This window comes from Hordeum vulgare, chromosome 5H (assembly GCF_904849725.1).
Source record: "Hordeum vulgare subsp. vulgare chromosome 5H, MorexV3_pseudomolecules_assembly, whole genome shotgun sequence".
Taxonomy (NCBI): domain Eukaryota; kingdom Viridiplantae; phylum Streptophyta; class Magnoliopsida; order Poales; family Poaceae; genus Hordeum; species Hordeum vulgare.
In genome coordinates, this window is record NC_058522.1 from 306,725,567 (window position 1) to 306,869,745 (window position 144,179).

The 144,179-nt window shown below is 46.0% G+C and overlaps 2 protein-coding genes across 2 annotated transcripts; both read left to right on the forward strand.

The window, feature by feature from the left end:
- The first annotated feature begins 9,161 nt into the window (after positions 1–9,161).
- LOC123395255 lies at positions 9,162–74,014 on the forward strand. Its single transcript, XM_045090217.1, has 2 exons — positions 9,162–9,202; positions 72,867–74,014. The coding sequence occupies exon 2, from the start codon at positions 72,881–72,883 to the stop codon at positions 73,949–73,951; it is 1,071 nt and encodes a 356-aa protein (XP_044946152.1). The 5' UTR covers positions 9,162–9,202; positions 72,867–72,880; the 3' UTR covers positions 73,952–74,014.
- A 2,319-nt stretch (positions 74,015–76,333) lies between these two features.
- Positions 76,334–77,416, forward strand: LOC123396638 (the record flags this gene model as incomplete). Its single annotated transcript, XM_045091519.1, has 1 exon — positions 76,334–77,416. A coding segment is annotated over one exon (744 nt), but the record flags the coding sequence as incomplete, so codon positions are not given.
- Between the last annotated feature and the right edge of the window lie 66,763 nt (positions 77,417–144,179).

Here is a 144,179-nt window from a genome sequence, read left to right on the forward strand (position 1 = left end):
CCGGCAAGTCTCTTTACTCGTTCCGTAATACAAGATCCCGCAACTTACATTAAGTTACATTGCTTGCAAGGCTTGTGTGTGATGTTGTATTACCGAGTGGGCCCCGAGATACCTCTCCGTCACACGGAGTGACAAATCCCAGTCTCGATCCATACTAACTCAACGAACACCTTCGGAGATACCTGTAGAGCATCTTTATAGTCACCCAGTTATGTTGCGACGTTTGATACACACAAAGCATTCCTCCGGTGTCCGTGAGTTATATGATCTCATGGTCATAGGAACAAATACTTGACACGCAGAAAACAGTAGCAACAAAATGACACGATCAACATGCTACGTCTATTAGTTTGGGTCTAGTCCATCACATGATTCTCCTAATGATGTGATCCCGTTATCAAGTGACAACACTTGCCTATGGCCAGGAAACCTTGACCATCTTTGATCAACGAGCTAGTCAACTAGAGGCTTACTAGGGACAGAGTTTTGTCTATGTATCCACACAAGTATTGTGTTTCCAATCAATACAATTATAGCATGGATAATAAACGATTATCATGAACTAAGAAATATAATAATAACTAATTTATTATTGCCTCTAGGGCATATTTCCAACAGTCTCCCACTTGCACTAGAGTCAATAATCTAGTTCACATCACCATGTGATTCCAACGAATCCAACACCCATATAGTTATGGGGTCTGATCACGTCTTGCTCGTCAGAGAGGTTTTAGTCAACGGTTCTGAAACTTTCAGATTCGTGCGTTCTTTACAAATCTTTATGTCATCTTATAGATGCTGCTACTACGTGCTATTCGGAAATGCTCCAAATATCTACTCTACTATACGAATCCGTTTCACTACTCATAGTTATCCGGATTAGTGTCAAAGCTTGCATTGACGTAACCCTTTACGACAAACTCTTTAACCACCTCCATAATCGAGAAAAATTCCTTAGTCCATTAGTTACTAAGGATAAATTTCGAACGCTGCTAGTGATTCAATCATGGATCACTCTCTGTACCTCTCAACATACTTTGAGTCAAGGCACACTTCAGGTGCGGTACACAGCATGGCATACTTTAGTTTCTACGGCTAAGGCATAGAAGACGACCTTCGTCTATTCTCTTTATTCTGTCGTGGTCGGGTTTTGAGTCTTACTCAAATTCACACCTCACAACGCAACCAAGAACTCCTTCTTTGCTGGTCTATTTTGAACTCTTTCAAAAACTTGTCAAGGCATGCATCTTGTTGAAACTTCTATTAAGCGCTTTCGATCTATCTCCATAGATCTTTGATGCTCAACGTTCAAGTAGCGTAATCCAGGTACTCCTTTGAAAACTTCTTTCAAACAACCTTGTATGCTTTACAGAAATTCTACATTACTTCTGATCCACAATATGTCAACCACATATACTTATCAGAAATTCTATAGTGCTCCCACTCACTTCTTTGGAAATACAAGTTTCTCATAAACCTTGTACAAACCCAAAATCTTTGATCATCTCATCAAAGTGTATATTCCAACTCCGAGATGCTTGCACTAGTCCATTGAAGGATCACTGGAGCTTGCATACTTGCTAGTATCTTTAGGATCGACAAAACCTTCTGGTTGTATCACATACAATGTTTGCTCAAGGAAACCGTCGAGAAAACAATGTTTTGACATCCTACGTGCAATATTTCATAAATAATGCAGCAACTACTAACATAATTCTAACAGACTTTCAGCATCGCTACGAGTGAGAAAGTCTCATCATAGTCAACTGTTTGATCTTGTCGGAAACATCTTTGCGACAAGTCGAGCTTTTCTTAATAGTGACTTATCACTATCATCGTCTGTCTTCCTTTAAAAATCCATCTTTACTCAATAGTCCTATGACCATCAAGTAATTCTTCCAAAGTCTACACTTTGTTTTCATCCATGGATCCTCTCTCGGATTTCATGGCTTCCAGCCATTTGTCGGAATCTGGGCCCACCATCGCTTTCTCCATAACTCGTAGGTTCACTGTTGCTCAACAACATGACCTCCAAGACAGGGTTACCGTACTACTCTGCAGCAGTACGCGACCTTGTCGACCTACGAGGTTTGTAGTAACTTTATTCGAAGCTCAATGATCACCATCATCAGCTTCCACTTCAATTGGTGTAGGCGCCACAGGAACAACTTCCTGCGCCCTGCTACACACTGGTTGAAGTGATGGTTCAATAACCTCATCAAGTTCTACTACCCTCCCACTCAATTCTTTCGAGAGAAACCTTTCCTCGAGAAAGGATCCGTTTCTAGAAACAAACACTTTGCTTTCGGATCTGAGATAGGAGATGTACCCAACTGTTTTGGATACCCTATGAAGAAGCATTTATCCGCTTTGGGTTCGAGCTTATCAGACTGAAACTTTTTCACACAAGTGTCGAAACCCCAAACTTTCAAGAAACGACAGTTTAGATTTCTCTAAACCTCAGTCTATACTGTGTCATCTCAACGGAAATATGCGGTGCCCTATTTAAAGTGAGTGCGGTTGTCTCTAATGCATAACCCATAAACGATAGTGGTAATTCGATAAGAGACATCATAGTATGCACCATACCAAATAGTGCGTGGCTATGACGTTCAGACACATCATCACACTATGATGTTCGAGGTGGCATGAACTGCGAAACAATTTCCACATTGTCTTAACTGCGTACCAAAACTCGTAACTCAGATATTCATTTCTATGATCATATCGTAGACAGTTTATCCTCTTGTTACGACGAACTTCACTCTGAAACGGATTTGAACTTTTCAACATTTCAGACTTGTGATTCATTAAGTAAATACTCCCGTATCTACTCAAATCATCAGTGAAGTAAGAACATAAATGATATCCACTGCGTGCCTCAGTACCCATTGGACTGCATACATCAAAATGTATCACTTCCAACAAGTTACTATCTTAATTTCATCTCAATGAAAACAAGGCCTTGCTCACGTGGTATGGTTTGCATGTCACTAGTGATTCGAAATCAGGTGAGTACAAAGATCCATCAGCATGGAGCCTCTTCATGCAATTTATACTAACATGACTCAAGCGGCAGTGCCACATGTAAGTGGTACTATCATCATTTAACTCGTATCTTTTTGGCACCAATATTATGAACATGTGTAACACTAAGATCGAGATTCAATAAACCATTGAAGGTGATTATTCAAGAAAATAGAGTAACCATTATTCTCCTTAAATTAATAATCGTATTGCAATAAACACGATCCAATCATGTTCATGCTTAACGCAAGCACCAAATAACAATTATTTAGGTTTAACACCAATCCCGATGGTAGAGGGAGCGTGCGACGTTTGATCATATCAACCTTGGAAACACTTCCAACACGTATCGTCACCTCGCCTTTAGCTAGTCTCCGTTTATGCCGTAGCTTTCATTTCGTGTTACTAATCACTTAGCAACCGAACCGGTATCCAATACCCTCATGCTGCTAGGAGTACTAGTAAAGTACACATCAACATCATGTATATCAAATACACTTCTTTCGACTTTTGCCAGCCTTCTTATCTACCAAGTATCTTGAGTTGCTCCGCCTCAGTGATTGTTCCCCTCATTACAGAAGCACTTAGTCTCGGGTTTGGGTTTAATCTTGGGTCTCTTCATTAGTGCAGCAACTGTTTTGCCGTTTCACGAAGTATCCCTTCTAGCCCTTGCCTTTCTTGAAACTTAGTGGTTTTACAAACCATCAACTATTGATGCTCCTTCTTGATTTCTACTTTCGCAGTTTCAAACATCGCGAATCGCTCAAGGATCATTGTATGTATCCTTGATATGTTATAGTTCATCACGAAGCTCTCACAGCTTGGTGGCAGTGACTTTGGAGAACTATCACTATCTCATCTGGAAGATTAACTCCCACTTGATTCAAGCGATTGTCGTACTCAGACAATCTGAGCACACGCTCAACGATTGAGCCTTTCTCCTTTACTTTGTGGACAAAGAATCTTGTCGGAGGTCTCGTACCTCTTAACAAGGGCACAAGCATGAAATCACAATTTCATCTCTTTAGAACATCACTTATGTTCCGTGACGTTTTACAACGTTTTCGGCGCCTTGCTTCTAAGCCATTAAGTATTTTGCACTGAACTATCGTGTAGTCATCAGAAACGTGTATGTCGGATGTTCATAGCATCCACAGACGACGCTCGAGGTGCAGCACACCGAGTGGTGCATTAAGGACATAATCCTTCTGCGCAGCAACGAGGACAATCCTCGGTTTTACAGACCCAGTCTGCAAAGTTTTGCTACTATCAATTTTCAACTAAATTTTCTCTAGGAACATGTAAAAACAGTAGAGCTATAGTGCAAGCTACATCGTAATTCGCAAAGACCATTAGACTATGTTCATGACAATTAGTTCAATTAATCATATTACTTAAGAACTCCCACTCAAAAAGTACATCTCTCTAGTCATTTGAGTGGTACATGATCCAAATCCACTATCTCAAGTCCGATCATCACGTGAGTCGAGAATAGTTTCAGTGGTAAGCATCTCTATGCTAATCATATCAACTATACGATTCATGCTCGACCTTTCGGTCTCATGTGTTCCGAGGCCATGTCTGCACATGCTAGGCTCGTCAAGCTTAACCCGAGTGTTCCGCGTGCGCAACTGTTTTGCACCCGTTGTATGTGAACGTTGAGTCTATCACACCCGATCATCACGTGGTGTCTCGAAACGACGAACTGTAGCAACGGTGCACAGTCGGGGAGAACACAATTTCGTCTTGAAATTTCAGTGAGAGATCACCTCATAATGCTACCGTTGTTCTAAGCAAAATAAGGTGCATAAAAGGATTAACATCACATGCAATTCATAAGTGACATGATATGGCCATCATCACGTGCTTCTTGATCTCCATCACCAAAGCACCGGCACGATCTTCTTGTCACCGGCGCCACACCATGATCATCCATCAACGTGTTGCCATCGGGGTTGTCGTGCTACTTATGCTATTACTACTAAAGCTACATCCTAGCAAAATAGTAAACGCATCTGCAAGCACATATGTTAGTATAAAGACAACCCTATGGCTCCTGCCGGTTGCCGTACCATCGACGTAAAAGTCGATATTTCTATTACAACATGATCATCTCATACATCCAATATATCACATCACATCATTGGCCATATCACATCACAATCATACCCTGCAAAAACAAGTTAGACGTCCTCTAATTTTGTTGTTGCATGTTTTACGTGGTGACCAAGGGTATCTAGTAGGATCGCATCTTACTTACGCAAACACCACAACGGAGATATATGAGTTGCTATTTAACCTCATCCAAGGACCTCCTCGGTCAAATCCGATTCAACTAAAGTACTAATCTCTTTTACCTTGTCTTCTTTCCCTTTGCGACATGTCAACTTCTCAGAATGAAATTTATGCATATCTTTGTTTCGAGTCCTTTCCAAAGCAGTTCATTGACGAGTATGTCTCAAACCACCTGTATGTCCAAGAGACGAGGAAGGTATTCATACAACACCCATGGTATAATCTTGAAGTCTTCCTCAAGAGGATGAAGGATGTGCGGGCAACCATCCACACGCACTGTCCTAAAGTTGCAAGGACCTTCTGTTGGGGAACGTCGCATGGGAAACAAAAATTTTCCTACGCGCACGAAGACCTATCATGGTGATGTCCATCTACGAGAGGGGATGAGTGATCTACGTACCCTTGTAGATCGTACAGCAGAAGCGATTAGAGATCGCGGTTGATGTAGTGGAACGTCCTCACGTCCCTCGATCCGCCCCGCGAACAATCCCGCGATCAGTCCCACGATCTAGTACCGAACGGACGGCACCTCCGCGTTCAGCACATGTACAGCTCGACGATGATCTCGACCTTCTTGATCCAGCAAGAGAGACGGAGAGGTAGAAGAGTTCTCCGGCAGCGTGACGGCGCTCCGGAGGTTGGTGATGATCTCGTCTCAGCAGGGCTCCGCCCGAGCTCCGCAGAAACGCGATCTAGAGGAAAAACTATGGAGGTATGTGGTCGGGCAGCCGTGAGAAAGTCGTCTCAAATCAGCCCTAAAACCTCCGTATATATAGGTGGGAGGGAGGGGAGGAGGCAGCCTCAAAACCTAAAGGTTTGGCCGAAATTGGAGGTGGAGGAGTCCTACTCCAATCCTACTTGGAGTAGGATTCCACCTTCCCACTTGGAAACTCTTTCCACCTTGTGTTTTTTCCTTCTCAAACCTTATGGGCCTTAGTGGGAACTTATTCCAGCCCACCAGCGGCTGGTTTATCTCTTCCCATAGCCCATGAGACCCCTTGGGGCGTGACACCCCTCCCGATGGTCCCCGGCACCCCTCCCGGCACTCCCGGTACACTACCGATGAGCCCGAAACTTTTCCGGTAATGCACGAAAACCTTCCGGTAACCAAATGAGGTCATCCTATATATCAATCTTCGTTTCCGGACCATTCCGGAAACCCTCGTGACGTCCGTGATCTCATCCGGGACTCCGAACAACATTCGGTAACCAACCATATAACTCAAATACGCATAAAACAACGTCGAACCTTAAGTGTGCAGACCCTGCGGGTTCGAGAACTATGTAGACATGACCCGAGAGACTCCTCGGTCAATATCCAATAGCGGGACCTGGATGCCCATATTGGATCCTACATATTCTACGAAGATCTTATCGTTTGAACCTCAGTGCCAAGGATTCATATAATCCCGTATGTCATTCCCTTTGTCCTTCGGTATGTTACTTGCCCGAGATTCGATCGTGAGTATCCGCATACCTATTTCAATCTCGTTTACCGGCAAGTCTCTTTACTCGTTCCGTAATACAAGATCCCGCAACTTACATTAAGTTACATTTCTTGCAAGGCTTGTGTGTGATGTTGTATTACCGAGTGGGCCCCGAGATACCTCTCCGTCACACGGAGTGACAAATCCCAGTCTTGATCCATACTAACTCAACGAACACCTTCGGAGATACCTGTAGAGCATCTTTATAGTCACCCAGTTACGTTGCGACGTTTGATACACACAAAGCATTCCTCCGGTGTCCGTGAGTTATATGATCTCATGGTCATAGGAACAAATACTTGACACGCAGAAAACAGTAGCAACAAAATGACACGATCAACATGCTACGTCTATTAGTTTGGGTCTAGTCCATCACATGATTCTCCTAATGATGTGATCCCGTTATCAAGTGACAACACTTGCCTATGGCCAGGAAACCTTGACCATCTTTGATCAACGAGCTAGTCAACTAGAGGCTTACTAGGGACAGTGTTTTGTCTATGTATCCACACAAGTATTGTGTTTCCAATCAATACAATTATAGCATGGATAATAAACGATTATCATGAACTAAGAAATATAATAATAACTAATTTATTATTGCCTCTAGGGCATATTTCCAACACCTTCGACATCAGTGAAGGCTCAATATTTACCTTCCATTTCAACATTTTTCTAGACGAGATTCACCTGTCTATTTACCGTATATGATGCTACTAAGAAATTTTAGTTGTTGCACGTGAAACTTGGCACTGTCGTGTAATTGGGTACATAGCTAGGTAATATATGTCTATATGATGTTGTATCATGGTTGCGTAATACGAAATGAAATATATTGTGTGCTTGATATGAAGTGTCAATTTGATTACTAAATGGATTATAAATAATAGAACAATTAGGTTGATTATTGGGCTTTCTTATTGCAAACAGTTTGTCATACAACACCGTGAGCGATGACCTCAACACACCCACACAATTTTTGGAAAGTTAGCGTGTTGGCTCAGTGGACAATCACACATGACTTTCGGCCGACAACTGCGTGTTAGGCCACCCTTTCGCAAATGTTTTCACATAAAAAATGTGTGTGATGTACAATCCTATGCCAAACAGTTTCTTCTAGCCACCGTGCGTGATGGCCACCCCTAACATAGACGAAGGTATGCAGAAAATCGTGTGTGATGTGCAATACGAATGGAGACGTATCTTTAAGATTCCCTGCGTGGAATGTTAAGCACATCTCACACGACTCCCCCAATATGTTTGTTTGTGATGGCCCTTCCAATCGCATAAGCTATATTTTTCCCCATCGTGTGTGACTGGGCGCATTCATCGCCGATGATTTATGTGTGTTGTGTGGTATAGGTTCCCCTACCGTCCACACACGCAAGGTGTCGGTTTAAAACTGCGTCACGGAAAGGGGTAAAACCATTTGTATAGCAGCCGTCTGCACTAGTGCCTCATCTCCTGGCGCCTCCCTCGCATCGTCGAGACTACCAACATCGCCATCTTGCTCTTCTGTGTGCTCCGTGCCCTACAGATGTCGTGTGAGAGTGAGGAGTTGCATGGGGGAGAGAGAGGTGTCAATTTGTAGGCCTTTTTTGCCATGTCAGCATGAGGCATTCAAAACCAGGGCGATTCAACACCAATTGGTCAAAACCGAAAGGAGGGATGGAACTTGTCCAATTTGTATAGTTGGGGTTGCAAGTTGTCTGATGTAGTGGTTGAGGGACAAAAACATACTTTACCTTTAAATAACTTTCACGTGTTTCAAAGAAATACACATGACATTTTTAAACATTTATATAATGTAACATATAATTAAAAAATATTAGTACATTACAAGTTTACGCTACACAAAACATCAAGTTTCAAAAAAAATGTTCATGATATGTTTAAAACTTTTATACGATGTAAAAATATATTCGTGTAGTTTTGAAACGTTTTATACCATTCAATTTTTAATGTGTATTTGATTTTTAACACTTTTTCAAAACACACATTTGAAAAAGAATATGAATAATGTGTTTTGCAAACGTTCAATGTAGATAAAAAATGTTTCAGATGTACATGGAAGATGCACAAGGGTCTGTTAAAAAAAGAAGACATGTATTAACCGTTCAAAAAAAAACATGTATTAAGAAAAAAAATGGAAGACATTACAGATTTAGCCCACTTAGCCCTATCTGGCCCAGCAACCCACGGGGGAAGGCGTTAGGGTAGGAATCGCACCGGATCTCCCTCTAAGGTTTTCCTTGCGCCGCCAACAACGCCTCCTCCCCAAATACCCCCAATTTGTTGCCAAACAACATATCGATCTTGCTGCGTGGTTGAGTGCCGATACTCTCCTTTCCAGAAATTTCCAGGTTCAGTTGATTCCCATCCCCCCTCCTCAGGTACTCCGTGAATCTCTGATGATATTTCTCTGTGTTTGTACATGGTTCTTTGATATTACGAGAGAAGAAACTACAATCATTACCAACATTCAACAAGTCCCTTGTTCTTTCTTTTGATTATCAGGAAGCCCGCCCACCATGGGTAGCCGGTTTGTGAATCTGTTGGCTAGAAGCTACGGCGGCCCCAGATACTTCAGCCTTCACTGTATGAATCCGGAAAACTTATTTCGCCCAACCCGGTCAGCGGTTCGAGCAGTTCAACCGTTAGCGGACGCTCCGCTGCCTCCCCCATCTCTGTCATTCGGCTGGTCATCCAACAATGGGGAACTGGCGTGGATGAATTTCATGGCTTTCGGCCTCAACCGGGGCAATCTTCTCGCCGTGGACCAAATCGGTAGGACCTTCTTGTAGATCAAAGACCAGTGGCTCGCCTGTATATTGTCCTGCTTTCTATCTGTCAGTTGTTGTTTCCGTACCCTACCGTTGTTGGTGCTTGTGCTTTTGTTATGCAGTTTGTCGACTTGTTTTTACTGGCTCCAACTACGCTTGTGCCCTTATCCTTCGCCTCCAGCCGGTGAATTATTCTTGTGGGACAAATATAAAATGTTTTCTTTAGATTGATTGTTTTGTGTTTTTTTAGATTTCTTTTGAGTGTCTAATTTTTTTAACCATATGCATTGTGCTCAATAAGCCATTGTTGGACAGACCTGGATAACCGTGAATGTAGTTTTCTTAGAAGCAGCACCATTGAAGCCGATCAATAGAAGGATGGAATATCGCATATCGGTGATTCAGTTTTGCATGGCTCTGCCCGAGGAAGTTGTACTTTCTTAGCATTGAAGTTGATCAATAGAAGTATGTAATATAAATGGTTCTGTTTTGCATGACTTCCCCGGGAAATTGTAGTTTCTTACCATTGATGTTGATCAATAGAAGTATGGAATATAATAGCCTGTTCTGATCCTCTCCAAGCTTCCAAAACTTCTCAAAATCAGCTTCACAAGCCAGCTTCTCACTTCATGCAGTGACGGGGGATAACCCCGGGTAGGTTCATTGAGCGTACTCCTTTGCCTTCTACCTTGAAGGAAAAGCACAACTCATTCTATACGGATCAATCCCCTGGCCGGCTAGGGGCGATACGGCCGACGGGTCCCATAGCCAGATGGGACCTCGCAGCCGGCGGGCCCTTCCAGCGACAAGACAAGACCACCATGGACCCCCTGGCCAACCGGCGAGGCTGCCAGCCGGGTCCCACTTATGTACTTTTATCCTTATTTTAGGTCGGTGGGTTCGTCTATAAAAACCCCCGACGCCCCTTCATGCAGAGGGTCGGTCAATCCTTCACACACACACACTCATACAGGAGAGGTAGACGCGAGCCGGCTGCTCCTTCCTCCTTCGTCGAACAGCTCTAGGAGCACATTGTAGCCTCATTGGTGCATTATACGGGTCTGTTTGGTTCATGACTAACTTTGCCACAACTAACCTTAGGCAAAGTGTGGCTGTCACAAAAAGTGTGGCTAACAAAATGGACACCACAAGTGTGGTAAGATTCGAAAAAAAATTGAGTATATGACATGTGGACCATATAACTAGAAAAATGTGGCAAGCCACAAATGTGACAATGAACCAAACACATGCCTAAGGTATTGTGGCATGACTAAGGTTAGCGTGGCAACTTTAGGCTGAGAACAAAACAGCCCCTACATTCCGGCAGGATTAGGGGTGTTATCTCTACGGAGAGCCCCGAACCTAGGTACATCGTGCATTCCATGCTTGTATCAACCTCGTCTCCAGCGCTCGCCGGTGTCCCTTCGCTTCCCACCATCTTTAGCCTACCCATGGCGTATGTTATGAGTAAACACCGACATTTTGCGCCCATCGTGGGGTCGTCCGCGGCATCGGCCGGATTTACGTGTTGGACGGGGCCCTTCGCCAACATCGCTTGATGCTTCGCATCCGGACCGATCAGCATGCCCGTGGAGCCTGCCCTTGAGGAGGTTTCTGCGATGTTGATCGACGTCCCAGTCCGTCTCATGGACTCTGATGGGGAGTCTGACGACGAGTCACTCCCCAGCATCGTCATCGCCGCTGTTGCAAACCTCGGCGTTCTCTTCAGCGACCTGTGCCTTGATGATGGGCCTCGCTACCTCGGCGAGGACATCGACATCGACGCGTTATGCACCAGTTTCAGTAGGCTCTCCCTCGAGGAGACGCCTGCGCTTGATGAGTACCCTAACGAGGTGCTCGTCTTCGACGGTCCGCCATCATCTACGGGGTGTCTTGCCCCGCATCACGTCGTCGTCGCCTCCAACCTCATGGAGGTGATGGTCAGTGGCGCCGGCACCAGCAAGACTCACGGCAAGGAGTCAGCAGATGCAGCTGATCCCGCTGCGGGATCAGCCGACACGCTTCATGCTGCCCTTGCCGGCTTGAAGACGCCTATCGCCACCTTTGCAAACCCAACAGATGCGTGGGCCTCGCTCGAGGAGGCTCGCATGCAGATCTTGGAGGAGGGTAATGTCATCGCCGCCGCCAAGCATCGGATGAAGGCCGTGCAACGCGAGTATAATTCCGCTTACGGCTTCACTCCGGTTGCTGAAGGACCTAGCCGGCTCGGCTTGGTCCGTGGCCGTGGCCGGGTCATTGCCAATATCCTAGGCGGCAAGCAGCCCATCTATGATACTCCCGTGACCAACTTATGAGCTGCTCAGGCGGCCATGGCAGAAATGCCAAGTTTGGAGGGCGAGGAGCTCGTTCTTCAGGAGAAGCGGGTCAAGGATCTCCTTGACGCCGCCAACGAGCAGTAGTCTCTTCTTGACCCTGGTCATGCACAGTCAGAGTCTCCGGGAGCCAACCCCGGAGCACATCACAACACTAGCGGCCGTCATCATGCTGAAGGTTCCTCCTCGCATCGCACTTCTGGCCGGAAGGGTGAGGATAGCCAGGACAGGCGCTCTCAGCGCCCGGGCGATCCATCTTCAGGCCGGCATCACAGGGATGCCGGCGACGAGAGGGATTCGGTGTATGAGGTTCCTCCCTCGAAGCATCGGGAGGGGGCCAACGCCACAAGCTCCCAGGACACCCTTCCGATCTCGGCCCGGATCGGCCCTCGCGTCCCCACATCGACAACGATGCTCACAGATGCCTCAACCTTCTGGCGCAGTCGGCCCTCCTTGAGGAGGATGGTCCCATTGGTCCGGCATGCTTCGCCCCCTCGATCTGAGGGGAGCTGTTTCCCAGAGGCTTTACTCTTCCTTGCGACACCCCAAGTACAACGGCACGACCAAGCCAGAAGATTGGCTGATCGACTACACCACCGCAGTCGGCGTCGCTCGGGACAACAAGCACGTAGCCGTCTGCTACGTGCCTCTCATGCTGGCCGGCTCAACCAGGACATGGCTTAACAGTCTTCCAGCCGGCAGCGTCAACTCGTGGGTTGACTTCGATGAGGCGTTCGTCCGCAACTTCACTGACACTTACAAGCGCCCTGGCTGGCCTCGCGATATGGCCATGTGCGTCCAGAGGCCTGACGAACCCCTTCGCGACTACGTCACGCGTTGGACGGAACTGCGCAACTCCTGCGATGGAGTGCATGAGGTACAAGCCATTCAATACTTCATTGACGGCTGCCAAGACGACACTCTACTCAAGCACAAGCTCATGTGCTCTGATTCCACCTCCCTGGCGGTGCTCATGGCCAAGGCGGACAAGTACGCCACGGTCGACTCCGCGATGCGGGTCAAGGTCACCGCCTCGGACAAAATTGTCCCCATGCCGACTACTCCCAAGCCGGCTGGCGATAATCGAGGCGGCCAGAACAACAAGCGCAAGGCGGACCAACTTGATTCGCGCTTCACAAGCAAGCATGTGGCTAACGTGGAGGAAGATGCGCTGGCTACTCACGCCGGCTCTCAACGACAACGGACCGACAAGAACACCTGGCAGCCCAAGCTCACATTTGAGCAAATGCTCGATGCGCCCTGCAAGATACATACTGGGGCAAATCCGGCGACCCATATCCTCCGACAGTGTAGCTTTGCACAACGACTGTTGCGAGGAGAAGGTCTGCCAGCTTCCCCGGCGGCAGCTGCTGTGTCTCGTGCTCTGGCTCCACCACCGTCGCCTCACAACGCTGGCCGTCTCCACGACGATTACCCCCATCAAGACGGAGCTTACGCCGTCTTCACCAGCGAAGGTGACAACAAGCACAGCCAGCGACAACGCCGGCATGAGGTGAATGCCACGGTCCCCCCGGTTCCCCAATTCATTCATTGGTCTGAAAAGCCAATTACGTGGAGCTGGGCTGACCATCCTGCGGTGATGCCAAACGCTGGCTCATACGAGCTCGTCCTCGACCCCACTTTCGCCTCCAAGAGGCTCACCTGCCGGTTCTCCCGGGTGTTGGTTGACGGCGGCAGCAGCATAAACATCCTCTACCGCGACACCTTGCTCAAGCTTGGGCTAAAGGATAAGGACCTCCAGCCGACCAACACTGCCTTCCACGACATCGTACCGGGACAGTCCTGCTCGCCTATCGGCAAAATCCAGATGGATGTCCTTTTCGGTGACAAGGCGCACTTCCGCTGAGAGCAAATATGGTTCAAGGTGGTGGATCTCAACAGCGCATACCACACGCTGTTGGGCAGGCCTACTCTGGCCAAATTCATGGCCATCCCCCACTATGCCTACCTCAAGATGAAGATGTCGGGTCCAAAGGGCATCGTTATCATCGCTGGCGACTACAAGAAGTCACTCGAGTGCGCCCACGACAGCAGCCGTCTGGCCGTCGCATTGGTGATTGCTTAGGAGAAAAGGCAGATTGACCGGCTCGTGGCTCAGGCTATCGAGCAGGCGGCAATCCCTACTCCACCATCCCAGTCGACCGGCGAGGGCTCATTCGAGCCGGCCAAGGAAACCAAGCAGGTGCCACTCGACCCGACGAACCCCAAGTAGTGCGACACCATAGGTGCTAATCTCAGCACCAAATAGGAAGGCGAGCTCATCGACTTCCTCCGTGAGAATCGGGACATCTTTGCATGGTCTCCAAAAGACATGCCAGGAGTTCCGAGGAAGTACGCCGAGGACAAGCTTCATGTGCGGCCAGTTGCCAAGCCGGTGAAACAAACATTGCGCCGCTTCGCCGAGGGGAAGCGGGACATAATTGGAGAAGAAATCGCCTGGCTTCTCGCAACCGGCTTCATCATGGAGGTTTTCCACCCGGACTGGTTGGCCAACCCTGTCCTGGTGCTGAAAGAACAACACATGGCGAATGTGTATCGACTACACAAGCCTGAATAAGGCGTGCCCGAAAGACCCTTTCGCCTTTCCCAGGATAGATCAAGTGATCGACTCCACAACCGGTTGCGAACTGTTGTCCTTTTTGGATGCTTATTCAGGCTACCATCAAATCAAGCTGGATCGAGCTGATCGCCTAAAGACCTCCTTCATCACACCCTTCGGGGCCTACTGCTACACCATCATGATGTTCGGTCTAAAGAACGCTGGTGCCACGTTTCGGCGCTGCATGCAGCAATGCCTCGTGTCACAGATCGGCAGAAACATCCACGTCTATGTGGATGACATCGTCGTTAAGACCAAGCAACACTTCAGTCTCCTTGAAGACTTTCGAGAGACATTCGCCAACCTGCGTGAGTACAAGATCCGGCTTAATCCAGAAAAGTGCGTCTTTGGAGTTCCAGGCAGCAAACTCTTGGGTTTCTTCGTGTCCGCTTGAGGCATTGAAGCAAACCCTGAGAAGATCGGAGCCATCGAGCGGATGGTGAGGCCGGCTCGAATCCTTGATGTCCAGAAGTTCGCCGGCTGCCTGGCTGTGGCGCTCTGCCTGATTACCACTTTAGCCAGACGGTCGTCATACACACCAGCCCAGGACATCACTCTGTCATGCACGTTTACAACAAGTATCATGAACACGAGCATTTCTATTAATGAATATAAGAGTTTTACATGATGAACTACAAGGGTGATGGCAGCGGGAGAAGGTCTATCTAAGGTAGCATGGTCCTGGTGCGGCTCTAATCCACAGGGATCTGACTCGGTTACGCTCCTAGCCCGCAAACGCTCTGGCTCTTCGCTGACGGACGACGGATCCTTATGTGAACCTGGCCATGTTAAAAGCCACTGAGTACTTTTGAATGTACTCGCAAGCAAACCAAAACTAACATATACACTAAGCAAAGCAATCTATGGCATTCAAGCATGCATTTGTTATTAGAGCAATATTAATCATTATAACATACCTATCTAGCAATATTAGTTATCATGGTATAACAGGATTATCTAGCAAGATAACTACTAAAGTGAATACGATAAGGTAAAGCATATTAGATAAATGATTTATACTTCGACTATTCTCATGATCCAGTCTGAATCTGATCCAAATCCAATCCAACTCATGTGGTCATCCGACCACTCATCTCATAGCCATCTCATGGCTAACATGTCATATACCGGACATCTTACGATGTATGCACCAGAGGAGTTCTTCCATCATTATTATCATTGATACGGCTGACCACTTACTGAGGTCTGGTCGGGCTGTCTAATACCGTGGACTCGGCTATTCGAATAAGTTTGACACTCTGCAGAGGTTGCACACTTTATCCACACCATGGAGCGCTGACCTCGTGATCCTATTCGGGTGGACCAGCATTGCTCCAACGAAACTTGTCTGACCCGTGACTCTTTCATCATACCACCGACATTCATCCTCCCCCGGAGGCCTGCCCTCGGTGTCCATATGTTCTCATGACACCTGCCACTGTCGTGTTCAAACTAAACTGTCCCAAACGGGGATGTGCGCACAAAACAACTCAATTGGCTCACAGGGTTATCACCGCCTACCGGGCCAAGGTAGCATGCGTGCATAACCCTCCCTCTTTGGAGGTACCGGTGAAAGAGCACACAATCAGACGAAATCAAGGCTGTCCCACAACGGCAAATGTGGTTGCACGGATAAGCCCGGACATGTGACTCAAGATCAACCCACTTAAGTTTGGCTTTGTCAACATATCTATTAAGCATGGTTGTTCATCAATAATAACTTAACATGATGATAACTATGCATGACACATCGATGGTAAAAACACTACAACCTATCTCCATATCACCATGAGTTATTAATAATACGAGATGTAAATGTCAAGTTATACTTTACAAGCACTAACTGTAAATTAGACCCTCGGAACCCTTGCATAAAACCGGCAATTAAATCGGTAGCCACCAGAACGGTCTTTACAACACACATCTGGGACGTTACCGGAATAACTCAACCCCGGCTCAAGACAGCTGGAAAGCAGCTCAGAGCATGAGGACGTGTTGATAAGAAGAATGTAGCAGTTCCCTAAGACGACCGAAGAACACTCAGAGCATAGGGTCACTGTCACGGAAAGAAATTTAACAACTGCCCGCGACGGTCGAAAAGCAGCTCAGAACACGGGCCAGCTGCTGACAAGAGAAATATAAAGTCGGCATCCACCCCGGACGGCCAGAAGCAGCTCAGACTCAGGCGTGGTGTCGTCATTGAAGAAAATGCGAGCAAGGGTTCGTCCGAGTCACATATAACACATTACTATACACACAGTCACAATCATATTAATTTAAACATGTAGGAACAACAAAGAGCAATGCTTTAGGGCATATATCAGATGGTTGGCTTGCCTAGGGTCGAAGAATACTCCCGGAAGAGGTGCGGAGAGTCCGCGGAAAGGATCGTCGGATACCGCTCTCTCTCGAAGGGGGCTGATTGGAGACAAGGGCAAAAGGGTCATTTTCACAGTGTAACCACCTTGTGAAAATGATACCAACATGACGGGCTCGATGAGACGAAGATGAGGGCTTTGGAATCACCTCAATCGGAGTCCCGAGCAAAAAGATACAAGCATTTGAAGATGAAGGACCAATCTGCAATTAAAATAATTGCCATCGGGTCCCTGAGAGAATAACCGCTGGCGTCTTCTCCAGAAATATGCTTTCTTCTAAGGGAAAGCTTATTTTTGGAAATACGCCTTCACTTAAAACTGCGCGGGCCCGGGGTTTGGACTCCTTCTCTCTCTGATGGGCGGGCCCCTGCCCCATCTCTCTCTCTCCCCTCCCATCTTCTTCTTCCTCCAGCTCGCCCGCGGGACAAAGAGGAGGCGCCGGCGCGGGGGTCTGCCAGGGCGGCTCTGTCCACCCTGGGCTGAGGGAGTGGCACCGGAGGTATCGAGGTAGAACGCCGCCTCCATCCCTGCACGACCCGGACGCCGAGGGGAACTAGAGACGCGGCGCCACGACGAGACAGAGCGCTCCGGTAGAGCGCGACGCCAGCGACGTCCACGACGACTCCGACCCAAAAATGAAGAGGGCGGCGGTGCACAGACACCTAGGGGGGGTAGGGGTGAGGATGGAGAGGAGGGAAAGTGCCAGGACGCCGGAATCGTCCGAGGAGAACGGCGGCGGATGCTTCGGCCATAGGAGAGGAGCAGAGAGCTCCGGCTTGAGAAGAGGGACTGGGGGCGAGGAGGTTGCTCGAGAGGGAGAGGGACTCAGGAGGTGCCTTAAATAGCCGATGGGGGAAGCTGCTCGACGCTGGCCGAAGCTCCGAGAGCTCACCGTCGCCGTGGAGGGATCTCGACGGTGAATCCATGGCGGTAGAGGAGGCTGAGAGCAAGGGGACAAGGGGGAGAGAGCTCCAGAGGGTTCTCGCACGCGGAGGGAAGCTCTCTGACGCTCATGGCGTGCCAGGGAGGGCTCTGGAGGCCTCTGGCGCACAGAGCACGCATTTGGCGCGTTCTCCACGTGGCCACCACGGACAAATAATGCTCTAGCCCGCATCTGAATGTCACACCTTGTCCAACAGGTTCTTCACTGCTCCATGAGATAAGAACGGTGACTGAACCGGACAGGTGACTCTAGGGAAGAAGAAAACTACCAAAACAGTTTATGGCAACAAACTATTTGTAGTGGTTTTTGGAGAAATGAATGGATAAATGGAGTTGAATCTTTGTCATAACAGAATTGGGTAGCAAGGAGTATATGGCTAAGAAATTTGAAGTCATTTAGTCCCTGTTTGCATACTCTTCCTTCACAAACCAAAAATTGGTCCAAAAACTAGAATTTGAAGCTGGGCTCAAATGGTTGGATGGATTTGGCTTAAATTTGGCGGAGGATGATGATTTGAGCATAGGAAGCTACTGCCAAAATTTTAGATGATTTGAGAATGCCTACATGGTACTTCCTTCACAACACTTCCAAAGGGGCAGAATCTTAGGAAATTTGCTGGGAAAAGATTGATAGAGGGATTGAGCTAGTTTTTGGTATTCATTAGTGATTTAGGAATGTAAACCACCATGAAAAGTTTCAGCTCAAGGAGATCAAGGAATAGAGCACTTCCTTTGTAAATTTCCCTTCTGGACAGAATTTCCAAATTGATGTTGTGCTCAAAATTTGAACTATGGAACTTGGGATCTTGATGGAAATGGGGAAGATATGGATAGGAGAAGCTCCACAAATTATTTGGGATTTTTCCTGGCTACCAAAATGGTAGTTCCGTTAGAAAGTGCCTAAAATGCAATATTGGCATTAAATAGGAAAAGGCAATTTTCCCTTAACTAATAATGACCAATATTTTATGGGAGCTCAATATGATCACAAATAATGTCTCCACAAGTTTTCATAAGCTTTGGAGATGGATAGCTATTTTCGTGGATTTAATTCCTTCATTTGACAGAAAAATGAATTAATTATAAATGATAAGTATTGCAAATGACTTAGCAATATTTTTGCATATCCAGGGTTTAAAGATAAGGGGTGATCATTGGGAAAAGGTTTGGGAGGCAAAAGGCCAAAGGAAGTTGGGCTCCTTTGAAACAGGAGAGATCAGGGTTTCCCTTCCGACAATTTGGAAGGTAGGGTTTTGACGGCAAAACCCTGAGAAAAGATCTAGGGTGGAAATGTTGGACTGAGGGAAATCTCTGGCTGGATAGGGAAGGCAAGCCTAAATGTCCATCTTCACATACCCAGGAGTGAAAGAAATCCGATAACACCGAGAAAAAGACGGCGGTCAAATCTCGCAAATGAAAAAAACAGGGAGCGAAAACCAGGGTGTTACAAACCTACCCCCTTAAGAAAATCTCGTCCTCGAGATTTCCAGGCTTACCTCCCCTGGAAGGGGGACTTACCTGTGTGCGACTTGGATCCATCAATTGTCATTCCTTCATTGGTTCTCTGACTTTTTAACCTCCTCTTCGGAGGGACCAAGTGTCGTATCTGCACATAGCTTTCTTGAATCTTTCTCTTTCCTGTCAGGTGTACTCTTTATGCTGATAGTAGTGTTGCGGGGTGGGGTAGCGGGTACTGCCGACAAACATCTTAGTTCCAAGTCCTGGAAGTACCTGCTTCGGGTTTTATTGTAATGCTTCGTACCCTAACTGTCATGGGTAATACACCCTTTCCTGGTGCCGGGCTCACGTGCTCGTATGGGAGTGGCTTTCTTTTTGCCGTGTTAAAATGCTTGGTCTGGTTGCGTGTTCCGTTCTGATGTTTGCTTATGCATCCTGAATTTGCCCTTAGGTGATCCATGACTCAAGGGATCAATTTGCCCTTAGTGTGGTTCTGGTAGTAGAGCGGAAGGAGGAGGGCAAGGTATTGTTAGTGCAACGCCCTATCTACTACCTCAGTGAGGTCTTATTCGCCTCCAAGCAAAACTACTCCCACTATCAAAAGATGTGTTATAGTGTTTACCTTGCCGCGAAGAAGTTCAAGCAATACTTCCAGGAGCATGTCATCACTATGGTGAGCATTGCTCCACTTTTAGAAATCATGGGCAACCGTGATGCCACGGGCCGGATTGCCAAGGTGTCCATTTTCATGGCCGACCGCGACATCCACTACGAGCCGTGCACCACCATCAAATCTCAGGTGGTGGCCGACTTCCTCGTCGATCGGGCTGAAACCCAATTCGTGCCGCCGCCTCCAGACTCCACTCATTGACGGATGCACTTCGACGGCTCCAAGATGCGAACTGGTCTGGGAGCAGGCATCGTCTTGACGTCTCCGAAAGGAGACCAACTCAAGTATGTGTTGGAAATATGCCCTAGAGGCAATGATAAATAATTATTATTATATTTCCTGTTACAAGATAATCGTTTATTATCCGTGCTATAAATGTATTGAATGAAAACATAGATGCATGTGTGGATACATAGACAAAACATTGTCCCTAGCAAGCCTCTAGTTGGCTAGCCAGTTGATCAATGATAGTCAAGGTTTTCTGGCTATGTGCAAGTGTTGTCACTTGATAACTGGATCACATCATTAGGAGAATCATGTGATGGACTAGACCCAAATTATGAACGTAGCATATTGCTCGTGTCATTTTATTGCTATTGTTTTCTGCGTGTCAAGTATTTATTCCTATGACCATGGGATCATATAACTCACTAGCACCGGAGGAATACCTTGTGTGCATCAAGCGTCACAACGTAACTCGGTGACTATAAAGGTGTTCTACAGGTATCTCTGAAGGTGTCAGTTGAGTAAGTATGGATCATGACTGGGATTTGTCACTCGGTGTGACGGAGAGGTATCTCGGGGCCCACTCGGTAATACAACATCACACACAAGCCTTGCAAGCAAAGTGACTAAGTGTAAGTCACGGGATCTTGTATTACGGAACGAGTAAAGAGACTTGCCGGTAACGAGATTGAAATAGGTATGCAGATACCGACGATCGAATCTCGGGCAAGTAACATAGCGAAGGACAAAGGGAATGACATACGGGATTATATGAATCCTTGACACTGAGGTTCAACCGATAAGATCTTGAGAGAATATGTAGGATCCAATATGGCCATCCAGGTCCCGCTATTGGATATTGACCGAGGAATGCCTCATGTCATGTCAACATAGTTCTCGAACCCGCAGGGTCTGCACACTTAAGGTTCGATGATGTTTTAGTATAGTTGAGTTATATGTGTGGTTATTGAATGTTGTTCGGAGTCCCGGATGAGATCACATACGTCACGAGGGTTCCCGGAATTGTACGGAAACAAAGATTGATATATAGGATGGTTTCATTTGGTCACCGGAAAGTTTTGGGCAATTCCGGCAGTGTACCGAGAGTGACGAATGGGTTCCGGGAGTTCACCGGGATGGGCCCACCCACCCGCGAGTGAGCCCAAGGCCCTAGTGTGGCGCCACAAGTCCTTAGTGGGCTGGTGAATTCAGCCCAAGGAGCCCATGGCGCCACATAAAGTAAATACCAAAAGAAAAGAAAAGGAAAAGGAAAGAGGGAGGTGGGAAGGAAGAGGAGGACTCCTCCTTCCCAAACCGAATTGGAGGAGGAGTCCTACTCCTCCCTGGCGGCCGGCGCACCTTGAGGGACTTGTCCCTCAAGATTAGCCCCTCCCCTCCCTCCTATATATAGTGGTGGTTTAGGGCTTTTTGAGACACAACTTTGCCACGTGCAACTCTAGCCTATACCACACAGTTTCACCTCTAGATCGTATTTCTGCGAAGCTCGGGCGGAGCCCTGCACGAGTAGATCATCACCACCACCGGAGCACCGTCACGCTGCCGGAGAACTCATCTACTTCTCCGTCTTGCTTGCTGGATCAAGAAGGCTGAGATCATCTTCGAGTTGTACGTGTGCGGAACGCGGAGGTGCCGTCCGTTCGGCGCTAGATCAGAACGGATCGTGGGACGGATCGCGGGACGGTTCGAGGGACGTGAAGACGTTCCATTACATCAACCGCGTTTCTTAACGCTTCCTGCTGTGCGATCTACAAGGGTACGTAGATCCAAATCTCCACTCATAGATGGGCATCACCATGATAGGTCTTCGTGTGCGTAGGAATTTTTTTGTTTCCCATGCAACATTCCCCAACAGTATGCTCTCCAGATACACTTCGCTGCCTCCAACAATGTCACCGAGTATGAGGCACTTGCTCACGACCTCCGACTTGCGAGAGAGATTAGCATCCAGCGGATCCTTTGCTTCGGCGACTCGAATCTTGTGGTATAGCAAGTCTCTGGCGAATGGGACACCAGGGACGTCAACATGGCGAGCTATCGCTTCCTCATCCAGCACCTCAGCGGTCCTTTCGAGGGTTGTGAGTTCCATCATGTCCCAAGAGCGGACAATGAGGCGGCCGATACGTTAGCCAAAGTCGGTAAACAAGACACGCAATCCCAGCCGGCGTCTCCCTCGAGCAATTACGCAAACCATCCATCAAGCCGTCTTCGGAGTCGGCATCGATTTTTGTGCCAGCAGATCATTCAGTACCAACGACGTCGGCTACGCCAGCTCTACCGGCTACAACTACTGTGCCGACTACACTTGCTACGCTGACTCCAACTGCTGCGCCGGCTACAATTGCTTTGCGGGCTCCAACTACTACGCTGGTTACAACTGCTTCGCCGGCTCAAACTGTTGTGCCGGCTACAACAAAAATTCCGGTTAAGCCAAGCTTCGAATCCTGTCGGCTCGACACCCAGTGGGTGGCCGTCTTGGAGGTAGACGACATGCCAGATGCCACAGCGGCATCGGAGACAGAAAGTCTCGAGCCTACGACTACATCAACAAGCGCGGGGGCTGCAGAAGCTCCTGATGCTCAAGACGAGACAGAGCCAGCTCTTGTGTCGGCTCCGTCATGGGCTCAACCCATCTTGGCCTTCCTTCTTCGCGGTGAGCTTCCCCAAGATGAGGCGGAGGCAAGGCAGATCCAGTCTCGATCAGCTGCATACGCCATCATCAATCGCGAGCTGGTTCGGCGCAGCGTGACTAGAGTGTTCCAGCGTTGTGTCGAGTCAGAAAAGGGGCAAGAGATCCCGAGAGAGATACATCAGGGTGAGTGTGGGCATCATGCCGCCTCTAGAACCCTCGTAGCCAAGGCGTTTCGCCATGGATTCTACTGGCCCACGGCCCTCGAAGAGGCCGTGGACATGGTCAACAAGTGTGAAGGCTGCCAACGCTTCAGCACACAGAGCCACATGCCGACTTCTGCCCTCAAAACCATCCCTATGTCGAGGCGGCATGACACATCTCTTGGCGGCTATTGACAAACTTACCAAATGGATCGAGGCCAGGCCTATCAAGAAACTTGACGGCCCTACGACTTTCAGGTTCATCAAGGACATCGATGTCCGCTACGGCGTCCCCCAAAGCATCATCACCCACAACGACACCAATTTCGCCAAGGGTGCTTTGGCACTCTACTGCTCCAATGAAGGCATCTGGCTCGACTTGGCATCGGTGGAGCACCCACAATCCAACGGCCAGGTGGAAAGGGCCAATGGCCTGATCCTAGCCGACATCAAGCCAAGATTGGTGGTGCCACTTGTCAGGTCAGCCGACTGCTGGATTCAAGAGCTGTCGGCTGTGTTGTGGAGTCTTCACACGACGTCGAACCGGTCAACCGGCTTCACACCTTTCTTTCTGGTATATGGGTCCGAGGCAATCATCCCCACGGATGTTGAGTTTGACTCACCTCGGGTCACCTTGTACACGGAGACAGAGGCGAAGGAGGCAACAAAAGACGACATCGATCTGATCGCTAGCCGGCCCTAATGATTTCCTTAGTTGTAGAGGAGTGTATAATGTACGATGGGTTAGATTCGGCCCGGCTAACTCTTTGCCGGCCCGATTCTCGGGGGCTACACCTAGTGGGTGCGCTAGCGCGCCCCCACTAAAAAAGCAAATACGAGCATAGCATAATGAGATTTGGCCCGACCAATGCTTGGCCAGCCCGATTCTCGGGGGTTACACATAGTGGGTGCGCTGGCGCGCCCCCACTGATTCAAGAGCAAGAAAGAAAAGGCCAAACCAAAGCAAAGAAAACGCAAAAGATGGAGGACTCACCCTGGTTCGATCTTCAAGGCGTTCCAGGTCGCACTTGGCCACCAGGGATGCTTCAATTCACCTTGCCACGACTGCTGGAGAACAACGCCACCAGCTCCAGGATGCTGCTGAGCTTAGCACCTGGGGGCAGTGCTGCACGCTCAGCATTGGCCACGCGATAGGTCCTCATGGGCCGGCTCCCGGTGATGGAGCCGGCTCCTGGGGCGGCCGGGCCATGGTTGACCACGACGATGGTGCCGTCTCCAGGTGGTGGGTTGGTGGCCGACTTCCTTGACGTTTCGGACGGCGCTGTCTGTGCAGCCGGGGGTGGATTGGCCGTCCAAATGTCTGCTAACATAATCATTGAAACTCTGTTGTTTGGCAACAAAGTTGTCAAATTCACCAAAGCATAGGCTAGCAGGTTTATCAAAAGGAATATCACTCTCATCAAACCTACGCAGAGAATTTACTTCTACTACGTGTATCGGGTTATCAAGACCATGGATCTCTTCAATAGGTGGTAGATTTTTGACATCTTCAGATTTAATGCCTTTCTCTTTCATAGATTTCTTAGCTTCTTGCATATCTTCGGGACTGAGGAATAGAATACCTCTTTTCTTCGGAGTTGGATTCGGAGGTGGTTCGGGAATAGTCCAAGCATTCTCATTGCACAAGATGTTATTCAGAAGGATCTCAGCTTGTTCGATAGTTCGTTCCCTAAAAACACAACCGGCACAACTATCTAGGTGGTCTCTAGAAGCATCGGTAAGTCCGTTATAGAAGATATCAAGTATCTCGTTCTTCTTAAGAGGGTGATCAGGCAAAGCATTCTGTAACTGGATGAGCCTCCCCCAAGCTTGTGGGAGACTCTCTTCTTGGAGTTGAGCAAAGTTGTATATTTCCTACAAGACAGCTTGCTTCTTATGGGCAGGGAAATATTTCTCACAGAAGTAATAGACCATATCCTGGGGACTACTCACACATCCAGGAGCAAGAGAAGTGAACCAGGCTTTAGCATCATCCTTTAGAGAGAAAGGAAACAGCTTAAGGATATAGTAGTGGCGGATCTTCTACTCACTCGTGAAAAGGGTGGCTATATCGTGTAGTTTGGTAAGATGGGCTACGACCGTCTCAAACTCATAACCGTGAAAAGCATCAGATTCGACTAGAGAGATTATCTCAGGGTTGACAGAGAATTCATAATCCTTATTGGTGACAAAGAAAGGTGAAGTGGCAAACTTCGGGTCGTATTTCATCCTAGCTTTCAGAGATTTTTCCTTCCATTTGAGAAGTAATTTCTCAACATCATAGGCATCCTTACACGAAAGAAAATACTCAGCTATCTCTCCCTCCATAACATAACCCTCAGGTATATCAGGTAATTCATATCTAGGAGACCTAGATCTAGCAGGAGCAAAAGAAGGTTCTATCTCAATAGTATCGGCAGTTTCAGAAGCATCACGAGCATTGGCAGTAACTCTAGCAATATGAGCATCAAGGAACACCCCTAGTGGCACATCAGGCAAAGTAGTATCTCTAGCAGTATCAAGCATAGCATCATCAGGCAAAATAGCATCTCTAGCAGTATCAGGTAAAGCAGTATCAGGCATGGCATCTCTAGCATCATCACGCATAGCATCTCTAGTAGTATCAGGCATAGCATCTCTAGAAGTATCATAAGCATCATCAAGCACAGGCGACATATCAAGATTTCTAGCAGGAGGTGATGTCGCAAACTTACTCATAACTGAAGGTGAATCAAGTGCAGAGTTAGATGGCAATTTCGTACCTCCCCTCGTAGTTGAGGGCAAAACTCTGGTTTTTGGATCCTTCAGATTCTTCATAGTGATCAGCAGATATAAATCCCAAGTGACTCAGAGAATATAGCAATCGCTTCCCCGGCAACGGCGCCAGAAAAATGTTGTTTAGCAGATCTCTGGCAATGGCTAGACAAATGCTATTCTCAATTTCTCACCAATTAGAAATTGTCTTGCAATGACCCACCAGCGCATGGGATCGAGGCAGTTTTCGAGGATAGAGTATTCAATCCAAATTTGTTGATTCGCCAGTACGAAGTGAGAGGATATTCTCAAGTATTAGCAGCTGAATGTGCCAGATTCAACCACACCTGAAAGATTAGTATCTGCAAACAAAGTATCAACAGCAAAGTAGTAGCAGAGCAAGTAACATCAGCAGCAATAGTAGTAACAGCAGCAGGGCAAAACAAGTAACATCAGCAGCAATAGTAGTAACAACAGCAGAGCAAGACAAGTAACAGCAGCAGTGGGACAAACTCGTAGGCAATGGGTCAGTGATTTGTTTGGATGATATTCATCATGCAACAATTATAACACGGAGAGATATGTGGCTAGCTCCCGTTCGTCAATGTGATGTAGGCATGCATTCCGTGTGTCGTCATACGTGCTTAGGGAAAAGAACTTGCATGACATCTATTGTCCATCCATTCCGTGGCAGCGGGGTCCAAAAGGAAACTACGGGATATTAAGGTTCTCCTTTTAATAAAGAACCGGACCAACGCATTAGCACTTGGTGAACACATGAACTCCTCAAACTATGGTCATCACCGGGAGTGGTTCCGGTTATTGTCACTCCGGGGTTGCCGGGTCATAACACATAGTAGGTAACTACAACTTGCAAGATCGGATCTAAAACACACATATATTGGTGACAACATAATAATTTCAGATCTGAAATCATGGCACTTGGGCCCTAGTGACAAGCATTAAGCATGACAAAGTAGTAGCAACATCAATCTCAGAACATAGTGGATACAAGGGATCAATCCCCGTCAAAACTAACTCGATTACATGATAGATCTCATCCTACTCATCACCGCCCAGCGAGCCTACGAATAGATTACTCACGAACGATGAAGAGCTTCATGGAATTGGAGAGGGAAGAAGGTTGATGGTGACGATGGCGACGATTTCCCCTCTCCGGAGCCCAAAACGGACTCCAGATCTGCCCTCCAGATGAAGAACTGGATGTGGCGGCGCCTCCGTATCGCAAACGCGACGAAATCTTCTCTCTTGATTTTTTCTAGGATGAAAGTGAATAAATAGAGCTGAGTTTGGGGGCGGCAGAGCCACGTGGCCCCACAAGCTTGCTAGCCGCCACCAGGGGGTGGCGGCTACAGGTCTTGTGCCCCACTGGCCCATCCCCCCGGTGGATCTTTGCGCAGGTATTTTTCATATTTTCCAGAAATATTCTCCGTAAATTTTCAGGGCGTTCCGAGAACTTTCATTTCTGCACAGAAACAACACCAAGGCAATTCTGCTGAAAACAACATAAGTCCAGGTTAGTTTCATTAAAATCATGCAAATTAGAGTCCAAAACAAGGGCAAAAGAGTTTGGAAAAGTAGATATGATGGAGACGTATCAGTTCCCACTCATCATGAAGTTTTCTAGGAATAGATATCTCCAACTCAAGTTTCTCATCAAGAGATTTCATCATAGCATCGACGATATGATCGATAAAAGCCTTGTTTTGGCTATAAGTATGTGGAGTTTAGCATGTATTGCATCAAGGAAATACATTCAATCAAAGAGCAACTATCATAATTGAATTCCTTGAAATCCAAAGTAGTAATTTCATTACTACTCAAAGTTTTGATATCCTCTACTCCACTTTCAATGCTTTTAGCATCAAGATAAATAGACTCCGAATCATTGGGGCGTTTCTCAACCAAAGTGGATTCATATCCAGCCCCATCATCATTAGGTTTGACATTAGAAAACAAGGATTCAATAGGAGTCACACCAAGCACTTTAAGATCTTCGCGATTCTCATCACGAGAACACGCCTTTTTAAGCCATTCATGTCTAGCACGAATTTGGGCGGTTATTTCTTTACTCTCATTCATGGAAACACGCATAGATTTCAAAGTTTCATCCATATTAATCTTGGGAGGAGCACATCTCAATTTCAAAGCATCAATATCAAGAGACATTCTATCAACGGTCCCAGCCAAGTCATCAATTTTGAGCAGTGTTTCTTCTATGGATGCATTGAAAATCTTTTTGCGAATTGATAAACTCTTTAATATTACTCTCTGGATCAGAGGGTAATTTATTGTAATTTCCATGAGCATTGTTGTAGGAATTGCCAAAGTTATTAGAGGGATTACTAGGAAAAGGCCTAGGAATAAAGTTTCCTCTATAAGCATTGTTGTTGCCAAAATTATTCCTACCAACAAAATTAACATCCAAGCTCTCAATGCTATTCTCAATCAAGGAAGACAAAGGCATATCATTAGGATCTAGAGGAACACCTTTACTAGCAAACAATTTCATTAACTCATCCATCTTAGCACTCAAAGAGTTAATTTCTTCTATAGCATGCACTTTTTTACTAGTAGGTGACCTTTCAGTGTGCCATTGAGAATAGTTTGTCATGATATTTTCTAGGAGTTTTGTGGCTTCTCCTAATGTGGTTTCCATGAAAGTTCCACCAGAGGCGGAATCCAAGATATTTCTAGACGCAAAATTCAAACCAGCATAGAAGATTTGTATAATCATCCAAAGACTCAATCCATGAGCGGGACAATTTCTAATCATCAGTTTCATTCTCTCCCAAGATTGTGCAACATGTTCATGACCTGGTTGCTTAAAATTCATGATATCATTACGAAGAGAGATAATCTTAACTGGTGGAAAATATTTGGATATATAAGCATCTTTACACTTGTTCCAAGAATCAATGCTATTTTTGGGTAAAGATGAAAACCAAGTTTTTGCTCGATCTCGTAATGAGAACGGAAACAACTTCAATTTAATCACATCATTATCCACATCTTTCTTCTTTTGCATATCACATAACTCAATGAAGGTATTAAGATGGGATGCGACATCTTCACTAGGAAGGCCGGAAAATTGCTCTTTCATAACAAGATTCAGCAAAGCAGCATTGATTTCATATGATTCCGCACTAGTGGCGGGAGCAATCGAGTACTAATAAAATCATTATTATTAGTATCGGAGAAGTCACATAGTTTGGTGTTTTTAGTCATGGTGACTTCAGCAAGCAGACAAGCACACAAGGAACAGAAAGCAAACGAAAGAAAAGGGCGAACGAAAAAGGCAAATATTTTTGTAAATTTTTGTTTTTCAGAAGTGGAGGAGAGGAAAACGAGAGGCAAAAGGCAAAAAAAGTAAATGCAAGAGATGAGTTTGCGATAGTTACTTCGATAAGCTTCACTTAGAATAGTCCCAGGTGCCAGAAATTGACACGTTGAAGGGAGACTATTCTTGACTTGATACTCCCCGGCAACGGCGCCAAAAATTCTTCTTGCTACCTCTTGAGCTTGCGTTGGTTTTTCCCTTGAAGAGGAAAGGGTGATGCAGCACAGTGGCAATAAGTATTTCCCTCAGTTTGAGAACCAAGGTATCAATCCAGTAGGAGTATCAAGACAAGTCTCCAAAGTACCTGCGCAAAAACAAACAAACTTGCACCCAACGCAATAAAGGGGTTGTCAATCCCTTCAGGATTAATTGCAAGGTGAGATCTGAAGGTGGAAAGTGCAACAAAGTAAAAGTGTAGAGCTGAAAATATGATGTGAAATAGACCGGGGGGCCATAGTGTTCACTAGAGGCTTCTCTCATGATAACAAGTATTACGGTGGGTGAATGAATTACTATCGAGCAATTGATAGAATCGCACAAAGTCATGATGATATATAAGGCAATGATCATACATATAGGCATCACGTCCGAGACAAGTAGACCGATACTGTTTGCATCTACTACTATTACTCCACACATCGACCGCTATCCAGCATGCATCTAGTGTATTGAGTTCATAACAAACAGAGTAACGCCTTAAGCAAGATGACATGATGTAGAGGGATAAATTCATGCAATAGATATAAACCCCATCTTTTTACCCTTGATGGCAACAACGCGATGCGTCATTGCACATCCCGGTACACCGCCGGAGGCATTCATATAGAGTCATAACTTTGTTCTAAGTATCGAGTTGTAAGTAAATAAAAGTGTGATGATCATCATTATTAGAGCATTGTCCCATGTGAGGAAAGGAAGGAAGATATGATTCCCTCACAAGTTGGGATGACACTCTGGACTATAAAAAGAAAATAAAAGAGGCCAAAGAGCCCACCAAAAAGAAAATGAATGAAGAAAATGAAAAAAAGAGGCCAAAGAGCCCAAACAAAAAAAGAGAAAAAGAGAGAAGGGACAATGCTACTATCCTTTACCTCACTTGTGCTTCAAAGTAGCACCATGATCTTCATGATAGAGAGTCGCATATGTTGTCACTTTCATATACTAGTGGTAATTTTCGTTATAGAACTTGGCTTGTATATTCCAATGATGGGCATCCTCAATTGCCCTAGGTCTTCGCGAGCAAGCTAGTTGGATGCACACCCACTTAGTCTATCCCTACTCACTCACATTGATATCTATTGATGGGCATCTCCATAGCCCGTTGATACGCCAGTCGATGTGACCATCTCCTCCTTTTTGCCTCACAACCACCACCATATTCTATTCCACCTATAGTGCTATGTCCATGGCTCGCGCTCATGTATTGTGTGAGAGTTGAAAAGGTTTGAGAAAGTAAAAGTGTGAAAACAATTGCATGACTAATACCGGGGTTGTGCTTGATTTAAATACGTTGTGTGGGGAAGATGGAGCATAGCCAGACTATATGATATTGTCGGGATAACTTTCTTTGGCCATGTTAGTTTGAAAAGACATGATTGCTTTGTTAGTATGCTTGAAGTATTACTGTTCTTTTGTCATTATCAAACTTTTTGTCTTGAATCATATGGATCTGAATATTCATGCCACAGTATATGTTAGGTAGCATTCCACATCAAAAATTCTGTTCTTATCATTTACCTACTCGAGGACGAGCAAAAATTAAGCTTGGGGATGCTTGATACGTCTCCAACGTATCTATAATTTTTTATCGTTCCATGCAATTATATTATCAACTTTGGATGTTTTATATGCATGAATATGCTATTTTATATTATTTTTGGGACTAACCTATTGACCTAGAGCCCAGTGCTAGTTCCTGTTTTTTCCTTGTTTTTGAGCTTTTTCAGATAGGAATATCAAACGGAGTCCAAATGGAATAAAACTTTCGCGATGATTTTCTTTTGGACCAAAAGAGACCCCCGAAGCTTTGAAATAAGGCCAGAAGAGCCACAAGGGAGTCACGAGCCCGGTAGGCGCGCCCTACCCCGCGGGAGGGCCTAGCTGGCTCGTGACCTCCTCGTGGGCCCAATTGATGTAATTCCACCACCACAAATTCCTATAAATACAGAAACCCCCAAAAAGAAACCTAGATCGGGAGTTCCGCCGCCGCAAGCATCTGTAGCCACCAAAAACTAATCGGGAGCCCGTTCCGGCACCCTGTCGGAGGGGGAATCCATCTCCGATGGCCATCTTCATCATCTCGGCAATCTCCATGACGAGGATGGAGTAGTTCTTCCTCGGGGCTGAGGGTATGTACTAATACTATGTGTTTGATCTCTCTCTCTCTCTCTCGTGTTCTTGAGATGTCATGATCTCGATGTACCGCAGGCTTTGCTACTATAGTTGGATCCTATGATGTTCTTCCCCCTCTCCCTTCTTGTAATGAATTGAGTTTCCCCTTTGAAGTTATCTTATCGGATTGAGTCTTTAAGAACACTTGATGTATGTCTTGCACGTGTCTATCTGTGGTGACAATGGGATATTCATGTGAGTACTTTATGTATGTTTTGGTGATCAACTTGCGGGTTTCGTGACATCGGGAACCTATGCATATGTGTAACGACCAAGATGCGGTCCTTTCCGATCTGGGGGTCGAGGCCCCCGAATAGGAAAGAAGCGCATCTAAACGTTTTGCAAGCAAGTAAACATAGCACATAATAACAAATACAGTAGACAATCTGGGATTCAACTGTCTTCTTATATTAAAACAGAGTACAACGCAGATTCAAACAAAGTAGTTCCGGTACGGACTACAAAACAGGAAAAATGCTATGCTACCCGCTGCAGGCCCACGATCACGACCACGGCTCAGTCCTCTGGATAGTTCACGTAAAGGCGATCTGTCTCCTCGTTGTACTGCCACGCCAGCTGGGTGCCATCGGGATCATCCGTCTCTGGGGTACCTGTACCTGCTGAGAGTTTCGGAGGAATCCTGAGCCACGGGGACTCAGCAATCTAAGACCTTGGTGCCAAAACTAGTCACGTTATTGGGTAAGGAAGGGGGTGAAGTGTTTCAGGCTGCTGCAACCTATGATTGAATAAGTGGCTAGCTTACGCGAGAAGGAAGTGAAAATGGTCTACGCTAACGATCGGGAAAACTTGATCAGAAAGTGATCCTGAGCACCTACCTACGGCAATCATAACCCCACCATGTTCCCGATCGAAGAGAGGTCTTCGAAGGGACAGTCACGGTTACGCACACAGTTGGCATATTTTATTAGTTTATGTTTAAGTTCTCTAATACCGGATGTTAACAAAATATTCCAAGTTGCCACATAACCGTGGGCATGGCTTTCCGAAAGATTAAACCCTGCAGGGGTGCTCCAACTAGTCCATCACAAATGAACACAGGCCGCAAAGGCATCCTCTATCACGAATCTCGTGATCTCGTCGGATTCCTTAGAGGAAAACCTCAACTCTGGGGAAAACCAAAGCTTCACTGGGATTCCTATACGCAAGATATACCGCTAAGGCAAGACAAGACTAGCAGGACCTCTCGACGTGTCGACGACCCTGATAAGAGCCGCGTATCTCAGTCTCAGGACACGCCGGATGAGTCACACTACAGGTATACCAAACCTCAGGTTGCCCTGTGGTGGCCCCATAGTCTGCCCAGTTTGGACCAACACTCATGAGAAGCATTGGCCCGGGTTGTTGATTAAGAAACCTCGGGATAGCTACTCCCTATGCAGATTATTATTAAGTTGTTAGCAAATTAACACCAATGTTGGGTCCTGCCGGACAAGCCTTAACACTACGCGATTTATCAAGGGGGTCCCCATAACAACCCCGAACGTGTTAGGAGCGATCATTATGGAATCAAACACCGGTAACCGGTAGCTAAGGCGGCAATAACGGAACAAGACACCCGGCAAAAGGCTAGGCCTCCCGTCATTTACCAAGTATATAGATACATTAATTAAATAACAGAAATTAATATAATGATATCAAGCTCATGTCATCACATGAGTTTAAAACACCTGCAACTAACAATGCTAACATTAGTAGCTGAGCAAGCCTACCTAGCCATACAAGTTTGCTAGGAAAGAGTAAGGTGTTTAGGCTCATGGCATATGAAGAGGCAACATATTTTCAGTGGTAGGCAGCGAGCAATTTGACATGGAATCGAAACTAACATAACAAGTCTAGAGATGGGATCAAGCTCATATCATCTTGCCTATGATATCCTCAGCTTGGAATGGTTCTGGATCGTCCTGCACGTACTCTCCTGACTCCACGTATTCGTTCTCCGCTCCCGGTGCTACCCAACATAAGAATAACAGCCAATGAACAGCAGCACCACAAAATGCAACAAACACATGATGCATGAGATGAAAGTTGAGCATGCACCACTATTTCTAACACTAGCACAAGCAAAAATAAACTACAACAAGTTTCTGGACAGAACTTTGCACTAAACTATTTGGACATGCATGGGAATGATATGAGCAGATGCATCTCGTAAAAACGGTGCAAAACCATATAAAGAACTTTGCAGACGGAGCTACGGATCAACGGGAATCAACGAAACAAGATATGAAGCTCTACGTGAAACATTCAACACCACACACACAATGGGCACAAATCTGGTCTTTCCAGGTTGCCAAGACATATATTAACCCAACATGAATGAAATGGAGCAAGGTAGAACACCCCAACAACAATTAAACACAAACTTTGAACAAAATGGCAAAACTACATAATCTGCCAGTTTCAGCATCTTAGCTGTTTGGGAGCAACATGCAACATAGCTACAGGTATTCAAATATGACAAATAATATATGTGTCTGTTGCCAACCAAGAAAAGTACAAGACCCATCAAGAATCACAGCAAAAGGAATTAAACTCTAGAAGATACAAGGCCACAAACTTTCCCAAAACCATCAGTTCTCAGGGACTTAGTGAAAATTCCTGCACCTGAGTTTATGTTTCTGTTTTGAAGCTTTTTGACAGCAATCCAAACACAATCTACTGGACTCCAAATGACTTGAAAATTGACAGGAAGCTTCATAAACATATCAGGTTCAAAATACTAGCACTGAACTAAGTCCAGTTCTCAACAGTATGACCAGCACATCCTCATCTACAGGGGAAGAAAATGTTTCCAGCATTCCAGACTTAGTGAAATTTTCAGAGTTCAAAAATCTGGAATTTTCCAGCCACATGCCCACTTTGTCTAGGCATAGATTGCACACACATGTCACCACGAGGTGATTGACACCACAATGGTGTAGAGTACAAACCCCTACTACTAACACACAAGGATCCATGCCCTTGGGCTCCATCTATAACATGGAAACAAAGCCCAAACTTTCAACAAAATGAAAATGCAACTCCATAAGGTATGCTTATAAGATGACAATTACATAGGTGAATCTTATGTGCACAATGACAAAGTGACATGGGGGTTTGAACCCCATGTTTGTGTCATGCACATCAACAACACCCACACCCACATCACAATATTACTAGTATCAAGCACATCACAATGGGACTCTAAGCTAACAAGAGAGTATGCACACCCCCACATATGGGCATGTGATGGTGCACACTCTCACATATATTCCACTTCATTCACAACAACATCATGCTCTTAAACCTAAGAACAACAAGAGGGGGAAAAAACTAAGCAAGTAACATGGTAGCATCACCTCTCAAACACTTTTAGTAGGTACCACAAGTGGGGTGCACTCACAACAACATCATCTCCATACCTACCCCATCAACTCCACTTACAACCTCTATGCACAAATTCCTATTTGCAAACACACCAACAACATGATCTACAAGACCACATACACATTTATGCCCTACATACATGCTCTCTCTCACCCTCCATCAAACAACAGGGAAGAAAAGATATATAAGAACATCTGCAACCCATTGATCTAGGCTTAGAGTAGAAACAAAGGAAGGGAGGAACAAAACAAAAAAAAATCAGCAAGAAATAAAAGGAAAAAATATATGGGGTTTCTCTGGGATTTGAACCCCAGATCCCCTGATACAACACCCCACAACACATCCACTGCGCTGCTGCTACTGTTGTTAACAAGAGAAGAGAAAGTTGCAAGGTAAGTTGTCTGCAGTCCACTGATACGAATAAATCGAAACAAAAACAACAAAAGGTGCCGAGGGGGGGACTCGAACCCACGCCCTCCTACAAGCGCACCACGCTAGTTACCACTCGGCTATGACACGGCTACTGACAGAGAGGAGAGTCTGAAACTAGGTGTGCCATCGCTCTCGCTGTTCCTACAACTCCTGTGAGCGCCGGCGACAGAGAAAACGACGGAGCGAACAGCTGCTACCGCCGCGCCACCCGAGGGCGACCCACCGAACTGGGTTGGCGCTACGAGGGGGAGGGAGCCCCTGCTACCTTAGCTCTCATGCAAACTCGCCTACAGGGAACCCTCATGCCACAAGCATCAACACCATTGCCACCTACGCCCGAGGAACACAGCGACAGGGAGACCGCCGGCTGCCTCGTCGTGCTAAAGCTGCTGCTGCGCCACCGAAGGCCGGAGCAAAACGACGAGGAGGAGGACCCCTACTACCACTATGCACAAAGCTACGGGGCCATCTCGGCAAGGCCGCGACTGCTTGGCCACGAACGCGGACGGCTACTCTGCCTGCACCCACTAGCAGAAAAACATCTACACAGCTTGCCGGTGCAACTCCGGCAAGCCTCGAGGAGGAGGCTCGGCGCCACTACCGAAGAGGAAACGAGGAGGGGGAGAGGCAGGGTCTCGCTCACCTTGCGTCGAGAGGTGAGGCGCCCGACGTGGAAGAAGAAGAAGTGCGCCTACTGCTGCAGGTAAAAGCCACTGGCCGGGGACGACGAGGAAGAAGCCCGGCTCCGGCTCCGCGTGAAAATGGGACCCCTCCTGGGTCCTCTTGCCTGCCCAGCGGCGGGGAGGCGATGGGGTGGCCGCTACGCCGGCGACGAGCTCGACCCGGAGCTGGCCATGGCTTGGGGACGACCTCGATGTCTCTGGTGGCGCAGGAAGAAGAAGAGGAGGGAGAGGAGGAACCCTACCTCCTGGGGGAGGGAGAGGAGCGCTTTTATGAGCCTCGGGGGACGAGCTCAAACCGCGGGATCAAGGAGAAAGCGATCGAGAGGTGGAGTTTTGGTCGTACTGCATGACGTCGCCAGGAGGAAGAAGGACTTGTCGAGCGGGATGCTGGAGCGAATGCACTTGGGCCAGGGAAGAGGGTTATGGCCCAAGCTGGCTCTAGGTAGAGAGAAAGAATTCCTGGGATTGATTTCTAATAAAAGTAGGGCCTGAAAGAAAAGAAATATACACATCCACCTAGTAGGGAAAAAAATAAAAGAAAAATCCCCCTGGTCTTGGAAAAAATATGACCTAATAAAATAAAATAGGAACACAATATTTGGAGCCTTTTGAAATAAATGCAAAACAGTAATTAATCTACTGTTTTGGGTTTATTTGCACCTTTAAAATTCAAAGATCAAATCAGCAAAATTGCACCTCCTCATAATCACAATTAACTCTAATCACAAGACATTTTAGAATAGCTTTTGGGAAGACAGAATTTTGACATGAGATAATAGGAGGGAAAAGAATTTAAATTAGCTAAGAGCTTAGCAATGGCTAGCACTCACTCCTACCCACACCACCAACACACATGCATCACTAGATAGTGCAATACCACAACATACCCCTAGCAAGATCACATGCACTCACAACACCACAACACTACTCCTAGCAAGCACATATGCCCACATGATCATGACAAGCAAACATAACATGACATAGAATCAAAGGTAAGCCAAGGAATGAGATGGCATGGATGCATGCATGCTAATGCAAAATAGAAGGTGACACATGAAATCAATACGTGCATAGAAACTCTCATGACAAAGTCAAGGTGGTCCCACATGGAAGGTTACAAAAAGGGAAAGTCCTACACTTGGGGCATTACAATATGGGTTGGCACATGTTTTGACTCTCCGGTAGAAACTTTGGGCACTCTTTGAAATTCTATGTGATGGTTGAATAGATGATTCTGAGATTGTGTGATGCATATCGTATAATCATGCCCACGGATACTTGAGGTGACAATGGAGTATCTAGGTGACAATAGGGTCTTAGCTGATGTGTGTCTTTAGGTGTTATTCTAGTACGAACTCTAGGATAGATTGAATGGAAAGAATAACTTCGTGTTATTTTACTACGGACTCTTGAATAGATCGATTAGAAAGAATAACTTTGTGGTGGTTTCGTACCCGACAATAATCTCATTGTTTGTTCTCTGCTATTAGTGACTTTGGAGTGACTCTTTGTTGCATGTTGAGGGCTAGTTATATGATCCAATTATGTTATCATTATTGAGAGAACTTCACTAGTGAAAGTATGAACCCTAGGCCTTGTTTCCATGCATTGCAATACCGTTCGTGCTCACTTTTACTATTAGTTACCTTGCTGTTTTTATAATTTCAGATTACAAAAACCTATATCTACTATCCATTTTGCACTTGTATCACCATCTCTTCGCCGAACAAGTGCACCTATACAACTTACCATTGTATTGGGTGTGTTGGGGACACAAGAAACTCTTTGTTATTTGCTTGCAGGGTTGCTTGAGAGAGACCATCTTCATCATACGCCTCCCGTGGATTGATAAACCTTAGGTCACCCACTTGAGGGAAAATTGCTACTGTCCTACAAACCTTTGCACTTGGAGGACCAACAACGTCTACAATAAGAAGGTTGCGTAGTAGACATCAAGCTCTTTTCTGACGCCGTTGCCGGGTAGGTTAGCGCTTGAAGGTATATCTTTAGACCTTGCAATTGAATCTTTTAGTTTCTTGTTTTATCACTAGTTTAGTATATAAAAGAAAACTACAAAAAAGGGAATTAAGGTTGCCTCATATGCTTCATCTTTTTAATGTCTTTCGTGAAAATGATGGGAAGGAAAATTGTGCTCAAGTGCTAGAAGAAGAATTACATAGAATGCTTGGCATAAAATATGTGAATGATGAGCATGATTGCAATGTTGTTAGTATGAATTCTTTGAATACCCATGATGCTAATGATATGCAAAGCCACAAGCTTGGGGATGCTATGTTCGATGACGATGATATTTTTAGTTCCCCCACTTTGAATGATCAAAATTATTATGATGAAAGTATGCCCCCTATTTATGATGATTATTGTGGATACTTATGATATAAATAAGAAAGATGATAAAACTTGTCACAATTATGAGCACCCTTTTACTTACCATTACTCTTTTAATGTGGAAATAATTCGTAGTGTTCAAGTCTTTTACGATACTCCCACTACTATTGATGAGAATAAATTTCCTTATGTGGAGAGTAGTAAAATTTCTATGCTTGTAGATCATGAAAAGAATGCTTTAGGTGTTGGTTATACTGTTGAATTCATTCATGATGCTACTGAAAATTATTATGAGAGAGGATCATATGCTTCTACGTATTGCAATAATATCAAGTTTCCCCTCTATGTGTTTAAATTTTTGAAGCTATGCTTGTTTTTCCTTCCTATGCTAGATGATTATTTATCCAATAAGTTGTTTGTTCACAAAATCCCTATGCATAGGAAGTGGGTTAGACTTCAATGTGTTAGTCATATGCTTCATGATGCTCCCGTTATGCTTCAATTCTTATCTTCTATGTGAGCATCATTGAAATCATCATGCCTAGCTTGAAAGGCATTAAAGAAAAGTGCTTGTTGGGAGACAACCCAATATGTATCCTTACTGTTTTTTTGTGTTCACATGATTAAGCTACTGTATTAATCATGTTTTATTGCCTTAGTTTCAATAAAGTGCCAAGTAAAGCCTTTATGATTAGTTTGGGTGATAGTTGTTTGATCAAGCTGAAAAAGACAGAAACTTTGCACTAACGAAATTATTTTCGTTCCTATCCAGAGAGAGATATTGAGCTGATTCTTTTTTCTGCTGATTGATATACAAATTTCCTTAATTTTAATAATTGTTTCCGAATTTTTTTGAGGTACATAAGTATGATTATCATTCAGATCATTACAGACTTTTCTACTCCTGATAGATTCTGTTTTCAATGCATAGTTTGCTTGTTTTAGTGTTCCCACAGATTATGTTAAGTGATATAAATTGTGGAAATGATAAGATACAGTATGTATTGTGTGGGAACATTTATGAATCTTGTCTTGACAGTACCAAAATGAATGATTTGTCTTCATTATACTAACCCATCTCACGAAGTTCCGTTAAGTTTTGTGTTGTGAAGTTTTCAAGTTTTGGGTAAAGTTCGGATGGACAAAGAAACAAGGAGTGGAAAGAGCCTAAGTTTGGGGATTCCAAAGGCATCCCAAGCCATATTCAAGGATACCAAAAATCCTAAGCTTGGGGATACCCCGGGAAGGCATCCCCTCTTTCGTCTTCAATCCATCGGTAACTTTACTTGGGGCTATACTTTTATTCACCACATGATATGTGTTTTGCTTGGAGCGTCATTTTCTTTTATTAGTACTTTCTTGCTGTTATTTATATTAATGTTTTGCATCATTTAGTTCAATAAAAATATCAAGGATAGCCTTTACCATACTTAATTTGCAAGTTTAGGAGTTGCTGTTCCAAAACAGAAAGTCTGCTTGTAGTGCAAAAAAATTTGTAGAATTTTCTGTATGTCAGAATAGCTTGAAATTTAGACACAGTATGCTCTTATAAATCCTCTACGGCGTGGAATTGTTTCAGATTTTTTGGAGTTAATTAAATATGGATCTTTCTGCATTCTTTACAGACTGTTCTGTTTAGGAAGATTGATGTTATGTTTGAATTGCTTGCATATGTTTGCTTGTTTAATGATCCTATTTGAGGATAGGAGTTTTAAATATGCAGAGGCATTTAGTATGCAATGTAAAATAATTATTTTAGTGATTTGCTACAGTAGAGGATGATAAAGTTTTGCATTGATTTATACTAACCTATCTCACGAGTTCTTGATTGAGTTTTGTGTGGATGAAGTTTTTATGATTTCGGAAACCGTCATCTAAGGAGACACAAAAAGCTCAAGCTTGGGGATGCCCATGTAATCCCCAATACATATTTCAAGAAGTCTCAAGCACCTAAGCTCGGGGATGCCCGAGTTGGCATCCCACCTTTCTTCTTCAACAATTATCGGTTAGTATCGGTTGAACCTAAGTTTTTGCTTCTTCACTTGGTTCGTGCTATCTTTGGAGTGTCATTTTATTTTGTTTGAATAAGGTACTTAGGATCTGAAATTCTTAGATGGGAGAGTCTTCACATAGCCAAATAATTATTCAACTACTCATTGATTTTCACTTATATCTTTTGGAGTAGTTTTTCTTTTACTCTCATGCTTCACTTATATCATTTTGAGAGTCTTAAAGAACATGGTAATTTGCTTAGGTTATGAATCTAGTCCTAATATGATGGGCATCCAAGAGGGATATAATAAAAACTTTCATATAGAGTGCACCGAGTACTATGAGAAGTTTGATTCTTTGCATTTAGTTTTGAGACATAAGGATGGTGATATTAGAGTCATGCTAGTTAGTAATTATGGATTGGAGGGAATACTTGTGTTAGAGTTTGTGATTCCCGTAGCATGCACGTATGGTGAACCGCTATGTTAGGAAGTCGGAGCATGATGTTTTTATTGAGTGTCATCCTTTGTGTGGAGGTCGGGATCACGCGATGGTTAACTCCTACCAACCCTTCCCCTAGGAGCATGCGTCTAATACTTTGCTTCGATAGCTAATAAACTTTTGCAATAAGTATGTGAGTTCTTTATGACTAATGTTGAGTCCATGGATTATACGCACTCTCACCCTTCCACCATTGCTAGCCTCTCTAGTACCGTGCAACTTTTGCCGGTGCATTACACCCACCATATATCCTTCCTCAAAATAGCCACCATACCTACCCATCATGGCATTTTTATAGCCATTCTGATATATATTGCCATGCAAATTCCACCGTACCGTTTATTATGATGCGCACCATCATTGTCATATTGCTTTGCATGATCATGTAGTTAACATCGTATTTGTGGCAAAACCACGTTCATATCTTTCATACATGTCACACATGAGTCATTGCACATCCCGGTACACCACCGTAGGCATTCATATAGAGTCATATCTTTGTTCTAAGTATCGAGCTGTAAGTAAATAAAAGTGTGATGATCATCATTATTAGAGCATTGTCCCATGTGAGGAAAGGAAGGAAGCTATGATTCCCTCACAAGTTGAGATGAGACTCCGGACTATAAAAAGAAAATAAAAGAGGGCAAAGAGCCCACCAAAAAGAAAATGAATGAAAAAAATTGAAAAAAAGAGGCCAAAGAGCCCAAACAAAAAAAAGAGAGAAAAAGAGAGAAGGGACAATGCTACTATCCTTTACCACACTTGTGCTTCAAAGTAGCACCATGATCTTCATGATAGAGAGTCTCATATATTGTCACTTTCATATACGAGTGGGACTTTTTGTTATAGAACTTGGCTTGTATATTCCAGTGCTGGGCATCCTCAATTGCCCTAGGTCTTCGTGAGCAAGCGAGTTGGATGCACACCCACTTAGTTTCTTTTTGAGCTTTCAGAAACTTATAGCTCGTGTGCATCTCTTGCATGGCAATAGCTACTCACTCACATTGATATCTATTGATGGGCATCTCCGTAGCCCGTTGATACGCCTAGTTGATGTGACCATCTCCTTGATACGTCTCCAACGTATCTATAATTTTTGATGGTTTCATGCTATTATCTTGTCAAACTTTGGATGTTTTGTATGCCTTTTATATCTTTTTTTGGACTAACTTATTAACTCAGTGCCAAGCGCCAGTTCATGTTTTTCCGTTTTTTTGACCCTTTTCATAGGAGGATTTTGAATGGAGTCCAAACGGAATAAAACTTCCGAAAAGATTTTTTCCGAAACAAAAGACGATTGGGAGACTTGAGAACCAAGGCAGGGGGCCACCAGGGACCCCACAAAGCCCCCTAGCCGCGGCCAGGGGGGGCCGTGCCTCCCAGGCTTGTGGGCTCCCTGGACCTCCTCTGCCCTAGGTATTTTGTCTATATATTCCCTAAAATCCCAGAAAAAATCAGGAGATCATCGAAAGTACTTTTCCGCCGCCGCAAGCTTCTGTCTCCGCAAGATCCCATGTGGGGCACGTACTGGTGCCCTGCCGGAGGGGGGATTCAGATAAGGAGAGCTTCTTCATCAACACCATGACCTCTCCGATGATGCGTGAGTAGTTCACCATAGACCTACGGGTCCATAGCTAGTAGCTAGATGGCTTCTTCTCTCTCTTGGATCTTCAATACAAAGTTCTCGATGATCTTCATGGAGATCTATCCGATGTAATCTTCTTTTGCGGTGTGTTTGTCGAGATCCGATGAATTGTGTATTTATGATCAGATTATCTATGAATCTTATTTGAGTTTCTTCTGATCTCTTATATGCATGATTTCATATCCTTGTAATTCTCTTCGAGTTGTGGGTTTTGTTTGCCAAGCTTGATCTATGATTCTTGCAATGGGAGAAGTGCTCGGTTTTGGGTTCATACCGTGCAGTGACCTCACCCAGTGACAAAAGGGGTAGCGAGGCACGCATCGTGTTGTTGCCATCAAGGGTAAAAAAGAAGGGGTTTTCATCATTGGTTTGAGTTTATCCCTCTACATCATGTCATCTTGCTTAAGGCGTTACTCTGTTCGTCATGAACTCAATACACTAGATGCATGCTGGATAGCGGTCGATGTGTGGAGTAATAGTAGTAGATGCAGAAAGTATCGGACTACTTGTCTCGGACGTGATGTCTATATGTATGATCATTGCCTTAGATATTGTCATGACTTTGTGCGGTTCTATCAATTGCTCGACAGTAATTTGTTCACCCACCGTAATATTTGCTATTTTGAGAGAATCCTCTAGTGAACATTATGGCCCCCGGGTCTACTTCACATCATATTTTCAGCCTTACACTTTTACTTCGTTGCACTTTCCGCCTTCGGATCTCACTTTGCAATCAATCTTGAAGGGATTGACAACCCCTTTATAGCGTTGGGTGCAAGCTCTTTTGTGTTTGCGCACGTACTCTGGACTTGACGAGATTCTCCTACTGGATTGATACCTTGGTTCTCAAAACTGAGGGAAATACTTACTGCTCCTGTGCTGCATCACCCTTTCTTCTTCAAGGGAAAAACCAACGCAAGCAAGTCTCTGTCAACGTGTCAATTTCTGGCATTGTTGTTTGAGAAGTAGCAGAAGGATTTCTGGCGCCGTTGCTGGGGAGGATCAAGTCAAGAACTCATCCAAGTAAGTGCCCCAAACTCATCTCTTGCATTTACTTTTTTGTCTCTCGTTTTCCTCTCCCCCACTTCTGAAAAAACAAAAAATTACAAAAACATATTTGCCTTTTTCGTGTACCTTTTTCGTTCGCCCTTTTCCCTCGCTTGCTTTCTGTTCGTTTGTGTGGGATAGTCTATCTATCCTCATGGCTAGATCCACCACTTTGAACGATACTCCCGAGAACGAAGTTCTCAATTTCAAACAAATTGAGGAAGAAAACTTAAAGGACGCTTGGTATAGGATTTGCAATGCTTAGAGTAGATCTACTCATAAGCAATCCACTACCGTCCTGCTTCGTTATTTTTATGTGGGTATTTCTCCTTGGAATAGGTATATTCTTGACACCATCGTAGGCGGAAATTTCTTGGGTAGCCATACCGTTGATTCTTATGGAGCTGTAATAAATTTGGTAGGCTCACCCCCACTCATGGTTAATGGGACTACCTTAACTCTGGAACATGTGATGCGTTGGCTGGACGTCATTGAAAATAAAGTTGCTAAGATCGAACTTATTGAGAATTTGGATAAAAAGATCCACAACCAAATCACTCAGTACGGATCCAAGGTGGGAATGGTTTTGAAAAATCTAAAGAAGAAGGAACCCATAGTTAACGAAAAACTAGGTCATGATTCCGCTAGGATTGGCAAACTAAAGGATCTTATAACCAACTTGGGTTCCGCTTTTGCTGTTGTACAGAATACTCCAAATTTTTCCCACAATAAGGTCACCAAGTGTGTTTTTGTTCCTAAAAATAGTGGTGAATCATCTAGTAAGAAAGATGAAGACCTTAAGATGATGAGTGATCACGCTACTTATGGTTTGAGCACCAAAGACGACGAACGTGATTCTATCGCTTTATGCCTAGCTAAGGGTGTTAAACAATAGCGCTAGTTGCGAGGCAATCCAATGAATTTACTTTTTTTCTTTCTGTTTTGTTGCATCCACACCATTATAATTCTGTTATGATAGTGTCTTTTGTGTTTATTTTTGTGTTTGAGCCAAGCAAAACCTTTATGACTAGTCTTGGTGATGGTTGTTTGATCCTGCTGGAAAAAGACAGAAACTTTTCGCTCACGAGATTATTTTTTATTTTTATTCAGAAAGAGGTTTTAAGTTGATTCTTTTTTTTGTTGGTTTATATGACTTTTTCCCAGGCAGTCGTAATTTTTCAAAAAATTTGAGATACCAGAAGTATACGAAGTATACATATTGCTACAGACTGGTCTGTTTTTTGATAGATTCTGTTTTTGTTGAGTTGGTTGCTTGTTTTGATGAAACTATGGATAGTATCGGGGGGTACTAGCCATGGAAAAGTGAGAATACAGTAATCTAACACCAATATAAATAGAAATCAAGATTGCTACAGTAACTAAAAGGGTGGAAGTTTGTTTTCTTGTGCTAATGATATCACGAGTTTCTATTTAAGTTTTGTGTTGTGAAGTTTTCAAGTTTTTGGGTCATGTTGGACAAAGGGATAAAGAGTGTAAAGAGCTCAAGCTTGGGGATTCCCAAGGCATCCCAATCCAAATTCAAGGACACCAAAAAGCCTAAGCTTGGGGATGCCCCGGGAAGGCATCCCCCTCTTTCGTCTTCAATCCATCGGTAACATTATTTGGAGCTATATTTTTATTCACCACATGATATGTGTTTTGCTTGGAGCGTCTTGTATCGTAGGAGTCTTTTCTTTTTGTTGTGTCACAATCATCCTTGCTGCACACCTTTTGAGAGAGACATGCACTCATCGTGATTTTGCTAGAATGCTCATCGTGCTTCACTTATATCTTTTGATCTAGATAATTTTGCTTTATGTGTTTCACTTAGATCTTTTAGAACACGGCGGTGCGTGACTTGGTAGTTGGTTTGTGCCATGAAAATAGTCCCAAAGGTGATAGGTACCTAAAGAGGATACAAAAACTTCCATCTTCATGTACATTGAGTAGAAAGAGAAGTTTGATTCCTCTCAATTAGTTTTGAGACGTGGATTTCGTAATCTTAAGAGTTATGTTAGTAGGGTGTTGTGAATCTAGAAATACTTGTGTTGAAGTTAGTGATTCCCGTAACATGCATGTATGGTGAACTGCTATGTTAGGAAGTCGGAGCATAATTTATCTATTGATTGTCATCCTTTGTGTTGAGGTTGGGATCGCACGATGGTTTACACCTACCAACCCTTCCCCTAGGAGTATGCGTTTAGCACTTTATTTCGATTACTAATAAAAACTTTCGCAACAAGTATGTGAGTTCTTCATGACTAATGTGAGTCCATGGTATAGATGCACTTTCACCTTCCACCATTGCTAGCCTCTCTAGTACCGCGCAATTTTCGTTGGTGCACAAACCCACCATATGCCTACCTCAAAACAGCCACCATACTGTTGGAAATATGCCCTGAAGGCAATAATAAATTAGTTATTATTATATTTCTTTGTTCATGATAATCGTTTATTATCCATGCTATAATTGTATTGATTGGAAACACAATACTTGTGTGGATACATAGACAAAACACTGTCCCTAGTAAGCCTCTAGTTGACTAGCTCGTTGATCAAAGATGGTCAAGGTTTCCTAACCATAGGCAAGTGTTGGCACTTGATAACGGGATCACATCATTAGGAGAATCATGTGATGGACTAGACCCATACTAATAAATGTAGCATGTTGATCGTGTCATTTTGTTTCTACTGTTTTTCTGCGTGTCAAGTATTTATTCCTATGACCATGAGATCATATAACTCACTGGCACCGGAGGAATACCTTGTGTGTATAAAACGTCGCAACGTAACTGGGTGACTATAAAGATGCTCTACAAGTATCTCCGAAGTTATCAATTGAGTTAGTATGGATCAAGACTGGGATTTGTCACTCCGTGTGACGGAGAGGTATCTCGGGGCCCACTCGATAATACAACATCACACACAAGCCTTGCAAGCAATGTGACTTAGTGTATGTCACGGGATCTTGTATTACGGAACGAGTAAAGAGACCTGCCGATAAACGAGATTGAAATAGGTATGGGGAAACTGACGATCGAATCTCAGGCAAGTAACATACCGAAGGACAAAGGGAATGACAAACGGGATTATATGAATCCTTGGCACTGAGGTTCAAACGATAAGATCTTCGTAGAATATGTAGGATCCAATATGGGCATCCAGGTCCCGCTATTGTATATTGACCGAGGAGTCCCTCGGGTCATGTCTACATAGTTCTCGAACCCGCAGGGTCTGCACACTTAAGGTTCGACGTTGTTTTATGCGTATTTGAGTTATATGGTTGGTTACCGAATGTTGTTTGGAGTCCGGATGCGATCACGGATGTCACGAGGGTTTACGGAATGATCCGGAGACGAAGATTGATATATAGGATGACCTCATTGGATTACCGGAAGGTTTTCAGAATTACCGGGAATGTACCGGGAATGACGAATGGGTTCCAGATGTTCACCGGGGGGGGCAGCCCACCCCGGGGAAGCCCATAGGCCTTAGGGGTGCCGCACCAGCCCTTAGTGGGCTGGTGGGAAAGCCCAAGGAGGCCCCTGCGTAGGAATAAAAGAAATCAAAGAGAAAAAAGGGGAAGTGGGAAGGAAGGGAAGGACTCCACCTTCCAATCCTAGTTGGACTAGGATTGGAGGAGGAATCTTCCTCCCCCCCTTCGACCGAACCCCTTGGGGCTCCTTGAGCCCAAAGGCAAGGCCCCTTCCCTCCCACCTATATATACAGAGGTTTTAGGGCTGATTTGAGATAACTTTGCCACGGCAGCCCGACCACATACCTCCACGGTTTTTCCTCTAGATCGCGTTTCTACAGAGCTCGGATGGAGCCCAGCTGGAATAAGATCACCACCAACCTCCGGAGTGCCGTCACGCTGTCGAAGAACTCATCTACCTCTCCGTGTCGCTCGTTGGATCAAGAAGGCCGAGATCATCGTCGAGTTGTATGTGTGCTGAACGCGGAGGTGTCGTCAGTTCGGCACTAGATCGGAGCGGATCGTGGGACGAATCGCGGGACGGTTCGTGGGATGGTTCGCGGGGCGGATCGAGAGACGTGAGGACGTTCCACTACATCAACCGTGTTTATTAACGTTCCTGCTGTGCGATCTACAAGGGTACGTAGATCAGAAATCCCCTCTCGTAGATGGACATCACCATGATAGGTCTTCGTGCGCGTAGGAATTTTTTTGTTTCCCATGCGACGTTCCCCAACACATACCTACCTACTATGGCATTTTCATAGCCATTCCGAGATATATTGCCATGCAACTCCCACCGTTCCGTCTCATGACTTGAGCCGTCACTCTCATATTTCCATTGCATGATCATAAGATAGCTAGCGAGTTTCAACGTCATACGCCAAGCTAGATCGTTGCACATCCCGATACACTACCGGAGGCATTTCCTATAGAGTCATCATCGTTCTAAGCTTTGAGATGTGAGTAAATAGAAGTGTGATGATCATCATTATTAGAGTATTGTCCCATGTGAGGAAATAAAAAAAAGAGGCCAAAGTTGCCCACACAAAAAAAGAGCGAAAAAAGAGGCCAAAGAGCCCAAATAAAAAAGAGAGAAAAAGAGAGAAGGGACAATGCTACTACCTTTTTCCACACTTGTGCTTCATAATAGCAGCATGTTCTTCATGATTGAGAGCCTCTTGTTTCGTCACCACCATATTCTAGTGGGAATCTTTATTTTATAACTTGGCTTGTATATTCCAATGATGGGCTTCCTCAAAATTGCCCTAGGTCTTCGTGAGCAAGCAAGTTGGATGCACACCCACTAGTTCTCCTTTTGAGCTTTCACATACTAATAGCTCTAGTGCTTCCTTTGTATGGCAATCCCTACTCATTCACATTGATATCTATTAATGGGCATCTCCGTAGCCCTTTGATACGCCGAGTCAATGTGACCATCTCCTCCTTTTTTGTCTCACAACCACCACCACACTCTATTCCACCTATAGTGCTATATCCATAGCTCACGCTCATGTATTGTGTGATAGTTATAAAAGGTTTGAGAAAGTAAGAGTGCGAAAACAATTACTTGGCCAATACCGGGGTTGTGCATGATTTAAATTAGTCGTGTGAGGAAGGTGGAGCATAGCCAGACTATATGATTTTGTAGGGATAACTTTCTTTGGCCTTGTTATTTCGAAAGTTCATGATTACCTTGCTAGTTTGCTTGAAATATTATTGTTTTCATGTCAATAGAAAACTATTGTTTTGAATCTTACGGATCTGAACATTCATGTCACATGAAAGAAGTTACAAAGGACAAATATGCTAGGTAGCATTCCACATCAAAAACTCAGTCTTTATCACTTCCCTACTCGAGGACGAGCAGGAGTTAAGCTTGGGGATGCTTGATACGTCTCCAACGTATCTATAATTTTTGATGGTTTCATGCTATTATCTTGTCAAACTTTGGATGTTTTGTATGCCTTTTATATCTTTTTTGGGACTAACTTATTAACTCAGTGCCAAGCGCCAGTTCCTGTTTTTTCCGTGTTTTTTACCCTTTTCAGAGGAGGATTTTGAACGGAGTCCAAACGGAATAAAACTTCTGAAAAGATTTTTTCCGAAACAGAAGACGATCGGGAGACTTGAGAACCAAGGCAGGGGGCCACCAGGGACCCCACAAGCCCCCTAGACGCGGCCAGGAGGGCCCGCACCTCCCAGGCTTGTGGGCTCCCTGGACCTCCTCTGCCCTAGGTCTTTCACCTAAATATTCCCTAAAATCCCAGAAAAAATCAGGAGATCATCGAAAGTACTTTTCCGCCGCCGCAAGCTTCTGTCTCCGCAAGATCCCATCTGGGGCATGTTCTGGTGCCCTGTCGGAGGGGGGATTCGGATACGGAGGGCTTCTTCATCAACACCATGACCTCTCCGATGATGCGTGAGTACTTCACCATAGACCTACGGGTCCATAGCTAGTAGCTAGATGGCTTCTTCTCTCTCTTGGTTCTTCAATACAAAGTTCTCCATGATCTTCATGGAGATCTATCCGATGTAATCTTCTTTTGCGGTGTGTTTGTCGAGATCCGATGAATTGTGGATTTATGATCAGATTATCTATGAATCTTATTTGAGTTTCTTCTGATCTCTTATATGCATGATTTCATATCCTTGTAATTCTCTTCGAGTTGTGGGTTTTGTTTGGCCAGCTTGATCTATGATTCTTGCAATGGGAGAAGTGCTTGGTTTTGGGTTCATACCGTGCGATGACCTCACCTAGTGACAGAAGGGGTAGCGAGGCACGCATCCTGTTGTTGCCATCAAGGGTAAAAAGATGGGGTTTTCATCATTAGTTTGAGTTTATCCCTCTACACCATGTCATCTTGCTTAAGGCGTTACTCTGTTCGTCATGAACTCAATACACTAGATGCATGCTGGATAGCGGTCGATGTGTGGAGTAATAGTAGTAGATGCAGAAAGTATCGGTCTACTTGTCTCGGACGTGATGCCTATATGTATGATAATTGCCTTAGATATCGTCATGACTTTGCGCGGTTCTATCAATTGCTCGACAGTAATTTGTTCACCCACCGTAATATTTGCTATTTTGAGAGAAGCCTCTAGTGAACACTATGGCCCCCGAGTCTACTTCACATCATATATTCAGCCTTACACTTTTACTTCATTGCACTTTCCGCCTTTGGATCTCACTTTGCAATCAATCTTGAAGGGATTGACAACCCCTTTATAGCGTTGGGTGCAAGATCTTTTGTGTTTGCGCAGGTACTCTGGACTGGACGAGATTCTCCTACTGGATTGATACCTTGGTTCTCAAAACTAAGGGAAATACTTACTGCTCCTGTGCTGCATCACCCTTTCCTCTTCAAGGGGAAAACCAACACAAGCAAGTCTCCGTCAACGTGTCAATTTCTGGCGTTGTTGTTTGAGAAGTGGCACTCCTCCTTTTTGCCTCACAACCACCACCATATTCTATTCCACCTATAGTGCTATGTCCATGGCTCACACTCATGTATTGCGTGAGAGTTGAAAAGGTTTGAGAAAGTAAAAGTGTGAAAACAATTGCTTGACTAATACAGGGGTTGTGCTTGATTTAAATATGTTGTGTGGGGAAGATGGAGCATAGCCAGACTATATGATATTGTAGGGATAACTTTCTTTGGCCATGTTATTTTGAAAAGACATGATTGCTTTGTTAGTATGCTGGAAGTATTATTGTTCTTTTTTCAATATTAAACTTTTTGTCTTGAATCATATGGATCTGAATATTCATGCCACAATATATGTTAGGTAGCATTCCACATCAAAAATTATGTTTTTATCATTTACCTACTCGAGGACGAGCATGAATTAAGCTTGGGGATGCTTGATACGTCTCCAACGTATCTATAATTTTTCATCGTTCCATGCTATTATATTATCAACTTTGGATGTTTTATATGCATGAATATGTTATTTTATATTATTTTTGGGACTAACCAATTGACCTAGAGCCAGTGCGAGTTCCTGTTTTTTCCTTGTTTTTGACCTTTTTCAGATAGGAATATCAAACGCAGTCCAAATGGAATAAAACTTTTGCGGAGATTTTTTTGGACCAAAAGAGACCCCCGAAGCTTTGGAAGAAGTCCAGAAGAGCCACGAGGGAGTCACGAGCCCGGTAGGCGCGCCCTACCCCCCCCCCCCCCCCCCCCCCGGAGGGCCTAGCAGGCTCGTGACCTCCTCGTGGGCCCAACTGACGTAATTCCACCGCCATAAATTCCTATAATTACAAAAAACCCCAAAAAGAAACCTAGAACGGGAGTTCCGTCGCCGCAAGCCTCTGTAGAGTCCTAAAACCAATCGGGGGCCTATTCTGGCACCCTACCGGAGGGGAATTCCATCTCCGGTGGCCATCTTCATTATCCCGGCGATCTCCATGACAAGGAAGGAGTAGTTCTCCCTCGGGGCTGAGGGTATGTACCAGTAGCTATATGTTTGATCTCTCTCTCTCTCGTGTTCTTGAGATGTCATGATCTCAATGTACCGCGGGCTTTGCTACTATAGTTCGATCCTATGATGTTCTTCCCCCTCTCCCTTCTTGTAATGAATTGAGTTTCCCCTTTGAAGTTATCTTATCGGATTGAGTCTTTAAGAACACTTGATGTATGTCTTGCACGTGTCTATCTGTGGTGACAATGGGATATTCATGTGAGTACTTGATGTATGTTTTGGTGATCAACTTGCGGGTTTCCTGACATCGGGAGCCTATGCATATGGGTTGGCACACGTTTTGACTCTCTCGTAGAAACTTTGGGCACTCTTTGAAGTTCTATGTGTTGGTTGAATAGATGATTCTGAGATTGTGTGATGCATATCGTATAATCATGCCCACGGATACTTGAGGTGACAATGGAGTATCTAGGTGACATTGAGGTGACAATCGATTAGAAAGAATAACTTTGTGGTGGTTTCGTACCCGACAATAATCTCTTCGTTTGTTCTCCGCTATTAGTGACTTTGGAGTGACTCTTTGTTGCATGTTGAGGGCTAGTTATATGATCCAATTATGTTATCTTTGTTGAGAGAACTTCACTAGTGAAAGTATGAACCCTAGGCCTTGTTTCCACGCATTGCAATACCGTTCGTGCTCACTGATACGTCTCCAACGTATCTATAATTTTTGATGGTTCCATGTTATTATCTTGTCAACTTAGGAAGTTTTATATGCATGAATATTCTATTTTATATCTTTTTTGAGACTAACCTATTAACTCAGTGCCAAGTGTAGTTTTTGTGTTTTCCGTGTTTTTGACCCTTTTTCACACGGAGTCCAAATGGAATACAACTTTACGATGATTTTTTTTGGACCAAAAGAGACCCCCGAAGGTTTGGAAGAAGGCCACAAGAGCCAAGAGGGAGTCACAAGCCCGGTAGGCACGACCTCCCCCCCTAGGCCGCACCTACCAGGCTTGTGACCTCCTCGTGGGCCCAACCGACGTAATTCCACCGCCATAAATTTCTATAAATTCAGAAACCCCCCAAAGGAAACCTAGATCGGGAGTTTCGATGCCGCAAGCCTCTGTAGCCACCAAAAGCCAATCTGGAGCCCGTTCCGGCACCCTGCCGGAGGGGGAATCCATCTCCGGTAGCCATCTTCATCATCCCGGGGATCTCCATGACAAGGAGGGAGTAGTTCTCCCTCGAGGCTGAGGGTATGTACTAGTAGCTATGTGTTTGATCTCTCTCTCTCTCGTGTTCTTGAGGTGTCTTGATCTCGATGTACCGTGGGCTTTGCTATTATAGTTGGATCTTATGATGTTCTTCCCCCTCTCCCTTCTTGTAGTGAATTGAGTTTCCCCTATGAAGTTATCTTATCGGATTGAGTCTTTGAGAACACTTGATGTATGTCTTGCACGTGTCTATCTATGGTGATCAACTTGCGGGTTTATGACATTGGGAACTTATGCATATGGGTTGGCACACGTTTGGATATTCATGTGAGTACTCTATGTATGTTTTGGTGATCAACTTGCGGGTTTCGTGACATTGGGAACCTATGCATATGGGTTGGCACACGTTTTGACTCTTCGGTAGAAACTTCGGGGCACTCTTTGAAGTTCTATGTGTTGGTTGAATAGATGATTTTGAGATTGTGTGATGCATATCGTATAATCATGCCCACAGATACTTGAGGTGACAATGGAGTATCTAGGTGACATTAGGGTCTTGGTTGATATGTATATTAAGGTGTTATTCTAGTACGAACTCTATGATGGATCGAACGGAAAGAATAGCTTCGTGTTATTTTACTACGAACTCTTGGATAGATCGATCAGAAAGAATAACTTTGTGGTGGTTTCGTACCCGACAATAATCTCTTCGTTTGTTCTCCGCTATTAGTGACTTTGGAGTAACTCTTTGTTGCATGTTGAGGGCTAGTTATATGATCCAATTATGTTATCATTGTTGAGAGAACTTCACTAGTGAAAGTATGAACCCTAGGCCTTGTTTCCACGCATTGCAATACCGTTCATGCTCACTTTTTTTACTAGTTACCTTGCTGTTTTTGTAATTTCAGATTGCAAAGACCTATATCTACCATCCATATTGCACTTGTATCACCATTTCTTCGCCGAACTAGTGCACCTATACAACTTACCATTGTATTGGGTGTGTTGGGGACACAAGAGACTCTTTGTTATTTGGTTGAAGGGTTGCTTGAGAGAGACCATCTTCATCCTACACCTCCTGCGGATTGATAAACCTTAGGTCACCCACTTGAGGGAAAATTACTATTGTCCTACAAACCTCTTCACTAGGAGGCCCAACAACATCTACAAGAAGAAGGTTGCGTAGTAGACATCAAGCTCTTTTCTGACGTTGTTGTCGGGGAGGTTAGCGCTTGAAGGTATATCCTTAGATCTTGCAATCGAATCTTTTTGTTTCTTGTTCTTTCTCTAGAAAACTACAAAAAATGGAATTGAGGATGGCTCATATGCTCCATCTTTTCAATGTCTTTCGTGAGCATGATGGGAAGGAAAATTGTGCTCGAGTGCTGAAAGAAGAATTACATAGAATGCTTGGCATAGAATATGTGAATCATGTGCATGATTGCAATGTTGTTAGCATGAATTCTTTGAATACCCATGATGCTAATGATATGTAAAGCCACAAGCTTGGGGATGCTATATTTGATGAAGATGATCTTTTTAGTTCTTCCACTTTGAATGATCAAAATCATTTTGATGAAAGCATGCCCCCTATCTATGATGATTATTGTGAGGATACTTATGCTATAAAAAAGAGGGATGATGAAACTTTTCATACTCTTGAGAACCGCTTTGCTAAACCTTACTTTTTCATTGTGGACACAATTTGTAGTGCTCAAGTCTTTTACGATACTCCCACTACTATTCTTGAGAATAGATTTCCTTATGTGGAGAGTAGTAAAATTCCTACGCTTGTAGATCATGAAAAGAAAGCTATTGTTGAATTCATTCATGATTCTACTTAAAATTACTATGAGAGAGGATCATATGCTTCTACTTATTGCAATAGTATCAAGCTTCCTCTCCATGTGTTGAAATTTTTGAAGCTATGCTTGTTTTGCCTTCCTATGATAGTTGATTCTTGCTCCAACAAGTTGTTTGTTCACAAACTCCCTATGCATAGGAAGTGGGTTAGACTTAAATGTGCTAGCCGTATGCTCCATGATGCTCTCGTTGTGCTCCAATCCTTATCTTTTATGTGAGCATCATTGAAATCATCATGCCTAGCTAAGGGCGTTAATCAATAACGCTTGTTGGAAGGCAAGCCAATGAATTTATTTTTGCTTTTTGCTTTCTGTTTTGTTTTTTCCACACCATCATAATTATGTTATGATTGTGTTTTTTGTGTTTAATTAGTGTTTGTGCCAAGTAAAGCCTTTATGATTAGTTTGGGTGATAGCTCTTTAATCATGCTGAAAAAGACATAAACTTTCTGCTCACGAAATTATTTTTAATTTCTATCCAGAGAGATATTTTGAGTTAATTCTTTTTCCTGCTGATTGATACAAAAATTTCCCTAATTGTCGTGATTTTTCAGAATTTTTGGAGGTGCAGAAATATGGTTATCATTCAGATCATTAGAGACTGTTTTGTTTTTGACAGATTCTGTTTCCAATACATAGTTTGCTTGTTTTGGTGTTTCCATAGATTATTTTGAGTAATATAAATTGTGGAAATAGTAAGATACAGTAGGCATTGTGTGAAAATAATTATGAGTCTTGTTTTGACAGTACCCAAGTGATTGATTTGCTCGTTATCATACTAACCCATCTCACGAAGTTCTGTTAAGTTTTGTGTTGTGAAGTTTTCAAGTTTTGGGTAGAGTTTCGATGGACTATGGAACAAGGAGTGACAAGAGCCTAAGATTGGGGATTCCCAAGGCATACCAAGCCATATTCAAGGATACCAAAAAGCCTAAGCTTGGGGATGCCCCGGGAAGGCATCCCCTCTTTCGTCTTCAATCCATCGATAACTTTACTTGGGGCTATATTTTTATTCACCACATGATATGTGTTTTGCTTGGAGCGTCATTTTATTTTGTTTGAATAAGGTACTTAGATCTGAAATTCTTAGTTGGGAGAGTCTCCACATAGCCAAATAGTTGTTCAACTACTCATTGAGCTTCACTTATATCTTTTGGAGTAGTTTGTCTTTTGCTCTAGTGCTTCACTTATATCTTTGAAGAGCATTGCAATGGTTCTATTTTATAGAACTAGTTGAACTCTCGTGCTTCACTTAGATCATTTTTAGAGTCTTAAACAGCATGGTACCTTGCTTAGGTTATGAATCTAGTCCTAATATGACAGGCATCCAAAGAGGATAAAAACCTTCATATTCATGTGCATTGATTAGTAAGAGAAGTTTGATTCCTCTCAATTGGTTTTGAGATATGGATATGGTAATATTAGAGTTATAGTATTAGGGTGTTGTGAATCTAGAAATACTTGTGTTGAACTTAGTGATTCCCGTAGCATGCACGTATGGTGAACCGCTATGTTAGGAAGTCGGAGCATAATTGATTTATTCACTGTCATCCTTTGTGTGGCGGTCGGGATCGCGCGATGGTTAACACCTACCAACCCTTCCCCTAGGAGTATGCGTTTAGCACTTTGTTTCGGTTACTAATAAAAACTTTCGCAATAAGTGTATGAGTTCTTCATGACTAATGTGAGTCCATGGTATAGATGCACTTTCACCTTCCACCATTGCTAGTCTCTCTAGTACCGCACAACTTTCGCCGGTGCACAAACCCACCATATACCTTCCTCAAAACGGCCACCATACCTACCTATTATGGCATTTTCATAGCCATTCCAAGATATATTGCCATGCAACTCCCACCGTTTCGTCTCATGATATGTGCCATCACTTTCATATTGCCATTGCATGATCTTAAGATAGCTAGCGAGATGTTTCAACGTCATACGCTAAGCTAGATCATTGCACATCCCGATACACTGTCGGAGGCATTTCATATAGAATCATCATTGCTCTAAGCATTGAGCTGTGAGTAAATAAAAGTGTGATGATCACCATTACTAGAGAATTTTCCCATGTGAGGAAATAAAAAAAAGGCCAAAGATGCCCACCAAAAAAAAGAAAAAAAGAGGCCAAAGAGCCCAAACAAAAAAAAGAGAAAAGGGGAGAAGGGACAATGCTACTATCCTTTTCCACACTTGTGCTTCAAAATAGCACCATGTTCTTCATGATAGAGAGTCTCTTGTTTTGACACTTCATTATACTAGTGGGAATTATCATTTTATAACTTGGCTTGTATATTCCAATGATGGGCTTCCTCAAAATTGCCCTAGATCTTCGTGAGCAAGCAAGTTGGGTCCACACCCACTAGTTTTCCTCTTGAGCTTTCACACACTTATAGCTCTAGTGCATCTGTTGCATGGCAATCCCTACTCATTCACATTGATATATATTGATGGGCATCTCCATAGCCCATTGATACGCCAAGTCAATGTGACCATCTCCTCCTTTTTGCCTCACAACCTACACCACACTCTATTCCACCTATAGTGCTATATCCATGGCTCACGCTCATGTATTGCGTGAGAGTTGAAAAAGTTTGAGAAAGTAAGAGTGCTAAAACAATTACTTGGCCAATACCGGGGTTGTGCATGATTTAAATTCGTTGTGTGGGGATGATGGAGCATAGCCAGACTATATGATTTTGTAGGGATAACTTTCTTTGGCCTTGTTATTTCAAAAGTTCATGATTACTTTGCTAGTATGCTTGAAGTATTATTGTTTTCATGTCAATAGTAAACTATTGTTTTGAATCTTACGGATCTAAACATTCATGTTACATGAAAGAAGTTACAAAGGACAAATATGCTAGGCAGCATTCCACATCAAAAACTTAGTCTTTATCACTTCCCTACTCGAGGACGAGCAGGAGTTAAGCTTGGGGATGCTTGATACGTCTACAACGTATCTATAATTTTTGATGGTTCCATGCTATTATCTTGTCAACTTTGGATGTTTTATATGCATGAATATGCTATTTTATATCTTTTTTGGGACTAACCTATTAACTCAGTGTCAAGTGCCAGTTTCTATTTTTTCCGTGTTTTTGACCCTTTTACAAATGGAGTCCAAATGGAATAAAAGTTTATGATGATTTTTTTGGACCAAAAGATACCCCCGAAGGTTTGGAAGAAGGCCACAAGAGCCACGAGGGAGTCACAAGCCCAGGAGGCGCGACCCCCTAGGCCGCACCTACCAGGCTTGTGTCCTCCTCGTGGGCCCAACCGACGTAATTCCACCGCCATAAATTCCTATAAATTCAGAAACCCCCAAAAAGAAACCTAGATCGGGAGTTCTGCCGCCGCAAGCCTCTATAGCCACAAAAAACCAGTCTAGAGCCCGTTCCGGCACCCTGCTAGAGGGGGAATCCATCTCCAGTGGCCATCTTCATCATCCCGGCGATCTCCATGACAAGGAGGGAGTAGTTCTCCCTCGGGGCTGAGGGTATGTACCAGTAGCTATGTGTTTGATCTCTCTCTCTCGTGTTCTTGAGATGTCTTGATCTCAATGTACCGCGGGCTTTGCTACTATAGTTGGATCTTATGATGTTCTTCCCCATCTCCCTTCTTGTAATGAATTGAGTTTCCCCTTTGAAGTTATCTTATCGGATTGAGTCTTTGAGAACACTTGATGTATGTCTTGCACGTGTCTATCTGTGGTGATCAACTTGCGGGTTTGTGACATTGGGAACCTATGCATATGTGTTGGCACACATTTGGATATTCATGTGAGTACTCGATGTATGTTTTGGTGATCAACTTGTGGGTTTCGTGACATTGGGAACCTATGCATATGGGTTGGCACACGTTTTGACTCTCCGGTAGAAACTTCGGGGCACTCTTTGAAGTTCTATGTGTTGGTTGAATAGATGATTTTGAGATTGTGTGATGCATATCGTATAATCATGCCCACGGATACTTGAGGTGACAATGGAGTATCTAGGTGAAATTAGGGTCTTGGTTGATATGTATCTTAAGGTGTTATTCTAGTACGAACTCTATGATCGTGCTCACTTTTGTTACTAGTTACCTTGTTGTTTTTGTAATTTCAGATTACAAAGACCTATATCTACCATCCATATTGCACTTGTATCACCATCTCTTCGCCGAACTAGTGCACCTATACAACTTACCATTGTATTAGGTGTGTTGGGGACACAAGAGACTCTTTGTTATTTGGTTGCAGGGTTGCTTGAGAGAGACCATCTTCATCCTACGCCTCCTGCGGATTGATAAACCTTAGGTCACCCACTTAAGGGAAAATTGCTACTGTCCTACAAACCTCTGCACTTGGAGGCCCAACAACGTCTACAAGAAGAAGGTTGCATAGTAGACATCACTCACTTTTACTATTAGTGACCTTTCTGTTTTTATAATTACAGAGTACAAAAAACCTATATCTACTATCCATTTTGCACTTGTATCACCATCTCTTCGCCGAACTAGTGCACCTATACAACTTACCATTGTATTTGGTGTGTTGGGGACACAAGAGACTCTTTTTCATTTGGTTGCAGGGTTGCTTGAGAGAGACCATCTTCATCCTATGCCTCCCGCAGATTCATAAACCTTAGGTCACCCACTTGAGGGAAATTTGCTACTGTCCAACAAACCTCTGCACTTGGAGGCCCAACAACGTCTACAAGAAGAAAGTTGCGTAGTAGACATCAGACGACTCCTCCAACTGTTGTGTCTCTTCAGGACATATAAAAGGGCTTCTGTAATCATCAACAGATCAACGAGATTACTTTTGTTTACAACAATAATTACGGTTTAGGCTTGAACAAATGCGGAATAAAACTAATGTTTAATTTGTTAAGCAAAAAACCTAAAACAACTAGGCTCACCCATGTGCACCAACAACTTATGCTAAGCAAGATAAACAACTAACTGATAGCAAGATATATAACAAGAAACAATATGGCTATCACAAAGTAATGTGCATAAGTAAAGGGTTCGGGTAAGAGATAACCGAGGCTCGCGGAGACGATGATGTATCCCGAAGTTCGCACCATTGCGGATGCTGATCTCCGTTTGGAGCAATGTGGAGGCACAATGCTCCCCAAGATGCCACTAAGTCCATCGTAATCTCCTCACACCCTCGCACAATGCAAGATGTCGTGATTACACTAGGGGGGCCTTGAGGGCGGTCACCGAACCCATACAAAAAAGGTTGGGGCAATCTCCACAACTTAATTGGAGGCTCCCAACGACACCACGAAGCTTCACCACAATGGCATATGGCTTCGAGGTGACCTCAAATGCCCGGGGCAATCTCCACAACTTAATTAGAGACCCCGACGCTTGCCCGGAGCTTTACACCACAATCATTGAGATCTGAGGCACCACTAAGCTTCTAGGACGCCAAAGCATCCACGAAGAACAATTTCTAGGGGTACCAAGTACCCAAGGGTAACAAGCTTTACTTCCACGTATCACCATGGATAACTCAAACCGATGCAACTAATGCAATGGAAAGAACACACAAAGTGGTCAAGTCCCTCAAACTCAAATCCCTCCACAACAACAAAAGCTATGGAGGAATATGAGAGGAAGTACAAGGAGCTCACAAAGAACTCTAAGATCAAGATCCAAGGGGTTCCCCTCACATAGAGGAGAATGTGATTGGTGGAAATGTGGATATAGATATCCTCTCTCTTTTCCCTCAAGAACTAGCAAGAATCATTGCAGGGATTGAGAGTTAGCAAGCTTGAAGAAGGTCAACAATGGGGGAAGAACACGAGCGCAACAGATAGGGACCATTGGGGAAGAAGACCCCCTTAAATGGGTCCCTCGAAATCCAACCGTTATGCACTTAGCTTGTGCACAAGCGGTAGTACTGCTCAGGCAAGCGGTACTTCCACTGGAATGGAAGTTTCAAGGAAAATTGTGCAAACGACAAAGATCTCAGGGCGGTAGTGACGCCGGAGCGGTACTACCGCTCCCACTAGGCGGTACTACCGCTCAAAATGTAAAAAGACCCTGAAGAACCCAGAGAAAATATTTAAGTGGAAGTAGGAGCGGTAGTACACAGTGGAAGTACCGCCCAAGCAGTACTACCACCTGATTAGAGAAAAACAGCTCCGGTAGTCAAACTGCCATAACTTTCGCATATGAGCTCCGAATTGAGCAAACTCAACCTTGTTGGATTCAGGATGACAAGAGCTATCCAAACAGGGCGGTGGCGGAGTGTCTCGTGCCACAAGGCATACGGATGAAGGAGATGCCGGCGAAGAAGGCGAAGAAGAGACCGACAGTTGTCGTCGCTTCCAATGAGAGCAACGAGGCGGTGATGGCTCGGTTTGCGCGAGAGTATGACGTTGAGGCAAAAAAGAAGGGGGTGAAGAAGGAGGATGAGGCCAGCCCCTCGATTGTGAACCCTATCGAGTCGTTAGATGAGGACTCGGGTGACTCCGACAAGGAGGACGAGGAGTGCGATGACCCGGACAAGGACAAGTTATGGGAGCAGTTCCGCAGCTCCAACGACGAGGAGTAGGTTCATCTAGTAGTTGATTTTATGTCTGAAACTATGTTGAATTTGATGTTGAACTATGTTGAGATGTTGGCCGTTTTACATCTTCGTTTTCGACCATCTGTTGGAGTTGCTATTTTTTTTTACATCTCCATTTTGGACCATCTGTTGGAGTTGAGAATTTTCTGGAGATGTAGAAAGCACTTTTTGGTGCTCCAAATTTGGACCAACTATTGGAAATATGCCCTAGAGGCAATAATAAATTAGTTATTATTATATTTCTTAGTTCATGATAATCGTTTATTATCCATGCTATAATTGTATTGATTGGAAACACAATACTTGTGTGGATACATAGACAAAACACTGTCCCTAGTAAGCCTCTAGTTGACTAGCTCGTTGATCAAAGATGGTCAAGGTTTCCTGGCCATAGGCAAGTGTTGTCACTTGATAACGGGATCACATCATTAGGAGAATCATGTGATGGACTAGACCCAAACTAATAGACGTAGCATGTTGATCGTGTCATTTTGTTGCTACTGTTTTCTGCGTGTCAAGTATTTGTTCCTATGACCATGAGATCATATAACTCACGGACACCGGAGGAATGCTTTGTGTGTATCAAACGTCGCAACGTAACTGGGTGACTATAAAGATGCTCTACAGGTATCTCCGAAGGTGTTCGTTGAGTTAGTATGGATCAAGACTGGGATTTGTCACTCCGTATAACGGAGAGGTATCTCGGGGCCCACTCGGTAATACAACATCACACACAAGCCTTGCAAGAAATGTGATTTAGTGTAAGTTACGGGATCTTGTATTACGGAACGAGTAAGGAGACTTGCCGGTAAACGAGATTGAAATAGGTATGCGGATACTGACGATCGAATCTCGGGCAAGTAACATACCGAAGGACAAAGGGAATGACATACGGGATTATATGAATCCTTGGCACTGAGGTTCAAACGATAAGATCTTCGTAGAATATGTAGGATCCAATATGGGCATCCAGGTCCCGCTATTGGATATTGACCGAGGAGTCTCTCGGGTCATGTCTACATAGTTCTCGAACCCGCAGGGTCTGCACACTTAAGGTTCGACGTTGTTTTATGCGTATTTGAGTTATATGGTTGGTTACCGAATGTTGTTCGGAGTCCCGGATGAGATCACGGACGTCACGAGGGTTTCCGGAATGGTCCGGAAACGAAGATTGATATATAGGATGACCTCATTTGATTACCGGAAGGTTTTTGGAGTTACCGGGAATGTACCGGGAATGACGAATGGGTTCCGGGAGTTCACCGGGGGGGACAACCCACCCCGGGGAAGCCCATAGGCATTGAGGGTGGCGCACCAGCCCTTAGTGGGCTGGTGGGACAGCCCAAAAGAGCCCCGTGCGCATTGGAAGAAAAATCAAAGAGAAAAAAAGGAGGAGGTGGGAAAGGGAAGAAGGACTCCACCTTCCAAACCAAGTAGGACTCGGTTTGGGGGGGAGACCTTCCCCCTTAGGTTCGGCCGACCCCCTTGGGAGTCCTTGGACCCCAAGGCAAGGCTCCCCCCTCCTCCCCCTATATATACGGAGGTTTTAGGGCTGATTTGAGAAAACTTTGCCACGGCAGCCCGATCACATATCTCCACGGCTTTACCTCTAGATCGCGTTTCTGCGGAGCTCGGGCGGAGCGCTGCTGAGATGAGATCATCACCAACCTCCGGAGCGCCGTCACGCTGCCGGAGAACTCATCTACCTCTCCGTCTCTCTTGCTGGATCAAGAAGGCCGAGATCATCGTCGAGCTGTACGTGTGCTGAACGCGGAGGTGCCGTCCGTTCGGCACTAGATCGTGGGACTGATCGCGGGACGGTTCGCGGGGCGGATCGAGGGACGTGAGGACGTTCCACTGCATCAACCGCGTTAACTAACGCTTCTGTTGTACGGTCTACAAGGGTACGTATATCACACATCCCCTCTCGTGGATGGACATCACCATGATAGGTCTTCGTGCGCGTAGGAAATTTTTTGTTTCCCATGCGACGTTCCCCAACAGTGGCATCATGAGCTAGGTTCATGCATAGATGTCTTCTCGAGTAGAACACAAAAGTTTTTGTGGGCGGTGATGTGCGTTTTGCTTCCCTCCTTAGTCTTTTCTTGATTCCGCGGTATTGTTGGATCGAAGCAGCTCGGACCGACATTACTCGTACGCTTACGAGAGACTGGTTTCATCGCTACGAGTAACTCCGTTGCTCAAAGATGACTGGCGGGTGTCAGTTTCTCCAACTTTAGTTGAATCGGAATTGACCGAGGAGGTCCTTGGATGAGGTTAAATAGCAACTCATATATCTTCGTTGTGGTGTTTGCGTAAGTAAGATGCGATCCTACTAGATACCCATGGTCACCACGTAAAACATGCAACAACAAAATTAGAGGACGTCTAACTTGTTTTTGCAGGGTATGCTTGTGATGTGATATGGCCAATGATGTGATGTGATATATTGGATGTATGAGATGATCATGTTGTAATAGTTAATATCGACTTGCACGTCGATGGTACGGCAACCGGCAGGAGCCATAGGGTTGTCTTCAAACTAACATTTGTGCTTGCAGATGCGTTTACTATTTTGCTAGGATGTAGCTTTAGTAGTAATAGCATGAGTAGCACGACAACCCCGATGGCGACACATTGATGGAGATCATGGTGTGACGCCGGTGACAAGAAGATCGTGTCGGTGCTTTGGTGATGGAGATCAAGAAGCGCATGATGATGGACATATCATGTCACTTATGAATTGCATGTGATGTTAATCCTTTATGCACCTTATCTTGCTTAGAACGACGGTAGCATTATGAGGTGATCTCTCACTAAAATTTCAAGACGAAATTGTGTTCTCCCCGACTATGCACCGTTGCGACAGTTCTTCGTTTCGAGACACCACGTGATGATCGGGTGTGATAGACTCAACGTTCACATACAACGGGTGCAAAACAGTTGCACACGCGGAACACTCGGGTTAAGCTTGACGAGCCTAGCATGTGCACACATGGCCTCGGAACACATGAGACCGAAAGGTCGAGCATGAATCATATAGTTGATATGATTAGCATAGAGATGCTTACCACTGAAACTATTCTCGACTCACGTGATGATCGGACTTGAGATAGTGGATTTGGATCATGTACCACTCAGATGACTAGAGAGATGTACTTTTTGAGTGGGAGTTCTTAAGTAATATGATTAATTGAACTAATTGTCATGAACATAGTCTAATGGTCTTTGCGAATTACGTTGTAGCTTGCGCTATAGCTCTACTGTTTTTATATGTTCCTAGAGAAAATTTAGTTGAAAGTTGTGAGTAGGAAACTTTGCAGACTAAGTCTGTAAAACCGAGGATTGTCCTCGTTGCTGCACAGAAGGCCTATGTCCTTAATGCACCACTCGGTGTGCTGCACCTCGAGCGTCGTCTGTGGATGCTGTGAACATCCGACATACATGTTCCTGATGACTACACGATAGTTCAGTGCAAAATACTTTGTGACTTAGAAGCAAGGCGCCGAAAACGTGTTGAAACGTCACGGAACATAAGAGATGTTCTAAAGAGATGAAATTTTGATTTCATGCTTGTGCCCTTGTTAAGAGGTATAAGACCTCCGACAAGATTCTTTGTCCACAAAGTAAAGGAGAAAATCTCAATCGTTGAGCGTGTGCTCAGATTGTGTGAGTACGACAATCACTTGAATCAAGTGGGAGTTAATCTTCCAGATGAGATAGTGATAGTGTTCCAAAGTCACTTCCACCAAGCTATGAGAGCTTCGTGATGAACTATAACATATCAAGGATAGATACAATGATCCTTGAGCGATTCGCGATGTTTGACACTGCGAAAGTAGAAATCAAGAAGGAGCATCAATAGTTGATGGTTTGTAAAACCACTAAGTTTCAAGAAAGGCAAGGGCTAGAAGGGATACTTCGTGAAACGACAAAACAGTTGCTGCACTAATGAAGGGACCCAAGATTAAACCCAAACCCGAGACTAAGTGCTTCTGTAATGAGGGGAACAGTCACTGAGGCGGAGCAATTCTAGATACTTGGTAGATAAGAAGGCTGGCAAAAAAATCGAAAAAAGTATATTTGATATACCTGATGTTGATGTATACTTTACTAGTACTCCTAGTAGCTTGAGGGTATTAGATACCAGTTCGGTTGCTAAGTGATTAGTAACACGAAATGAAAGCTACGGCATAAACGGAGACTAGCTAAAGGCAAGGTGACGATACGTGTTGGAAGTGTTTCCAAGGTTGATATGATCAAACGTCGCACGCTCCCTCTACCATCGGGGATTGGTGTTAAACCTAAATAATTGTTATTTGCTGCTTGCGTTAAGCATGAACATGATTGGATCGTGTTTATTGCAATACGATTATTAATTTAAAGAGAATAATGGTTACTCTATTTGCTTGAATAATCACCTTCAATAGTTTATTGAATCTCGATCATAGTGTTACACATGTTCATGATATTGGTGCCAAAAGATACGAGGTAATGATGATAGTACCACTTACTTGTGGCACTGCCGCTTGAGTCATGTTGGTATAAATTGCATGAAGAGGCTCCATGCTGATGGATCTTTATACTCACTTGATTTTGAATCACTAGTGACATGCAAATCATACCACATGAGCAAGGCCTTGTTTTCATTGAGATGAAACAAGATAGTAACTTGTTGGAAGTGATACATTTTGATGTATGCAGTCCAATGGGTGTTGAGGCACGCAGTGGATATCATTATGTTCTTACTTCAATGACGATTTGAGTATATACAAGAGTATTTACTTAATGAATCACAAGTCTGAAATGTTGAAAAGTTCAATTCTGTTTCGGAGTGAAGTTCGTCGTAACAAGAGGATAAACTGTCTACGATATGATCATAGAAATGAATATCTGAGTTACGAGTTTTGGTACGCAGTTAAGACAATGTGGAAATTGTTTCGCAGTTCATGCCACCTGGAACATCATTGTGTGATGATATGTCTGAACGTCATAGCCACGCACTATTTGGTATGGTGCATACTATGATGTCTCTTATCGAATTACCACTATCGTTTATGGGTTATGCATTAGAGACAACCGCATTCACTTTAAATAGGGCACCGCGTATTTCCGTTGAGATGACACAGTATAGACTGAGGTTTAGAGAAATCTAAACTGTCGTTTCTTGAAAGTTTGGGGCTTTGACACTTATGTGAAAAAGTTTCAGTCTGATAAGCTCGAACCCAAAGCGGATAAATGCATCTTCATAGGATATCCAAAACAGTTGGGTACATCTCCTATCTCAGATCCAAAAGCAAAGTGTTTGTTTCTAGAAACGGATCCTTTCTCGAGGAAAGGTTTCTCTCGAAAGAATTGAGTGGGAGAGTGGTAGAACTTGATGAGGTTAATGAACCATCACTTCAACCAGTGTGTAGCAGGGCGCAGGAAGTTGTTCCTGTGGCGCCTACACCAATTGAAGTGGAAGCTGATGATGGTGATCATTGAGCTTTGAATCAAGTTACTACAAACCTCGTAGGTTGACAAGGTTGTGTGCTACTGCAGAGTAGTACGGTAACCCTATCTTGGAGGTCATGTTGTTGAGCAACAGTGAACCTACGAGTTATGGAGAAAGCAATGGTGGGCCCGGATTCTGACAAATGGCTGGAGGCCATGAAATCCGATAGAGGATCCATGTATGAAAACAAAGTGTAGACTTTGGAAGAACTACTTGATGGTCATATGACTGTTGAGTAAAGATGGATCTTTAAAAGGAAGACAGACGATGATGGTGATAAGTCACTATTAAGAAAAGCTCGACTTGTCGCAAAGATGTTTTTCGACAAGATCAAACAGTTGACTATGATGAGACTTTCTCACTCGTAGCGATGCTAAAGGTCTGTTAGAATTATGTTAGTTCTTGATGCATTATTTATGAAATATTGCACGTAGGATGTCAAAACATTGTTTCCTCGATGGTTTCCTTGAGCAAACATTGTATGTGATACAACCAGAAGGTTTTGTCGATCCTAAAGATACTAGCAAGTATGCAAGCTCCAGTGATCCTTCAATGGACTGGTGCAAGCATCTCGGAGTTGTAATATACACTTTGATGAGATGATCAAAGATTTTGGGTTTGTACAAGGTTTATGAGAAACTTGTATTTCCAAAGAAGTGAGTGGGAGCACTATAGAATTTCTGATAAGTGTATGTGGTAGACATATTGTTGATCAGAAGTAATGTAGAATTTCTGTAAAGCATATAAGGTTGTTTGAAAGGAGTTTTCAAAGGAATAACTGGATTGCGCTACTTGAACGTTGAGCATCAAAGATCTATGGAGATAGATCAAAAGCGCTTAATGAAAGTTTCAATAAGATGCATGCCTTGACAAGGTTTTGAAGGAGTTCAAAGTAGATCAGCAAAGAAGGAGTTCTTGGTTGCGTTGTAAGGTGTGAATTTGAGTAAGACTCAAAACCCGACCACGGCAGAATAAAGAGAATAGACGAAGGTCGTCTTCTATGCCTTAGCCGTAGACTCTAAAGTATGCCATGCTGAGTACCGCACCTGATGTGTGCCTTGACTCAAAGTCTGTTGAGAGGTACAGAAAGTGATCCATGATTGAATCACTGATCAGCGGTCAAAGTTATCCTTAGTAACTAAATAGACTAAGGAATTTTTCTCGATTATGGAGGTGGTTAAAGAGTTCGTCGTAAAGGGTTACGTCGATGCAAGCTTTGACACTAATCCGAATAACTATGAGTAGTGAAACAGATTCGTATAGTAGAGTAGATATTTGGAGCATTTCCGAATAGCACGTAGTAGCAGCACCTATAAGATGACATAAAGATTTGTAAAGAACGCACGGATCTGAAAGTTTCAGAACCGTTGACTAAAACCTCTCTCACGAGCAAGACGTGACCAGACCCCAGAACTATATGGGTGTTGGATTCGTTGAAATCACATGGTGATGTGAACTAGATTATTGACTCTAGTGCAAGTGGGAGACTGTTGGAAATATGCCCTAGAGGCAATAATAAATTAGTTATTATTATATTTCTTAGTTCATGATAATCGTTTATTATCCATGCTATAATTGTATTGATTGGAAACACAATACTTGTGTGGATACATAGACAAAACACTGTCCCTAGTAAGCCTCTAGTTGACTAGCTCGTTGATCAAAGATGGTCAAGGTTTCCTGGCCATAGGCAAGTGTTGTCACTTGATAACGGGATCACATCATTAGGAGAATCATGTGATGGACTAGACCCAAACTAATAGACGTAGCATGTTGATCGTGTCATTTTGTTGCTACTGTTTTCTGCATGTCAAGTATTTGTTCCTATGACCATGAGATCATATAACTCACGGACACCAGAGGAATGCTTTGTGTGTATCAAACGTCGGAACGTAACTGGGTGACTATAAAGATGCTCTACAAGTATCTCCGAAGGTGTTCGTTGAGTTAGTATGGATCAAGACTGGGATTTGTCACTCCGTATGACGGAGAGGTATCTCGGGGCCCACTCGGTAATACAACATCACACACAAGCCTTGCAAGCAATGTGACTTAGTGTAAGTTACGGGATCTTGTATTACGGAACGAGTAAGGAGACTTGCCGGTAAACGAGATTGAAATAGGTATGCGGATACTGACGATCGAATCTCGGGCAAGTAACATACCGAAGGACAAAGGGAATGACATACGGGATTATATGAATCCTTGGCACTGAGGTTCAAACGATAAGATCTTCATAGAATATGTAGGATCCAATATGGGCATCCAGGTCCCGCTATTGGATATTGACCGAGGAGTCTCTCGGGTCATGTCTACATAGTTCTCGAACCCGCAGGGTCTGCACACTTAAGGTTCGACGTTGTTTTATGCGTATTTGAGTTATATGGTTGGTTACCGAATGTTGTTCGGAGTCCCGGATGAGATCACGGACGTCACGAGGGTTTTCGAAATGGTCCGGAAATGAAGATTGATATATAGGATGACCTCATTTGATTACCGGAAGGTTTTCGGAGTTACCGGGAATGTACCGGGAATGCCGAATGGGTTCTGGGAGTTCACCGGGGGGGACAACCCACCCCGGGGAAGCCCATAGGCATTGAGGGTGGCGCACCAGCCCTTAGTGGGCTGGTGGGACAGCCCAAAAGAGCCCTATGCGCATTGGAAGAACAATCAAAGAGAAAAGGAAAAAAAGGAGGAGGTGGGAAAGGGAAGAAGGACTCCACCTTCCAAACCAAGTAGGACTCGGTTTGGGGGGGGGGGACCTTCCCCCTTAGGTTCGGCCGACCCCCGTGGGAGTCCTTGGACCCCAAGGCAAGGCTCCCCCCTCCTCCCCCTATATATACGGAGGTTTTAGGGCTGATTTGAGAAAACTTTGCCACGGCAGCCCGACCACATATCTCCACGGTTTTACCTCTAGATCACGTTTCCGCGGAGCTCGAGCAGAGCCCTGCTGAGATGAGATCATCACCAACCTCCGGAGCGCCGTCACGCTGCCGGAGAACTCTTCTACCTCTCCGTCTCTCTTGCTGGATCAAGAAGGCCGAGATCATCGTCGAGCTGTACGTGTGCTGAACGCGGAGGTGCCGTCCGTTCGGCACTAGATCGTGGGACTAATCGCGGGACGGTTCGCGGGGCGGATCGAGGGACGTGAGGACGTTCCACTACATCAACCGCGTTAACTAGCGCTTCTGCTGTGCGGTCTACAATGGTACGTAGATCACACATCCCCTCTCGTAGATGGACATCACCATGATAGGTCTTCGTGCGCGTAGGAAATTTTTTGTTTCCCATGCGACGTTCCCCAACACCAACACCGGTTTGGAGCACCAAAATATACATCATCTATTGGAGATGCTCTTAAGAAATTCTAGTGAAATATGCAATGTAATGCTACTATGCAATCTCACCTTCTAGTATGTTGTAGTGTTCAATGTGATGCTCAATTGACTGTTTGGTTCATTTGTTTTTGTGATCATCTGCAATGTGATGGTCGATTGTTGTTGTCACAATTTTGTACATGTGAGAAGTAAATCGAAATTGGATATATTAAATACATGTGAAACATACAATTGCTATATTTCATAGTTCATAGCATGCTTGGCTTTTCCATGTTTCTTGAATTAATATGTTGGATGTGCAATGCGTTTATTTTTCATTGACATATTTTACTGGTAGCATGCCAAATCTCACTTATAACCCGATAAATATCTATCTTAAATACGTTACATGGGGGAACAATGGGAGACACTAAAGTTTACCATTGAGGTTTGCACATTCATGATCCTTCGGTTAATAGCACATTATTGTGCAATTGCATTAACCATTCTAATATTTAGGTTTATAATAATTTGGTCTTGCACATCTAGGTCCCGTTGTAAGAGGTTTAGACCCACTGTTTGACCCATTTTGCATGTGGGGGAGATGATGTGTTCATGAATATTAGTAAAATCAAGAAACTCAGAACGATCGTTAAGATAAAAAACTATCAGCAAAAATCAACAAGATGTTTGTCTGCATAATGAAGAAGACATCAGTCAACTATAGGATGGTACTAATATCTTTTACCTTGTCTTTTTTCCCATTGCGACATTTCAATTTTTAAAACGAAATTTATGCATATCTTTGTTTTGAGTCCTTTCCAAAGCAGTTCATTGATGAGTACATCTTAAACCACCTGTATGGTCAAGAGATGAGGAAGGTATTCATACAACACCCATGGAATAATCTTGAAGTCTTCCTCAAGAGGATGAAGGATGAGTATGCAACCATCCACAAGCACTGTCCTAGAGTTGCAAGGACCTTCGATATCTGTGAAGGCTCAATATTTACCTTCCGTTTCAACATTTTTCTATATGAGATTCATGTGTCTATTTACCCTATATGATGCTACTTTCCAAAGTTTTTAGATGTTGCATGTGAAACTTGACCCTGTCGTGTAATTGGGTACGTAGCTAGGTCATATATGCATATATGATGTTGTACTCTAATGTATTTCAATTATGAAATCCTGGTTGTCGTAATACGAAATGAAATATACTGTATGCTCGATATGAAGTGTCACTTTGATTACTAAATGTATTATATATAGTAGAGCAATGAGGTTGATTATTGGGTTTTCCTATTACAGACAGTTTGTCATACAACACCGTGAGCGATGACCTCAACACGCCCACATAGTTTCTGAAAAGTTGGCGTGTTGGATCAGTGAACAATCACCCACGACTTTCGGCCGACAACTGTGTGCGTTAGGCCATCCTTTCGCAAACGCTTTCACATAAAAAGTGTGTGTGATGTACAACCCTATGCCAAACAGTTTCTTCTAGGCATCGTGCGTGATAGCCACCCTATCATAGACGAAGTTATGAAGAAAATTATGTGTGATGTGCAATACGAACGGAGACATATCTTTAGGATTCCTTGTGTGGGATGCTAAGCACATCTCACACGACTTCCCCAATATGTTTGTTTGTGATGGACCTTCCAATTGCACGCGCTATATTTTTGCCCATCGTATGTGACTGGGCGCATTCATCGCCGTTGATTTATCTGTGTCGTGTGGGATAGGGCCCCCTATCGCCCACACACGCAAGGCGACGGTTTAAAATTGCGTCACGAAAAGGGGGTAAAACTGTTTGTATAGCAACCGCCTGCACTAGTGCCTCATCTCCTGGCGCCCACCTCGCATCATCGAGACTACCAACGTCGCCATCTTGCTCTTCCATGTGCTCCTTGCCCCACAGATGTCGCGTGAGAATGAGGAGTTGCATGCACACGCGCGAGTGAGGTCAACTTGTAGGCCTTTTTTGCCACATTAGCATGAAGCATTCAAAACCACGACGATTCAACACCAATCGGTCAAAACCGAGAGGAGGGATGGAACTTGCCCGGTTTTTATAGTTGGGGTTGCAAGTTGTCTCGTGTAGTAGTTGAGGGACAAAAAATATATTTTATCTCAAAATAACTTTCACGCGTTTCAAAGAAATGCACATGACATTTTTTGCAAATTTATACAATGTAAAAGATGTTCATATAACTAAAAAATATTAGTACAATTAAAAATTTATGCTACACAAAACATCAAGTTTCAAAAAAAATGTTCATGATATGTTTAAAACTTTTATACGATGTAAAAATATATTCGTGTAGTTTTGAAAAGTTTTATATCATTCAATTTTTAATGTGTATTTGATTTTTTAACACTTTTTCAAAACACACATTTGAAAAAGAATATGAATAATGTGTTTTGCAAACGTTCAATGTAGATAAAAAATGTTTCAGATTTACATGGAAGATGCACAAGGGTCTGTTAAAAAAAGAAGACATGTATTAAGAAAAAAAATGGAAGACATTACAGATTTAGCCCACTTAGCCCTATCTGGCCCAGCAACCCACGGGGGAAGGCGTTAGGGTAGGAATCGCACCGGATCTCCCTCTAAAGTCTTCCTTGCGCCGCCAACAACGCCTCCTCCCCAAATACCCCCAATTTGTTGCCAAACAACATACCGATCTTGCTGCGTGGTTGAGTGCCGATAATCTCCTTTCCAGAAATTTCCGGGTTTAGTTGATTCCCATCCCCCCTCCTGAGGTACTCCGTGAATCTCTGATGATATTTCTCTGTGTTTGTACATGGTTCTTTGATATTACGAGAGAAGAAACTACAATCATTACCAACATTCAACAAGTCCCTTGTTCTTTCTTTTGATTATCAGGAAGCCCGCCCACCATGGGTAGCCGGTTTGTGAATCTGTTGGTTAGGAGCTACGGCGGCCCCAGATACTTCAGCCTTCACTGTATGAATCCGGAAAACTTATTTCGCCCAACCCGGTCAGCGGTTCGAGCAGTTCAACCGTTAGCGGACGCTCCGCTGCCTCCCCCATCTCTGTCATTCGACTGGCCATCCAACAATAGGGAACCGGCGTGGATGAATTTCATGGCTTTCGGCCTCAACCGGGACAATCTTCTCGCCGTGGACCAAATCGGTAGGACCTTCTTGTACAACCATGACTCTCGTTTGCTCTGCACAGGAATGCCCAAGATGTGCAGGCCCATTATGGACCCCATCTCCATTGCCGTGGGCGACAGCCTATACGTCATGAGCCGCAACCCTGGCTCGCGGCCGGATCAGCACTACTTCCAGGCTCTCATCGGCAGCCGCCCGCCTGCTAGTGCTAGCAACACCAAAGACTGGCGCTGGTATTCCCTCCAGCCACCGCCTCTCTTTGCCGATGGGGTGGAAGTGGAATCCAGCGGCTGGGACGTCTTAATGCCCTTTAAAATCAGCGCCTACACTGTGGTTGGCGATTCACAGATCTGGATATCTACATTTGCCGCTGGCACATACTTGTATGACACCGTGAGTGACGCATGGAGCAAAGTAGGCAACTGGGCACTGCCCTTCAGAGGTCGTGCTGAGTACATCCCTGAGCACAACCTCTGGTTTGGCTTCACACCCAACGATTTGCAGCTCTGCACAGCAGACCTCACTACCTCATGTGAATTGTGGCCGCCCATGCTGCAGAATGTGTGGACAGATGTGAACAGGCCAGAAGATTGGAGACTGAGAGATGCCAGCATTGTGCCGCTAGGATCCGGTAAAGTCTGCATTGCCAGGTTCTTTCTTACTAGGCCAGAGGAGAGCATTGAGGATATGCCTGGCCATGCCCTTGAGGAAAGAAAGAATCTTGCTGTTCTTGAGGGCGTCAAAGTGTTAAAGCATGGGCAGGCTCAGCTCCGGATGGTTAAGCACAAGTCGGAGCGTTATGTCTTTGGCCGTGACCTTGCCATACTGCTGTGATAATTTGTACTTCCATCTATGGCAAGTGAGTTCTCTTAGATCAAATATAAAATGTTTTCTTTAGATTGATTGTTTTGTGTTTTTTTAGATTTCTCTTGAGTGTCTAATTTTTTTAACCATATGCATTGTGCTCAATAAGCCATTGTTGGACAGACCTGGATAACCGTGCATGTAGTTTTCTTAGAAGCAGCACCATTGAAGCCGATCAATAGAAGGATGGAATATGGGTGATTCAGTTTTGCATGACTCTGCCCCAGGAAGTTGTAGTTTCTTAGCATTGAAGTTGATCAATAGAAGTATGGAATATAAATGGTTCAGTTTTGCATGACTTCCCCAGGAAGTTGTAGTTTCTTACCATTGAAGTTGATCAATAGAAGTATGGAATATAAATCGTTCAGTTTTGCATGACTCTATCCCAGGAAGTTGAAATACAGCATTTAAGCAGCCGTTGCGCTAATATGGATCAAACATGCACAGCATTAAGCAGCCGTTGTGCTCCTTGCTCCAGAAGAGGCAAATCTTATGTGGAGGAGTAATGGATCTCGTAACTATGTTTCAAACTTTTCTTTATCAATGAGATGAAGCTTTGCCTCCATTTCGATTTTTTTTTGCTCCAGAAGTTGCAATCAAAGATCAAACATACTACATCCCATTTGCACCCAGGCTTGACACCAAGCAGAAGGTACCATACGCAAGTCATTGCTAGCTCACACTTGTGCTTAGTTGAGCATGCACTGAACGAACACAATATTTCACAGTGCTTGAAACTTTAACTTCGATCTTGTTCCAGAAATCTGATACAGTTTCGTCAATAGTCTTTGGTGACTCGGTATTTTGTAGTTACGAAGAATATATACTGTGAAGGAATACAGGGGCATTTTAATATAGAAGCCCATACAATTTCAAACCATATGCTGTGAAAAGAACGAATTTTTTGATTAGGTATCATGCCTTAGAGGCTGTGTGTTCTACAGTCAGTGGGATGCCCTTTGGCCAGGTTTGAGTTGTGTATTGCTTTTGGTATTCCTGCCCTCATTTTCTTTGTGACCCGGATGACTTGTGTGGTAAGACTTCTAGCACCTAATGTTAATTCACTATATGTCCTTTAGTTTCCTCTCTGGAAATTCTGTTTTTATTTCATGTTAATAAGTTTGTGGCAGCTTATAATCACATTCTTTATCACCAACGATACCTGGGATGTTGGACTGTCAGCAGAACTTTGGCAGGAACGGCAACTAAAATGTTCAATGCATTCAGCAACCACTTGGGGGCTAAAAAAACTGAAGAGGCTTTTGTGTTGCCCCTTTTAACTTTTGGGTCTATCTCAGGGTTGAAGATTAGTAACTTATAATATGCTGAAAAACTATCTATTGCCCCTTTTGCATTAGTAAGAAATTGGATGACAGTCAGACTAGCAAACATACATGTGTGTTGTAACGGGAAAATAATTAACGTCTTCACTAAAATATTTTGTTTTTTGTTTTAGGAATTTTGATCGATGCATATTAGAATTATCGTACAGTAGGAGTTTCTAGTTTCCTACATTCTCGAGCTCGAAAACTTAAGGCACACTTTGGATGCCGATAAAAGTTAGAGGTGGCATCATTCTTGCTGACGCGGAGCACAAATGGATTTTATGTTTGTCAACAATGTTGCTCTAAAATTGAGATGAATAGACGTATGCATTTTCAGAAGAAATAAGGAGTGCGACATGTGTATTTTAAGCCATGTATGGACGATCAGCATGAATAAACAAACTTTGACTGCGGCATTACAACTGCAAGGATACATAATTGGGTTGTTTACCCGCGGCTTAAAAGTCTGCTGCCTCATTTTCCCATTAGGCCTTGTTCGGTTAATCCCACTTAGGAGGGGATTGGAGAGGAATGGAGGGGATTGAGGTGAAATTTGACTTGTAGGGGATTTAATCCCTCCCAATCCCTTTCAAACCTCTCCAATTTTGAAGAAACCGAACAAGGCCTTAGGGTATTGCATCTTTGTAATCATCAGTGGTAGATGTTTACTATGCAATTTTATTATTGTAGGCTTTGTTGGGCTTTCATTCACATAGTTTTGTAGGATAATAATAAATATTTTTTAAGTGGATAACTTAAGGATTATGAATACGTGGGGGTTGCAGAATGAAGGTGTCTTTCTCAAACTGTTAAGAAAAAAATGAGAGACAACCGATAGAAATCAAATCTGTGTTCTTTATTGATGATTGGCATGCTATTTATACAATGGGAATGGTCGTCTCACAGGGACGCGATGGTTTGTAGAGGCGTCATCTACTACCATTAAGAAAGCACGAGAGGACAGATCCAACTAAAAATATTAGCCGTTGATTGTATAATCTAATGACCTTAAACAACGTTAACGAATTTCGACCCCATCTCCATTGCCGTGGGCGACAGCCTATACGTCATGAGCCGCAACCCTGGCCCGCGGCCGGATCAGCACTGCTTCCAGGCTCTCATCCACAGCCGCCCGCCTGCTAGTGCTAGCAACGCCAAAGACTGGTGCTGGTATTCCCTCCAGCCACCGCCTCTCTTTGCCGATGGGGTGGAAGTGGAATCCAGCGGCTGCGACGTCTTAATGCCCTTTAAAATCAGCGCCTACACTGTGGTTGGCGATTCACAGATCTGGATATCTACATTTGCCGCTGGCACATACTTGTATGACACCGTGAGTGACGCATGGAGCAAAGTAGGCAACTGGGCACTGCCCTTCAGAGGTCGTGCTGAGTACAGCCCTGAGCACAACCTCTGGTTTGGCTTCACACCCAACGATTTGCAGCTCTGCACAGCAGACCTCACTACCTCATGTGAATTGTGGCCGCCCATGCTGCAGAATGTGTGGACAGATGTGAACAGGCCAGAAGATTGGAGACTGAGAGATGCGAGCATTGTGCCGCTAGGATCCGGTAAAGTCTGCATTGCCAGGTTCTTTCTTACTAGGCCAGAGGAGAGCATTGAGGATATGTCTGGCCATGCCCTTGAGAAAAGAAAGAATCTTGCTGTTCTTGAGGGCGTCAAAGTGTTAAAGCATGGGGAGGCTCAGCTCCGGATGGTTAAGCACAAGTCGGAGCGTTATGTCTTTGGCCGTGACCTTGCCATACCGCTGTGATAATTTGTACTTCCATCTATGGCAAGTGAGTTTTCTTAGATCAAAGACCAGTGGCTCGCCTGTATATTGTCCTGCTTTCTATCTGTCAGTTGTTGTTTCCGTACCCTACCGTTGTTGGTGCTTGTGCTTTTGTTATGCAGTTTGTCGACTTGTTTTTACTGGCTCCAACTACGCTTGTGCCCTTACCCTTCGCCTCCAGCCGGTGAATTATTCTTGTGGGACAAATATAAAATGTTTTCTTTAGATTGATTGTTTTGTTTTTTTTAGATTTCTCTTGAGTGTCTAATTTTTTTAACCATATGCATTGTGCTCAATAAGCCATTGTTGGACAGACCTGGATAACCGTGAATGTAGTTTTCTTAGAAGCTGCACCATTGAAGCCGATCAATAGAAGGATGGAATATCGCATATCGGTGATTCAGTTTTGCATGACTCTGCCCCAGTAAGTTGTACTTTCTTAGCATTGAAGTTGATCAATAGAAGTATGTAATATAAATGGTTCTGTTTTGCATGACTTCCCCGGGAAATTGTAGTTTCTTACCATTGATGTTGATCAATAGAAGTATGGAATATAATGGCCTGTTCTGGTCCTCTCCAAGCTTCCAAAACTTCTCAAAATCAGCTTCACAAGCCAGCTTCTCACTTCATGCAGTGACGGGGGATAACCCCGGGGTAGGTTCATCGAGCGTACTCCTTTGCCTTCTACCTTGAAGGAAAAGCACAACTCATTCTATACGGATCAATCCCCTGGCCGGCTGGGGGCGATACGGCCGAATCTCCCTGGTCGGCTAGGAAGCTCCTGCCGGCTGGGGACGAGACGACTACCTCCCTCTAGCCATCTAGGTCGCGCCGGTCGGCTAGAGGCGAGACGGCCGTTCTCAGGCCGGCTAGGGAGCTCAAGTCACATCAGACCGTAGGTCATGACAATACCTTACGGTTAAAGGTGAATACGCGTCATCCAAGATACATGATTGGAGAGCACGGTAGGTACAGTGTCAGCGGACATGCCGCTGACATACTCCGGCTCTGATCCGTCAACCATGCACAGTATCAGCCCGTCGAACATCCACTCCATTACCACACTCGGCGTGGGAACAGTGGAGACAACTGTATTGGCAACCCATGACGAATCTCGCAAGACGACGCCGGACGTACAACACGTGTCTTGCGTCGGCCTTACGTGAGAGCTTCATTGGCTGGCCGACGGGTCCCATAGCCAGATGGGACCTCGCAGCCGGCGGGCCCTTCCAGCGACAAGACAAGACCACCATGGACCCCCTGGCCAACCGGCGAGGCTGCCAGCCGGGTCCCACTTATGTACTTTTATCCTTATTTTAGGTCGGTGGGTTCGTCTATAAAACCTCCTAACGCCCCTTCATGCAGAGGGTCGGTCAATCCTTCACACACACACACACACTCATACAGGAGAGGTAGACGCGAGTCGGCTGCTCCTTCTTCCTCCTCCGTCGAACAGCTCTAGGAGCACATTGTAGCCTCATTGGTGCATTATACGGGCCTGTTTGGTTCATGACTAACTTTGCCACAACTAACCTTAGGCAAAGTGTGGCTGTCACAAAAAGTGTGGCTAACAAAATGGACACCACAAGTGTGGTAAGGTTCCACAAAAAATTGAGTGTATGACATGTGGATCATATAACTAGAAAAATGTGGCAAGCGACAAATGTGGCAATGAACCAAACACATGCCTAAGGTATTGTGGCATGACTAAGGTTAGGCGTGGCAACTTTAGGCTGAGAACAAAACAACCCCTACATTCCGGCAGGATTAGGGGTGTTATCTCTACGGAGAGCCCCGAACCTAGGTACATCGTGTGTTCCATGCTTGTATCAACCTCGTCCCCAGCGCCCGCCGGTGTCCCTTCGGTTCCCACCATCTTTAGCCTACCCATGGCGTATGTTATGAGTAAACACCGACATTTTGCGCCCACCGTGGGGTCGTCCGCGGCATCGGCCGGATTTACGTGCTGGACGGGGCCCTTCGCCAACACCGCCGGATGCTTCGCATCCGGACCGATCAGCATGCCAGTGGAGCCTGCCCTTGAGGAGGTTTCTGCGATGTTGATCGACGTCCCAGTCCGTCTCATGGACTCTGATGGGGAGTCTGACGACGAGTCACTCCCCAGCGTCGTCATCGCCGCTGTTGCGAACCTCAGCGTTCTCTTCAGCGACCTGTGCCTTGATGATGGGCCTCTCTACCTCGGCGAGGACATCGACATCGACACATTATGCATCAGTTTTAGTAGGCTCTCCCTTGAGGAGACGCCTGCGCTTGATGAGTACCCTAGCGAGGTGCTCGTCTTCGACGGTCTGCCATCATCTGCGGGGTGTCTTGCCCCGCATCACGTCGTCGTCGCCTCCAACCTCATGGAGGTGATGGTCAGTGGCGCCGACACCAGCAAGACTCACGACAAGGAGTCAGCAGATGCAGCTGACCCTGCTGCGGGATCAGCCGACACGCTTCATGCTGCCCTTGCCGGCTTGAAGACGCCTATCGCCACCTTTGCAAACCCAACAGATGCGTGGGCCTCGCTCGAGGAGGCTCGCATGCAGATCTTGGAGGAGGGTAATGTCATCGCCGCCGCCAATTATCGGATGAAGGCCGTGCAACGTGAGTATAATTCCGCTTACGGCTTCACTCCGGTTGCTGAAGGACCTAGTCGGCTTGGTCCGTGGCCGCGGCCGGGTCATTGCCAATATCCTAGGCGGCAAGCAGCCCATCTATGATACTCCCGTGACCAACTTACGAGATGCTCAGACGGCCATGGCAGAAATGCCAAGTTTGGAGGGCGAGGAGCGCATTCTTCAGGAGAAGCGGGTCAAGGATCTCATTGACACCGCCAACGAGCAGCAGTCTCTTCTTGACCCTGGTCATGCACAGTCAGAGTCTCCGGGAGCCAACCCCGGAGCACATCACAACACCAGCGGCCGTCATCATGCTGAAGGTTCCTCCTTGCATCGCACTTCTGGCCGGAAGGGTGAGGATAGCCAGGACAGGCGCTCTCAGCGCCCGGGCGATCCATCTTCAGGCCGGCATCACAGGGATGCCGGCGACGAGAGGGATTCGGTGTATGAGGTTCCTCCCTCGAAGCATCGGGAATGGGCCAACGCCACAAGCTCCCAGGACACCCTTCCGATCTCGGCCCGGATCGGCCCTCGTGTCGCCACATCGACAACGATGCTCACAGATGCCTCAACCTTCTGGCGCAGTTGGTCCTCCTTTAGGAGGATGGTCCCATTGGTCCGGCATGCTTCGCCCCCTGATCCGAGGGGAGCTGTTTCCTAGAGGCTTCACTCTTCCTCGTGACACCCCAAGTACAACGGCACGGCCAAGCCAGAAGACTGGCTGATCGACTACACCACCGCAGTCGGCATCGCTCGAGACAACAAGCACGTAGCCGTCTGCTACGTGCCTCTCATGCTGGCCGGCTCGACCAGGACATGGCTTAACAACCTTCCAGCCGACAGCGTCAACTCGTGGGTTGACTTCGATGAGGTGTTCGTCCGCAACTTCACTGGCACTTACAAGCGCCCTGGCTGGCTTCGCTATATGGCCATGTGCGTCCTGAGGCCCGACGAACCCCTTCGCGACTATGTCACGCGTTGGACGGAACTGCGCAACTCCTGCGAAGGAGTGCATGAGGTACAAGCCATTCAATACTTCATTGACGGCTGCCAAGACGACACTCTACTCAAGCACAAGCTCATGTGCTCTGATTCCACCTCCCTGGCGGTGCTCATGGCCAAGGCGGACAAGTACGCCACGGTCGACTCCGCGATGCGGGTCAAGGTCACCGCCTCGGACAAAATTGTCCCCACGCCGACTACTCCCAAGCCGGCTGGCGATAATCGAGGCGGCCAGAACAACAAGTGCAAGGCGGACCAACTTGATTCGCGCTTCACAAGCAAGCATGTGGCTAACGTGGAGGAAGATGCGCTGGCTACTCACGCCGGCTCTCAACGACAACGGACCGACAAGAACACCTGGCAGCCCAAGCTTACATTCGAGAAAATGCTCGATGCGCCCTGCAAGATGCATACTGGGGCAAATCCGGCGACCCATATCCTCCGACAGTGTAGCTTTGCACAACGACTGTTGCAAGGAGAAGGTCTGCCAGCTTCCCCGGCGGCAACTGCTGTGTCTCGTGCTCCGGCTCCACCACCGTTGCCTCACAACGCCGGCCGTCTCCACGACGATTACCCCCATCAAGACGGAGCTTACGCCGTCTTCACCAGCGAAGGTGACAACAAGCACAACCAGCGACAACGCCGGCGTGAGGTGAATGCCACAGTCCCCCCGGTTCCCCAATTCATTCATTGGTCTGAAAAGCCAATTACGTGGAGCCAGGCTAACCATCCTGCGGTGATGCCAAACGCTGGCTCATATGAGCTCGTCCTCGACCCCACTTTCGCCTCCAAGAGGCTCACCTGCCGGTTCTCCCGGGTGTTGGTTGACGGCGGGAGCAGCATAAACATCCTCTACCGCGACACCTTGCTCAAGCTTGGGCTAAAGGATAAGGACCTCCAGCCGACCAACACTGTCTTCCACGGCATCGTGCCGGGACAGTCCTGCTCGCCTATAGGCAAAATCCAGATGGATGTCCTTTTCGATGACAAGGCGCACTTCCGCTAAGAGCCAATATGGTTCAAGGTGGTGGATCTCAACAGCGCATACCACGCGCTGTTGGGCAGGCCTACTCTGGCCAAATTCATGGCCATCCCCCATTATGCCTACCTCAAGATGAAGATGCCGGGTCCAAAGGGCATCGTTATCATCGCTGGCGACTACAAGAAGTCACTCGAGTGCGCCCACGACAGCAGCCGTCTGGCTGACGCATTGGTGATTGCTTAGGAGAAAAGGCAGATTGACCGGCTCGTGGCTCAGGCTACCGAGCAGGCGGCAATCCCTACTCCACCATCCCAGTCGACCGGCGAGGGCTCATTCGAGCCGGCCAAGGAAACCAACCAGGTGCCACTCGACCCGACGAACCCCAAGTAGTGCGACACCATTGGTGCTAATCTCAGCATCAAATAGGAAGGCGAGCTCATCGACTTCCTCCGTGAGAATCGGGACATCTTTGCATGGTCTCCAAAAGACATGCCAGGAGTTCCGAGGAAGTACGCCGAGGACAAGCTTCATGTGCGGCCAGTTCCCAAGCCAGTGAAACAAACATTGCGCCGCTTCGCCGAGGGGAAGCGGCACACAATTGGAGAAGAAATCACCCGGCTTCTCGCAACCGGCTTCATCATGGAGGTTTTCCACCCAGACTGGTTGGCCAACCCTGTCCTGATGCTGAAGAAGAACAACACATGGCGAATGTGTATCGACTACACAAGCCTGAATAAGGCGTGCCCGAAAGACCCTTTCGCCTTTCCCAGGATAGATCAAGTGATCGACTCCACAACCGGCTGTGAACTGTTGTCCTTTTTGGATGCTTATTCAGGCTACCATCAAATCAAGCTGGATCGAGCTGATCGCCTAAAGACCTCCTTCATCACACCCTTCGGGGCCTACTGCTACACCACCATGATGTTCGGTCTAAAGAACGTCGGTGCCACGTTTCGGCGCTGCATGCAGCAATGCCTCGTGTCATAGATTGGCAGAAACATCCACGTCTATGTGGATGACATCGTCGTTAAGACCAAGCAACACTTTAGTCTCCTTGAAGACTTTCGAGAGACATTCGCCAACCTGCGCGAGTACAAGATCTGGCTTAATCCAGAAAAGTGCGTCTTTGGAGTTCCAGGCAGCAAACTCTTGGGTTTCTTCGTGTCTGCTCGAGGCATTGAAGCAAACCCTGAGAAGATCGGAGCCATCGAGCGGATGGTGAGGCCGGCTCGAATCCTTGATGTCCAGAAGTTCGCCGGCTGCCTGGCTGTGGTGCTCCGCCTGATTACCACTTTAGCCAGACGGTCGTCGTACACACCAGCCCAAGACATCACTCTGTCATGCACGTTTACAACAAGTATCATGAACACGAGCATTTCTATTAATGAATATAAGAGTTTTACATGATGAACTACAAGGGTGATGGCAGCGGGAGAAGGTCTGTCTAAGGTAGCATGGTCCTGGTGCGGCTCTAATCCAGAGGGATCTGACTCGGTTACGCTCCTAGCCCGTGAATGCTCTGGCTCTTCGCTGACGGACGACGGATCCTTATGTGAACCTGGCCATGTTAAAAGCCGCTGAGTACTTTTGAATGTACTCGCAAGCAAACCAAAACTAACATATACACTAAGCAAAGCAATCCATGGCATTCCAGCATGCATTTGTTATTAGAGCAATATTAATCATTATAACATACCTATCTAGCAATATTAATTATCATGGTATAACAGGATTATCTAGCAAGATAACTACTAAAGTGAATACGATAAGGTAAAGCATATTAGATAAATGATTTATACTTCGACTATTCTCATGATCCAGTCTGAATCTGATCCAAATCCAATCCAACTCATGTGGTCATCCGACCACTCATCTCATAGCCATCTCAGGCTAACATGTCATATGCCGGACATCTTCCGATGTCTGCACCAGAGGAGTTCTTCCATCATTATTATCACTGATACGGCTGACCACTTACTGAGGTCTGATCGGGCTGTCCAATACCGTGGACTCGGCTATTCGAATAGGTTTGACACTCTGCAGAGGTTGCACACTTTATCCACACCATGGAGCACTGACCTCGTGATCCCATTCGGGTGGACCAGCATTGCTCCAACGAAACTTGTCTGACCCGTGACTCTTTCATCGTACCACCGACATTCATCCTCCCCCAGAGGCCTGCCCTCGGTGGCCCTATGTCCTCATGACACCTGCCACCGTCGTGTCCAAACTAAACTGTCCCAAACGGGGATGTGCGCACAAAAAAACTCAACTGGCTCACAGGGTTATCACCGCCTAGGTAGCATAACCCTCCCTCTTTGGAGGTACCGGTGAAAGAGCACGCAATCAGACGAAGTCAAGGCCGTCCCACAACGGCAAATGTGGCTGCACGGATAAGCCCGGACAGGTGACTCGAGATCAACCCACTTAAGTTTGGCTTTGTCAACATATCTATTAAGCATGGTTGTTCATCAATAATAACTTAACATGATGATAACTATGCATGACACATCGATGGTAAAAACACTACAACCTATTTCCATATCACCATGAGTTATTAATAATACGAGATGTAAATGTCAAGTTATACTTTACAAGCACTAACTGTAAATTAGACCCTCGGAACCCTTGCATAAAACCGGCAATTAAATCGGTAGCCACCAGAACGGTCTTTACAACACACATCTGGGACGTTACCGGAATAACTCAACCCCGGCTCAAGACAGCTGGAAAGCAGCTCAGAGCATGAGGCGGGTTTGATAAGAAGAATGTAGCAGTTCCCTAAGACGACCGAAGAACACTCAGAGCATAGGGTCACTGTCACGAAAAGAAATTTAACAGCTGCCCGCGACGGCCGAAAAGCAGCTCAGAACACGGGCCAGCTGCTGACAAGAGAAATATAAAGTCGGCATCCACCCCGGACGGCCGGAAGCAGCTCAGACTTAGGCGTGGTGTCGTCATTGAAGAAAATGCGAGCAAGGGTTCGTCCGAGTCACATACAACATATTACTATACACAGAGTCACAATCATATTAATTTAAACATGTAGGAACAACAGAGAGCAATGCTTTAGGGCATATATCAGATGGTTGGCTTGCCTAGGGTCGAAGAATACTCCCGGAAGAGGTGCGGAGAGTCCGCGGAAAGAATCATCGGATACCGCTCTCTCTCGAAGGGGGCTGATTGGAGACAAGGGCAAAAGGGTCATTTTCACAGTGTAACCACCTTGTGAAAATGATACCAACATGACGGGCTCGATGAGACGAAGATGAGGGCTTTGGAATCACCTCAATCGGAGTCCCGAGCAAAAAGATACAAGCATTTGAAGAAGAAGGACCAATCAGCAATTAAAATAATTGCCATCGGGTCCCTGAGAGAATAACCGCTGGCGTCTTCTCCAGAAATATGCTTTCTTCTAAGGGAAAGCTTATTTTTAGAAATACGCCTTCACTTAAAACTGCGCGGGCCCGGGGTTTGGACTCCTTCTCTCTCTGATGGGCGGGGCCGTGCCCCATCTCTCTCTCTCTCCCCTCCCATCTTCTTCTTCCTCCAGCTCGCCCGCGGGACAAAGAGGAGGCGCCGGCGCGGGGGTCTGCCAGGGCGGCTCCGTCCACCCTGGGCCGAGGGAGTGGCACCGGAGGTATCGAGGCAGAACGCCGCCTCTATCCCTGCACGACCCGGACGCCGAGGGGAACCAGAGATGCGGCGCCACGACGAGGCAGAGCGCTCCGGTAGAGCGCGACGCCAGCGACGACTCCGGCCCAAAAATGAAGAGGGCGGCGGTGCTCAGACACCTAGGGGGGGGCAGGGGTGAGGATGGAGAGGAGGGAAAGTGCCAGGACGCCGGAATCGTCCGAGGAGAACGGCGGCGGATGCTTCGGCCATAGGAGAGGAGCAGAGAGCTCCGGCTTGAGAAGAGGGACTGGGGGCGAGGAGGTTGCTCGAGAGGGAGAGGGACTCAGGAGGTGCCTTAAATAGCCGATGGGGGAAGCTTCTAAACGCTGGCTGAAGCTCCGAGAGCTCACCGTCGCCGTGGAGGGATCTTGATGGCGAATCCATGGCGGCAGAGGAGGCTGAGAGCAAGGGGAAAAGGGGGATAGAGCTCCAGAGGGTTCTCGCACGCGGAGGGAAGCTCTCTGACGCTCATGGCGTGCCAGGGAGGGCTCTGGAGGCCTCTAGTGCAGAGAGCACGCATTTGGCGCGTTCTGCACGTGGCCACCATGGACAAATAATGCTCTAGCCCGCGTGTGAATGTCACACCTTGTCCAACAGGTTCTTCACTGCTCCATGAGATAAGAACGGTGACTGAACCGGACAGGTGGCTGTGGGGAAGAAGAAAACTACCAAAACAGTTTATGGCAGCAAACTATTTGTAGTGGTTTTTGGAGAAATGAATGGATAAATGGAGTTGAATCTTTGTCATAACAGAATTGGGTAGCAAGGAGTTTATGGCTAAGAAATTTGAAGTCATTTAGTCCCTGTTTGCATACACTTCCTTCACAAACCAAAAATTGATCCAAAAACTAGAATTTGAAGCTGGGCTCAAATGACTGGATGGATTTGTCTTAAATTTGGCGGAGGATGATGATTTGAGCATAGGAAGCTACTGCCAAAATTTTAGATGATTTGAGAATGCCTACATGGTACTTCCTTCACAACACTTCCAAAGGGGCAGAAACTTAGGAATTTTGCTGGGAAAAGATGGATAGAGGGATTGAGCTAGTTTTTGGTATTCATTAGTGATTTAGCAATGTAAACCACCATGAAAAGTTTCAGCTCAAAGAGATCAAGGAATAGAGCACTTCCTTTGCAAATTTCCCTTCTGGACAGAATTTGCAAATTGATGTTGTGCTCAAAATTTGAACTATGGAACTTGTGATCTTGATGGAAATGGGGAAGATATGGATAGGAGAAGCTCCACAAATTATTTGGGATTTTTCCTGGCTACCAAAATGGTAGTTCCGTTAGAAAGTGCCTAAAATGCAATATTGGCATTAAGTAGGAAAAGGCAATTTTCCCTTAACTAATAATGACCAATACTTTATGGGAGCTCAATATGATCACAAATAATGTCTCCACAAGTTTTCATAAGCTTTGGAGATGGATAGCTATTTTCCTGGATTTAATTCCTTCATTTGACAGAAAAATGAATTAATTATAAATGATAAGTATTGCAAATGACTTAGCAATATTTTTGCATATCCATGGTTTAAAGATAAGGGGTGATCATTGGGAAAAGGTTTGGGAGGCAAAAGGCCAAAGGAAGTTGGGGCTCCTTTGAAACAGGAGAGATCAGGGTTTCCCTTCCGACAATTCGGAAGGTAGGGTTTTGACGGCAAAACCCTGAGAAAAGATCTTGGGTGGAAATGTTGGACTGAGGGAAATCTCTGGCTGGATAGGGAAGGCAAGCCTAAATGTCCATCTTCACATACCCAGGAGTGAAAGAAATCCGATAACACCAAGAAAAAGACGGGGGTCAAATCTCGCAAATGAAAAAAACAGGGAGCGAAAACCAGGGTGTCACAAACCTACCCCCTTAAGAAAATCTCGTCCTCGAGATTTCCAGGCTTACCTCCCCGGGAAGGGGGACTTACCTGTGTGCGACTTGGATCCATCAATTGTCATGCCTTCATTGGTTCTTTGACTTTTTAACCTCCTCTTCGGAGGGACCAAGTGTCGTATCTGCACATAGCTTTCTTGAATCTTTCTCTTTCCTGTCAGGTGTACTCTTTATGCTGATAGTAGTGTTGCGGGGTGGGGTAGCGGGTACTGCCGACAAACATCTTAGTTCCAGGTCCTGGAAGTACCTGCTTCGTGTTTTATTGTAATGCTTCGTACCCTAACTGTCATGGGTAATACACCCTTTCCTGGTACCTGGCTCACGTGCTCGTATGGGAGTGGCTTTCTTTTTGCCGTGTTAAAATGCTTGGTCTGGCTGCGTGTTCCGTTCTGATGTTTGCTTATGCATCCTGAATTTTCCCTTAGGTGATCCATGACTCAAGGGATCAACTTTCCCTTGGTGTGGTTCTGGTAGTAGAGCGGAAGGAGGAGGGCAAGGTATTGTTAGTGCAACGCCCTATCTACTACCTCAGTGAGGTCTTGTTCGCCTCCAAGCAAAACTACCCCCACTATCAAAAGATGTGTTATAGTGTTTACCTTGCCGCGAAGAAGTTCAAGCAATACTTCCAGGAGCATGTCATCACTGTGGTGAGCATTGCTCCACTTTCAGAAATCATGGGCAACCGTGATGCCACGGGCCGGATTGCCAAGTGGTCCATTTTCATGGCCGACCACGACATCCACTACGAGCCGCGCACCACCATCAAATCTCAGGTGGTGGCCGACTTCCTCGTCGATCGGGCTGAAACCCAATTCGTGCCGCCGCCTCGAGACTCCACTCATTGATGGATGCACTTCGACGGCTCTAAGATGCGAACTGGTCTGGGAGCAGGCATCGTCTTGACGTCTCCGAAAGGAGACCAACTCAAGTATGTGTTGGAAATATGCCCTAGAGGCAATGATAAATAGTTATTATTATATTTCCTGTTACATGATAATCGTTTATTATCCATGCTATAAATGTATTGAATGAAAACATAGATGCATGTGTGGATAATAGACAAAACATTGTCCCTAGCAAGCCTCTAGTTGGCTAGGCAGTTGATCAATGATAGTCAAGGTTTTCTGGCTATGTGCAAGTCTTGTCACTTGATAACTGGATCACATCATTAGGAGAATCATGTGATGGACTAGACCCAAACTATGAACGTAGCATATTGATCGTGTCATTTTATTGCTATTGTTTTCTGCGTGTCAAGTATTTATTCCTATGACCATGGGATCATATAACTCACTAGCACCGGAGGAATACCTTGTGTGCATCAAACGTCACAACGTAACGCGGTGACTATAAAGGTGTTATACAGGTATCTCTGAAGGTGTCCGTTGAGTTAGTATGGATCATGACTGGGATTTGTCACTCGGTGTGACACAGAGGTATCTCGGGGCCCACTCGGTAATACAACATCACACACAAGCCTTGCAAGCAAAGTGACTAAGTGTAAGTCACGGGATCTTGTATTACGGAACGAGTAAAGAGACTTGCCGGTAACGAGATTGAAATAGGTATGCAGATACCGATGATCGAATCTCGGGCAAGTAACATACCGAAGGACAAAGGGAATGACATACGGGATTATATGAATCCTTGACACTGAGGTTCAACCGATAAGATCTTCAGAGAATATGTAGGATCCAATATGGCCATCCTGGTCCCGCTATTGGATATTGACCGAGGAATGCCTCATGTCATGTCAACATAGTTCTCGAACCCGCAGGGTGTGCACACGTAAGGTTCGATGATGTTTTAGTATAGTTGAGTTATATATGTGGTTATTGAATGTTGTTCGGAGTCCCGGATGAGATCACAGATGTCACGAGGGTTTCCGGAATGGTACGGAAGCAAAGATTGATATATAGGATGGTTTCATTTGGTCACTTGAAAGTTTTGGGCAATTCCGGTAGTGTACCGGGAGTGACGAATGGGTTCCGGGAGTTCACCGGGAGGGGCCCACCCACCCGCGAGTGAGCCCAAGGCCCTAGTGTGGCGCCACAAGTCCTTAGTGGGCTGGTGAATTTAGCCCAAGGAGCCCATGGCGCCACATAAAGAAAATACCAAAAGAAAAGAAAAAGAAAAGGAAAGAGGGAGGTGGGAAGGAAGAGGAGGACTCCTCCTTCCCAAACTGAATTGGAGGAGGAGTCCTACTCCTCCCTGGCGGTCGGCGTACCTTGAGGGACTTGTCCCTCAAGACTAGCCCCTCCCCCTCCCTCCTATATATAGTGGTGGTTTAGGGCTTTTTGAGACAGAACTTTGCCACGTGCAACTCTAGCCTATACCACACAGTTTCACCTCTAGATCGTATTTCTGTGAAGCTCGGGCGGAGCCCTGCAGGTGTAGATCATCACCACCACCGGAGCACCGTCACGCTGCCGGAGAACTTATCTACTTCTCCGCCTTGCTTGCTGGATCAAGAAGGCTGAGATCATCTTCGAGCTGTACGTGTGCGGAACGCGGAGGTGCCGTCCGTTCGGCGCTAGATCAGAACGGATCGTGGGACGGATCGCGGGACGGTTCTTGGGATGGTTCGAGGGACGTGAAGACGTTCCACTACATCAACTGCGTTTCTTAACGCTTCCTGCTGTGCGATCTACAAGGGTACGTAGATCCAAATCTCCACTCATAGATGGGCATCACCATGATAGGTCTTCGTGTGCGTAGGTATTTTTTTGTTTCCCATGCAACATTCCCCAATAGTATGCTCTCCAGATACACTTCGCTGCCTCCAACAATGTCACCGAGTATGAGGCACTTGCTCACGGCCTCCGACTTGCGAGAGAGATTAGCATCCGGCGGATCCTTTGCTTCGGCGACTCGAATCTTGTGGTATAGCAAGTCTCTGGCGAATGGGACGCCAGGGACGTCAACATGGCGAGCTATCGCTTCCTCATCCAGCAGCTGAGCGGTTCTTTCGAGGGTTGTGAGTTCCATCATGTCCCAAGAGCGGACAACGAGGCGGCCGGTACATTAGCCAAAATCGGCTCCACAAGGAAGGCAATCCCAGCCGGCGTCTCCCTCGAGCAATTACGCAAACCATCCATCAAGACGTCTTCGGAGTCGGCATCGATTTTTGTGCCAGCAGATCCTTCAGTACCAACGACGTCGGCTATGCCAGCTCTGCCGGCTACAACTACTGTGCCGACTACACTTGCTACGCCGACTCCAACTGCTGCGCCGGCTACAACTGCTTTGCGGGCTCCAACTACTATGCTGGTTACAACTGCTTCGCCGGCTCAAACTGCTGTGCCGGCTACAACAAAAATTCCGGTTACGCCAAGCTTCGAATCCTGTCGGCTCGACACCCAGTGGGTGGCCGTCATGGAGGTAACGACATGCCAGATGCCACAGCGGCATCGGAGACAGAAAGTCTCGAGCCTACGACTACATCAACAAGCGCGGGGGCTGCAGAAGCTCCTGATGCTCAAGACGAGACAGAGCCAGCTCCTGTGTCGGCTCCGTCATGGGCTCAACCCATCTTGGCCTTCCTTCTTCACGGCGAGCTTCCCCAAGATGAGGCGGAGGCAAGGCAGATCCAGTCTCGATCAGCTGCATACGCATCATCAATCGCGAGCTGGTTCGGTGCAGCGTGACTAGAGTGTTCCAGCGTTGTGTCGAGTCAGAAAAGGGGCAAGAGATCCTGAGAGAGATACATCAGGGTGAGTGTGGGCATCATGCCGCCTCTAGAACCCTGGTAGCCAAGGCGTTCCGCCATGGATTCTACTAGCCCACGACCCTCGAAGAGGCCGTGGACATGGTCAACAAGTGTGAAGGCTGCCAACGCTTCAGCACACAGAGCCACATGCCGGCTTCTGCCCTCAAAACCATCCCTATGTCGAGGCGGCATGACACATCTCTTGGCGGCTGTTGACAAATTTACCAAACGGATCGAGGCCAGGCCTATCAAGAAACTTGACGGCCCAACGACCGTCAGGTTCATCAAGGACATCGATGTCCGCTACCGCGTCCCCCAAAGCATCATCACCCACAACGACACCAATTTTGCCAAGGGTGCTTTGGCACTCTACTGCTCCAATGAAGGCATCCGGCTCGACTTGGCATCGGTGGAGCACCCACAATCCAACGGCCAGGTGGAAAGGGCCAATGGCCTGATCCTGGCCGACATCAAGCCAAGATTGGTGGTGCCACTTGTCAGGTCAGCCGACTGCTGGATTCAAGAGCTGTCGGCTGTGTTGTGTAGTCTTCACACCACGTCGAACCGGTCAACCGGCTTCACACCTTTCATTCTGGTATATGGGTCCGAGGCAATCATCCCCACGGATGTTGAGTTTGACTCACCTCGGGTCACCCTGTACACGGAGACATAGGCGAAGGAGGCAACAGAAGACGGCATCGATCTGATCGCTAGCCGGCCCTAATGATTTCCTTAGTTGTAGAGGAGTGTATAGTGTACGCTGGGTCGAACCCTTGCCATCTCGCACAAGCTACAGACCGGCTCCTGGCTGTCCGGCTAACGAGGCAGTGGCAGGAAAGGTTGGTTGCATAAAAAGCTCAACTACAAAAAGGGTTGCTGATTCGGGTCGGTTTGATCACTTTCGATCTTATTTTCTAGCCGGCCTCTACTGGCTCGTTTTTGAGTCTGAAAGTCTTGATGGCTTCGAAAAGTCTAAGTCCAATGTTCTCAAAGGCAGAAGCCTCGTCCTAGTCACCGACCGGCTCCCGGCTGTCGGGCTGGCGAGGCGGATGTTAGAGAGAATAAAGGAGTTGGATGAAAAGGAGTCAAACGGGAATCAAAAGATGAAAATACGAGTCACCAAGCATAGTGCTTACGAATTCAATGCAGAATGACATATCATATATTACATTCAAAAGCATTCAAAGGCCCACGGCCAAAGTTCATTACAATAAGGCACCCCCAGTCGGTGGAATTGTTGGACTGATGATAAAATGCATACAAAATACAAAAAAGGACAAGCTAAGGGGCGGCGGCTCCGTCTGTGGCTCATGAAGTGGTGGCTTCACCATCGTCGGCTACGCCTGAGGTGGATCCGCCGTCTCCACCTTGAGAGCCTTCGGCACCGTCCTTCGCGGTCGAGTCCGCGTAGGCCTCGCTGCTGGAGTCGGCAGCTTCCTCCTCGTAGGCCGCCTTGGCAGAACTGCCTTCGGCATCGTAAGGTTGCAGATGGAACAGGTCCTCACGAACCATGTTGCCATCTTCGCCACGCTCCAGGCCGAATTCGTCCCAGTTGGCGAAATAAGCAATGCCGCTGGCCCTCACTTGCAGCTGATCCTCCAGAGCTTGCAACTCCTCCTGCGAGCCGGCGCGCTGTGCTGTGAGCTTGCCGAAGTCCAGGTTTCGGTACCAGGACTTGGCCAAGCGAAGCACCAGGTATGCGTCAGGCGTCGAGGCGGGCGTTGCCGGCCTCAAGCTAGAGGGACAGCCGGCTCCACGGCGTCGGGCCACAGTGCCCTCATCATCTCCAGACCCGCGCTCTGGAGCTGCTCCAGGGAGCGGGCCAGTACGAGTAGGCGGGCCTTGACGCCAATGGCGATCTCCTCCACAGACCAGACGGCATCGGCATCCAACTCCTAACCAGCAGCGCGACGCTCCTCGCGGCTGGTCTCCATAGCCGTTTCAGCCGCTTCTTGTGTCCGAGGAAAGATCCCTGGGGTATGGGAAGTCGTACGAAGAAGAATAAGGGGGGAGGCCAACAAAAAAGAAAGATCAAGCCAAGATGAAGAAAAACTTACGGTTGAAATGGATGTCGGTCTCGCGGGCCTCCTCCAGGACCTCGCGCTCCCGTGTCACACTCTCTTGAGCCACGCACTACTAGAAAAAGGGCTATTAGTGGCGCACCTACTTTATCTATTAATGGCGCACTATAGGTGCGCCATTATTATCACGCCACTACTAATAAATAGTAATGGCGCACCCCTGGTGCGCCATTGTTAATATACATAACACTGGCGCACCACCTGGTGCGCCATTACTATCCTAGACACTAATGGTGCACCACCTGGTGCGCCATTACTATCCTAGATACTAATGGCACACCTCCTCGTGCGCCACTAGACTGCAACTTGGTGCGCCACTACTATGAATATTAGGATTTTTTTTCTTTTCTGATATTTGTACCGGTTAAAATATACATTATAGCATAAAATATAAACATCACAACATATATATAAACAACAGATTTATCGAATACAATAGAAGATTAGTCTCCGAATACAATTCATCATATTAGTCTCCGAATTCAAAAGACCAAACAAAGTTAGAACATTACAAGTCTCGAGACCGCGAGTAGCGAGTTTGTCTTCACATTACAAGTAAACTACCATCACATAGAAGAGGGTTGCGGTCACGATGAGCATCATCGCGATGAAACTGATCTTCATCCGGTTCCTCCTCGGCTCCCTCTCTCCCGCTAGATAGCGCGCATATCTAGCTTTCGCCTCCGCCCTAGTGGTGTACCCTTTGTAACTGTTACCGCTGAAATGGTGAACCTGTCTCTGACACTCCTCCCAGTCGTCGTAGACTCCAGGAACCTCACCCTTTTACATGACATACGATGACATCTTTATGCACTAGACAAACAAAAGCAATTCACAGCTAATATATAAGCAATATATAAGTATGCAACAAAAGGATCGAAAGAGAAAATCAACACATTAATAGCACGATTCATGGTCCTACTAATAAATAGCATCGACTACACATATAAGTTGAACCACTGTCCAAACTAAAGAGACATACAAGTTCATTAAAGTTTAATTACAACATAGCATCAATACTTTCGACTCGACTCAGGGACCGGAGCATGGATGAAGCCGCCGTCTTTCGTGATGGTCATGAATGTGCGGTCGTTGTCAGCCTGCATTTGTAGCATTGTGTCAATTTCACTGTTCGACGGTTGACAGTTTAGGTCGATCTGCCCCGATCTAGCAAGGACATCTTGATAGATGATTTCTGCCAACTCTGACTGGATGCGAAAGAATTCTTGTCTGATGTCCTCATCCTGGATTGCCGACAAGCGTGCGGTCCAATCTTTGAGCTCATTTGGTAGCATACGGTGATGTTGGTCCCGTACGATCACCCGCATGTGATGGAGGGCGTAGTAGGCATCCTTCTGACTTCCAGGTGGCTGCTTGACGCAGGGGAACGTCGTTACGTGGGTGAACATGTGCTTGCCATACCTAATAATTGGCCTCCTGAAGGTGCCTCCGAATTTGGCGTAGCCGGGGAGGACATCATCAAGAACTTTCTTGATATTTGTGCAGTCTTTCTTCGACTAACGGTCTGAGTCGAAATACGTGGCCATGGAATATTTCGGGCTTAAGAGGATGAGTGTGCAATGTGTGTCACTGCACAAAACACGGAATGTTAGAAAAAAAGAACAATCGAAATCTAAGAAATCATATGTTACGGGGCGATGAGGGGATGACTTACTCAGAAAAGTAAGGCACGAGGAAGTTATCCTTATCTGCGTTCGCCAGAATGACGCCTTCGAGGTATGAACTCGCGACTTGCCGGTCCCCAGCGCCGTCCAAGAGCTTGGCACACATGTAGAAGGGGTTGACTATTATGATGTCTGGGTCTTGTCTCTAATGATCCGCATCTCCATACTGAGCGAAAATGGTCGAATGAAGGTGTAGTGCAGCGGATAAAGGTTAAGCATAGCGAAGATGTCATCAAACCGCAGGACGATCATACGCCCGATGGTGCTATAGACAAAGACCTTGCCCTCTGGCACCTTGGCAACAAAAACCGGGTATGCCACATCATTGTCGGAGAGACGCCGCTTCTCCATATAAAGAACATCGTCATGCAGACTCCGCATAGCACTGGTTGCAGCATTGAGCAGATTAGTCGGTAGCATCGGCCTACCCGCTACATGCACCCTCCTCTCAATATCCTTAGATATTGGTGGCCCGTCCTGAGCACAGATCGTACTCGGTGCCGGCTGGCTCACATCCTTGTTAGTTTTTCTTTTCTGTCCCTTCTGCTTCTTCTGCTGTAATGGGATTGAGTTCTGCTCAGAGACCAGCTTCTTGAGTGTGTTGGGGCTGATAATATTTTGCACCTCGGCTATTTGAGTCTCGGTGAAGGCGGGAGCTGGAGGCGTCTCCTGATAACTGAACAGCCGACGCCTGTTGAAATTGGGTTTCTCCGTGGTACCAACTAGATCGCCATCGTCTTTTGCAGGATTGGGTTCTTGAGAAGGAGGCCCGAACAAGTCGTCATCGTCACCGTACCCATGTTCGTTGATGTACTTATCGACGTTGGAAATTGTATCATCGTCGTCGTTCGGATCCTGTGCCATATGCATGTCCGGATCAGCTGACGGCGGTAGCGTTGCGGCGGTCTTGCCATGGCTTGGCGCCGACACGACTGGCGGTGTTGTCTGTGGGGTGGTGTCCCTCTCCCCCAAACGAATCTGGCTCTTCGGCCAAAGCATGGACCAGTTTAAGCAGGCGCTGAGGGTCATCACATCATCTTCGTCGGCCCCAGCGGGTCGATACGGAGGTAACAAGTCGTCGCAGCCCCGCATCACCCGAACCAGTTGAACCCTATACACGGTGGGTGGCATCGGATTACTGTGGAACACGCGGTTGCCAGGTTCAACGATTTTGGCCCTGGCGACATCGATCAACTCGCCGTCCACGAAGTGCAGGAGAGTGCATGGAACATTGGCGGCGCCCTGCGAAAACATGTAGGCCGTCAGGGATGCCCAGTCAAAAAGGCAAGGAGATGAAGTCATCGGCCGAGGCTTATAGTTACCGTGATGGCGTCGAGCTCGGCTAATGTCGAGGCACCGCCAACGGCGGGCTTGCAAGTGACGGAGGGGCCGCTTGATGCCGAAGTGCCGGCCGGCTTATTCCTCCCACGCACGGGTGCATTAACCTCCAATATCGGCGCCGACGCCGGAGGCACCTGCAATGCCGCCTCCGCCGGAGACACCGATGCCGGTGCGTTGTGCGAGTTGCTGCCCGTGAAGTTGGGAATCTGGGGCGGCCCCTGTTGGCCACTCGCAATCCACCCCCGCAGCCCCTCAAGCAAGGAAGGCATAATGGCGTTGATCGTCGCTCCAAGTTGGTCTCGCATTTGCTCTTGGACTATCTCCGGAATCCGCGCCACTTGTGCCTTGAGTTCTTTGACCTCGCGCTCCTGGCTTTCTGAGATGGTCTTTGTGTCCTTTCGCCCAACCTTATAGTATTCCGACCATTTCGTGGACAAGTCTTCGCCGGCTACACGACCAGCTGACGACGGTTTACTAAGATTATCCTTGTGTTTCATTACGTTCAATGCCCTATTTAAAGTGCTGTCCCAAGGGGCAAATGGGGAGCTCGGAGACCCGGCGCTACTGCTTTCAGTTTCCTGCAGAAGGAACGTGAACCATTTAGAAATTTGGCTTCAATAATTAGAATGCAACCATATGGAGCTAATTACGCGGGGGTGTATTCCTTCACCTTCGGATCTGTGGTAAGCTCCTTTGTTACCGGGTCCACCTTGTACCGGGCCCTGACATAGTTCCTGGTCTGCTTTTCAGGGTATTTATCGAAGAGGGGCGGTAGGCCTTGCTCGGCACGCTCCGCGTCCTCCTTGTCCCATTTAGGTTCCGCCACTCTGTTACTGCTGGGACCGAGTTTGTGGACCCCTAAGTTCAAGTCCCGCATATCTTTCCCCCACTGACTTGATTCCGTGGATGCCGTGCTCTCGCACTTGATCTTGAACTCCTGGTAGTCAGCTTCGCTGATCGAAGGATTTGTCTCCTTGATCTTCTCATAACTATCACCTCTTAGAATCCTTCTCTTCATCGAGGCTCTCCAAGTAGCCAGGGCCGTGCTCATCTTCGTGAGGGCGGCACTGTTCACTTTATTCCCTACGAGGCGTGTGTTTGCGACGTCACCGGGGAACTTGTATCGTTCGTGCATCTTCGTGAAGAGGAGGTTGCGCAAATTCGCTCGACCTTGATGCCTTAGGTTCTCGGTGTTGATCGAGACGGTGCTCCGGAGAATGCACCCGAGTTGTCCCGCGTACCCACCGACTAATTCTTTGGGCGCCGTTGGATGCCCACTGGAGGACACTTCAGTAAATTCCTCCCTGACGGTGCCGAGCATGTTTGGGCGCCGGTCCTTCCGTTGCTTCTTCGGTTGGCTGCCATCTGTGCATTCGCTGCCATCATCTGTGGTGGCATCCCCGGCGGCACCATTAGTTGCGTCATCCCCGACGCAACTAGGGGTTGTGTAGTCATGATCGGTGTCTTCCGCGGCATCCTCATAGCGGTGAGGTTCTTCCTCCAGCTCCTGGGACAGCTCCCAGAATGGCTTGCTCGAACCGCCGGGCTCATCGTTGTTGGCCATGTTCGCTCTAAATAGGAAAGAAGGCTACTAGAGTTATTGCACGGGGTTGAATTATCACCAACTATAATTCCACCGTATCCAATTTTACTTTTCTTTTACTCCATAGGATCGCAAAACGTGACACACGAGAAGTTCCAACGTATCCATACCAAAAAGTAGTAATAGTGAGTGTTTCGTTTTTAGGGCCCTTTTAGTGAAGCAAAAGAAAACAAAAATAATATGCTAATGAGTTACTTAGCAATAACACTACTCATGAGTCATGTACTCATGATCCACCTACTGCATTGTTATCTACTCCATATGTAAAGAAATATAAAAGCCTTTAGATCATCCAAATAGTTATCTAAACATGCTTATATTTTTAAGCAGAGGGAGTAGCACACATAAAGCAAGGATAACAAGATAATACTAATCCAGTAGTGTGGTAGTATTGATAATGTCATGTAATCTTACATTTGAATAGATCATTTTGGACCCATTTCACTCACATAAAAAAATAAACATAAGAATTAAAAATAAATAAGCTCTGTTTTCAAGAAAGGATAAGGATTTTGTTTCGGTTGAGAATCGAGCACCTTCTAGGTCAAGAAAATTGAGCATGACCTTTGCTAATTTTCTTGACCTAGGAGTGCACAATTCTCAACCGAAACAAAAATTAACCTACGTTTCAGGAGAACGGGGTAACAAATATGAGTCAGCGGTTCCATCAAGCTCATATAGGATTCTAGTATGTAAATTCTGAAACATCATTATTTTCTGGTTTTCATCAAACATCATGACTGAAATAAGAATGGACAGAAGTACCCTTCAGTTTAAAAGGATCTCTGTACCTAGTCTGGATGTCCCAGCCACAAAAAAAATTCTCAAATGACAGGATTTGCTTCAACTGTGCTATGTTCCTCACAAAAAAAGAAGTATAATTCTGCTGTAATATGTAGCCTTTCACACGAACAGAATGCAAATAATATAGTCTCACAATGATTCAATGATAGCATATATAATAAGTTCAGCAAGTGAGTCTCTACCTCACACAGATAGCATAATAATAGGTTCTACAGCAGAATTGAAGTGAGTCACTACTAGACCAGTTTTTCTTTCATTAGTAGCAAACTGAACGCATAACAACAGGAAGGGGAAATCAGCAAAGAACGAGTCGTAACAGGGGGGCTCAGAGCGAGTCGCGCGAACATGGGGGTATAAGATCAAAGTGGAGCGAGCAGGGGGGGTTAAAATCAATTCCTCCCAGCATGATGCAGCCCCATGGCCTAATGCCTTCATTTTTGTTTGGGGAGTTATGGGCTAATGGTAGTTCTAGCAGTTTACTCCCACAAATTAACCTAGCATCGCAATCTGGAGGGTCTGAGGCTGCGCCAACCCTAATTATCTAGTGGTCTGCTTTCTAAAGTGACAATCATGACCATGTCCAATTCTTCTCACTATAATGGAGAGCTTATTAGTTACTTCATAAATAAGGCATACCTAAAAACAGATATAGTAGATTGATGATGCAAAATTAATTATAACAGGAGATCTCTTTGGGAAACTGAATATAATGGAATCATTTAATTTAAGGATTAGTGCTCCAAGGTCTCTCAAAATTAGATGCAACTTGGAACTCAACAAAATACAGAGAGAACTGCTAGAAAGACATCTAATTCCTATTGGGTTTGTAGCATGGATAGACTAGACAAATAAATACCAAAGCGCTTCACTAACTCAAAGTAGTTCATTTTAATTGACACGCTTTCCACTTTTCCAGGGCAAGAGGCTTTTCTGTGATTGAGTACCTTTTAGCTTACTTTGAAAGTTCAAACTCACTACTTTCTAGCAATGCGCATTTTTTGTGTGTGTGAACTGTAGTGGCACTATATATTCTTTGATCCTGGTATTAACTCTGGCAAGTTGGATTTGTTAACGTTGCACCACCCCCAACATCGTGGGCTGCAGGATGGCTGGAACTGAATATTTTGATATGGATACTACGGTGGGTAGCCTTTGAAAGCTGGTCTAAGCATGTGCTCTGGAGCACCCAGTCTCTAGATTGGTGATCTGTAACCATCACCCATCAAGTTTTGAGCACCAAAAAGATCTCATCAACGACCAACAATGCGGAGTGTGAAGTAGGTATAACTGTCAACTTTAAGAAACACAAATTTTCCATCAACACATAAATATAGCTAGCAGTTTTGAAGGTGAGACAATTGGGGATTTCGGAATCCAAGTGGATGGTAGCAAAATATGTTCAATTAAGTAGAAATCTTAGAGCCTGTGCCAACCAGCCATGGGGGTTCCTTGGTTGGTGGTGCCACAATGCTACATTTAACCTAAAATACGAAAACTGCTAGTTCCAAGTAAGAAGAAAAATGCAGAGAGGGGGCTGGGGGGAGGGGCGGTGATGAGATAGCACTGTATACCGGCGGTGCAGAAGGGCGGGCTGTCGGAGAGGCTGTCGTCGATATACGGCGAGACGGGCGGGCTGTCACACAGGGGGCCGCCGCCGTTGAGGGGGCCGCTACCGTTGAGGGGGCCGCTGCTATGGAGGGAGGAGGGAGTCCCCGACGGTGCAATCCCCGTGGAGGAGGAGGAGGGAGTCCCCAGCGGTGCAGTCCCCGTGGAGGACGAGGAGGGAGTCACCGGTGGGGCAGTCACCGGAAGAGGAGGAGGAGGAGATCAAGGAGAGGTGGGGGGAGAAACGACGGGCGCACTATGGGGAGAGTTAGGGGAGGGGGAATGAATTGGTATAGTGGGGGAGGGTTAGCAATGGCGCACCATTTAGGGGTACGCCATAAGTAAGGTGATAGCAATGGCGCACCTTCTAGTGGTGCGCCATAAGTAAGATGATCACAATGGCACACCTTCTAGTGGTGCGCCATAAGTAAGGTGATAGCAATGGCGCACCTTCCCCTGGTGCGCCATTACTAACTTTTTTTTTGATTTTTAGTTGCATGCATGTAATAGTTTCGCCACCTATCTAGTATACTTTGTATTTACTTCATCTATTTTCTTACTAAAAACTATGAAAAGAGCCATTCACTCATTTCCACTTGTTTAGCCAAACGAGCTAATGTGTTTTACGAGTAGCCCGAGGAAAGCACGTTTTACACCTAACCCGTCCATAATGCTCACGGAGAGAGACACTTACAAAAAATCAAGTTATGAGGTGATATCACATCGTGCAAAGATTTAGAATTACATGACATTGTTGAAATCAAGTGACATGAAATAACAGTCATCAAAGATTGAGCTTGCCACTGACACACACACGCGGCCGGCACGTCGTGATTCAAACTTAATTAGCTATCTTTCACAATGATCTTCTTGCGCTTCTTTCTCGCGGTTGAATAATTTAGCCCCGAAACCCCTTGAATTCTTCTCTTGAACGGTCATCCTTTAGGTAGGGTGGTCCTGCTTCTTCTTGTGCTGTGTGCTACTTCATCATCGTCGTCATCTTCCATCTTCGGGTCGCCGTACTTGTCGAAGTCTTACTCATTGGCGGCTCCATCCACTCCGATGATGTTTCTTTTGCCTCTCCTCACGACAACACGACTGGGCTTTGATGGGTCGGTAATGAAGAAGCATGGGTCCACTTGGCAAGCCAGTACCCATGGCTCATTTTTCGCGGTGACGTTTGCGCCCGCGGTCTTTGATTTGGCTTCGTGTATAACCATGGTGGTGAAATACCGGTCTTCTTTTAGGACGCTCTTGGCCCATCTGACACGGCACATCGGAACCTTCTCTCCAGCGTAGCTCAGGTCCCAGATCTCCTCGATCCTTCCGTAGTATCTGTCCTTGTCGTTACCGGTGTAGGATTCCATCGTTACCCCGGAGTTCTGATAATCGCTCTTCATGTCCTTCTCCTCGGTGTAGAATGTGTAGCCGTTGATATCGTACGCCTCATAGGTCAACAAGTTGTGCTCGGCGCCCTGTGACAAGGCGAATATGAGTCTTTCTTTCGTGGAAGAATCCTCGTGTAAAGGGTACGACAGAAGCTTGTCCTTGAACCAACGCGTGAAATATGAGTTGTGCTCTTTGATTATATCTCCGTCCGTCCTCTGTTGGCCTCGGTCATTGTACGTCTTCTCAATAAAGGTTTTGTGCTCTACCACCCAAGGATCGACCACGTCTATGTGTTGTAGCGCGACTAGGTTTGCTCTTTCAAAGTCGGCGAGTCGACCCTTGAAGTCGACATGCATTTCGTGGCGACCCTTGTGGTGACCCCATCCAGCGAGCCGAGGTGCCTGTTTACGGGTAGACCAACGGGGTTCTCGATTCCTAGATAATTCGTGCAGAAGGAGATCCACTCTTCGGTCAGAAAGCCCTGGGCTATGCTTCCATATGGACGTGCCCTGTTGCGAACGTATCCTTTGATGACACCATTCATCCTTTCGAACGGCATCATGCTGTGCAGGAACGTCGGCCCGAGTTGGATGATATCCTCCACGATATGGACCAGCAGATGCACCATAACATCGAAGAATGCGGGCGGGAAGTACATCTCAAGCTCACATAGTATCACCACGATCTCTTCCTGTAGCCTTCTGAGTTGCCTCACGCCAACCGACTTCCGAGAGATGAGGTCGAAAAAGTTGCATAGGCCAAATAGCATTTCACGGACGTGCGCGTCCATGATCCCACGGATTGCAACTGGAAGTATCTGCATCATCAACACGTGACAGTCGTGAGACTTCATCCTGCTGAACTTCTGCTTCGCTGAGTCTAGGTATCTTCTTATCTTCCCCGCGTAACCGTAAGGAAGTTTTACTCCTACGAGGCAGGTGAAAAACTGATCGATCTCCTTCTGACTTAGTGTGAAGCACGCGGGAGGGCAGTCATATTCGATCTTCTTGGCCTTTTTGCCTTTGCGACGACTTTTCGTGTCCTTTGCCTCATCATCATCATCATCATCATTAGGGCGTTTTGCGTGAAGCTCCTCCATGATGCCCATTGATTGCAACTCTGCCCTTGCTTTCGGCCCATCTTTGGTCCTCTCTGGAATGTTGAGCAGGGTACCAAGCAGACTCTCGCACACGTTCTTCATGATATGCATGACATCAAGGCTGTGAGGCACACGGAGGATCTTCCAGTACGGCAAGTCCCAGAAAACAGACCTCGTTTTCCATACCTTCAGAAGCAACTCTGGCGCCTTTTGCTTCTTTCCCGGTGGTGGGCACTCTTTCCAATTTTTCAACAGCTCGTCTATTTCTTCGCCGCTCCTCGTACATGGGGGTCTTCGGGGTTCGGTTTCACCATCGAATAGATACTTGCGTTTTCTCCGTGCGTCATCATCGCGAAGCCACCTTCGATGTCCCATGAACACGGTATTCGAAGACCCGGGATCTCTATCTAGCTGGCGATACGTTGTGTCATCCATGCACCTGACGCATGCACAAAATCCGTGGACCACCTGCCCCGCGACATATCCGTAACCGAGATAGTCGTGCACCGTCGTGAGCAGTGCGGCTCTCATAGGGAAATATTGTTTCACTGCGGCGTCCCACATATTGGCTGGCGTTTTCCATAGCGTGTCTAGCTCCTCTTTCAGCAGCCATAGATACAGATTGATGTCGTTCCCTGGTTGTTTCGGCCCTTCAATTAGCATACTCATGTGAATGTACTTCCTCTTCATGCAGATCCAGGGGGGAAGGTTGTACATCCACACAAACACAGGCCAGGTGCTATGTGTGCTTCTCTGGCTGCCAAACGGATTGACTCCATCGGTGCACGCGCCCAGCATGATGTTCCTTGGATCGTCCCCAAATTCCGGGTGTTCGAAGTTCAACGCTTGCCACTGGCTCACATCCTTAGGGTGACTCAACATCTTGTCTTTTTTATTTATCTCCGGATCATTTCCGTCATCTTCTCGCTTCTTCTCCTCCCTATCCGCGTGCCAACGCAGGAGCTCTGCTTGCTTAGGGTCTGCGAAATACCGCTGCAGACGAGGAGTGATCGGAAAGTACCACACCACTTTTCGAGGAGCTTTCTTCCTCTTCTTGTATCGAGTGACATCGCACACCGGACATATGGTAGACTCCGCGTGCTTGTCCCGATAAATGATGCAATCGTTCATGCACACATGGTATTTCACGTGCGGTAAATCCAGAGGACACACGATTTTCTTCGCCTCCTCGAAACTGTTCGGGCACTTGTTCCCCATGGGAGGACGTTCGTGCCAGAATGACATGTTCTCGTCGAAGCATGTTTCGGTCATTTTGTGTTTTACCTTCATCTCCAGAGCCATGAGCGTTACTTTCAGGTGGGTATCCTCGGACCTGCATCCTTCATACAATAGAGTAACCGCGTCTATCTCCAGTTGATCCAGCTTGGCTTTCTCTCGGGCGGCAGCTCTTGCGTTACCCATCTGCTTGAGAAGCAGCTCTTGAATATGAGGGTCCTGCACCCAGCCCATCGATGGTCCATCGTCGTCTGCTCCGGCATCTTCATCTTCATGATCATGCCCTTTGTTTTGATATTCCTCATCATCATGTCCGACATCTTCTACATGATGACTGTGTCCTGTATCTACTTCGTGATCATGTCCCGGAGATTCTTCGTCTTCTCGCTCGCCCTCGCCGCTATTGCCTTGCAGCCCTTCCTTTTTTCTTGCCCGACCCCCATGGACGACTTTGTAATCATCTTCATCACCTTGCCAGCGATAGCCATCCATGAAAACACGCATGAGCAGGTGGTCCCACACTTGTCTGGAATCTGGGTCCATAAGGCTCTTCAGCTTGTATCTTCGACACGAACATCTTATCTCCGTCTCGTTCTTTTGAAGCATCTCGGCCTTCCCGGAGCTCAAAAACCTATTCACGATGCCTTCGGTCATCGTGCGGACCATGGTTGCCTGCGAGGTAGAGCAAAACGATATGTTAGAACCAAATTTTTTTTTGGCATGACTTTGCCTAAAAATAAGACCAAAAAGAATGCATAGTGCCAAATTCTCGCCGAAACGGAAATGAATCAACATTCCGGCAAAATATTGGCAACTATCGCATTTCAAATACCGGTACCTGCAAACACAAACATATGCAACACCACAAACATACGTAGCTCTAGGCCATAAAAAGTGTGTACATGTTGGAGGGAGAAAAAGTAGATCTAGAACATAAAGAAAGCTTTACCCTTACCTATCAAAAAAGGAAATTTAACCACTTATATTGGGTGAATCTATGGTGCAAATGAGGTGAGGAGGAGGAGGCAGCCGAGACCAACAAGGTTGGTAGAGGTGGAGAGAGTGAAGTGGGGGGAAAGTGAGTGTGAAGTGGGGCTGTCAAAAATATTTACTGCTCCCAGGTTACTAATGGCGCACCTTGTAAGAATGCACCATTAGTAACCAAGGTTACTAATGGCATACCTGGTAGGAATGCGCCATTAGTAGTTTTGAAAATAAAAACTGAAAAAAATGTTAGTAGTGGCGCACCGTGGATGTGGTGCGCCATTACTAGTTAAAACTAGTAATGGCGCACTTTCCATGGTGCGCCACTGATAAGTGTAGGAAAGGGTGTGGGGAAAGGACAAAGATAGTAATGGCGCACCACACACAAGGTGCGCTATTAGTAATATGGACACTAATGGCGCACCAGTATGTGGTGTGCCACTGCTATATAGCAGTGGCGCACCACATACATGATGCGCCATTAATGTCCATATTAGCTATAGACCTTTTTTAGTAGTGACGTGGGAGAGCTCACCTCGGAGGGCCTGGGCCGCCTCCATCTCCTTCGCCAGCTGCACCTGCATTTGGGTAAGGGCGGCCTCCTTCTCACTCAGGGCAGCATCCTTGAGCTTCATCTCCTCGAGATGAGACGTCTTCAGGCGCTCCGTGTCGGCAGCATGGGAGGTGTCCTTCTCCTGAAGGGTGGCGTGCAACTGCTCCAGCTCTGTCTGATGGGCCGCCTCGCGGTCCTTCTTCTCCATTTGGAGAAGACCCAGCTGCTGCTGGAGCTGCTTGTCCGCCTCGCGCAAGGCGTCTCGTTCCGAGACGACAACATCCAGCCGGCTCTGAAGATCGCCGACTTGGCCTTCAGCCGCCTGGATCTGGGCCCACAGTACGTTATACGCCTGCACTTGGGCATCATGAAGCTCCTACGAACAAAACAAATAAAGCAAAAAGTTAGATTCGGCCCGGCTAACTCTTTGCCGGCCCGATTCTCGGGGGCTACACCCAGTGGGTGCGCTAGCGCACCCCCACTAAAAAAGCAAATACGAGCATAGCATAATGAGATTTGGCCCGACCAATGCTTGGCCAGCCCGATTCTCGGGGGCTACACACAGTGGGTGCGCTGGCGCGCCCCCAATGATTCAAGAGCAAGAAAGAAAAAGCCAAACCAAAGCAAAGAAAATGCAAAAGATGGAGGACTCACCCTGGTTCGATCTTCAAGGCGTTCCTGGTTGCACTTGGCTACCAGGGCTGCTTCCTTCACCTTGCCACGACTGCTGGAGAACAACGCCACTAGCTCCAGGATGCTGCTGAGCTTAGCACCTGGGGGCAGTGCTGCACGCTCAGCATTGGCCACGCGATAGGTCCTCATGGGCTGGCTCCCGGTGATGGGGCCGGCTCCTGGGGCGGCCGGGCCACGGTTGACCACGACGATGGTGCCGTCTCCAGGTGGTGGGTTGGTGGCCGACTTCCTTGACGTTCCGGACGGCGCTGTCTGTGCAGCCAGGGGTGGATTGGCCGTCTCTGGCGCCTCCATTGTCGCCTCCGGCGCTTCCATGGTCATCTCCGGCGCCGCGTCTACATCAGCTTCAGGTGTGTCAGGGATCACTTCAAGATCCACCGGCGTGGAGGCGGCTGGCTCGCCCCCTGGGCGCGCTTCATAGCCGCCTCGCTGGCTGGCTCCTCCACGCGAGCTCGCTTGGCGGGGTCATGCCTGGTCTTCGACCGTTTATCCTTGGGGGGCTTTTTGGCCCGACTGGGCTTAGATTGGGCCACGGCCGCCTTGCGAGCCGCTGTTTCCCTGCGAAGGGTGGACTCATCATCCAACGCCTTCTTGGCAGCGTCAGCAGCCGCCCAGGCGGCTCGCTCGGCGGCGGAGGCGGTTTCCTCCTCCACATCTTCGGCATCCCTGCCAAATACAATTTGAGGAATCTATACTCGCACAACAAATCGAAAAAGAGATAACAAAGAGAACTTACCCAGCCATGGTGGGCACCCGTTTCCTGTCGGTGCCGACGCGGTGCTTCTTAGGGCCGCCGCCTCGGCCTCCGGCTGGAGGTCTTGTTGCGACACGCTTAGGAGCTGGCTTGGATGTGGCGGCCCCCTTGCCCTTGTTCCGGGCTGCCTCGCTAGGCGCTCCCGTCTCGCCAACAGTGCGACGGCCTCGAGTCGGGGGATGGCTGGAGACTTCCTCCAGATCCTCTGGGTCTTCTCGGAAGGCTGCATCATGCAGAGTAGGCGGCGTCTCGTCATCGTCCGTCCAGTCAAGAAGGGAAGGCTTTAAATGCTCACTAGGCGGCTCGGAGCCCTCTGACTCCAATGTTTCCTTCGAGTCTTTGGAGGCGACAGCCCGTGGCTCCATCATCCCCTCATCCTCAATCTCTGAGGGGTTCGACGCCTCCACATCGTCGGCTGGCAGATCAAGAGCTTGCAGGCGCTCAAACATCTGGATAAAGGAGTCGGCATCCGGCTCAAAAAAGCAAAACAACAAGTTCAAGATGAATAAAGGGGATTTGGGGAGGTACTTACCACCGGAGTCGGATGGGCTCGGTCGTAGGGGGCCATTCCCCATTCCCAGTCTCCGCCGTCATCCATGTTGGCGGAGGAGATCGAGTTCCCGTTCCGGGCCACCGCGCCGTGTTGGAAATTCTTGGTGGAAAGCCGGCAAGGGTCGCGACGGCCGCCCATCTGACAGATCAGATGCGGTCGTCTCTGCAGAGGCAGGATCCGGCGGGAGATCATGGTGGCGAGAAGGTCACGGCCGAGAAGGCCGCGAATCTTCAGGTTGTCGAGGTGGGCACATATCTGCGCCACCTCGGCGATGGGCTTCGGGTACGTCGCCTTCCAGTTCGTCTTTGCCGTCGGAGGAGCGATGGTGAAGGGGGCAGGTTGATGCAGTCGCGGGAGGGATCAACGTTCTTCACGTAGAAGAACCCCTTCTGCCACATCTTGATGGAGTTTTGAAGCGGCATTTGGGGGAAGCCGGACGACGTCCGGTGATGCACCAGCGCCGCGCCGCACGACGTCGTTGGCCGGGGGCCCTTGAGATTGGCCACTACGGCCTTGTCCATCTTCACAGATTGTTGTGTAAAGAAAAACAGCTTCTACCAGAGGTCGAGGAGGGGCTCAATCCCCAGGAAGCCCTCGCACAAGACGACAAAGGAGGCGAGCTGGAGAATGGCGTTAGGCCCCAGATGATGCGGCTGCTGGCCGAAGAAGTTGAGGAAGCGTGCGAAGAAATCTCCCGCCAGGAGCCCGAAGCCCCGGTATTCGCCGGAGTCGGAGCTCCTTCGGCTCCGGGCACCCGCGCTGCCACAAGTGTTGCAGGAGGCAGCATACGGCGGTGGCGGAGCGCCTCAATGTTGCCGTCGCAAATGTCACTGCCCACCAAAGAGCCGCTGTGTTGCCCCTTCTTGGGAGCACTGCTGGACATGGTGGCGGGCGGCGATGGCTAGGGTGAACCTAGGGACGACTGGAGCGATGGCTGGTGCGACGGCAAAGACCAAGAAGGGCTTCTTCTTTCTTTGGGCTCAGGGAAGGAGGAGGCGCATGTGTGGGGCGAGAAGGGGCGAATGGACTCCTCAGTGCTCTCGCACCCTATTTAAACCCCCACGATGGATCGTGGGGGAGGGGATCCGGTGCGCACAATGCCCACCTCCCCCGATTATTACGGGCACATTAACGACCCTTGAAGCTTAACCGTCGCGGCGGGGGCGTCGTGGCGGGGCCAAGAGCTCAGGCCCAGTCCCGTCATCTGTTCAGAAATCATCATTGCGTTAGGCTGGGGCCTGCACGTGGCGCCACAAACACAACTTGCGGTGAAGCCGAGGCGTTCCTTGGAAGCCAGCCGGCCTCCGAGCCGGCGCCTCCTACCGCAGGCGGCTCAAGAAGATCAACAACAAATAACTCAAGCTAGTGAGGCCTCCCGCCCCGAGGCAGCGGGCCTCCCCTGCCTCGGGAACTACTAACGGCTGGATAACCCCGGGGTAGGCTCATCGAGCCTACTCCTTTGCCTTCTACCTTGAAGGAAAAGCACAACTCATTCTATACGGCCCAATCCCCCTAGCCGGCTAGGAAGCCCCTGCCGGCTAGGGGCGAGACGGCCGAATCTCCCTGGTCGGCTAGGAAGCTCCTGCCGGCTAGGGGCGAGACGGCTACCTCCCTCGGGCCGTCTAGGCCGCGCCGGCCGGCTAGAGGCGAGACGACCGTTCCCAGGCCGGCTAGTGAGGCGGCTAGCCGGCTAGGGAGCCCAAGTCACATCAGACCGTAGGTCATGACGATACCCTACGGTTAAAGGTGAACACGCGTCAGCCAAGGTACATGATTGGAGCGCACGGTAGGTACAGTGTCAGCGGCCATGCCGTTGACCTACTCCGGCTTCGATCCGTCAACCATGCACAATATCAGCCCGTCGAACACCCACTCCATTACCACACTCGGCGTGGGAACAGTGGAGATGGCCGTACTGGCAACCCATGACGGATCTTGGAAAACAATGCCGGACGTACACCACATGTCCTGCGTCGGCCTTACGCGAGAGCTTCATTGGATGGCTGGCGGGTCCCATAGCCAGATGGGACCTCGCAGCCGGCGGGCCCCTCCAGCGACAAGACAAGACCACCGTGGACCCCCTGGCCAGCCGGCGAGGCTACCAGCCGGGTCCCACTTATGTATTTTTATCCTTATTGTAGGTCGGTGGGTTCGTCTATAAAACCCCCGACCCCCCTCCATGCGGAGGGTCGGTCAATCCTTCACACACACCATCATACAGGAGAGGTAGACGCGAGCCGGTTGCTCCTTCTTCCTCCTCCGTCAAATATCTCGAGGAGCACATTGTAGCCTCATTGGTGCATTATACATTCCGACAAGATTAGGGGTGTTATCTCTATGAAGAGCCCCGAACCTGGATACAGTGTTCCATGCTTATACCAACCTCGTCCCCAACGCCCGTCGGTGTCCCTTCGGTTTCCACCATCTTTAACCTACCATGAGGTATGTTGTGAGTAAACACCGACATGCAGCAAGACAGCTCCATTCGGCAACGATCGATGGCTTCTCCCATCGCCACTATGGGCTGACCGCATGGGTGGCCTGCCTTAGCGCTATAATGGGCCGGTTGCAGGCAGCCCAGCTTGGCTTTTCAGTGAGAGAAGGAGCATAGGGTATCTATTTGATTGAACGATATGTCCAGCGAACGTACCGGTTCGATCTGCCCTCAGTTGGCGGTGGCAGTTCAATGTAATTTGGGCGAACTTCTCCTTTTCCAATCGGTGGAACTGGGCTTTTGGTGCTCCATGTTTTTACACTTGCGGCTGGCCGAGCTTCTGGCTTCTACTCCCTCCGTTCCTAAATATAAGTCTTTTAAGCTATTTCACTAAGGGACTACATACGGAACAAAATGAGTGAATCTACACTCTTAAGTATGACTATATACATCCGTATGTAGTGCTCTAGTAAAATCTCTAAAAAGACTTATATTATGAAACGGAGGGAGTAGCTTCTTGGACGAAACTCGTTCCGCTCAGCTCCCCTCCAGAAATTCGTGAAGCGTGGAGCTGGAGAGCCTCCGAACATGCCCTAAATCGTTCAGTTTTGCATGACTCTACCCCAGGAAGTTGAAATACAGCATTTAAGCAGCCGTACGTTGTGCTAATATGGATCAAACATGCACAACATTAAGCAGCCTTTGTGCTCATTGCTCCAGGAAAGGCAAATCTTATGTGGAGGAGTAATGGATCTCGTAACTGTGTTTCAAACTTTTCTTTATGAATGAAACGAGAGGCAAATCTTTTGCCTCCATTTCGATTTTTTTTGCTCCAGAAGTTGCAATCAAAGATCAAACATACATCCCATTTGCACCCAGGCTTGACACGAAGCAGAAGGTACCATACGCAAGTCATTGCTAGCTCACATTTGTGCTTAGTTGAGCATGCACTGAACGGACACAATATTTCATAGTGCTTGAAACTTAACTTCGATCTTGTTCCAGAAATCTGATACAGTTTCGTCAATAGTATTTGGTGACTCGGTATTCTGTAGTTACGAAGAATATATACTGTGAAGGAATACAGGGGCATTTGATATAGAAGCCCATACAATTTCAAATCATATGCTGTGAAAAGAAAGATTTTTTGATCAGGGTTGAAGATTAGTAACTTATTTATAATATGCTGAAAAACTATCTATTGCCCCTTTTGCGCTAGTAAGAAACTAGAAAAAAGGCCCGTGCGTTGCAAAAAAGTCTCTAGCTTAGTTAATTGATTTTTTTTTAAATGACCTAATATTGAATAATACGTTTAAATGATTTGAATAAACATTAGTAGAAACCCTTGATTTTGTAAACATGTTTTTTATCATATAAAAAATCTACCCGTGCATTGCAACGAGAGAGGAAAAAAAATCTTGCAACGTAACAATTCTAGCACTAGGTTGCACAAATTTGCGTGTGCGTAGCAAGGGGAGACATAAATATTTCTTTACCTTTCAAAACTAAAAACTTCAAATGCTTAAACTTTTTATTAAAGTTGGAACATTATATAAAATTACATTTTGGAACACGAGTTTTTTAAAAAATAAATAAATTCTCTAGACGCTGGCCCAAAAGAGACGCATATATGGGCTGACACTTTACTTTGGGATCTAAAACATTGTTGCATGCTTATGCCTATGAGCATCGGACATGGGTCTATATGCCGTTGCATGTCGAATACCAATGAATCGGGACAATAATTATGTTGATTAAGATTTGACATGGGCCTATATGAGCAACGGGTAGTAAAGATTTTTAATATATTAATTTATCTTGTACCCTATATAGTATTTAAAAATATAAAATAACAACATATTCAAACTCTACACATTTTTTTAATCAAATTCGATATATAACATGTTTAAATTGGATTTACGGTTTAAAAAATATTGTTGAAATTACATATTTATTCTGAATAGACACCGGATTATTAAAATTATTTAACATGTAAAATAACAATATATTCAAACTCTACACATTTTTCTAATCAAATTTCATATGTAACATGTTTAAATTAGATTTACGGCTTAAAATATATTGTTATTTGAATATACATATTTATTCTGAATAGACGGGGTTATTAAGACATATGTCAGTGGGTTTACGCAATTGTATATAAAATAATTTGCTGTGACTAAAAGATGGATTGCGGGTTACTTAGTGTTAATCTCAGGAGGTTAGCGTTAATCTTAGGAGGTTTTGTGTAAAATACGAAAATAACGGTTTAGGCTCACTTAAAGACGGACTGTGGGTTAATTAACGAAAACGAGAGGGTGTTTTTTGCAAAATGACCACAACGAACGATAGAAGCACTCCGTGCTTTATTATTACGGAGAGATGGGATGACACTCAGGCTACCAAACATACCTGTGTGTTGTAACGGCAAAATAATTAACGTCTTCACTAAAATATTTTGATTTTTGTTTTAGGAATTTTGGTCGATGCATATGAGAATTATCGTACAGTAGGAGTTTCTAGTTTCGTATCTCGAGCTCGAAAACTTAAGGGCACACTTTGGATGCCAGTGTGTTGCCATGGCATCATTCTTGCTGACGCAGAGCACAAATGGATATTATGTTTGTCAACAATGCTGCTCTAAAATTGAGACGAATAGACGCGCATAATTGGGTTCTTTACCCATGCCTTAAAAGTCCGCTTCCTCATTTTTCCCATTGGGGTGTTGCATCTTTGTAACCATGAGGGTCTAGATAGTGGTTGATGTTTACTACACAACTTTATTATTGTAGGCTTTATTGGGCTTTCATTCACATAGTTTTGTAGGACAACAATAAATATTTTTTAAGTGGATAACTTAAGGTTTTTGAATATGTAGGAGGTGCAGAATGAAGATGTCTTTCTCAGACTGTTAAGAAAAAAATGAGAGACAACTGATAGGAATCAAAACTATGTTCTTTATAAAATCAGAGACAACCGATAGGAATCAGAACTGTCATTTCAGGATACCGTCGTGACTGTTCCTACAGTCCTGAAATAGTTCGTGACGGTTAAGGCGCGGGGATTATCCCTTATAACCGCAAGGGTTATATTTTAACATAAACAACCCTGTAATCAAATATAAGCAATTTTTTGTGTTTTCAGCACACCCAATACAATGATAAATTTTATATGTGCATTTTTGGTGAAGAGATGGTGATACAAGTGTAGTATGAATGATAGAAATAGGTTTTTGTAATATGAAAATATAAAAACAGTAAGGTAGGAAGTGACAAAAGTGATCATGAATGGTATTTGGATGATTAGAAACAAGGCCTAGTGTTCATACTTTAGCTAGTGCAATTTTCCAACAATGCTAACATAATTGAATCATATAGCCAACTATATTAGTATAGCTCGCGGTACATTAAAATTGTGCCAAATCAAGGACACGAGAGAGGAGAGATCAAACACATAGCTACTGGTACATACCCTCAGCCCCGAGGGTGAACAACTTCCTCCTCGTCATGTAGATTGCCGGGATAATGAAGATGACCTCCAGTGACGAGTTCCCTCCTCCAGCATGCTGCCGAAAAGGGCTCTAGAAATAAACCTAGAACTTCCACGACGCCGCAAGCCTCGCTTCGGAACAGAGGCTTGCGACATCGTGGAAGTTCTAGGTTTATTTCTCGGAGTTTTGATGTTTATAGGAATTTTTGGCATATGTTTCACGACAAGGGGGCACATGAGGGGGCGACGAGCTCGGAGCACACTTCCTACCCCCAAGGGCGTGCCTCAAGCTTATCGCTCCCCTGGACTTCGTCTGGTCCTTCCATTAAACTTCGGGGGTCTCTTTTGGTCCAAAAAATCACCAAAAAGTTACAGCCCAATCCGAGAACTTTTATTTTTGCACAAAATTAACACCATCGTACTTCTGCTGAAAACAACGTCAGTGCATGTTAGTTTCATTTAAATCATATAAAAGCCATATAAAACTTGAGTAAATATGGCATGAGTACTTCATAAATTATCAATATGCTCAAGATGCATCAACATCCCCAATCTTACTTCCTGCTCATCTTTGAGTAGGTAAATAATGAAATAAATAATTTATGAAGTGTGAATGCTAGCATAGAGTATAAGTTTGATTGATGACAATTTCAATCACTTTTCCTAGCATCTTAATGAGAAACTATTTGTCAAAAAATTCATCATGATAAAGTAGCAATCAATTGACATGTCATGGTTCAAATAATACATTCTCTTGAAACTTATCAACCTATGTTCTTAGTCATCAAATAATTATATTTCATCTTATTTTGGAGAAAAGTCTAAGTAAGAGTTGCACATACTCAATTATCATATAGTGTTTTATGATTGTTGGTACTCAAAGTATATTTTTAGAACAAACAACATCCATAGAACACATGAAAAGATAGAGGCTTAATTTTTCGCCTTCGAACGTACTTATCAGAAAGATAATTGTCAACAATAATAACTCATTATCAAATATATTTGACTCGACATGTAAGCCTAATTTTTTGAATAATACATTTTTATTTAATATGAAAAATATTATACAAGTTCAAAAAATTTCACTAATAATATGCCGTTAGTCGCATGGAGGCCGACTGGATCTAATCGGTCAACTAAGGCCGACATGACCTACTCGGCCACACGGCGGCCAATATGTGGCCACTCGGCCACGTGGCAGCCGATGACTCGTCCAAACACGTCACTCGGCCTGGGTTGCCTCAAGTCGGCTATGGCAAAGCCGACTGGGCTAGTAGGCCACTGTGGGGCCGATAGAAGGCTCCCACAGCCACGTGCCACCTGCGCCCCCTTCTTCCTCCTCTCTTCCTCCTTTCCCCTCGTCCCTTCTCTCTCTACAGAAAATGCCTCGAATTTTCTATGAGATTTGAGCCAATTTCTTCCATATTTTCCACCATAGTTGGATTCTAGAGGGTTAGGGAGACAAAGGAACCCTCGATCTCATGATGGGGTAGCTCGTGGTGGTGGTGGTAACCATTTTGGTGCAGGTGGTATAGGTGGTGGTGGTGTAGGTGGAGGTGGAGATGCTGGTGATGGTGGTGTAGGTGGAGGCGGAGGTGGAGGTGGAGGTGCTGGTGGTGGTGGTGTAGGTGGAGGTGGTGGGAAGTTAGAAGCGGTAAATTTTGGTGGGAAGTGAGTAGCGGTAAATTTTGGAGGGATTTTTTTGTCTCATAATCTAGTAGGGGGATTTGCCACGCGGGAAAATGAAGGGCTATTTTGTTATTATCTTCATAAAAAAATCTTAGTTACGTAGAAAAATATGAATGCATGCACCTATAGTCTTTGCCAACACCAATTAATACTAATTGGTCACTACTATGCTGATTAGTACTAATTGGTCATGGCTAAGCCAATTAGTACTAGTTGGTGATTTTTAAGCCGACTCGAGCCAAATGAGCAGAGCTGAGTGGCCTATCGGCCTAGCCAAGGTCGACACGTGCTAATCGGCTTCAGCTAGGCCGACTGGATCCACTGGGCTTTGGCTAGGCTGACGACATATTAGTAGTGAATTTTTTTGAACCTGCATAATATTTTTTGAATTTAATAAAAATGTATTATTTTAAAAAAATATATGCCTGGATCTTTCCCTAATATATGATGCTTGCCAAGCAAAGATTGAGATTGAAATAAGAAGATGACTCAACATGAAAAGTAAATAACATGAAAGCAAATAACATAAAATTAAATATAATGTCCCTTCGCAAAAGGAAGCAGTGATTTACAAATGTGCGAGAGCTCATTGCTTAAAACAAAGATGAATATATTTCGGGTGGTGTGCCTTTCGTCTCAAAGTCACGACAAATGATTTCAATATCTTTCATGCTAAACACGTTACTGGCGGTTCCCAAACAAAATTGATTTTTTACCCCCTCCACGATTGAAAACAATTTCCATGGCTAGCTGCATCCATGAGTGCCCTCCAAGCAACCAACTTTCAACGGCGATATCCTTTTTATTTATCTTATTATTAAGCAGGACTGTGTATCCTTTTTACCATCCTCTCTCATGCAATAACAAGTGAATGAACACTCGTTGTGAGTTAAGCACACTTAGCATGGAAGATACTAACCGCCTCGTCACTCCATGAGCGGTACGGGAAAACAAAACAGATGTTTATTTGAAGGTTTTAGAGATGGAACATGCAAATTTAACTCGAATGACAGTGAAATACCTGTATAGGTAGGTATGATGGACTCTTATGGATGTAACTTGGCTCAAAGACTTTGGATGCACAAGTAGTATCTCTACTTCGTATGACATTTTGTTTAGCAAAAAGGTTCTAAACAAGCATCACATATTGGAGGATCCATAACAATATAACTTCTATGCAAATATACCAAACATAACTCATTATGTTGTCTTACTTGTCCAACCTCAACAAATTTGATGAATGTTGAAAATCTTTAATGGGTATTCACAATCATAAAAGTTGTCTAAGATAATATATTTGTATATGAATTTTCTCTTACTTATACTAATCATTCAAGAATTGGTTGTATGACCAATATTGTGATTGTCAAACTTCAATAGATTTTACTTTCTAAACCAAATGTTAAAGTACTACTAATCATGTAGCACATGTACAATTTCAGATCAATGATATTTAATTCATTCACATTGTGCCCTTAGGATATAAGTGAAGCAAAAGCGTAAACATCAAACTAATCTCAAAAGGTATAAGTGAAGATTAATGAGTAGTCAAACAATCAAGTAGCTATGTGAGGACTCTCTCTCAATAAATATTTTTCACATCTGAGAATTATTTCAAACAACAAACAAAACAAAAGGGCACTCCAAGAAAAGTAAATATCATGTGAACAAACAGAAACTTAGTATCAACATAGGCTGACTGATAGTTGTTCACGAAGAGAGGTGGAATGCATAACATGGAATCCCCAAGATTAGATGCTTGAGACTTCTTGTAATATTGACTTGCGGAGCCTTGGGCATCCCCAAGAACGAGCTCTTGTGCCTCTTTAATTCCTCTCATATCACAATTTCCCTAAATCTTAAAAGCTTCGTCCACACAAAACTTGACAAGAACCCGTGAGATAGGTTAGTGCACATAAGAATAAATGTACACTTCATGTATTGCCAAAACAAGTTGCATAATAGTTTTAAAACATTAGGTATTGTATATTGTCATTTCCACTATTTATATCTACCAATATAAGCCATGAAAACTGAAAGTGAGTTATATCCACTAGAGGGGGTGGGGGATTAATAGGCATTTTTTACAGTTTCATCCCTGAGGAAATTCCTAGTGAGGAAAGTCCTCAGTCATGAATTGAGTGCAGCGGAAATAGTATAAGGTCAGAAGTCGAAAAACGTCTACTGCAAACTACTTAGCGTGATTTCAGAGATTCGGTTTGCACATGTCACAAGTATAGGATAAGTAGGTGAAGAATAACTGAGGTGAAGAATTTGAGGTGAGGAATTCAAATAAAGTCTTGAGTCAAATTCTTCAAACAGTACAAATGGAAGTCTTCAACATGCAATTGAGGAAATGAGAGAGTTGAGTAAATTGAACCAGTAGCTTGATGAAGACAATTGTTGATGACCCACTTCCAACTGTTGTGAGAGTTGTACGTCTGGTTTGGAGCGGCTTGGTATTGAAACCGAAGGACACACAGTCCCGACCGTATTCTCCTTGTGCTAAGGACACATAGTCCTCGTACAACACTCGTGGTAAGTCCTCAGGGAAGACTTCCAAACCCTCACCAACTCGGTCACCTGATGATCCACAATTGAATGCTGGATGCTCTAGACCATAACGCTTAGCCGTCTGGAGGATGCATAGTCCTCAAAGGTAACAAGCGTCGCTTCAACATAGTAATAACTTCTTCAGTGATGCTCAATCACTTGGTTTTGGTTTGGGTTTGGGTGTTTGGTGTATTTTCTCACTTGATGATTTTCGTTCAAAGGCTCTGAGAAATATGGGTTGCTCTAAATGACTAGTGTCAGTTTCTCTTGGAGCAGCCAACCAACTAGTGGTTGTGGGGGTGGCTATTTATAGCCTGGGAGAATACCGACATGATTAAATGACCGTTGGGTGGATAAGATCTATGACAGGTGGCGCGTGGAGTGGCAACGGTCAGAACTTTCAACTGTTAAAGTCCTCATGTATCTCATATTCCTCACTTTGAGGCTTTGTTAGTTGTAGGTTTGGGTTGAGCATCATGAGGAAATTCGTTCCATAGTTTTACCTCGACCCCCTTTAATAGTACGGTGTTCCTATGACTCAAGTGTAAATCTTCAAGCTTCAAAGTCTTCACAGAGTTTTCTTCAGGACACACCGAATTCCTCATCTTCAATATCTTCACGAGGAATATCAATTTCTTCAAAATTTCTTCACGATCAAAGTCTTCAATGAATGACCAAACTATTCACCCGAAGACATAAATTTTAGGGGTCGATATTCGTCGAATAACTCAAACTCATCGGCGACTTATAGAGCATGTGTACATTTCACAAACATACAAGCCTCTTAACCTATAAGTCTTCAAACCACCAAAATCACTAAGGGGCACTAGATGCACTTACAATCTCCTCCTTTTTGGTGGTTGGTGAAAAATAGGTTAAGTTTTCAACTAGGATAATAATATGAAATGTAAGTACTAAGTTTGAGGAATTTGAAATCAAAATACAAAGAAACTCCCTCTAAAGATGTGCATGTTTTGAGGAATTTTCTTTGAACAACAAATGCAGATTGATGATATATAGCATGGAGATCTCCCCGTGTATCTTGTAATTCATGCATGCATTTGACATATAGTATGAAGAATTTGAATGCATGATAAAAATGGTGTCTGACGAATTTCAGCATGCATGGATTAATTAACATTAGGAATAAGCATGCGAGGAAAAACATTGAAAAGTGTCAGAACACCATCGGGCTTAAGTTACAACTCAATACATCAGAAACATCAGAAGAACCAAGAGTTTGTAACTTAATAAAGTTTATATGCCCATAAATTTAAACCGCTTGAAGACTGACTCTCATATTTCTCCCCCTTTGTTATCAAGTAACGAAAAGGGATGAAACTGAGGACTAACACCCATGAAGAATTTCACTTCTGTGTTTAGGTAGAGGCGTGAGCGTTTTTGGAGTTGGACTTCCTTGTTGGGTCAGTTCTTCATCTGAATCAACAGTGTGGAATGAAGAAAATGAGCTGTCCACCAAGTCACGAACTGGAATAGTATTGAATTTCTTCTTAGGTGGCCATGACCAATCAAAGTCGCGAGTGAATTCCAATTCTTCAAGTTCTTGTGGAGTCTTCAGGTGAGACAATATGGCCCAAGTGCGATCAAATACCTCATGAAGATAATTGTGATTTTTCTTCACAACATTTTGAGTCTCGTTGAGGGTCTTCACAATGGAGCCAAACCATAGTTTAAAAAAACGAACCGGAAATCAAACCGGAGAGGTTGTCACTTCAGGTTTTTACCAGTCAGACCGCCGGTTTACCGGTTCGATTGTTGGTTTTTTAAGCAAAATAAAAATAAACATTGAGTAATATATATGCTAATATAGTGTGAAACAATGGTCAAATAAAATTATTTCCATGTAGTGGACAACAAAGTAGCATAACTGAGTTGGTTATTGGAATGTGAGAAAGCTTTGTGCATTGCTCACACGACTTGGGATCGAATCCCATTTCTACCAAATTTCTATTAAAATATTTTTCCTGGTTTTTTCCTGGTTTAATGACCCGGTTTTCACTAGTTTTCCAGAAAACCAGCCGGTTTGACCGGTTTTCTTTGTTCCGATTGCAGAACGGTCTTATTAGCTTAAAAACCGATAAGGCTGCTGGTTCCGGTTTTTTCGGTCTAGACCGGTCCGGTTTTTTAAACTAGGAGCCAAACTTGCAGAACGGCCTGGTCCGATTTTTTAAACTAGGAGCCAAACTGGCGTTTTACCCACTTGTGATTGTGATCGACTTTCTGATGAAGACTGAGTAGAAGCTCTGTATTAGTCATCACCCTTGGGGCAGTTGGGCTTGGAGGTTTTGCTCTGTGTGACAGCCCGAGACCGACGCTCCATAAGATTTCCCCTTTTATTCCGTTCTCGTTGTGTGATTTGTATCGTTGTCGCATGCATCATCACATCATGCGCATCATCTGCATTGCTTTCGGCACTCCGTTGCCGTCAGTTTTCAGAACCTGCATCTGTTATCAGTTGTTGGTTCGCTACGTTGTCGCCGTTGACCATTTCGAGAAAATCCACACACGCACGCGCCCGCGACATTGCTAAAATTATGTTTTTAAAGCTGTCCAAAAATATTCTTGGATTGGGTTGAAACTTGGTGTGCAGTCTTATTATAGTGTAGGTAGGCCGCCTACCAAATTTCACCGCAATCGGAGTCCGCTTGATAACCGAACGGTCAACCGTACCAGCACCGTCATCGGTTATGCGTCGAACGTTTTTTTCGGTTTTAAAAAACTCGTGTCACGGGCCGCTAACATTCCCTCTCTTCCACGGCCCAACTTGCCCACCTAAGCTAACCCTATCCCACCTCTCCGATCGGACCGTCCGATCGCGATCGAAGGGTCGAAAAACGCTCAAAACAAACTAAATCCTAGTCCCTACCTATTTAAACAAACCCCACCTGCCTAACCTAGCCCCCTCTATCTCCTCCTCAAAATCTACGCCGCCGCCACCTCCCACCTCTCTCTCCTCCCACAAACCGCCGTGGCCCGCCTTAGCCCGCATCCGGCCCGCCCCGGGCCTGAGCTGGGCCGAGCGCTGTCCGAATCGTGCCGTCGTGCAACCCCGCCCCTCCAGTCTACAACCACGCTCCTCCAGCCGCCGGTTGCCGAAGTCCCCACCGCCGAAGCAGGCCCCGTCGCCGGCCAGCCACCAAATCACCATCACCGGGGCCACCGGAGTTTGATGCGCGCCAGGCGCCGCCATAACCTCGCCAGGTCCGCTACTGACGTCTCCCTGATATGGGTCAGGAGCCGACCAACCACCGCCTGCCCAAGGTCCCGCCGGCTCCTGTGAGCCCCGTGGTCAAGGGTGGAGCGCCCGTCGCCGGTCGCCGGAGAAGGCCACGTCTCAGCCGGATCCAGATCCCATCGGCGCCATGCCTCGCTCGGGAGGACCAAATTGTCTGATCGCTCACCACCACATGGGACACTAGGCGCCCCGAGGCCCAGCGTGCTCCAACCCAGCCCCGCCTCGCCGCTATGGGCCGGCTACACCAAGGCCAGCATGCGGCCCATCATCGCCCCTCCATCAAGCCGGCCCAAGAGGTCGAGGTGAGCCTCCCCCGAGCCTCTATCCCCCGTGCCCGACGCTGTTTCGCTATAAAACGCCCGTGCACTGTTAGACCCATTAGGACAATTCGGCCCGTTTAGTTTTTTTTAGGTTTTGCGAATTTAATATTTTCAAAAGAAAGCATTATTTTCAAGCGCTCGTAAGTTTTAAACCGTGCGTCGGGTCGGAATAGTTTATATATGTAAAACATGTAGAATTTCACGTAGATTAATATTTTCTAACTTTCATGCATATTTAAATCTGTTTAGTGTGATGTTTGCATCAGTTTGCGTGTCAACATGATAGAAACGGTTTAGTCCGTAGTTAATTAACCGTAGCTCCTTGGAGTTGAGCCATATATGTAAATGGACTAAAACGACGAGTAAATCTCGTGAACCACTTTGTTTTCCATTTAATAAACATAAAATGTGATGAGGACAGATCTGGACAGGTTACAAAGTTAACATGTGGGGTCAGTTCCGAGACGTTATATGTCGTTTCTGGCCTTATTTAAAATGCCTAGATAGGTAGATTATTTGTGCTTCGCCCCTTGCCATGTTTAACAACATTTAATATTGTCATGTAAATAAACGGGAGTGAACTAAATAATTAAATGTGGAGTTTCGTCAATATGCAACCCGTTGCATATTGAGCTTCACTTAATGTGTAGTGTTTGATTGTTGTGATTTGCCATGCCTCGCCTTGCATGATTTAACCGAGCATGCGTCATATGTGTTGTGCCTCATGTCGTGCATGTGCTGTGGTGAATATCGTGTGTTGATTATTATTTCCGGTTTGCTTCGCCTCAATAGAGTTCCGCAAGTGTGTCAGAATGTGAGGACCCGTTCGACTACGTCGCTTCGTTTGCTTCATAGAGTTGTTCTTCTTCCAAGCGGGATCACATGCAAGATGATCATTTCCCTAGATACCATTACTATCATTGCCATGCTAGTTGTATCATTTCTATCGTCATGCTTGCTGCCTACCACATGTTAAATATCAGCCTTCCAACATTGCCATGAAACCGTTCAACCTTTGTACAACCTAGCAAACCACTGATTGACTATATTACCCCTTGCTTAACCATTGGATAGCATTGCTAGTTGCACGTGCAGTTGCTTTCATGTGCTAACATGGGTTCCTTGTTATATCACCATATTAATGATAGTTAATTTAATGCACCTGTATACTTGGTAAAAGGTGGAAGGCTTGGTCTTCTAGCCTGGTGTTTTGTTCCACCTTCACCGCCCTAGTTTCGGCTACCGATGTTATGTTCCATAAATGAGCGCTCCTAACATTCTTGGGGTTGTTATGCGGACCCCTTAGACTCTCGTTTTGGGATAAAACTCGTCTGGCAAGGCCCAACAATGGTACTATATTTGCCCAACATAATAATAATGTTGGTGATATGCCCTAGAGGCACTGATAAATAGTTATTATTATATTTCCTGTTTTAAGACAATCGTTTATTATCCATGATATAATTGTATTAAATGAAAACATAGATAGATGTGTGTATACATAGACAAAACAATGTCCCTAGCAAGCCTCTAGTTGGCTAGCCAGTTGATCAAGGATAGTCAAGGTTTTCTGACTATACGCAAGTGTTGTCACATGATAACTGGATCACATCATTAGGAGAATCATGTGATGGACTAGACCCAAACTATGAACGTAGCATATTGATCGTGTCATTTTGTTGCTATTGTTTTCTGTGTGTCAAGTATTTATTCCTATGACCATGAGATCATATAACTCACTAGCACCGGAGGAATACCTTGTGTGTATCAAACGTCGCAACGTAAATGGGTGACTATAAAGGTGCTCTACAGGTTTCTCCGAAGGTGTCCATTGAGTTAGTATGGATCAAGACTGGGATTTCTCACTCCATGTGACGGAGAGGTATCTCGGGGCCCACTCGGTAATACAACATCACACACAAGCCTTGCAAGCAATGTGACTAAGCGTAAGTCACGGGATCTTGTATTACGGAACAAGTAAAGAGACTTGCCGGTAACAAGACTGAAATAGGTATGCGAATACCGACGATCGAATCTCGGGCAAGTAACATACCAAAGGAATCCTTGGAACTGAGGTTCATTCGATAAGATCTTCAGAGAATATGTAGGATCCAATATGGGTATCCAGGTCCCGCTATTGGATATTGACCGAGGAGTGTCTCGGTTCATGTCTACATAGTTCTCGAACCCGCAGGGTCTGCACACTTAAGGTTCGATGATGTTTTAGTATAGTTCAGGAATATGTGTGGTTACCGAATGTTGTTCGGAGTCCCGGATGAGATCACGGATGTCATGAGGGTTTTCAAAATGGTTCGGAAACGAAGATTGATATATAGGATGGTTTCATTTGGTCACCGCAAAGTTTCGGGCATTTCCGGCAGTGTACTGGGAGTGACGAATGGGTTCTGGGTGTTTACCGGGAGGGGCCCCACCCACCCGGGAGTGAGCCCATGGTCTTAGGGTGGTGCACCAAGTCCTTAGTGGGCTGGTGGAGCCAACCCAAGAGGACTATGGCGTCACAAGTAAAAATACCAAAGGAAAAGATAAAAAAAGGAAAGAGGGAGGTGGGAAGGAAGAGGAGGACTCCTCCTTCCCAAACCGAATTGGAGGGGGAGTCCTTCTCCACCCTTCGGCCGGTGCACCCTTGGGGCCCTTGTGCCCCAAGGATAGCCCCTCCCCTCCTCCTATATATATTGGTGGTTTTAGGGTTTTTGAGACACAACTTTGCCACGTGCAACTCAAACCTATTCCACATAGTTTTACCTCTAGATCGGATTTCTGTGGAGTTCAGGCGGAGCCCTGCAGGAGTAGATCATCACCACCACCGGAGCAGCGTCACGCTGCCGGAGAACTCTTCTACTTCTCCATATTCCTTGCTGGATCAAGAAGGCCGAGATCATCGTCAAGCTGTACGTGTGCTGAACACGGAGGTGCCATCCGTTCGGCACTAGATCGGAACGGATCGTGGGACGAATCGTGGGATGACGGTGATTTGAATCACGAAGCTGTACCATTACATAATCGCGTTTCTTAACGCTTCCCGCTTAGTGATTTACAAGGGTACGTAGATCCACTCTCCTCTCGTAGATGGACATCACCATGATAGGTCTTCGTGTGCGTAGGAATTTTTTGTTTCCCATGCAATATTCCCCAACAGTGGCATCATGAGCTAGGTTCATGCGTAGATGTTATCTCGAGTAGAACACAAAAGGTTTTGTGGACGGTGATGTTCGATTTCCTTCCCTCCTTAGTCTTTTCTCGATTCGACGGTATTGTTGGATTGAAGCGGCCCGAAGCGACATTACTCATACGCTTACGAGAGACTGGTTATATCGACCGACATGCAACTCGTTGCATAAAGTTGACTGGCGGGTGTCGGTTTCTTCAAATTTAGTTGAATTGGTTTTGAACAAGGCGGTCCTTGGAGAGAGGTTAAATAGAAATTTTCACATCTCCGTTGTGGTTTTTGCGTAAGTAAGATGCGATCGTACTAGATACCCATAGCAGCCACGTCAAACATGCAACAACAAATTAGAGGACGTCTAACTTGTTTTTGTAGGGTATGCTTGTGATATGATATGGCCAATGACGTGATGTGATATATTGGATGTATGAGATGATCATGTTGTAAAAGTTAATATCGACTTGCACGTCGATGCTACGGGAACCGGCAGGAGCCATAGGGTTGTCTTTAAACTAATGTTTGTGTTTGCAGATGCGTTTACTATATTGCTAGGTCGTAGCTTTAGTAGTAATAGCATAGATAGCACGTCAACCTCGATGGCGGCACGATGATGGAGATCATGATGATGGAGTTCATGGTGTGGCGCCGGTGACAAGAAGATCATGCCGGTTCTCAGCTGATGGAAATCAAGAAGCACAAGATGATGGCCATATCATGTCACTTATGAATTGCATGTGATGTTAATCCTTTTATGCACCATATTTTTCTTAGAACAACGGTAGCATTATAAGGTGACCTCTAACTAAAATTTCAGGATGAAATTGTGTTTTCCCCGACTATGCACCATTGCGACAGTTCGTCGTTTCGAGACACCACGTGATGAGCGGGTGTGATAGACTCAACGTTCACATACAACGGGTGCAAAACAGTTGCACACACGGAACACTCGGGTTAAACTTCACGATCCTAGCATGTGCAGACATGGCCTCGGAACACATGAGACCGAAAGGTCGAGCACGAATCGTATAGTTGATATGATTAGCATAGAGATACTTACCACTGAAACTATTCTGAACTCATGTGATGATCGGACTTTAGTTAGTGAATTTGGATCTTGTACCACTCAAATGACTAGAGAGATGTACTTTTTGAGTGGGAGTTTATCAAGTAATCTGATTAGTTAAACTCTAATTATCTTAAACATAGTCTAAGTCCACTTCGAAATATTTGTGTTGTAGATCAATGGCTCACTCAGTAGCAACCATGAATTTTAATACGTTCCTAGAGAAAGCTAAGTTGAAAGATGATGGAAGCAACTTTGTAGTCTGGGCTCATAATCTTAAGATGCTCCTACAAGATGGGAAGAAGGATTATGTCCTTAATGCTGCTCCAGGAGATGAACCACCCGCTACGGCTGACCAAGATGTTAAGAACGCCTGGTTAACACGTAAGAAGGACTACTCAGTAGTTCAATGTGCAATCTTGTATGGCTTAGAGCCGGGACTTCAACGTTGCTTTGAGCATCATGGAGCATTTGAGATGTTCCAGGAGTTGAAGTTTATATTTCAGAAGACGCCTGGATAGAGAGGTATGAGACCTCCGATAAATTCTATGCTTGCAAGATGGAGGAGAATTCGTCTGTCAGTGAACATGTGCTCAAAATGTCTGGGTACTCAAACCGTCTTGCTGAGCTGGGGATTGAACTCCCGAAAGAGGATACCACTATCAGAATTCTTCAATCACTGCCACCTAGCTATAAGAGCTTTGTGTTGAAACTATAACATGCAAGGGATGAGCAAGTCACCCGGCGAGTTATTCGCGATGCTGAAAGTCGCACAGTCAGAACTCTGAAAAGAGCATCAAGTGTTGATGGTCAATAAGACCAGTAGTTTCAAGAGAAACGACAAAGGCAAGAAGGGTAACTCCAAGAAGGGCGGCAAGCCTGTTGCCAATCCAACGAAAAACCCAAGGCTGGACCTAAGCCTGAAACAGAGTGCTATTATTGCAAGGGACTCGGTCACTGGAAGCGCAACTGCCCCAAGTATTTGGCTGATAAGAAGGCGGCCAAGGAAAAATCAGGTATATTCGATATACATGTTATTGATGTGTACTTAACCAACTCTCGTAGTAGTGCGTGGGTATTTGATACCGGTTCTGTTGCTCATATTTGCAACTCGAAGCAGGAACTGCGGAATAAACGAAGGTTGGCGAAGGATGAAGTGACGATGCGCATGGGAAATGGTTCCAATGTTGATGCAATCGCCGTCGGCACAGTTTCACTTCAGTTACCATCAGGATTAGTTATGAACTTAAATAATTGTTATTTAGTGCCTGTGTTAAGCATGAACATTATATCTGGATCTTGTTCATTGCGAGACGGTTACTCGTTTAAGTCAGAGAATAATGGTTGTTCTATTTCTATGAGTAATATCTTTTATGGTCATGCACCCGATGTGAGAGGATTGTTCATATTGAATCTTGATAGTGATGATACACATATACATAACATTGATACCAAAAGATGTAGAGTTAACAATGATAGCGCCATGTTTTTGTGGCACTGCCGCTTAGGTCATATTGGTGTAAAGCGCATGAAGAAACTCCATTCCGATAGACTTTTGGAGTCACTTGACTTTGAATCACTTGACATGTGTGAACCATGCCTCATGGGCAAGATGACTAAGACTCCGTTCTTCGGAAGAATGGAGCGTGCAAGTGACTTGCTAGAAATCGTACATACCGATGTGTGCGGTCCGATGAGTGTGGAGACATGTGGCGGATATCGTTCTTTTCTCACCTTCACTGACGATTTGAGTAGGTATGGATATATCTACTTCATGAAGCACAAGTTTGAAACGTTTGAGAAACTCAAGCAATTTGAGAGTGAAGTTGAAAATCATCGTAACAAGAAGATCAAGTTCCTACATTCTGATAGTGAGGGTGAATATGTGAGTTTCGAGTTTGGTGCTCACTTAAGACAATGTGGAATTGTTTCACAACTGACACCGCCTGAAACACCACAGCGTAATGGTGTGTCCGAATGTCATAATCGCACTTTGTTAGAAATGGTGCAATCTAAGTCTCTTACCGATTTGCTCTTATCATTTTGGGGTTATGCATTGGAGAGAGCTGCATTCACTTTAAATAGGGCACCATCAAAATTCGTTGCGACGACACCATACGAAATGTGGTATGGCAAAAGACAGAAGTTGTCCGTTCTTAAAGTTTGAGGATGTGATGCTTATTGCTGCCTCTTGAGCTTGTGTTGGTTTTCCCTTGAAGAGGAAAGGGTGATGCAGCACAGGAGCAGTAAGTATTGCCCTCAGTTTTGAGAACCAAGGTATCAATCCAGTAGGAGAATCAAGCCAAGTGTCCAGAGTACCTGCGCAAACAGAAACGAGCTTGCAGCCAACATTGTAAAGGGGTTGTCAATCCCTTCAAGATTGATTGCAAAGTGAGATCTGAAGGCGGAAAGTGCAACGAAGTAAAAGTGTAAGGCTGAAAATATGATGTGAAGTACATCCGAGAGCCATAGTGTTCACTAGAGGCTTCTCTCAAAATAGAAAATATTACGGTGGGTGAACAAATTACTGTCGAGCAATTGATAGAACCGCGCAAAGTCATGACGATATCTAAGGCAATGATCATACATATAGGCATCACGTCCGAGACAAGTAGACCGATACTTTATGCATCTACTACTATTACTCCACACATCAACCGCTATCCAGCATGCATCTAGTGTATTGAGTTCATGACGAACTGAGTAACGCCTTAAGCAAGATGACATGATGTAGAGGGATAAACTCAAACCAATGATGTAAACCCCATATTTTTACCCTTGCTGGCAACAACACGATGAGTGCCTCGCTACACCTTCTGTCACTGGGTGAGATCACCGCACGGTATAAACCCAAAACCAAGCACTTCTCCCATTGCAAGAATCATAGATCAAGTTTCCCAAACAAAACCCACAACTCGAAGAGAATTACAAGGATATGAAATCATGCATATAAGAGATCAGAGGAAACTCGAATAAGATTCATAGATAATCTGATCATAAATCCACAATTCATCGGATCTCGACAAACACACCGCAAAGGAAGATTACATCAGATTGATATCCATGAAGATCATGGAGAACTTTGTATTGAAGATCCAAGAGAGAGAAGAAGCCATATAGCTACTATTTATGGACCCGAAGGTCTATGGTGAACTACTCACGCATCATCGGAGAGGTCATGGTGTTGATGAAGAAGCCCTCCGTATCCGAATCCCCCCTTCGGGAGGGCACCAGAATGTGCCCCAGATGGGATCTTGCGGAGACAGAAGCTTGCGGCGGCGGAAAAGTATTTTCGTGGATCTCTGGGCGCATTTTTGGATTTTTCAGGAATTTATAGGCGGAAGAGGTAGGGCAGACGAGCCACAGGGGGCCCACAAGCCTACTAGGCGCGGGCCCCCTGGCCGCGCCTAGGGGGCTTGTGGGGTCCCCTGGTGGCCTCTGCCTTGGTTCTAACATCCCCTGCGTATCTTCTATTCCGGAAAAAAATATTTTCGGAAATTTCATTCTGTTTGGACACCGTTTAAAATTCTCCTCTGAAAGGGGTTAAAAACACGGAAAAACAAGACCTGGCACTTGGCACTGAGTTAATAAGTTAGTACCAAAAAAGATATAAAAGGCATACAAAACATCCAAAGTTTGACAAGATAATAGCATGGAACCATCAAAAATTATAGATGTGTTGGAGACGTATCAAGCATCCCCAAGCTTAACTCCTGCTCGTCCTCGAGTAGGGAAGTGATAAAGACTGAATTTTTTATGTGGAATGCTACCTAGCATAGTTGTCCTTTGTAACTTCTTTCATGTGAAATGAATGTTCAGATCCGTAAGATTCAAAACAATAGTTTGCTATTGACATGAAAACAATAATACTTCAAGCAAACTAGCAAGGTAATCATGAACTTTTGAAATAACAAGGCCAAAGAAAGTTATCCCTACAAAATCATATAGTATGGCTATGCTCCATCATCCCCACACAACTAATTTAAATCATGCACAACCCCGGTATTGGCCAAGTAATTGTTTTTGCACCCTTACTTTCTCAAACCTTTTTCAACTCTCACGCAATACATGAGCGTGAGCCATGGATATAACACTATGGTGGAATGGAGTGTGGTTGAGGTTGTGAGACAAAAAGGAGGAGATGGTCACATTGACTCGGTGGATCAAAGGACTATGGAGATGCCCATTAATAGATATCAATGTGAATGAGTAGGCATTGCCATACAACGGATGCACTAGAGATATAAGTATGTGAAAGCTCAAAAGGAGAACTAGTGGGTGTGCATCCAACTTGCTTGCTCATGAAGACCTAGGGCAATTTTGAGGAAGCCCATCATTGGAATATACAAGCCAAGTTATATAATGAAGATTCCCACTAGCATATGGTGGCGACAAAACGAGAGGCTCTCAATCATGAAGAACATGGTGCTATTATGAAGCACAAGTGTGGAAAGAGATAGTAGCATTGTCCCTTCTCTCTTTTTCTCTTTTTTTTGTTTGGGCTCTTTGGCCTCTTTATTTCTATTTTCTTTTTTTGTGTGGGAAACTTTGGCCTTTTTTATTTCCTCACATGGGACAATGCTCTAATAATGATGATCATCGCAGTTTTATTTACTCACAGCTCAAAACTTAGAACGATGATTACTCTATAGGAAATGCCTCCGGCATTGTACCGGGATGTGCAACGATCTAGCTTGGCGTATGACATTGAAAGATTTTGCTAGCTATCTTACGATCATGCGATGGCAATATGAGAGTGACGACACAACTCATGAGACGTAACGGTGGGAGTTGCATGGCAATATATCTCGGAATGGCTATGAAAATGCCATATTAGGTAGGTATGGTGGCTGTTTTGAGGAAGGCATATGGTGGGTTTGTGCACCAGCGGAAATTGCGCGGTACTAGAGAGGCTAGCAATGGTGGATGGTGAAAGTGCATCTATACCATGGACTCACATTAGTCATGAAGAAATCACATACTTGTTACGAAAGTTTTTATTAGTAATCGAAACAAAGTTCTAAACGCATACTCCTAGGGGAAGGGTTCGTAGGTGTTAACCATCGCGCGATCCCGACCACAACACAAAGGATGACAATCAATAGATCAATTATGCTCCGACTTCCTAACATAGCGGTTCACCATACGTGCATGTTATAGGAATAACTAATTTCAACACAAGTATTTCTAAATTCACAACACCCTACTAACATAACTATTAATGTTACCAAATCCACGTCTCAAAACTAATTGAGAGGAATCAAACTTCTCTTTCTACTCAATGCACATGAAGATGGAAGTTTTATTGTATCCTATTTTGGGTACCTATCACCTTTGGGACTACTTTCATAGCACAAGCCAACTACCAAGTAACGCACCGCCGTGCTCTAAAAGATCTAAGTGAAGCACATAGAGCAAAACTGTCTAGCTCAAAAGATATAAGTGAAGCACAATGAGCATTCTAGCAAATTCATGATGAGTTCATGTCTCTCTCAAAAGGTGTGCAGCAAGGATGATTGTGACACAACAAAAATAAAAGACTCCTACGATACAAGACTCTCCAAGCAAAACACATATCATGTGGTGAATAAAAATATAACTCCAAGTAATGTTACCGATGGATTGAAGACGAAAGAGGGGATGCCTTCCCGGGGCATCCCCAAGCTTAGGCTTTTTGGTGTCCTTGAATTGGGATTGGGATGCCTTGGTCATACCCAAGCTTTAGCTCTTTCCACTCATTATACCTTTGTCCATGAGAACATCACCCAAAACTTGAAAACTTCACAACACAAAACTTAAACAGAAACTCATGATATTATTAGCACAAGAAAACAAACTACTACCTCTTTAGGTACTGTAGCAATCTTGATTTCTATTTATATTGGTGTTATATTACTGTATTGTCACTTTTCCATGGCTAGTACCCCCCGATACTATCCATAGTTTCATCAAAACAAGCAACCAACACAACAATAACAGAATCTGTCAAAAATAGACCAGACTGTAGCAATCTGTATACTTCGTATACTTCTGGTACCTCAAAAATTCTGAAACATTACGACAGCCTGGGCAAAAGGCATATCAACCAGCAGCAAAACGAATCAACTCAAAATCTCTTTCTGAATAAAAATGAAAACTAATTTCGTGAGCGAAAAGTTTCTGTCTTTTTCCAGCAGGATCGAACAACCAACACCCAACTAGTCATAAAGGTTTTGTTTGGCTCAAACACAAAAAGAAACACAAAAGACACAATCATAACAGAATTATGATGGTGTGGACGCAACAAAACAGAAAGAAAAATATAAATTCATTGGGTTGCCTCCCAACAAGCTCTATTGTTTAACGCCCTTAGCTAGGCATAAGGCGATAGAATCACGTATCGTCGTCTTTGGTGCTCAAACCATAAGTAGCCCTCATCATGGATTCATAAGGCAATCTTATTTTCTTTCTAGGAAAATGCTCCATGCCTAAATTTAAAGGAAATTGAAATCTAATATTCCCTTCCTTCATATCGATGATAGCACCAATAGTTCTTACGAAAGGTCTACCAAGAATGATAGGGCAAGTAGGATTGCAATCAATGTCAAGCACAATGAAATCCATGGGTACATAGTTCCTATTTACAATAATAAGAACATCATTGATCCTTCCCATGGGTTTCTTGACAGTAGAATCCGCAAGATGCAAATTAAGAATACACTCCTCAATCTCATTAAAGCCTAGAACATCACATAAAGACTTTGGAATCGCGAAAACACTAGCATCCAAATCACACAAAGCATTGCGTTCATAGTTTTTGGTTTTGATTTTCATAGTAGGTTCCCACTCATCTTGAAGCTTTCTGGGAATAGAAACTTCTAACTCAAGTTTCTCTTGAAGAGATTTTATCATAGCATCGACGATATGATCGGTAAAGGCCTTGTTTTGGCTATAAGCATGTGGAGAGTTTAGCATGGATTGCATCAAGGAAATGCATTCAATCAAGGAGCAACTATCATAATTGAATTTCTTGAAATCCAAAGTAGTAGTTTCATTACTACTCAAAGTTTTGATATCTTCTACTCCACTTTCAATGCTTTTAGCATCAAGATAGATGGACTCCGAATTATTGGTGCGTTTTTCAACCAAAGTGGATTCACATCCAGCCCCATCATCATTAGTTTGTCACTAGAAAACAAGGATTCAATGGGAGTCACACCAAGCACTTTAAGATCTTCGTGATTCTTATCACGAGAACACGCCTTTTTAAGCCATTCATGTCTAGCACGAATTTGGGCGGTTCTTTCTTTGCTCTCATTCATGGAAACATGCATAGCTTTCAAAGTTTCATCCATATTGATCTTGGGAGGAGCACATCTAACTTTCAAAGCATCAATATCAATAGACATTCTATCAACGCTCCTAGCCAAATCATTAATTTTGAGTAGTTTTTCCTCTATGGACGCATTGAAAATCTTTTGCGAGTTGATAAACTCTTTGATATTACTCTCTAGATCAGAGGGTAGTTTATTGCAATTTCCATGAGTATTGTTGTAGGAGTTGCCAAAGTTATTAGAGGGTTCACTAGGAAAAGGCATAGGAACATAGTTTCCTCTAAAAGCATTGTTGTTGCCAAAATTATTCCTACCAACAAAATTAGCGTCCAAGCTCGTATTGCTACTCTCAATCAAGGAAGACAAGGGCTTATCATTAGGATATAAAGAAGCACTTCTACTAGCAACCAAATTCATTAACTCATCCATCTTAGCACTTAACGAGTTAATTTCTTCTATAGCATGTGCCTTCTTACTAGTAGGTGACCTTTCAGTGTGCTACTGAGAGTAGTTTGTCATGATATTGTCTAGGAGTTTTGTGGCTTCTCCTAATGTGATTTCCATGAACGTTCCACCTGAGGCGGTGATGGGGTTATAGTCCTAGGGTAGGGTCATAAGCCTGCCCCATGGGTCCTACCCAAGGACTACCCTTCATAAGGGATAAGGCCCTTAGTCAGTTCCGACTGACTTAAGGACTTCCCATCATCCAGTCGGTGACGAGTCCTCCATCATCCAGTTGGAGATGAGCATTCAGAGCGTATCAAACTTACCGACTGGATTCCACTCTGTACATCGTAACCCCCCTGGAGGGCAACGGTCATACGTTTCCACGTACCTTTATTAGCATTTAAGACATACTTTACCTGTAACGTAGGCATTTATTCGCCACTACTCCACCCCTGTGCACCAAACCGTTGTGAAGGGTAGCGCACTCTATATAAGCCGCCCTTCCCCACTGGTGCAAGGGTTAGCAATTCACTGTAATCCATATTCCACTCGACAACAAGCTCCCAAGAGCACTGAGACGTAGGGCTTTTACCTCCACCGTAGAGGGGCCTGAACTCATACAACCTCGCCGTAGCTAAGGCTCTGCCCATCCTTTCGTACCCTACACATCTACTGTCAGGCTTATACCCACGACAGTTGGCGCCCACCGTGGGGCAGGCGTCTAAGCGACTTCCAGCGAGTTTGCGACTACATCTTTTCATCATGTCATCCGGCGGAGATTTGAGCATGGGTCACGAGATCCTCTTTGGCGCTCTCTCCTTCATCATCGACGATTCGGCATGGCTTCGGGACGCCCCTCTTGACGTCGAGGCGCTCCCCAGTCGCGGGGCTACGCACTTCCGTGCCGGCGCCCGCGGTATCCTTCTTCTCCAGCAGTCGGCTCCGATGTCGACCTACGCCGCCGTCGCACGCCGCAATAAGCGGTCCCGCCGTCCGCGGCTCCAGCGTTGGGTGCAACACGCCCAGGCGCGCTAGCACGCGTCCTCACAAGTGGCGGTCCTAGAGTCGGTTGTAGTGGCGCCGCCGTCCCAGCGCTCGGGCTCAGTTCCGATTGAGTTTCCTTCCGAGTACTTGGGTCGCGGGTCTGCAGCCGAAGTGCACATGGCCAACTCCCATGAAAGTCCCCGCCAGACCGGCCGGAACGAGCACGAGGTCGACGAAGCATCCAACGCTTGCCGTCAGCCCCGCCGTTCTGCCAGTCGGCACACTCGGCGGAGCAACGTGGAGGTGTTCCGCACACCCGTCCTCAACCTGGCTGCCGCCACCAAGATAACCGATTCCCTCCAGCCGACTGATTCAGAGGCTGGCAGAGGGATCGAGAAAATCCGTGCCCTGCTGCACACGGCGCAGCAGCAAAATTCGGCGGTCTCCCAGTCGCACAACATGATCCACAATAGTTATGTTCACACGAACACGCATCGGTCAGTTCACAACCCCGGTTCTCATCAGCAACACAGGGGAGGCAACCGTTCCATGAATCCCGAAGATCGTCGCCGTTCACGCACCCCTCAGCGGGGTGGGCCCCACGGGCCCCATCATCATGATGATCGGCGTTCAGTCGGTGACACTTATGATCCAAGGCCCGACGCGAGGGGGCATATCGCCCAGAGGAGGGTCGACAGGGGCCGGGGCCACCGTGATGGCCATGTTATGGACCGTCCGAGTGGAAGCAGGATCATCGTCTCTGGTCCCGAGTGTTTTAGTCGAGCCATCCGTTCGGCGGACATCCCTCCCAACTTCCGATTGGCGACGGGGATCAACAAGTTTACACGAGAATCCAAGCCAGAAACATGGCTGGACGACTACTGAGTGGCAGTCCAGATCGAAGGAGGGGACGACCACGTCGCCATGAAACACCTCCCTCTGATGCTCGACGGCTCGGCACGAGTGTGGCTGAACCAGTTGGCTCCCTCAAGCATCTACAGCTGGGCAGATCTGGCCCGAGTCTTCATCAGGACCTTCGAAGGGACGTGCAAATGCCCTGCTGGTCTCGTGGAGCTCCAGCACTGTGTCCAGAAGCAGAATGAGCCCCTGCGTGATTTCATTCAGCGTTGGATGACCCTCTACCACATGGTGGAGAACGTCACAGAGCACCAAGCAGTCTGCGCCTTCAAGGCAGGCGTGCGATACAGAGATCTGTACCTGAAGTTCAGTCGAACAGGCGACATCTCCATGAGTAAGATGATGGAGATAGCGGCACGCTATGCAAATGGCGAAGAAGAGGACCGCATTCGTAGTGGCAAGCACAAAGCAGTCGCCGATGGAGATGGGAACAACACTCGGAAGCAGAAGCAGAAAGCTCCATCCACTCTGCAGGCAGAGGCCGTAGCCGTTACCAATGCCAAGTTCAAGGGCAAGGGGAAGGCTCAGTTCACCCCCAAGAAGAAACAGTTCGGAAACCACCTCCTGGACCAGCTATGTCCAATTCACACGAAGATGGATGAAGAGGGCAACGCCATATTTCCGAAGCATACCACTCGGCAATGTCGCCTCCTGATCCAAGGGTTCGGCGAAGGGCAGCCGAGTGAAAAGGACAATGAACAGGATGAGGAGGACCAGGAGGATCCGTTCCCCCAAGTCCATGCAACACTGATGATTTTTGCTGACGTTGAGAGCAAGAGTCGACTGAAGCTGGTGAATAGGGAGGTGAACATGGCCACGCCGACCAACCCCACGTTCCTCAAATGGTCTCAGACTGCGATCACCTTTGACCAGTCGGATCATCCAGCACACGTACCCACCCCAGGAAGGCAGGCTCTGGTCGTCGACCCGGTGGTGGAAGGAGTCCGACTGCGCAAAGTCCTCATGGACGGCGGAAGTGGCTTGAACATCATGTATGCTGACACTCTCAAGGGGATGGGCATTCCGACGTCCAAACTTAGCGAGAGCAGCATGCAGTTCCATGGAGTCGTCCCTGGACGAAAGGCCAAGTCACTCGGCCAGATCGCGTTGGACGTCGTCTTCGGCTCCGACAAGAACTTCCGCAAGGAAAAGCTGACGTTCGAGGTGGTGGACTTCCAGAGTGCATACCACGCAATTCTGGGCCGCCCGGCGTATGCGCGTTTCATGGCCCGTCCATGTTACGTGTACCTGAAGCTGAAGATGCCAGGCCCAAAAGGTGTGATCACTATCACAGGCAATCGGCAGCGGGTCGAGGAGTGTCTGCAGCAGGGATCGAGGATTGCCGATCAGCAGATGGCTGTCCTCGAGCTTGACGAGTACAAGAAAACAGTCGACCCCGCTGACTTGATGCATTCGAAGAAGCCAGTTCGGAGTCCGCATTCCTGTCGGCGGGAGAGACGAAGAAGGTCAGCATCCACCCGACGGACGACACCGCTGCCCCGACGAACATCTCCACCACCCTTGATCCTAAATAGGAAGCCGAGCTCATCCAATTCCTCCGTGAGAACTGGGACATTTTTGCATGGAAGCCCGCTGACATGCCAGGTGTACCCAGGGAGTTGGCTGAGCACCGACTGCATGTGGATCCCGCCGCTCGGCCTGTCCGAGAACGCCTGCGTCGGTCCGCCGCGCACAAGAGGAAGGCAATCGGAGAATAGGTGGCTAAGCTGTTGGCAGCCAACTTCATTCGCGAGGTACACCACTCCGAGTGGCTCGCCAATGTTGTCATGGTGCCCAGGAAGGACAAGTCGCTCCGAATGTGCATCGACTTCAAGCATCTCAATAAGGTCTGCCCGAAAGACAATTTTCCGCTCCCCCGCATCGATCAAATTGTCGATTCAACTGCGGGTTGCGAGCGTTTGTCATTCCTTGATGCCTACTCGGGCTATCATCAGATCCATCTGTATGGCCCCGATGAATTAAAAACAGCCTTCGTCACCCCATTCGGGTGCTTCTGCTACATCACTATGACATTTGGTTTGACGAATGCAGGAGCAACCTTTATGCGCATGATCCAAAAATGCCTCCTCGACCAGATCGGTCGGAATGTGGAGGCGTATATGGATGATATCGTAGTCAAGTCACGCAAAGGTTCCGACCTACTGACTGACTTGGCAGAAACATCCGCCAACCTTCGTAGGTACGATATCAAGCTCAACCCAGCCAAGTGTTCATTCGGCGTTCCCAGCGGAAAGTTACTCGGTTTCTTTGTTTCCGAACGAGGGATCGATGTCAACCCCTAAAATATCGGGACCATCGTCCGAATGGAGCAGCCGGTCAGAATACATGATGTTCAAAGACTCACAGGTTGCCTAGCGGCTTTGAGTAGGATTATCAGTTGACTCGGCGAGAAGGCACTTCCTCTGTACCGACTCATGAAGAAATAAGATACTTTCGAGTGGACAGACGAAGCCCAAATCTTATTCGACGACCTCAAAGTCCTACTTTCCACCCAGCCGGTTCTTACTGCTCCGCTCAGTAAAGAACCCCTTCTTCTGTACATCGTGGCTACAAATCAAGTCGTCAGCGCTGTTCTCACACTCGAACGAGAAGAAGAAGGCAAAGCATACAAGGTTCAGCGACCAGTGTATTATGTCTCCGAAGTCCTGACTCCTTCCAAGCAGAGGTATCTCCACTATCAAAAACTTATCTACGGGATTTACATGACTGCGAAGAAGGTGGCTCATTATTTCCAAGACCACTCGGTGTCTGTCATTTCTGATGCCCCGTTGTCGGAAATCCTACACAATCGGGACGCATCGGGCCGAGTGGCGAAGTGGGCAATGGAGATGTTATACTGCGACATCAAGTTCGAGGCCAAGAAGGCTATAAAATCTCAAGCTCTGGCTGTCTTCATAGCAGAATGGGTAAAACAACAGCAACCGACCCACATCTACTCGGCTCATTGGACAATGTTCTTCGATGGGTCTAAGATGTTGAATGGCTCCGGCGTTGGCGTTGTGATCATATCGCCAAAGGGTGACAAACTCAAGTATGTGTTGCAGATACACTTTGATTCCTCCAACAATGAGGCAGAGTATGAAGCTCTCCTTTATGGACTGCGCATGTCCATCGCACTCGGCGTCCGTCGCCTGATGGTCTATGGCGATTCGAATTTGGTGGTTAATCAAGTGATGAAGGAGTGGGACGTCAGGAACCCCACCATGACCACATACTGCAATGCAGTGAGGAAGCTCGAGAAAAAGTTTGAAGGTCCGGAACTCCACCATGTTCCGCGACTGAAAAACCAAGCAGCTGATGAGTTGGCAAAACTCGGATCCACTCGGAGACCAGTCCCGAGTGATGTCTGCCTCGAGCACCTCCACCTTCCCTCAGTTAAAGAAGATCCTTTCACAGAGGAACCAGTACAACCAAAGGGCTGGACAGATCCGACAGAAGTCGAAGTCCTTGCTGTGGTTGATATGATCATGGAGATTCTTGCTATCATCCCCGATTGGACTGTGCCGTTTATTGCATACATCCTGAGGCAAGAATTACCAGAAGACGAAGTCCAAGCCAGACAGATCGTCCGCAGGTCAAAGTCGTTCACTGTCATTGATGGCCAATTGTACAAAGAAAGCGTTTCAGGCGTCCTTCAATGATGCATCTCCCCTGAGGAGGGACAGTTAACCTGGAAGAAATTCACTCGGGAACCTGCGGTCATCACGCCTCCTCAAGGGCAATCGTCGCCAAAGCATTCAGAGCTGGCTTCTTCTGGCTGCAGGCGAATGAAATGGCGAAGGCTATGGTCGACCGATGCGAAGGCTGTCAGTTCTACTCTAACAAGTCCCACAAGCCGACATCTGTGTTGAAGACAATCCCTCTTGTTTGGCCGTTTGCAGTATGGGGATTAGATACAGTCGGTCCATTCAGGACAGGCCAAGGGGGATTCACACATCTGTTGGTGGCAGTCGACAAGTTCACAAAGTGGATTGAAGCCAAGCCCATCAAGAAGCTCGACGCCCTTACGACCATCAAGTTTGTCAGGGACATCATCTCCAGATTCGGGGTACCTCACAACATAATCACTGACAATGGAACAAACTTTGACTCGGACAGATTCAAAGGTTTCTGTACAGGCCAAGGTATCCGAGTGGATTTTGCATCTGTGGCGCATTCCCAAACAAACGGGCAAGCAGAGCATGCAAATGGACTTATTCTGCAAGGTTTGAAGCCTCGACTCCTGCGAGAAGTGGGACATGCAGCCGGCGCATGGGTCACCGAGCTGCCTTCGGTGCTTTGGGGTCTCCGCACAACCCCAAATAGATCTACAGGGCGATCCCCGTTCTTCCTCGTTTACGGAGCAGAGGCAGTCCTTCCGAGAGACTTGCTTCACAATGCTCCATGAGTTGAACTCTTCTCCAAAGCTGAAGCAGAGCAAGCAAGGCAAGACGGAGTGGATCTTCTAGAGGAGGAGCGCGACATGGCACTGACTCGCTCAACCATTTATCAACAAGACCTGCGGCGCTTTCACGCGCGACACGTCAGGAGTCGTACATTCCAAGCAGGCGACCTGGTGCTCCGAGTGGATCAGCAGAGACTTCACAAGTTGGCTCCCGCCTGGGAAGGACCCTTCATCATCTCCAAGGTGCTGAACAACGGAGCATGTCGACTCTACAACCTCGACAGGGAAATGGACGAGCCGCGAGCATGGAACGGAGATCTCCTGAAGTGCTTCTACACGTGACCGTCGACTGAAGCAATGTAAAGAACAAGTACCGTTGAAGTAATACAAAGCAGATTGGGTTTTTTCAGATTCAAAATTCTTCCGCGTTCGCAGACTCTGGTCTAAAAAAAAAACTTAGCTCCGAACCAGAATCGCCTAAGTATTAACTTTCTCCGAGTGTGCACTAAACGTCGCACTCGGGGACTTCGCTGCGATCCAGAATCGCCTAAGTAATAACTTTCTCCGAGTGTGCACTAAACGTCGCACTCGGGGACTTAGCTGTGATCCAGAATCGCCTAAGTATTAACTTTCTCTGAGTGTGCACTAAACGTCGCACTCGGGGACTTAGCTGCGATCAAGAATCACCTAAGTACAAACTTTCTCCGAGTGTGCACTAAACGCCGCACTCGGGGACTTAGCCGCGATCCAGAATCGCCTAAGTACAAACTTTCTCCGAGTGTGCAGTAAACGTCGCACTCGGGGGCTTAGCTGTGATCAAGAATCGCCTAAGTAAAAATTTTCTCCGAGTGTGCACTAAACGTCGCACTCGGAGACTTAGCTGCAATCAAGAATCGCCTAAGTACAAACTTTCTCCGAGTGTGAACTAAACGTCGCACTCGGGGACTTAGCCGCGATCCAGAATCGCCTAAGTACAAACTTTCTCCGAGTGTGCACTAAACGTCGCACTCGGGGGCTTAGCTGCGATCAAGAACCGCCTAAGTACAAATTTTCTCCGAGTGTGCACTAAACGTCGCACTCGGGGACTTAGCTGCGATCAAGAATCGCCTAAGTACAAACTTTCTCCGAGTGTGCGCTACACATCGCACTCGGGGACTTAGATGCGATCAAGAATCGCCTAAGTATTAACTTTCTCCGAGTGTGCACTAAACGTCACACTCGGGGACTTAGCCGCGATCCAGAATCGCCTAAGTATTAACTTTCTCCGAGTGTGCACTAAACGTCGCACTCGGGGACTTGTCTACGACCAAAAATCTCCTAAGTAGAAAGCTTCCTTCGAGTGTATCTTACAGATCCACTCGGAGGTTAGCAGACCCTCATTGAGGCTCATGTAGATGTCAAGACAACTGACAATTACATGAGTAGCACGAACCTCATTGAGGCTCATGTAGATGTCAAGACAACTGACAATTACATGAGTACCAGAACCTCATTGAGGTTCATGTAGATGTCAAGACAACTGACAATGACATGAGTAACAACTCGCTCCGAGTACGACCTTACAGTCGCACTCGAAGACTTAGCCGCGATCACGAATCGCCTAAGTACACAATTGCCTTCGAGTGTATCCTACAGATCCACTCGGAGACTCACCAGACCCTCAGTGAGGCTCATGCAGATGTCAAGACAGCTGACAATTACATGCTCTGCATGTTTGCCATTGGCTTCACCAAGAAACGCCAAACAAAAACCACGAGCCAAAATCGTGTCAACAACTCTTTGGCAAAGGAAGAGCAAAAGATTCGATTCAAATTCAAAGTTCGTCTAAAAGATAGTTGGTTCGGTGTGGATCAAGCTTATCCACACCGAACCACGAATGTGACGGCCAACAACAGTGGCCAAAGTTTGTTACAAGCAAACACTCGGCATACTGAGGTAAAAGTTTTCTCAAGCGTCGTCAGGACTTGCACTGGGACTAGCAGGCTCCACGAAAGTGTCGAGGTCGATCCCGTCTGCGATGCGAGTGGCGCTCTCAAGGAAGGTCTCCATGAAATCTTCGAATCGAAGCTTCTTCGTGTTGATGACCTGCAACACCTTCAGCTTCTCTTTGCGAGCCTCCTTGCAATGCACTCGGACCAGCGACAGCGCCACGTCCGCACCACAATGAGCCGTAGACTTCTTCCACGCCTGCACTCGGTTCGGGACCTCCTCCAGCCGAGTCATCAACCCTTCCATCTCTTGCCGGGACTCGTCTTCGGGCCACAGCTCCTTGTCGATTCGGCCGACGACCTCTCGCAGTCGACCGATGAAAGGTCCCACTTTACCCAGGCAAATGTGCGCTCGGAGCATGTCTCGATTGGCGTCGTCGCCGAGTGGAACGTTCGAAATAACTGACCGCTCAACGTCAGCTGCTTCAGCCTCAGCGTCCATACAAAAATCTGCAAAGACAAGACGAGCAGCAAGTAAGCGCAGAATGAACTACACAATCAACAAGCACTCGGAAAAACAAAACTTACCACCGAGAAGCGCAATCATCTGCCTTGCCCAGTCACTGACGTACTTCTCCTCTGATATGCACCGCCTGTTCATCACCTTCATCTGCCCCATCACCTCGGTTCTTTGTTTCCCCATTTTCTCCATTTCGGCCACCAATGCCTTGTTTGCCTCACGAGACTCCTCCAAGGACTTCTCTCGTTCAGCCAGAACACCCTTCAGACCAGCTAAGGCAAGCATTGCTGCATCCAGTTCCGCAGCAAACTGAATCTTTTCAGCCTTCACAGTGTTGTACGCCGATCCCATCTCGCAAGTCTTCTGCAAGTCAGCGCGAAGAGACGATCAGATAAATTCAACAAGGAAAACAATAAAAACCCGAAGTTCTTCAGACCCCTGCCGATGCAAGCAGTCGACAGCGGTCTCGGGGACTACACCCAGTGGGTTCACTAAGAGTGACCCCACTGGCATGAAGCTCAAACAGGTCCGCCCTATTGAGATACATAATAAAAACAAGCCTATGAGGCTACTACTACCCGACCTGAGTAAAATTACTCTCGGGGACTAATCCAGTAGGTGCACTCGGAGTGCCACCACCGGTAACATTCGAACAGATTAGTTTTGATCTGATCAAGTTAAAGAGAATGAATATAAAGACAACTGCCGGTGCAAGCACTCAACAGAAGTCTCGGGGACTACACCCACTAGGTTCACTAAGAGTGAACCCACTGCAAAATAATCATAGTGCATCCGAGTATATTTCTTAAACACCCAGTGGGTTACAAGAGGAAAGTAAATACTTACTAGCCCACTAACTCGGATATCTTCCCGGAGTTCCAAGCTTCGCTTGTACACAGACGCGATGGAGTCGTACGCTCTCTTGGCATCACCTGCCATCAACTCCGCCTGCACCATGGCTCCCTTGGCAGCTCCCACCTGATCTTCCGGGAGGCATTGGGCGTCATACTGGACGGTCGACGGACCTGGCACCACAAGAGACTCCTTGGGCATCCCAAGTCCTGCTCTAGTCGGTTCAGCAGCGGTAGTAGCAGATGGAACAGCTTCAAGGACATTCACCGCAGCTGGCTCGGACCTCTTCTGGTCGTCCTCCTCCACGTGAATCACCTCTGCAGGAAGCCCGACTGAACGACGTGAGACCACAGAGAAAAAAGGGCAAGATCAAAGACAGAATTCGCGAAACAATAATTTGAGCTCTCGGAGTCGTCACGACATACCTTGCTGGGATGTAGCAACGTTGTCTGTATCCATGGGATCGTCTTCCTGGCGTGGCGGAGAAGTGGCGGAGTTAGCAGCTCTGTCGAGTAAAAATCACTCGACCAATAAACATGAGTTCAAAAAAATACTGGAAGAAAATAGAAGAACAATACACTTACGCTGAGGCGACGGGAACGGCGATCCTCATCCGCGGCAAAGCTTTCCGAGGCTTGGATCCACAAGGTTTGGCCACCTTAGAGGGCTGGCCCGCAGGCTCAGCAGCAGAGTCCCTGGTCCTCTTTGTGCTCCGAGCACTCGGAACCACCGGAGAAGATGGCAAGGCACTCGGAACCACAGGAGGAGCTGGCGGGGCACTCGAGGCCACTGGAGGAGCCGACGGAGCCACGGGTTCGTGGCGGCGTTTAGTTCGAGGCTCTGGTGGTGGGGGTGGCGAGTTCTGCTCCTCATCTTCCCCCTCTTCTTCTTCGGACTCCTCCGTATCCCCACTGTCGGAGACGTACTCGACGCTCTCCATGCTGCCCTCCTGGCTGCCTTCCTGTTCCTCAGCCGGATTCCCGTTCGAGACAGGAGAAAACCAGTTGGTCCACGCCTGCACGAGATACAGTCGACAATGTCAGACGTCAGACAGTGATACAACAAAAAGCTATAAATGTAAGACAATTGTGTGCACTCGACAAGTTATACTCACCTCATTCGGAGGAGGGTTGTCCGTGCGGAAGGGCTTCACTCGCCGGGCTCCTCTGGGGTTATCTTAGGCGCCTGTGATGTTGCGAACCCACAACGTCACAAGCTCCCCGGTCACGCACTCGGGGTTAGTCCGAGTGGAGTCCTCAGGCCCCGTGTAGTGCCACATGGCGTGGTGTCGAGCTTGCAAAGGCTGGATACGCCTACCCAGAAAAATCTCCAGCAAGTCTATGCCGGGACCCCCTTTTGGACGACCTCTACCAACGCGTCGACCAGAGGCTGGATCTGGATCTTCTCCATCTTCGTGAGCGCAAGCTGCCTAGGCGGAGCCCGTCGGTCTGGGCTAAAAGGTGGCAGTC

What these genes read in the sequence shown, in the direction of transcription:
- LOC123395255 (XM_045090217.1), top strand. Translation starts at nt 72,881, where the DNA reads ATGGGTAGCCGGTTTGTGAATCTGTTGGTTAGGAGCTACGGCGGCCCC.